The sequence below is a fragment of the Fundulus heteroclitus genome, chromosome 14 (assembly GCF_011125445.2).
Source record: "Fundulus heteroclitus isolate FHET01 chromosome 14, MU-UCD_Fhet_4.1, whole genome shotgun sequence".
In the NCBI taxonomy this organism is placed as follows: domain Eukaryota; kingdom Metazoa; phylum Chordata; class Actinopteri; order Cyprinodontiformes; family Fundulidae; genus Fundulus; species Fundulus heteroclitus.
Window position 1 is genome coordinate 13,685,575 of NC_046374.1, and position 141,487 is coordinate 13,827,061.

The following is a 141,487-nucleotide window of genomic DNA, read 5'->3' on the forward strand; positions in this document are numbered from 1 at the left end:
GTAGTGTGTACAGAGGTGCCTGGCTGATCAGCTTGTTTGGCTTATCCTGAGGATACACTGACTGGCAGGATGACTGCAGTGAGCAAACAAGTGAGGAAAGATTATTTAAAAGGTCGGATCCTGAGGAGATAGAGGTCCGTCTCAGGAGCAGACGACGGGCCGGACCGAACGCGTGAAGAAAGAGCGTGTTTTACCGGGGGGTGGGGGTGGGGGGGACGCTCCGCTACTGAACAAGAGGATGAAAATTCAGAGCCAACTGACTTCTTGCAAATATGAAGAATACTTTAATGCTGTTGACTAATGTTTTGCAGATATTAACAAAACAATTTGATATTTCTTTGACATTTGCCCAAGGCTAGATGTCGAGACATAACACCCCCCCGCCCCCTTTCCACCAGCTAATACCCAGGTAATTAAAACAGACATGGGTTGCAGATAGGCTGCGACCTCTCATCAGACGTGGACAGCTATACACAGGACAGAGCAGGTCAGGACACCATGGAAATAATCTGCAAACGGGTTCAGTCCCTCTGATCTCAGCAGCTCATTAATCAGTCTAAGGACAATTTTCCTATTAATCAGACTAGATCCTGTAAGCGTCTGTTAGCTAAAGCCCACACATGTTCCCCTTCATTTGCCCAAAGTAGCCTAAAGGGAAATAAATATGCTCCAAACGCCATCAGTCGGGAAGTTCCCTTTATTTTGCAGCGGACACCCCCTGAAGTCAAATCTAGATTATTTCCAGAGTGATTTGAGGCTTTGCACAGAGGTTGCAGTCAGGTGAACGTCTGTCTGGTGTAAAACAAAGAGCCGGGAAATAAAAAAAAAAATCCTGTCTAGGAATGTGTCTAGAATAGAGATATTATGAGGTCCTGTAAACAACAGAAACGGATCGATAAGCAACTGGAGCCCTTGCGTGTTTGGCTCTTGTATATTTAACTACTTCAAGCTGTCACTCTGAAATGGTTTAACTTTTAAATGTGGAGATTTTTATAAAGTCCTATGTTAGACTGATTAATGCAGATTGTATCTCATAAAATAAAAGAAACCATTTAGATAATGCAGAGTGGCTGAGATTTTTTTTATTAAAATTATATCCATAATTATATTGTTATTATTTTCATAATGCTTGAATAAAAAAACTTAAATTTTCCTCCATATTTCAAAAGCAATTTTTTAGGATTCGCTTTTTTTTCTATTCAAATTTGCCTTTTATTTCATGCCAAAAGAAATTCAAACAGATACTCATTTGAATGTGAAATAGCCTTCAGGTATTAAGTCCAAATTCCCTATACGACAAAAACGTCTAAAATCACGTCCTTGTAATTTATGCATTTAAGACTCAAGAGCCTGAATATTTGTCATTTTGTGAATGTCTACAATGTCATATTTGCACTTTAGCCTCAAATAACCATGAGACTGAACTGGAAGTAAATAAAAAAAAATAAAGATTTAGAAAAGCTTAGCTCAAGAACAGTGTGCAGCAACCTTCATGGGGTGGGTTTCCATGCCAGCAGTTGCATCCATACCTTATATGGCCAGATGCAAAGCATTGGATACCGCTGCATCCTGGCGGTATCATGTTTGCCCTGAACACCACTAACCTGGCTGTAATGTGTTGTGTGCAAAAGCTCGGTGCATCGTGGATAATGGGGATGGACTGTCATTCAGGAGCTGGGATAGGCCCCTCTTATTGGATCAGCATGACAAGACATTTTTGGACAGTTTTATCCTCCTGACATTGTGGGAAACTTTAGCCCTGGTCCCTTCCTGATTAAACAACTATGGGAGAAACAAGGGCCAAAGTAAAACACGGAAGAACCGTCATGGCCTGCTCAGAGTCCTGACCGCAACCTGATCAAGCACCTTCGGGATGAGTTGGAGCAGTGACTGGCCTTTTCGGCCAATATCAGTGTATGACTTTATAAAAAACCCCCCCCCCCCCCCCAAAAAAATAAAAAATAAATAAAATAAAAACAAAAACAAAGAATGATCAAAACTTTAGACAACCACACTTTTAAGGCTTGTTGAAGCTTGTCCAGTGGAGTTGAAGCTCTTACAGCTGCAATGGTTGGGTCCGTATCTCATTAAGGTTCAGCTGTTTGTGAAGCAAAACAGCATACAAATATATTGAGTTTATTAAAGGTGTGCTGTTTTACGAGTTTGGTTTAAACGCTTTTATTAGAGATATCACCTTTATTTGTTGTTCTAAGCTAAAAAAAAAAAAAAAAAAGGACCCTGCTGCTGAAGCAGAGCCTTAATGTGCCCTCATTGTTTTATTCAGCTTGTATAATTTACAGTATGGCGTATAGAAGGCCTACAGGGTCATCGTATAAACAGTTGGGAATCATTTGAGGCGTGTTAGGTCCTAAATCTAGATTAGATTCACCGGTGGGGGTGGTGGGTGGATCAGAAAGGGGGGGTCAGCCGTGCCCTGCGTGTGTCAGTAACACTGTTTGGCACAGAAGGGGAGAAATGAGCTCAGTGAAGATCACGCTCGCATTTAATCCAACCCTTCCAAGTTTTAGACACTTTAGCACCTCCACCACGCAGACGTGCGCTCGCATAGACAAACATTTACCTTCATTAAGAGAAACCCCCCCCCTCCCGCACACACACACATCATCATCATCTCCCCAATCTGTTTAACATTTTTCAGAGCAGACTGAATCAAAATCTGCTTAAGAGCACCCAAGCCGTTAGAATAAGACGAATAATAAGATGGTTGATGGGATGAACAGATGATGTACGTGTTTGTACAAGGGTGGAGGGGCGAGGAGGGTAAACGTGGGGGCAAAAGGTTTTATTGTATACTTTTATTGAAGCAGACAGTAAATGGACATCATAGATCAACCTGTCGTCATTTCTGTCTAACCTATTCTTCTGACGATGTTTGTCTAATGTTGAGCAGATTAGAGCCTGATTGATTCATTTTTATTCTCTAATTCCTGAAGATGTTTTGTTAAGAGGTTTTGATTTGTGGCTTTGAAAATATGGTGGCAGATCATTTCTTGAGTACATGTGTGTTCTTAGAGTTTTTGCTTTGTGCTGTGGACTTTTAACAGGGTGCACTAATGTACTCTATATATTGTTAAAAGGGCTCCAAAGCCAAACGATGAACAAGTAACTCATAGCAATTAACTTTGCAAACAATCCAGTTTTCACCTGGATCCTGAGCTTTTACTTTTCCCCCATTTCTTTTGCTGTATGGTCCTACTGACAGGCCCTAAACCAACATTTTGCACCACCAAGGTTTTTTTTTTTTTTTAGGAAACTTTCATTCAAAAATCTCTCTAATCATAGCATGTTCTGTCTTCTTTCCTTACTGGAGTACTAACGTTCAAACAATGATACTTGTAGATAAGGAAAATCATTTTCAGATATTGTTAATGTATATGAAGACATCCAGTTTATACCTAACACTGAAGCTCTCAGATCATTTGTAGAGAAATAAAGTCTATGAGACAAGCTACTGATGAAAAAGAAAGATTTTGTTTTTTTTTAGAATACAAAATTCTGGGCCTTTGCATTCTTGGATGAATTTCCGGCCCCTCTTGTGGGGCTCAGTGTATGCTACATCCTCATTTGGCATGAAATTCGCTGGCTACTACTAATTTAAAAAACAAAAGCCTTGTTGACGTTGTCAACAAAGCAGGGATCATGCACGGTGGTGTGCTCGCGTGGAACTCAGGGTATTACCTTGCTGTATAAATCCACACCAAGCACAATTAACAAGCAATTGGGAGGAGAAGTAATTAGTATTATCTGCTTATCATCGTTACCCCTATTCGAAGGAAAAGGGGTTACAAAACCCACAATGACTTATACACACACACACACACACACACACACACACACACACACACACACACACACACTGTTAATTCCCTCCAGGCTAATGTGTAAGAACTAATTACAAGCTCATTTACAACTCAATGGGAGCATCCTCTCAGACAGGTCTATCCCCCGCATCTTCCCCTCCCCACAATAATACTGTGTGCTTAGCTTTAGAGGTCAGTATCAGAATCAACTTTATTTGGCAAGTTTGTCGGTGCAAATCAGGAATTTAACTTAGGAGTTCCAACAACTGCATCGTGAAAAAGACAAGCAAAAACGGGCAGAAAAATGTGTGTGTGATGCGATACATATCGATTATCGGACATAACAGCAATATTAATATCGGATACTGATATCGGCCTAAATTTTCATAGCGATGTACCTTTAGTTCTAATTGTTTGTTGCAGTTTGGACTCGTCAGGTGTTGTACATGAGCTGAGCCAAACAGAGATGGTTGAGCACAAGAAAGACTGAATGATGGAACTGTAGAAGATGATCAGCAGCTCATGAGGAAGGTTGTAAAGGTTGGAAAGTTGACCCTGCTTTTTGGATGGTGTCAATGTGGGAGGAGCGTAAAGGACCGATCGGAATAAAAATGCGTCATCTAAACAAGCCAATTGGAATATTGTGAGCAGATTATCTTCGTTGGAATGAAACTGTATTCAGAATGAGAGTGTTGGTTTATCCCGATTCATAATCTGATCAAACGTTTGTCAGGATCAGGTCTGTCGTAAACGTGACATATTTCCGCATTGTTGAGTGGTGGAAATACGTCGGGAAGAAAACCTATTGAGGTTCCCGGTACAACCTTTCTATTCGAAACATTAAAAGAGCTCAAAATGATTTATTCAGTAACGACTCAGCCGTGATTAGAAGCTGGTGGAAGTCCAGCCAGTGCGCTCGCAAGACAAATCAACTCATACAATATTGCTTTGTTTACTATTTTTTGTTCTTCCTCTGTGTTTTTTTTTAGGACATTTGATAGCTGCATATGTTAGTGGTTCTATTCTGAGTAAAGGCAGGTGCATATAAACACACATTATGATCAGATTGATTGTGTGCCCATATAAATGGTACCAACCAAGGCAAGGCAAGGCAAGTTTATTCATATGGCACTTTTCAGTAACAAGACAATTCAAAGTGCTGTACATGAACAGAAAAACAGTACAGACATGGGACTCATCGCTGTCCTGGATCAGACCAAAGAAAGTGGTGTCATTTGCAAACTTCAGCGGTTTCACTGCAGATGTGCAGTCAGTGGTGTACATAGAGGAGAGAAGAGGAGAGGGGGGAGAACACAGCCCTGCGGGGTGCCGGTGTTGATTTTTTGATTTAGGAATATAATGTAAAGTTGAACACTTAAATAAAAAAAAATACCGCTTAAAACAGGACAAATTATCTAACACTTCTATAGTTAAGTTTATTTTTTAAATCTTGGTAAGAACCAAATCATTTGCAGTGTGACGTATGTTCCTGGATGGTCCTGTACGTTGTAATATATAACTAAATACAGTTTTCCAAAGTAGTTTTATTTTGTCTCTTAGATTTAATTTTTTTTAAATTTTAAAGTAAATTCCTTTCAGAGCAGTATCTATTTGTGTGATGGAACAATGTTTTTAGTTCAGGGCTAGGTTGTTTCTCCGCCCAGAGCGCCCTTCAGACGGTATCATGTTCACTGTTTAAAGGATCGGCTTAACCACAAGCTCCCAGCTAGCTGGCAAGCTCTAGTGTAAGCCTTTAAAAAATAGAACAGCAAATCACTGCCTGCTCTGGATCATTTGTTTTTTCTAGTTGGTTCATTCTGGACCTGCAGCTTCCAATGCTTAGTGCCGAGGGTCTTAGTGGGCACACGATGTTATAAGATGAACAAAAAATGCGTTGTGGTTGCTATTCTTTTTCAGAAACAAATAGGCAAACGTGACAAAAATATAGTTTAATTTTACTGTATCAAAACATTTGTTTTTATTACGAGGCAGAGCAGCAAGGAAATGTGGGTTGGTGAAGATACTCAGTCGCGGTCAGAGAAACTTGGAGAAACATTTGTCAAACGCAGGTCTTGTGGATTTTTAATGAATGCACTTTTATTGATATTTGGAAGGTGATGAAGGCGCCGTTAGCTGCCTGATCGTAGAAATACAGACCGCTTTGTGTTCGGAGACAAGCTAGTCAACAGCTGTTAGCCGAGCGAGACGTAGTGCTAACCTCGTATTAAACATTTATTTTTTCTGCTGATTTCAGTCCCTCAGATAACAGCGTGCATTACGTAGAGAAGGCAGATGCTAATTCATAGATGACCACCAGAGAAGGAAAGCCCTGGTTTGTTTGTTTTTTTAGTTATTTCTAATGTAAGAAATGTTGCTTCTTGGGGTAAAATATACCTAGTTTTATTGACAGCATTGTACATTGACTCAAGTCTTTATTAGATTAACAAGTCTCTGCGTCTAAATTATTGAAGGTATCTTTGTTTCCGTGTTTTAATTGCGTTTTTTCCCCCTCATTACCTTACTCCTAAGTTAAATTTAATTTCGTCTGGAGGAAAGAATAGGTTCCATTGTTTAATATTCAGATTGTCTCTCGCTTTATCATCTGACAGGTGTTACTGGAGTTGTTAAGAGATCCTCTGGGATTTAATCGGGGTCTTATTTTTGCCTAATACCATAATGCTCATTAATTCCTGCTTTGGTGTCTTACCTCCCCTGATCTCTGGATTTTCCAGTCCAGCTTCTTCAAACTTACAGCTGAAACTTGCACAGCCTCAAGAAGAGGACCACTCGGTTTTTGTGCAATTCTGTCTTTTTAAAGGTCAAAGCACACCTGAAGTGAGCTTTGAAAATGTACTTCTCATATATAGGCTTGAGGTTTCATGAAAACGCATCTTGTAGCATAATAAATTCAGCAACAACCGTTGAAACCAACTTACCAAGGTTTAAAGCTAAACAAAATAGTGCACCTTTTTATCTCCATGAATTCTGCATTTCTGTACTTTTATTACTGTAGCTATAAAACTTAATGTTTGGTTTGCATTTTGAACGTCTGACTACCATACATCTTCATGTCCCTAAAGCTTTTTCACATTTTTACAGTACAAAAAAAGCTTCAGTGTTGTTGTTTTTTTGGGGGGATTTTCTGTGACAGACTAACACCAACATAAATGTGAAGAAGACTATTACACTACTATTTCACTGAGCATTCAGCTCTACTGAATCATTACCTTGCTGAACCAACAATATCATCTGCAAATGTTTTGTCTGTTCCTGCCAGCTTCGCTCATCTACAGAGTAAATTTAGCCATCTTTGCAAAACAGCTTAAGCTCAGATTGGAATGAAAGTTTCTGTGACAATTGATATTTCATAATTTAAAGCGGGATTAAGACCAGCCATTTGAATATACTTTGATCCAAACCATCCCATTGCAGCTCTGGCGTTCATCTTTCGGGTCGTTGTCCAGCTGGAAGGTGAACCTTCAACGAGGGGTCGGCTTTATGATGTTTGCAAAACCCAACAACTACACGTATGGCAAATTACAGAGTTAAGGTACACCGTATACACTGCGTATCAGTCTGGAAAGGAGCTGATAGAGTCTGATTTAAAGGCGGGGCTAACAGGGTCAGCATCAACAGGTTAGAACCAATCAGATAACTACGGATGTGATGCGACGCCCTCTGTTTTTGTAATTTGTGGTCCGCAAAACATATCGTGCCATCGGGCAAACTCTCCAGTGAACAATGTTACGCTTTTGTCTAGAAAATCTGAGGATACGTGGCGTACTCACATGTACCTTATTATTTTTTCCAAGGCACCGAGCAACAAAAATGTACCTTGGCTGTTATGTTTACAGTGATAGACATTTTGGGCCATACAACCTATTACCAAAATAGACTGCGATGTATTTTAAAATTCTTTTTATCATCACTTTTATTGTTATCGGAGTAATTATCACCAAATATGATCTCCGTTTAGGTTTCAAGCCTCAAACAGACTTTAAGGATGGCCGTCTTCCCATCAATCGACCAGCTTCCCTGTCAAAAGCGACCTTCTTTTAAGCAGTAACTAAATCAGCAGGTCTCATAACCTCTGGTAGTTTAGAATGTCCTAAAAAGGAAGAAAAAAAATCTGCAAAATGTTGTACCACCTTTAGGTTAAAGTCTTAAAACGGGAGAATTAGGAGGGGCCCGTCAAGCAGTTGTATCACTGAAGAACTAAATATTGTATACCTTCTGTAATTGTTGGGAATAATTTGAAACACATTCAAGCTCAGATGACCAGGACATTTATCATAAAATCAATGTCTTTCTAAAATGCCTCCATATGTCCTTCTCTTTGAATTAACATTGTTCTTGCAGAAATAAACTCAAAGCCTAATTTGTACATAATAATAGACATGAACATGTGTATTAATATTCTGCATCTGCATTTTATTTTAAAATAGTTTATTTTCATATGTTATATATATTTTAGCTTGCGGTACAATCTAGTATATTTAATATATACCTGCTTATATTTATGAATGTCTGAGTGCTTCTATTTGCTTGTCACTTTGCGGCTGATACACTTGAATTTCCCCACGGATGGACAAATAATATTGTTTTACTGTATTCTAATTTTGTTGAACAACATTTAAGTAGGACTGAAACTCAAAAACTGAAGTTTGTTAGAGCATAAAAACATTTTCTCAGTTCAGTTTTCTTATCTTTAGGCGTTTGACGGACAGTTTTCCCCTATCCCAAACGAGCCTCCGCGTGTTCCCCAAAGAAACGTCTCACAAAAAACTCTGGCAACACAACAGCAAAAGGTTCACAAATTTAGTGAAAACAAATACTATCACCCTCGCCCGTGGCTTATATTGATTTTGATTCAAGTCGCGTTGTGTGATCCTTTTTGTGACAGCTCAACCTGAGTTTAATCTGTCATATAAACCCTAGATAATCTCCTGTTTCACCAACGGCCTCGATGACTGTCTGCTGATATCTGCATTTTATTTTAATTCTTTTTAGATGACTTTAAAGGTATGAAGACGGGAAATAACTTTGTTCTTGCTGGTCCTTTGCTTGCAGCGGATGTGAGCCCCGAAGTCTGCTGCACCGTTGGAGAAAATTTTAGACTTGCGCACAGCCGTGTTTTGCAAACATTGAGACTATAGTATCATGGCTCCCGTCATCTGTTCCTGAGGAACCGTGATGAGTGAGCCTCGTGTGGCTGTCAGAGACCATATGGTTGTTCTGGGCTTCAGCGAGTATCATTCGAACTCGCACCTGTTGAAAGACATTGATACGCACCAAATCATGATGACTTTTATCGATCACTCCGTGCTCTCATTGTGTGTGTGTGTGTGTGCGCGCACGAGTGTGTCTGTTAGGTTCGTTTCCTGCTGGGTTCCTGGGACAGCAGGGGTGGGAGGTGTTGGCTTGGTGAGAGGGATTACCTCTATCTGTTAGGCCTCCTTTTCTCTCCCCAGGCAGTGTCACGTCTCATAACTTCTGTCCCCCAGGCCGGATTGTCTGCCTTTAGCTGGGATACATTTAAAATAGCAGGTAGCCCGACGCTCCAAGAACAGCGGGTTTAGAGGCGAGTGATATGTCTGTACCTTGCCTGAGAGGCTTTTATTCAGTAAGCGCGCATGTAAACTTGCCCCAAAGCTGGCACTGGTGGCTGATAAGCCCTTATTTGTTTAAGTGAAACGGATCCCCGCATCTCAGGGAGCAGGGCACAATTAGCAGGTATTTGGTCTGTTATTGGGATTGCCTTATTAATTAACATTTGTGTGTTTTCAGCTTTCTAAGTGCGCATGCAAGTCATACATGATGAGCAGTAAAGTGTTGGAGGTACTACTTTTCTATTTTTATTTTTTGAAATGGAACACATTTTTGTTTTACTAAAAATAAATAATATCTGCGGCCTCCTATTACAGGTCATTAGATTTTCAGAAAAATGTTTTTGTTTATGACTGGCCAGCCACTGGGCAGATGATTTCTCAGTGTTTTTGTGTCTATTCCATCCATTGTCTTTACAAGCGACCAGCAACTGAGCTTATCTGAATATCTCCAGCAGTCATTGGGCGAGATGCAGGGTATAACCTGGATGGGTAACCAGTCCATCAAAGGGCAACATAGAGACAAACAGACCAAATAACCATGCACACACACACACACACACACACACACACACTCACACAACCAATTAACATAATAGAGAGAGAGAGCAATTAACCTAAATAAAACGTGTTTTTGGACTGTGGGAGGAAGCCGGAGTACCCAGAGAGAAATCACAGGAAGAACATGCAGAAACACCCCAGGCCAGGATTTCAACCCAGGGTCTTCTTACTGCGAGGCAACAATGCCTCCAACTGTACATCCAATTTTCGCAAGGAAAAATTTAAATGTGGCAGAAAAAATAAATACATAAATTCAAGCATGATTTACCTTTTTTATAGTTTTAGTTTGAACTCATTATTATGAACCCAAAGGACACAGTCTGCCTTCAGCCTCTTAAATCTGTTTTTCTTGTGTGATATTTGTGAGATTTATTACAATGCACAGCTCAGTTGTGGCAAAAATAAAGGCTCAGTTTGTTGAAGGGGTGTTTGCTTTGCAAAAGATTGTTTTTGTGAACCAAGTAACCGAATGACTTGTTAATCCTGCCAGTTAAGTAGAAATCACAGATGTTAAGGGACATAAGCAGCCTCTATTGTTTTTTTTTTTTTTGTTTTTTTTCTGTTATTTGTGCCCCAGTGTGAAAACTTCCACCTCGTTTTTGCCCAGAGGTCCATAGAACAAATTCTTTCAATGAGTTTGGGTCACTGACTCTTAGTTTTCTCACCCCTCAAGTGAACCACACAGAGGAGCCTGTGTTTCTACATAGCAAATATACTGACCCCTCGCTCTCCTCGCTCTCACCCTTCCCCTCCTTCTCTCTTGAAAAAAAAAAAAAGAACACCCCACCTCATCGCCCACTCATCTTGCCCTCCAGCTGGTTCCCTCCTCTGTCCAGAAGCTGCCAAGCTCCTCGAGCCTTGGTATAGCTAATCTAGGTGGCGGGAGGCCTCCCTCCTGCTAGCATACACAAGAGAGGGCAACCCTAATTGCTTATGTCACAAAGATCTCTGACCCAGATAAGCCTTCACTCCCCAAAGCTGCTGGGATAAACCCCACTTAACCTCACCAAACCTGCCTCTCCTGATCCACCACCCCCCTTCCTAACATTTCTGCACCTTCTGGCACATTATTAGCACCCTGAGCAGGGGGGGGGGAGAAGAGGAATGAACTACATTTACTGATGAAACTAAATCTGTTTAGATGCAAAAGATCAGAGAAGTTTAACTGGTATATATTTTACATTTTCCAAGTAAAAGGTTTCCCTGTTCATTGGTTTAATTGAGAAGCAAAGTGAAGCTAGATTACAGGAAATAAATCTTTGAGCGCATGGATACTCTCCCTTATTGTGTTAAGAAAGGCGCAGACTTGCCTTTTAAGAGTGAGCAATAACTGATTTTAGCAGAAGAGGATGAGATAAATTAATCAGAAGTCAAAACAACACAAGACTTTATAAGATTGACGATGATTAGATGTGCTCAGCGAAGCCAATCCAAAGCTAAGGCACAGAGTTGCGTGCTGGTGGGTCTCGTGTGCTTAGGCTCATTACCCAGTCCGGTAATGCAGGCTTAGCCACAAAATGCCACAGCGCCTCGGACAGTCATCAAGTGGCGAATGTCACACGTGCTCTGCTTCACCCAGCAGATGGCCGGTTCGCTGGTTGAGCTGCAGCAACACGTACCGTATCGATTCTTGTTTGGTCACCCGAGGAGTGGAAACTTTAACTGCACCTCCGGAAATAATTCAGTCCTTTATCAAAGCTGGGCTTTACTTAGAAGTCCCTGAAGTCTACTTTAAAACAGATCTTAATCACTATGCAGGGCCTTTTAATTGGATGCTGGCCCTGCTCACTATGTAATCATCCATCAACTTAATGGCGGGTCGGAGGGTACGCCGGTGCCAAGTGTTTGCCGCTCTTCCACTCCTCAAGAAACCTTTGTAAAACAACCTCGTAAAAGCACGTAAAAATCCCGTTCTTTTAAATAGCTTTTTTCTACAAACTTTATTTTGCTTGGAAGTTTATATTTTATAAATCTGTGGATAAAATCTAGCCTCCTGAGACCATCCTGATCTCACAAGCTTTCAAGGTTTCACTCGCAGATCAGTCTGGCTACTCTCCGTTAAAGAAAATTTGGAGCCGTTCACCAAACGAACGTCCAATCAGCGTTGGCTTTGAGGCGGGTTGAGGTGTGACGCAACGAGAAGCTCGACAGTTCAGTCTAAAGAACATGGCGGCTTCAGACGATGAAACTAGCGTTAGCGTGGCTATCGAGCAAGTTTTATCGGAATTACAGAGTATTTCTTTGCTGAAAGAAGAGCAAGACACTGCTCTGGAGGCTTTTCTCAGAGGAAAAGATGTTTTTGCTCTTCTCCTGACTGGTTTCGGCAAGAGCTTGTGGTGTTTTCGCCTTCGTCTCTGTTAGTACGTCATATGCTTCGTTGATCTGATTGGTTTATTTGGTCCGTCTATCACCAACATAGGCCAATCAGCTGACCAGTATTTTCGCCCCTTCCCAAAATTACTTCAACAGAAGGTTTCCAGATGGATATGTGGAGCAAATCCATCTGGTGGAGAGTCAGGTTAGATAAAATCTGCCTCCCGGGATAACCTTTTAGAGACCGCGCTCATTCGTCAGGATCTCATCGCCTGGAACGAACTCAAACAGCCAGTCCGCTGCTCGGTTTGGGCCCGCTACGTTAGCTGGTCCGCTGTTTCCTCGTCTTGATCCGAGCAGGCTCTGCTGTGGCAACCCAGAGGCACAGGAGCTAGCTGGCAGCCTAGCGGTCGTGAGCTGGGCTGGAATTACGCCGAAACACTCAAAAAGTCCACCCTGATGTGTTCGTCTGTCGTTCAAAAAACTGGGAATCCTTCATCATCCGCCATGCATCCACAGAAGCAGGCATAAAAAGTTTGCTTACTCTCAGACTGTGAACGCCGTTCCATCGGTCAGGACTGCAGCATGCACCTTCACACTATTTCAACTTAATCAGCACGCGGTCCTGCTTCTCACTTGTATCCATGGGAACACCTCTGAATAAGCACACACCAGACTGGAAAGAATCTGAAGTGGATTTCAGCCTGCTTTGTCCTATCCAACATCACTCACACTTAGAGAAATTGGTGATGAAGAGGCCTCTGCAGCCCTTGACGGCTACTGAGGAAGTAGTGCAATCATTTGATTCAGATGTGCTGGAGCATGTGAATACCCAATATTCAGCTTTTATAAATAAAAAGCCCTAAATTTAACTCCACAAAGTCCCTTCTGCCCTCTCCGCTTCTGTCTCACACACAGGAAGAGGGAAATTGTGCATTATTAGTTCAGCCTCATCTGTCTCCCTATGTCGCTAGATTGTTTTATCCTTAAAAAATATTCAAAACATTCTTGCATATACAATAACACAAACATTTTTTTTTGTGTTTTTTGTTATGGTATACAACGATTTCTTTCCGTTTTTATCCTACTGTTTCTCACATATTTCTTTAGAGTTAAGGCCACGCAGTAATGCTTCATAGCAGCAGGGCGCAACACACTGACCGCTGGGTGTGGGGCTCAAAGCCACCCCCAGGAGGCGTTCACCAACCCTCTGGCCTTACCGGGTCTGAGGGAATCCAACAGGAGTACAGTGGAGCAGAGACGGGGCCGAGAACAGTGGGGTGAGGTAGACAACGGCGACGCCAAAGGGGCGTTTCTTCACCTTTTACAAACTCTCCCCTGGTCAGATCATCCCTCAGCACAGGATTTCATTTTGTTGTTATGCAAACGACACTCTGCTTTACATTAAAATGGACTCGTAGCTCTCTGCAGCCTCAACATCGTCAGTATCCACTCTCACCACCTGCTTTGAGGAGATAAGAGCATGTATGAAGTCCAGATTCAATTTCCTCCAACTAAACGGCGCCATACAGACGCCACTCCAGCTGGCACCTCTCATCAGGTTCAGCCAACCTCCATTTCTTCTATAACCCTCTCTGGCCAGAATGATGGCTTTTCTTCCACACTTAGGAACTTCAAAAAATTATCCATGATTTATTACTGCAATATGCTTTTCTATTCAGCACCAACTATAAACATCGAAAACCATCATTACGTACAAAACAGGACATGAACCCGTCCCCCCAATCCTTCAGTCACTCCACTGGCTCCCTCTGCCACGTCAGAATACGAGGTGTCCCTGCTTACCCACAATGCTCCATGTTCTACTGCATCTCGTCTGTGGAGCGCTCTACCCGGCTATCTGAGCACGCCACAGACTATTGAGCATTTCAAGAAAGAACTGAAGACTTTTCTTTTCTTTTTTTAAATACTATATCATTTGAAAGCGCAATTTTGTTGTAATGCTGGCAACAGTATGGAGTGACAAACGTATCATATTCTTTTAATCTTGCTGCTTTTACCCCTTATTTTATTTCCATTCACTCTCGTTTTCCCTCCTCTAGCACTCTGATACTTTAAAAATTTGTAATAAATGTAATCAACTATTTTCACAGAGGCAGGGATGCCTTTAAACCATACCCCCTTGGTCTTTTTACAGCACATATTTGGGTGGTGCAACATTGAAGGATCCGATTTTTATGTAATTAATGGAACGATTTAAATCTAAATGCTGCATTACGTTTCTTTGAGTTAAAGTATTCCTTATCCTCCTCCTAGGTTCTTCCCTTCCTATTTAAGTGATACTTACAGAAACACCCCTGGCATTACTTGCTTTTACAAATCCCTCTGGTGAAGTTAATTGATTGGACTAGTCCATTTCCAAGTGCTCAAAGGGCTTTCCAATGACTGCGGCTGTCATGGCTGACTCAGTCTTGCATAACACCTAAGACCGGAATGAATCACAGTTGTAGGAGTCAAGTTAACAAACGTTGTCCATGAGGGTTTTAATAGCAATACCAACAGAAATCAGGCTTTAGTTTTTCTGATAAAGTAAAACAAGCAAAAAATAAATATTTTTTTAAATAAGTGATTTAAAAAAACAACAACAAAAACACCTACACATTACATGACCACGGTAGGTAATGTTTTCATATTTATTCCATTTAGGGGAAAAAAAAAGGATAAATCATTTTCTAAAAAGGTAAGAATAAAAATCTAAATCTAACACAAGTTCATGCTACAGTGTGCTTGCTTTGGGTTAAAAAAAAAGGGTTCAAACCATTTTTTTCTTTTTAGCAAAAGGTCACAATAAATATACCAAATGCACTACAAGTAAGAGAGGGAGAAAAAAAAAAGTCATTAGAAAAGGATTGTAGGTATTACAGGACATTTTTGACATTATCAGTAATCAAACTGTACCTTTATGCATACACTGCTGTGTAAAAATAGAGGCTTGTCTAATACTCTGATCGTACTGCTACGGCATAACAGCATGTTGGTTTTTTCCTGGTTTACGCTTTGAAAATGCATCATTTTCATACACACAGCACATTTCCTAGGGTTGAAAAAATAAACAGTTTCTGATCTTTAGTGATAGAATACAGCAGTTTTAAAGTTTTTGTACAATGCCAGTGTTGTGTAACTTGTAAAGTTTCCAGTGCTTATTCTAAAATAAACAAAAATCATTTCAGTCTGTAAATGGAGAACAACTCCTCACAGGGTGGTGTACACGTTTGAGATCGATGAGGAGTAAACGATCATGCTTCTTTGTACTAAACACCCTGCTGTGTGTACAAGTATATGTCCTACTCTCTCTATAATCAGTATGCAGTAGAGAATGAAGGGACTACTGCCCTCTGGTGGTCAGAGTACGTTACTGACAGAATAACTTAAGTTCAGTCTCAAAGAAAACTGATGACTGGATCTGTAGATTTGTACCACACTTGAGAGGATGTCCTACATAAATATTTTATGCCTTTCAAATATTCTTGTTTAGACAGGAAATATCCTTTTTTTTCCATCACTGTTTTGCCCTGTGCCTTAGCCCTAACAAACCAAGACCTTATTGGGGGGGACTCTTTTACATAAATCAACATTTTCTAACAGATTAGAGCAATAATGTAGTTTGTAGGGTTCAAATGAAACAGCTTCTTGTCTCTTATTTATCATTCTTAAATGCTTAAGATTCTCCAATAACTTTTAATCGCATACCAAGATAACCTGAGTAAAGTCAAAAATGCAGGTTTTAATGATATGTATTTATTATCCAAACAAACCTTTAAGACATTGATTTCTGAACCTGATTGGTTTTTCCACCCTTGCCAGCAACAAGTACTATCAAGCATTTTTGATAATCGCTTTAAATATTTAACACCGGATTTGGACGACGGGTTAGCATACTGTGAGGTTTTTATACCAGCCCCTGCCTAGTTGTGGCTCTGGCTTTTCCTAAATGAACTGTTAGACCCGTGGCTTCGAAGGTGGATGTTTGACTAGAAATGTTGCTTCAGCTGTGATTTAAGGCAACCTTTTAATCAAAATGGAAACGGTAGTCTGAATGTATCAGGACAGTCGTGCATTCTCAGAATGTCTTTTCTGTTTTTTGTATCTGGTCTTGTACATAACGTATAAAGTAAACACACACACTACCTCATATGCTTAAATATTAGCTTATCAAATGCAACCGAACCTCATGACGACGCATTTGAACCAAAACGTTATAAAATTGGGACTCATGGATGCGCATTCCTCGCCAACTGTGGGATTAGAAGAACAATCTAAAAAAAAAAAAGCAACACCACTTATGACTTTTTAAAGTTTGCCGGGAACGGCCTTAAAGAAAACCTCAGTCCTCGTCTTTTTTCCCCTCTCAGCATCGTCGGGTAGAGGACGGGTATTTGGTTTTCAGACCCTCTTTGAAGCTGCGAAACAAAACCCGGTTCTGTTTGTTCTCCTCCTCTTTCTTAGCGTGGAACTCCCCCTGGATCTTGAAGCCCCGGTGGACGACGAAGGCCGAGCTCAGCACGGAGAACCTGTATCCGGCCACATGGAGCTCACACGCCTGGGAGTAGACAAAAACGCCGTCAGAAGAAGGCAGGTGACCATGGGTTATTTAGTAAAAACCACAGGCGCATCAAAATAAATTAGACCATGATTGAAAAGTTGATTCATTTCAGTGACTCAATATAAAAAGTGAAACGAAAAGTGTTGCGATTTAACGGCAAGATTTCAGAAGTGATCAGTTTTAGTTCATACTAGCAATTTTCACTGCATCGTATGGGCATGTAGCCGTTTTGGATATTGTTCTCGGCTTCTGAGTACAAAGAGAACAAACTATAGAAACCTGAATTTGCTTAACACCTCAGGAGTGCCGACCGCCTCCAGGCTTCACTTCATCGATGCAGCAATTCATGCAGGAGGAGCCCCAAACAAGTATTGACCGCATGTGCTGTACACATTTCAGTAAGAAAAATGCTTCTTTTTTTTTTTATTGATCTTGCATTGTATTCATATTTTCTGAGAAACTCAATCTGTTTTTTTTGGCTGCAAGTTATAATCATCAAAACAAACAAAAGCGCTTCAGGCCTTGACCCAGCGTCAAAAGTACAATATGCAACGTGGCTCTTTAAGATAAAAAATAAGTAATTTTACTGTGGCACAATTAAGACAGCAGTTTTCACACATTTAAAAATAAATGTTTTAAAAAGTTCATTTTAAAACGCAGAAGAGAAGATGTCGCTAACTAAACAGGGTTTCAAGACGTGTGGGCATTGCAGTATTTCCTTTCTTTTTGTTCTCGAGTTTGGTGAAAATGAGATCTGGCTTATTTGTAAAGAGAAAGTCGGTGCTCTAAAGGAATACAACCTCCAGCGTCCATGTGTGACCAAACACGACGAGCATCACGAGAGCTACAAGGAGGATGAATAAAACCAGTGAAGCAGCTACAAAAAGGGTCATTTCTCCAGCAAGAAGAGTTCCTGAAGTTCAGTAAAGAGGCTGATGCTGTGACGTTTCCAGCGAGTTGATTGCAAAAGCATGAAAACTCTTCACTGAAGGCAGGTTCCTGAAAGGTTCACTGCACAGCTGCTAGACTTTATCAGAGGTGTTAATGAAACGTTTGAGGTAACAGAAGCGTTGTTGAGTGTGCGTTCCTACGTATGGCCCCACCACAGCCACAAACATATCTGAGCAGCTCGGTTTGCCCGTGGAATGTACTGGTGGACGTCGAGCGCTGACGGAGCGCCGTGTATGACGGGCAAAAACGGCGGAGTGGTGGAGCCGCCCCGCAGGAGGTCGGAGGAGGGATACGCGGTCATCGGTAGCTCTGCATAGCATCATACATCAACAGGCACTGTGAAGGTGCATGGCCACGCTATTTGACTTTTTTTTGTTTTATTTATACGTCAGCAGCTCACTCTGGCTGCATACAAAGTTTTTTAGCCTCGTGAGACCATCCTGATCTCGCGAGCTTTCAAGGTTTCACTCGCAGATCAGTCTGGCTACTCTCCGTTAAAGAAAATTTGGAGCCGTTCACCAAACGAACGTCCAATCAGCATTGGCTTTGAGGCGGGTTGAGGTGTGACGCAACAGGAAGCGCGACGGTTCAGTCTAAAGAACATGGCGGTTTCAGCCGATAAAACTAGCGTTAGCGTGGCTATCGAGCAAGTTTTATCAGAATTACAGAGTATTTCTTTGCTGAGCTAACGAGCCTTTACCTGCAGCAGCAAGAGTAGCTTGGCTTGTGGTTGTGTTTTCGTCGTCGCTCGTAACAGAGCGACGACGAATCTGATTGGTTCATTTGGCCCGTCTATCACCAACATAGGCCAATCAGCTAACCAGTATTTTCGCCCCTTCCCAAAATTACTTCAACGGAAGGTTTCCAGATGGATATGCGAAGCAAATCTATCTGGCGGAGTCAGGTAAAAAGTTTTTAGCATCTCCCAGCGAAACAATGCAGAATGTAAAAATAAAAAAGCTAACTAAAATATGATTCCAAGAGGGAAAAGGCTGCAATGTTGCTGGGAAGATAGTATGAGCGTTGTTCACTGAAGCAGACGCTAAACCTGCTGATTGCTCGGATGTGACTGCAGAGAGCATATTGCACTGTGCAGTGCAATATGTTAATATAGGTTCTTTAAAAGAATATTTGCCTTTATTGTTCAAATTCTTAGGCAAAAAATTCTTTGCTATATATATATATATATATATATATATATATATATATATATATATATATATATATATATATATATATATATACAGTGTGCGATTTGCAAAAATATAGAGGGGGGGGGGATCATTTCAAAAGTTTTAATGAATAAAAGTTTTATTAATAATGGTTAGCTAGCATGTGCTCTTTCAGGTAGCTAGCTAGATCCAGTAGGTTAGACTGTTGTTTTTAAACTTGCGCCATCTACTGTCGGGACTCGGGAGTGGTTATTAGTTTACTTTAACCGCTTTGAGCAGAAAACTTAATAATACTCTTTAAAAACAAACAAAAAATTACATTTACAAATTTGAAGGACACAAGACATGTATTAATATAATTTTTTTTAAAATACATAATATTACTTATTAAGACCAGAGGGGAGGAGGAATGTATCCCCCCCCCAGGGATAAAACATGAATGACCAGAGGGGGGGGACATCATAAACAGAGGGGGGGTAAATCCCCCCCATTCCCCCCACCATTTATATATATATATATATATATATATATATATATGTATATATATATATATTCCTTTTTTTCTATGAAATCACTGAAATGAATGAAGTTTAAAGTGATGTTCCTGAACATTGAAATGCACCTGCAGGTTTAAGACGTTTCACACGTGAAGGTCAGATGGTACCAACCTGGCTGATTCGGTTGAAGCCGTACTGCTTGAAGTTCTCATCGTACAGGGGGACAGTGGGGGGCCCGATGTAGAAAGGCTCCCAGGGGTCCACCCAGTTCAGGGTGTAAGCCACCTCCAGGCTTCCCGTCTCTCTGACGTGGCTGTTGACCCACCGGGAGTAGTTGGTGGGAGCCTGGCAGCGCGGACACAGCTCCTCGTAAAACGGACGGACCTCTCCCACCTGGTAGAGCTGCACCAGCTCTGCCTTGGTCGAGGGAATCTTCCTGGCGTGGCGGATCTCAAAAGCGGGGAGGACAAAGACCTCGTCGCTCGCCGGCGGCCGCCTCCGGGTCATGGCGAGGAACTGCTGGTGCAGGTCGGCGCTGGGCATCATGTCTATGTCGATGACCAGGACGTAGGAGGATTCTGCGCCGCCCCGGGCCACGTTACGGAGCAGGTTGTTTGGGTAGGAGACGTTGCCACTGATGGCGTAGTTTTGGTATTTATCCCTGTGGGTTTCCAGTCTGGAGAACACAGAGGCGCAGTCATCCAGGCCGGCGAAGTGCTCCTGGTCCTGCTCGGGGAAACTGGCCGTCTCCCCTGACAGGCAGATCAAGTGGAAGTCCACAAGAGCTTGGATCTGAGGGCAGAAGAAGCTGAGAGCGTAAGCCAGGGCGGTGGCGAATTTCACATCTTCCCCGTGTGCAAATATGGCCACAGAGAGAGGATTCTGCCACCTTTCCAGCAGGGAGTCCAGGTGGTGCAGGTTGTTGATGGTGGTATGAGTAGCTAAAGTCAGAATGCCCGAGTTGGAGTGGGAACCTGCCACCTGATTGGTTGTGAAATCACTCTTAATCAAGTTCTTGTAAACTCTGTACTGGCCGCTGTTGTCGAAGATCCCGCCGGTGGACAGCGAGTACCTGAGGCGCTCCTTGCGCGTGTTTTTCTCGGGGTGCGCATTCTTCTTGGCCGCGGAGCCTCCGAAGAGCTCCGAGTAGCGGTAGCGCTGCTGCTTCCCGTGGAACCTGGACAGGAAGGACAGGTATATGAGCTGCAGCAGCGCCACGATCAGCAGAGCACTCAGCACCACTTTGAACACGGAGCATTTCTTGGAGAGATGCATGCCAGAGAGGAAGCTCGATCCGGCTGATCGGCGCTGTTCGCAACGCGGCTCCGCAGAAGCACAGGGGCTGGTTCCGTCCGGGCGCTCCGGCTAACGTCGACTACATCCCAGCCACGGGGCTAACACCGCAGCCTACCGGGGCAGTGTTAACCATCACTTCTGTATGATTAAAGGAGAATCTAGCAGCTCTCTCATACGGTTCGCGGTAGCGCAGATGATCGGCATTTAGAAGCCATTAAATCACAACACAGCGCTGGTTGCCAGCCTGAGCAGCTGCTGCGACAGCGGCGCATGTCGATGTGTAACAGCCGTAAAGTCGGTACTAAAGGCGCCGCTGGATTTACCGCTGCAGCGCTAAATCTCTTTTTATGCAGCGTAAACAGTCTACCCTGCTAACATAAAGTTTTGACAAACAATGAAATGCTGTAGACGTCGATACGTAAATCCACATTAAAGTTTTCATTCATTCGTACCGGTCTGTGTGGATATCTATGAAATGTATTGCGCGTCGCTTACATAGACAACTGGACGAGGTGGCCGAGTGGTTAAGGCGATGGACTGCTAATCCATTGTGCTCTGCACGCGTGGGTTCGAATCCCATCCTCGTCGAAACTTATGCTTTTTTTTTTTACATTAAGAAAACCTCTATCTGCATGCATGTAATTACCTTAGGGAGGGAGGATATATAAAATAATGATTGTTTGTCTTGTAGGCTGCTTAGGAGGGATAAGAGGAAGGACAGGGACATACTGCTGCAAGCCACTGTTCTTCCCAAACAGCTGCACCTGGCCAAGGAGCCTCTCCCTGCAAGTAGCTCACCTCCGGCTGCCCCTGTGCAACATGCACATGAAGAAATTACATTTGAGGAGTCTGAAGCGGCAAAGAAACCCATGTCCTCTCCACCATGTCCACCTGCCCAGTTCCCTCCACAGTTTTGGCCAGCTCCTCCATTGCAGCAAGCTCCGGCATTTCCCCACTTTCCATTTACCCGTGCTCCTTTATTTAATTATGGTCCTCCATTCAACTGTGCTCCTCCACTGCAGCAAGTCCCTCCTTATGTGCATGGTCCTCCAGTTCCTGATTCTCCTCCATCACAGCAAGCTTCTCCAGGAATGGAGGAGCGTACATTATCCCAGCCTGGAGGCTAAATAAAGTTGCCCAGGAGGATGAGGAGCGAGCATCAAGGGGGGAACCGCCACAGAAGAGGCTCACTAAAGAAAAATATCACTACACCTGCAAGGTGTGTGGCCAGGACAAAAGTAAAAGGACTGGTCACACCCAGCTGAAGGGGCGGTGGTAGTGTCCTGCAGGACTGACCCAGGATGACTGGAAGAAGAGTTTATAGTTTTACTATTTACATTACTTATTTCTCTCTTTGTTGGTTGTGTTTCTATATGTCTGTTATAATAAAGTTTAATACTTTTGTTTGAGCCAAGAACAGCCTTCACGTTTTTATTGAATTTCTTGAACACCAGGACACTGGGTGTCACCTATTGAATGTGATTGTTAAAACTAAAGCCAGAATTACTTGCAAAATCATTTTACATTTATTCACAAAATCCAACATTCTTTGCTCAATTTGGAATTTGTTTTATTCACTTATGCTGCACGGATGTAGTGACTCAAATAATTGAGTTTACCAAAATGAGTGGAAACATCATGGTGGAGTTATTTATGTTTCCATTTATACACTGTTAACTATTGTAGCTTTAGCATGTAACATTTTAATCTGTGAATATTGATTTGTTTGATTCAGAAAATATGTTTACTTACAAGAGAATTTGCTTTAAATGCATTCATGTGCATTATCACAGGGTACAAGGGTGATTTCTAGGCAACAGAATTCCTGTGGTAAAATTACTACGTTACCCAGAATGCACGCTACAAGGCAAGAGAACAAGCGAAGACGCAAGTGATATTGCCACTGCAAAGGTTCGAATCTTGCAAGAGACATGAACATTAACGTGATGATAAAGCTTGTAATAAGTGCAGGACTGTGTGCAAACAATGTTGAGAAAATACAAGAGTAGATACAAATTTATATAATGTACGTTTTCCTTCTTTTCTTTTTCTCCCCCCATCTTTCCTCTCTTTTTTCTCTTTTTCCCCCGCACGGATGGGTTCGCATCCCATCCTCGTCGAAATTTATGTTGTGTTTTTTTGTCTTATCTTCCTTGATTTTTATTTAAACGTACATAACGGACTTCCTTGGTTCCTTAAGGTGAGACTAACCTCCTTATTAAACTATTTGTGCAGTATAGACTGCTAGCGCTTTCCTTGTTCACCTCTAGTGTTTATATCTTATCTGCTCCCTTGTCAAAACGTCAATTTAGTGCTCCTTCTTTCTTTTTTAACGTTCTCGCTCCATTTCACAAGGTGTCGGTGTTTTCCCCATCGCAACTGCAATCTGTGGGAGTTTCAGACAAGCAGATACCCGAGTGAGCCACATGAACGGCACAGATGTTTTTTTTATGTAGAGCGACCAGATCGCTGAGCAGGTCAGGCCTCTGAGAAAACTCCCTGTGCTTCCGATGGCCAGTCCACCCCTGCTTTTAAAAACCCACTAGCTCTTCTCTCCTAATTCATGTGAATACTATTAAGTATGCAAACGTCTATGTGTTTGGTTTGTGAAAACGGAAGAAACAGTATTTCCCTCCCGGTTGCTGTGGCCTCTTTCAGTACGGTAAAGTGCTCTGCGACAGGACAATTCTGGAGTCTAGACTTTGTCTCCTAATTCCCCCGAAGCCAATCCAATCAGGCATCTGTGTTGGACGTAAATCTACAAACGCAAACAAAAGTTTTGTTGAAGATCTGGAAGAGATAAAAGAAAACATCTAATCTACCTCTTGGACCAATAGTTGCAAAACTTTTGCAAGGAATGATAAAGCTTTCGTGCCAAATGACTTCTATATTTAAATGGTATAGAGTGTGCTATGATTGTGAAATAATTTTAAACCAATGAGTCAGAGGCTTTATTTCATGCATCAAAATAATATAAAAGCTGTCTTAGTCACTAAACATAACCCTTGGTGCCAGTATACACGAGTTCCCAGGAGGTAATTCAGCCAACAAGAGTTCTGGCCAGAGTTACTAACAAGGATCAAAACCTCTATGCAGCTGAAAAGGTGAGGGAGCTACTTGTTCTTACTTCTCAACACAGAATGAACGTAGATCTTCATAGACAGGCCTCAAAAATAGTGCAAACTGAAACCTGCTACTGCATGAAGCATCTAGTCAGTTTCTAAATAGTGAAGCAGAACTGCAAAAGGGGAGGCCTCATAACGGATGTTATTTTTAGATTCTGATGCATTTTTACTGCTTCATGCTCAACATGTGGTGTCTATACACCTGGCAGGATGCGCTTGTTTCATTTTGTACACCTGAAACGACTGTAGTCAAACAGTCAACTCATCTTTTTAAAGGAAAGAGTGCACAAGCTGGAGTGTAGGAAATGTGCGTTAATAGAGAAATATCAATGGTACAAGAGATGTTCTGGGTGTTTCTACCTCGGCGCCGCACTCTTTCAACTCTTAGAAAGAAAATTACAAACTGCTTGCAAGAAAGTCAGTCACCTTAAAATAAAGAAGGTATGTGTTTAATTGAATTGTTGATGACAGTATTTTAGAAAAAAAAAGATCAATGAAAGCAGACCTCAGATCAGGACAAACATGACCACTTAACCAAACATAGAGAATCGGGAGTACATTTGCTTGAACCTGATGTGAAAAAACAAGTGTATCATATTTTGCAGATTACAGTAAATCGTTCAATCCAAAGTTATCCTGTGAAGAGTTCAGATTTTCCAACCGAGGTTTTTTTTTTTTTTCCCATTTATTTCTTTTCTCTTTTGGCGATGCAGAGATCAGAAGGCTCTGCTGTCACTGTCCGTCCTAACAAGCTATGACACTAAAACGCCGGCTCCGCTTTTAGATGCGCCTCCCTCGCTGTTACTGGACGACGCTGCAGGCTGGCCCTGGGCCTCTCCTTCGCCCTCTCCAACCAGACGGATGTTGTAGCGTTCTCTGTACTCTGTCAGCTCCCGTCCTTTCGCCTGCATCTGCGTGTTGATGCTCTCGACTATTTCGGAAATCTGAGAAGTGAGGGAAAAAAAAAAAAAAAAAAACACAACTAGTCATTTATTGTGAGGAAAAACTTTTACATGAGAAACTAACAGCAACCTTTTTTTTGGGGGGATATGTAAAAGGAAAAACGTCTTTTGAAATTTTATAATCAGTAATTTTAGTCATCCAATAAATTACATTTAGGTTCTGGTTTTAGGTTATGCTGCCTGTTTCGGCCAGTTCTTCCGTAAAAAAAAAAGAGTCTCTCGTCACAATGGCATATTAACTGGTTAAATAAAATGTTTAAAGATTAATAACGAGTGTCCAAAGAAGGCAGAGGTACAGTTTACCCCTGTTTTGTTGCTTTCCAGTGCAGGTAGAACTTCCTTCACCGTCCTCTCCACCAACACTCCTCCTATTAGACGGAAGCATTTCCTCGAAGGATCCACTTCCTTTAGAGTTTCAATTACTAAACTGAACAGAAAAGAGGCAAAGTTGAAAGCTCAGAGTTTCACTTCAAGACGGATGACAGCAAGCCAGTTTATGGTGACCAATGTGTAGCTTTTTTTTTTTTTTTTATACTTATTGGAAACTGGATTATTCTCAGAGTAAATCAAAACCGTAGCCAAACTGTTGCTACATGCACTGTTGTTCTTATCCAACACGAGAAAGCAAGAGAGTCGTGGGAAAGGCTGCAGAGGAGGAAGCCTCAGTCACCAACCTGTGCTCGTTGATGTCCATCTCCAGCTCTGCGGCTTTAGACGCCATGTTGCGCTGTTCCTGACGCATCCTCTGAAATGTTGCCACCACCTGTTAGAAAGAAGAACTCATCAGAACTGCCAAAAATAACATCTAATCTTCTTTATTACACCATTTGTCATGTTTAGTCCACTTAAGTGCTCAGTGATTTTGCAGTTCTCTACACACAGGGCACAATTATTAAAAAATATTTCCTTTGTTTTTTTGGTAAATCACAACTATTAGTGCAATATCAAAATAAATGGAAGATCTACTTTTTTTCTATTTCACTTGTGTATATTTGACGGTTGAAGTGAAAGTAACAACCAACACAAAATGTACAAAAACACCTTTAGCCAATATAGTCTCGCATCTTTTCAGTAAAATCCACAGGCCTTTCGTTCAGAGTCTGCTGTCAGTTTCTTGGTCCGTTGACGACCAACAAACTGGGCGCTACGGATCGGTTCTGGAATATGACAGCGCTGGAGGAGAATGGCTTCCTGGTAACCTCAAACCTTTGGGAATTAATTTGTGCCTTTTTTTCCTCCTCAACACATCTTGCAACCAATGTTGTCCATTCACAACAAAACGTTTATTGGTTGGTTCTTGGATTCCATTCAAATATGTTGCCAGTTCTGAGCCCTTTTTTCCCCCCAAAGCATCTTCACAGGCTGCTGGATCTATTTAGACCACACCTTCCCTCTTTACTCATATCCAATAGGCATTCAGGTTTATTTATACACCACCAACAAAATTGTCTGCCCCCCCAAGAAGGTCAGGGCATGTAGTAAATTATTATACGTCGTGTTCACGGTTAACTTCATTAAAATTACCCTATCTAAATAGCGCCTGATCACACCCTGAGCTCTATAGGCAAGGCAAATTTATTTATATAGCACAATTCAGTACAAAGACAATGCAAAGTGCTTTACATGATTAAAATATAGGAATAAAAGCAAATATATATAGGCTCCAACATAATAAGACAACAATGTTAAGGCAGACAGTGAACGTGCAGAACACCGCTAAGGGTTAAAATGCACAACGCACGTTTCATTGCAATGCATGCTGCAGCGATAAATAAAGATGATTATTATTCTTATTAGTCAGCTTTTTGGGATGAGCGAAGCACGTATGAAGTCAGAAACATGCTAGGAAAAAAAATCAAGTACTCTATTTGTCTCTGAGTAGAATTTTAAGTTATTCTACATATACAGGGACAGAAGTAAGAGTATTTCTCAAACAAATACGACTGCAGATTTGATTGCTGAAGCTATTCCACGGTGCCTGCATTAGCACCAGACACACATATGTTACGTTTGCAAATTTTATTAAACAAGCAATGGAAGCCATTTTAATTACATAGAAAGTTACCATTTACTTTGCAATAGCAGATTTTGAAAGCAATTGTCAATGTGTCAATAGACAACATATACAGTAAAGAGACCAAAGAAAATGATTGTACTATTGATGCCTTCTTTATGACAGGAGTGTCATTCTGCTAAACATCCATTATAGCTGCAGCAGATGTGAAAGAGGGGCGACACTTGCAGAGACCCACATTTAACAGTAAAAATAGCCTTCCGCCTCGTCATGCCGAGCCTCACTGACTGCTTACAGGGATGTTAAAAGTTTAAATAGGAGAAACAGAACCATAGACCCGAGGTGAATTCGTTTGAAATGATGGGACGTACTGACTCCTCTTTAAAAATCGCTTCTAAGAGGTTTCAGAAAGCAGACTGATGCTCTGATGATGGCGACAGGGAAGCTAGCGTGAGCCGAAGCTAGCTGGCCGTCCGGTCGACGGCTCCACGCTTCGCCGGGTTCAGCCGAGCAGCAGCCGCCATGTCGGCACCGACAGCATGTGGTCTGCATGCAGGTGAGAGTACCTGTTCAGCCGACGGGCCGGACTGCTTCCCTGCGGCGCCGCCGCCGCTGCTGGACTTGTTACCCGTGCTGCTACTGTTGGCTGCCATCTTGGAAGGGTGTTCCCGAGTAGGACCCCCCCCCCAGCTTCATATGCAAAGGGGGCGCGTGAGACTGCCTGTGCGTAAATGCAGGTCCGACTAGATCTGTTTGGCCGCAAACGATTTTTCAAAAATTGGTAATATTTCAGCTAAAAATGTTATGAGATATATCTAATGATGTAAACCTTATGCCAGTTCAGTATTAGTTTTCATTTAGTTGTATTTTATTAGATAACTTTATTAATGAATTTGCAAAAAAAAAAAAAAAAAAAAAAAAAAAAAGCTACACAAATTAAAATGAAAAAAACTTTGAGATACGAGGTAATCAAATATATTACATATGTATATGAGGAAGAAAGCTAGAAAAAACATTATATATTTAATTTACAGCTTGTCTAAGACCTTTTCTACGGGAGTGTAGATGTCATGATCTGAGCAAAAAAACAAAAAAAAACACTGTTATTCTAATATGCCAACTTTACTACAGTATCTTGTCACGTTTGTAGAATATATATCATGTTCGCCCAATATGCTTTTCACATTTACATAGGATATATCACATTAATTTAAAGTATTTGTCACGTTATACAAAACTGTGTGTTGTGGAGGTTAAATATAAGGTTAATATATCAAGGATTCAAATTTAGAATTTAGAGCAAGTTTAGGGAGAGTGAGATAGGATTTGCTAAGAACTGGGGTTATAGACCTGAATAGTTTTTCAAAAAGTTACTTTCTTAGTTGAAAAATAACTTGTATTTGAGTTAATAAAACATTTGTTATACCTATTCATATTCATATACAAGCTATTTGGTTTGTTTGTTTTTAATGGGGGACCAGAACTTCCCCACCCCATTACAAAAATAGATTGGCCCAGAGGAGTTTTTTTAAACAATGTTTTCCCACTTTTTTTTGTGTGAGACCCTTGAAGATGAACTAAGCTGTTTTTTTTTTTATCAAACTCAGGTGAAAGCAGAACAGATGATCAGGATAGAAAGAGAGAGAGATGACCAAGCAACAGACCTAAACATAGAAAATGGCCATGTAAACATTATTAGTTTTAGTCCGTTCTTGTTTAATTTGTTGTTGAATCGTGCGATCTAATTTCTCCACAACAAATTATAGTCCACCATGTAAGCCTGTATCTAGTGTTTAAACATTTTGTATATTTCAGAATGTCTGACTGGAGGAAGGACAGTGTATAGTGGGGTGGCCACAAATTTATAGCGTTTCTTATAATAAAGGTATAAAACGTTTTTATAAAATCATTTGATAACACGTAATACAGTATACCGTAAGCCCAAAATGTCCACTGACTTGACTACATTAGCATGTTTTAAAAAGTACCATTTTAAACAAAACCACAGCCATCATACCTCTTTATGAACTCTAAAGCCTTGTTTACCCCACATACATCTTGATTTAACTATGTTGCTTTTCATTTATTTTCTATTTTATTTAATGATTAATTTATGTGTGGTTGCTATGTTCATAAAAGCGTTGTTCAAATAATTGCCATGTGGATACTTGTCATTTTTGGTAATATTTTAGTGATGATGTGATCCCGCTAGATGGCGTTATAGTGCGTTATGCTTGATTTCCAGCAGAGAAGAAGAACGGACCTCGGCTTGCACCTTTTTTTATTTACAGAAGGCTGAGCTGAATATGAAAGCAAATTTTAATAAAACACTAACATATTGTAAACAGCGAAGGTGACCCTGAGTGGGACCAATGTTCAGGTGCGTGTTGGGATCATCTGTGAAGTATTTGGCCTCCCTGCCGGTTCTGAGACACCATCACCTGCTGCATAACAGGTATGATTGATCAAGACATGCTTTCCAAACTCATAACTACTTATTTTGATTCGAATGAAGAAGTTTTTTTTATTATTACTACTCTTAAGATGTTTTCTCTTAAGATGTTTGATATGGAAATTGGAGCATTAAAGCAGCTGTTTAAGCTTATTTGATCTCCATTAAAACACAACTAAATGTTTTTCATAGTTGTGCTTGCCATAAAAGTAAAGCTGTAGAAAGTTAAACAGTAAGTGTGCTCTAGACAAAGCCCAGTAACTCGTATAGTAAATGATCAACCACTGTTTTTATTTTCTGCGCAGGATGTCCACCTCACCACCAGCCCCTGTGGCTGCAGTCTGTCAACTTACGGCAACCCCAGACAAGGAGGCCAACTTCTCCGCCTGTAAGCAGCTGCTGGAGGAAGCCGGACAGCGAGGGGCCAGCATGGTGTTCCTGCCGGAGGGATTTGACTACATTGGGTCCAGCAGAGAGGAGACCCTGTCGCTGTCAGAGACTCTGGGAGGGGACACGATCTCCAGATACACTCAGCTCGCCAGGTGGAGCAACGCAACTTTCATTCCTTTGAGCAGTTGTGTTGTGTTATGCTCAAATGTATGCATTAAAACGGGCATTCTAAAACGCTTAACGCGAAAAAGCTTAACGTGGCTTAAGGTAGGAAAACAACGAGGGATCATCACCCAAATTTCGCATGGCCATATCTTGTCATGAAGACTTAAACCTGTCAAAAAAATAAACTGAAATCCAACGATTATAGAAGATATCTCACATTAACGTTTTCTTCTTCATTGGCGCCTATGGCGAGAAAAAGGCTTAACGTGATTTAATGTACCTAATCAATGATCACTAAATTTCTCTTTCATATTGCTCCTAATAAGCACATAAAACTGTCAAAATGTCAAACCCAAAGTCCAATTATTATGGACGTTATCTAACATTAAGTGTTTCTGCTTCATTGAGGCTTATATTAAAAGAAAAAAGCTTAACGCAATTCAATGTACCTAAACAACGCTCAGTGATCACCAAATTTCTCTCATATATTGCTTATCATAACCGCTTAAAACTGTCAAAAAAATCAAACCCAAAGTCCAATTATTATGGACGTTATATGACATTAAGTATTTCATAGGCATAGAGGCTGGCTATATGAAAAGGCTTAACGTGGTTTAATGTACCTAAACAACGTTCGGTGATCACCAAATTACTCTCTCATATTGCTCTTCATAAGCACATAAAACTATAAAAATATCGAACACAAAGCCCAATTATTATGGTAAGGTAACAGCGTGGTTGTCGTAAGAGCACGATTCTTTTTCACGTTAAGCGTTTTAGAATGTCCCCATTTATTGGTGTTTTAAACTCTTTGTTTCAGGCGGTTGGGGGTGTGGCTGTCTCTCGGAGGATTTCACGAGCGAGGACATGACTGGGAGAAGGACAGACGGATTTACAACAGCCATATTATCATTAATGACAAAGGTGGGGGGCATCTAATAATATAAACAACGTCTCTAACCTGATTCTGATGTAGCAAGCGTGCAACATTTACCCTGATGAATTGGGATTAAATCCACAGGGGACATCGTGTCAGTCTATAGGAAGTCCCATTTATTTGACGTGGAGCTGCCAGAAAAGGGCGTGTCACTCAAAGAGAGTGCCTTCACCATCCCTGGAGCCTCCCTGGTCGCTCCAGTACAGACTCCCATTGGCAAGGTGGGTTTTTATTGAACGCTATCCCACCATATCTCACAGCACATCCTTATTAGATTAGATTAGATTAGATTAGATTAGATTTAACTTTATTGTCATTACACAGGTAATGACAGGTTAGACCTAAATGCAATTTAGGTCTAACCAGAAGTGCAATAGCAGCAAGTGCAGGATAAACAATGGTTCCATAAGTACAGGACATGGATTATTACTGAATAAATATAGAGATGTATACTATAAAGACAGAATTTTACTGATCGATTTGTCCTATGAATATAATATATAGATAACTAGTATTGTGAACTAAATTTACAGCTAGATATGTACCAAATATATTATACAGGTGGATATTACTATAGAGTTTTACAGATATGTACAATAGCATAATATACAGATGATTATTATAACAGAGTTTACATGTACTATGAATATATGTACAGATGGCTATTACTATAGGCAGAATTGTGAGCATGATATACAGGTAGCTATTACTATAAAATGAATAAATAAAGTTTGGACAGAAGCTATTTAAATTAAAGTGCAGTGGAAGGTAATTGCATATTACAGTTAAAGTACGGTATTGCAAATGTATATGTAAACAATTGGTACTGTGAATAAACAGTCAGCAGTGCAAATCAATATTCATAGTTAGTAGTGCAGGATGCATGTAAACAGTTGTTACAATAGTAACAACTGTTTACATGCATCTTATATGATAGGTGATGTATGTCTGAGGATGAAGTAATGAATTTAATCTACTATATTTATCTTACTATCCTACATTTTTATTCTAAAAGGGTTTTGAGGTTTGAAGGAGAAACATAGTACCGACAAATCATATTTGTATCTGTGTTTGGATGTTCCTCTTAGGTAGAGCATTCCCTTTGTTGGCAACGATACTCTTTGTGAACATTAAACTATGTCTGCCTCATCTATGTGTGCTTCTACTGACAGTGTTTTTGTTTCTGTACTGGAGGTTGGACTGGGCGTCTGCTATGATTTGAGGTTCCCTGAGTTATCGCTCGCTTTGCAAAGACACGGTTCAGAGATCCTCACATACCCATCAGCCTTCACTTTGGCAACAGGGGCCGCGCACTGGGAGGTAGGATAACAGCTCTACACTACAACGATATTAAGCACGAACCACTCACTGGTACCGAGGTTTCCCTCATACTGTTTCTATGATTTTAATGAACCTCTAATTAGATGACAAAGTGACTTAGAGTTTTCTCGGGCTGCGTGAAACAAAGAGTAATATGTTGAGGCCCCTTCCCCACTTACTGCCTGACTTGGCCGAAAGAAAGCTTTTCTGATAAGAAAGTAAAAGAATATTTTGTTGTTTGGAAATATTTTTTCAGAATAGTCATTGTGTGGAAGCTAAAGCAGTGCCACCCATCATTCTTATGAAGGTAACACAGTGTTAAAACTACAGTCTGTTAGGCAGCAGGCTGCTGGCTGAGTACCCAGGCAGAAGGTCCAGGTAAATACCCAGCTAACATCTGTACTTGTTACTCTGTAAAAACCTGCACAGCCAAAAGTTATATTATAAAAAGTGAAGACTTAAAAACCACTTCTACATTTACTTATTATGTGTGACAAAATCAGAATTACAAAAAAATGCTGTACATATCGTTTTTAAAATTAAGGAAAAGTTAGAGTTTTTTTTCAGAATTGTTATTTTTGTGTTTAAAATAAGCAAAAAGATCATATTCCACAGTTTTTATTTAAGATCTGTGAGTAAAAACCATAAAATGTGATATTTCAACCTTTTTCCCAAACAAAATTGCAATACAATTTCTGTCTGACAACAGGGTTAATGATTGTGCTGTGACGTGTGTCTCCAGGTGCTACTCCGCGCCCGAGCAATAGAAACACAGTGCTTCGTCTTGGCGGCGGCGCAAGTAGGCCGGCACCACGACAAGCGTTCGTCCTACGGCCACGCCTTAGCCGTGGACCCCTGGGGTGATGTGGTGGGCGACTGTGGAGGGGAGAAGCCAGGCATGGTGCTGGTGGAGATCGACCTGGAGAAAGTCAATACGACCAGGAGGAACATGCCTGTCCAACAGCACCGCAGGGACGCCGCTTTTTACCAAAGTCTCAGTCAAAGCTGATTGTGATTAAAGTGGAAGGGAAAAGTGGTTTATTCAAGCAGGACAGGGTGTCTGAATGTTTTCTTTTGGATTCATTTTTGCGTCCAGATGTATTCTGTTGGATCGCAAAAACCTTATGGGATGTAATTACTGATAAATGAACATGATAACAGTGGTCCTATGCAGTCTTGAAAATTTAGGAAAAATATCTGTTGTAAATTCATAAAAAACGTTAGTATTTAATCCCTAAACATGGAACAGAAATGGAATTGCAATTATAATACTTTGGAAAATTGTGTAGAAATCCCATAGATACCATATTCCAATTATTTAATGTAACCCTCAAGCATAGTTGAATGAATAATTGGTTAATCATAGGAAGATTTGTGCTTTCAGCTGAGCACTAATGATTAGGGACACCAATCTAAGGTGTCAAGAGGTATTCTGCTTATACTGAAATGATGTAAAAAGCTGAAATTATTGGTTTAAAAGTCTTTCTGTGATTATCTTAGATTTGTCTTTATTCATATTCACAATCTTTGATCCTCGATTAAAAAAACAAGAAAATCAGATCAGACGTTTATCTTTTCCTATCAGTAAATAAAAAGACCACTAGATGGCACTGTTGGGCAAAGAGAACTGAAGAGAACAGGCAATGGCAGGCATTACTGACATACTACTCAAGGCTATTAAAGATTCGCCTGTATTCATTATTAACCTTAATGGACATACGGTTTCCCACAAAAATAATATTGTGAAACATGACTTTGTTATAAACAAATGTATAGCCCACACATTTCTACTCCAATGAACAGATGCATCTCAATAATCCAGGTAGAAAAATAAAAAAGGAAGCTGTGTAGGTCCACTGGACTGTTTCTTCTTAGTTGAAACATTATGTCTCTTCTCCAAGAGATATTCAGTCTCAGGAGGTAAACTCGCCTTAATTCAGAGGCTGAGTTTACCTGTAACTGACTGAAGAGGTTTCCCACAGAGGAGACAAAACGTTTCAACAAAGAAATAGATTTTGCCTCCAATAAATTGTTTTATGACAATGGGGACTAAACTGTTTCTGCGTAAATTATTTGGCAATAAATAAGATATGTTTTAAAAAAAAATTACATAAAATGTTGGGATGTTCTCAGGGTTTCATATTGCTCTTTTCTGGAAAAACAAAAGTCTTTTAAATGAATATGGATGAAACATGTTGGTAAAATTAAAAAAGCTCTTAAGATTGCAACATTTTACATACTTCGATTTTATTCAGTTGAAATTTCCCATTATGCTTTGGACTTAAAATTAGTCCTAAAGGTAACATGAAGGGCTGAAACTGATCTGTCGTCCTACTTTTTGTTACCAGACATTAACAAATGTAGTTTTGTTCAAATTGAAAATAAGTTACTGTTATAACACTTATTGAGTTTAACTGCGCCAACCTAACCTGACAACAGCCAGCTGTATGTATCGCTCTGCCTAGCTCCACTCACCTAGCTCCACTCACATGTGAGTGGAGCTAGGCGGAGCGAGACATACAGCTGGCTGTTGTCAGGTTAGCGCCAACCATGTTTTCTACAATGTTTTCAAGTGAGTCTCAGAAAAAGAAAGACAACATTTTTGACTTCTTTGAATAAAACAAAGTGAAGTGTACAACGTACTTCACAAATGCAATTACTATTGAAACTAGTGTTGCACCGATACCGATACCCGTATGGGACGGGCCCCGATCCAGCACTAAAATGGTGGTATTGGTATCGGCGAGTACCAACAAATAGGCACCGATAACATTTTGATGTTTGTCACTTGAACGCAGCCTTCTCTCTCCCAACTAGTATTATGCATGTTATATAAGTTCATGAAAGTTGCACTATTTTGGCATTTGAGAGCCAAAAGTTTATTCAACTATTGTCACCTATTCCAGGTAGGCAATAAAAAGTTCTACTACCCTCAGTAGTATGCAGTTCTTCATATATACACACACACATCGGTTTCAGACAGATGGTATCGGTATCGGCCAATACTGCACAGCCAGGTATCGGGTATCGGTATCGGGGCCAAAAAATGGCATCGGCGCAACACTAATTGAAAGTTTAAGGCCCAACTCCCAACATTGATGGATTCCGGCAATAATTTCGCAGCACACGTATATCTCTTAGGTACAACGTACAAATTGATTTCTGTCAAATAACGCCGGGGGCTGGGAATTTATCGTATCATTTATCGCTATCCTGAAAAGATTTCTTATAAGAATTTGGATTTATCTTGGCAATGATACATTCCTATTGGTGATGTTTTAATAAACCCCAAAACTGTCAGTACTGTTGGGATTGTCAGTTTTTTTCTGTTTTCTCCAGGGTTGGTTCCTTCAGGGCATCAATAAAAATCAATACCATCCATCCATCCATCCATTTTCTAACACGTCTATACCTTGTGGGGTGGCGAGGGTTGCTGCTTAAAAGTCAATACCATCCATTCAAAAATATGATTGAATGAAGGTTCTGTGTGCAGTTTAGTGATAAAAAACCACAGTCCATATTGCACACTCTTATCACTGTCCACTTATTGCTTATAATCGTTGTTTAAAGGCAATACATTAAGATCTTGTAAGTTTAGAACTTTTAGTTTATACTTTTGCTACTTTTTATTAGAATGTATTTTGCTACATGGGCACATCTTTCATTGTTTCAAGTGAAATGCAGTCCTTTTATTCTTTGGTGCTGTAACTTTGGTGTACATCAGGGGTGTCCAAAGTTTTTAGCACATGGGCCGAAATTGTCATGTCAAAGGAGTTTGATGGCCAAAAAGTACTGATGCTACTTTTTTTACTTTCTCTACAAAATATGATAATTTTAAATAAACAAATCAATCAGCTTTTCTGTGGGAAATGAATGTGTAAATCATTGTAGATCCACCTGTAAAAAGGGTTTTGCTTATTTGTTGTTTCGAAAGATGGTCATTCAGCTTGCTAATTATTTTTAATGAATTAATTTGACTCTAATAATAAACTGAACTCTTTTTGGCCGAAACAATAAAAGAACAGAATTTTGGTTGGTTGTTCTTTAAAAACACTTGGTGTATTTAGTCAATTTTAATAAATGAATTCAAAGCACATTTTAATGCACCAAAGTCTGCGTTTGAGTAATTAAAAGTCATGCGTCGTATTAATTATGTAAATAAAGACAGCGATTGTTAAGAGATGAATACTTTCCGTTGTATTTAATATTTTAAAAGTAAGATTTTAACTTTTCTGTAATACTTTTTGCCCTAAATAATAATAATAAAAAAGTTTACATCTACATCAGCCACCTGTGCTTGTGGATCAAATTATTTTTTATTTATTTTTTCTTGGGGTGGGGGGGGGGGGGGGCACCCAAAATCAGCAAAAGGGACCAGAATGGCCCCCAGGCCACACTTTGGACACCCCTGGTGTAGATGTCCCTCAGCTTCATACATCCTTTTGGTGTTTAGCAACTTCCAGTGTCCAGTCGATACTCTAATTAATTTTCCCAAGACAAAGGCGCTGATGAGAGTCTGTTGTCAGCGGCTCTTAGATCCAGCCTCTGCACACTGACTGGATCCTTGGTTCCCTTCTTCCTGGATCAATTATTGATCGCGAGTCCTCCTTCCAGCCGCCGCTGCTGGGATGGGAACAGGAAGTTCACGTCACTGACAGAAGTGGGACCGGAGGAAGAAAACACACCACCACCATGATGATGATGATGATGAGGATGAGGAGGAGAATGTCAGTCCCGTTTGTTTAGAAAAAGGAAAAAACCGACACAAGTGCGCGTTGTTTTTTTTTTCTGCCAGGAAAAGGATGAACCGCCATGTCCGAGCTGGAACTGAGGCATCAGGAAGGTACGCTGTGTTGTTGTTGTTGTTGTTGTTGCTCCATGCGAGGCTGCTGGAGGGCAAGGTCCGCTTCCTGCGCCCCGGTGAGAGGCGTTAACACCCGCGGCCAGCCCTTCATCTTTAACCCGCGCTTAAAGGTGAACCCGCCGGGCTTCGCTTCTCCTCGCAGCCGAACAGGTGTCCCGGAGTTAGCCTAGCTAGCCGCGGAGGCTAGCTCCTGTTAGCACGACGGTGCGGCTGCCGTGAAGCGAGTGGAAATTCACCAGCTGGGGTGACTGTCTTTAAATGTATGCGGTGGGTATACTGTGGTGGAGGAGGGCCTCAGGGCGGCAGGACGGAGCCCCGTTTCAGGCTCTGTTCGCTGGGCTGCTGGGGCTCCTGCCCCGGTCATCCTCACCGGGGGGACCACAGATGCTAGCGACGGTCCACCCTGAAACTTAGCCGTCCGTCCACACGCCTTTCTCGCTTTATTATCCCATAAACTGGAAAACCAGGGGTTAAAAACTGGGATTAAATCTTTACTTTGATTACATTTCACACTTTTTTACACTGAACAGACTGTAGGGTGTGCATGTGATGAGATGCATCGTTTCTTCATGAGAGCTGGACTTTCAGTGGCTTTCAGCTTTATACTGTCACTAGTAATTCTGTTGTATGCTTTGCCAGATCCACCGTGGGTAAAAAGGAGCCTGTTTAAGGTGTTTATCTTCTAATGATCCCCTTTTGAGCTGCTATTAACATTTGAATTTGGTTAAAAATGCCATCAAATGCAGACGGGTAGCGATCACTGACTTTCCTGCACTTTAAAGGTATAGTTTTAACTTAACATTTAGCAGATTAAATGTGATTCCTCCACATCTGGGGCCGTGCCGTGAGCTTTTCCTGGTTAAAAAACAACAAAAAAAACCTACAAAGTGTGAGGGAGAAATTTGACTTAGTCTTCACAAAGTGCCGGCATTATCTCTTTTAGACGACAACGGCGGCCTTTAGAGATAAAACTGTGCGTGGGAAAGGTCAGCGCCACGTTGTTTCAGCATTTCATGCAGTGAGGAGAGTAAAACCAGGCCTGTTGACCAGTCGTCCTTGAGATTAGGAGTAGTGTTTAGTGTTTATTTGCCTCTGTGTGCTGGTACCCGGCTGTATATTGGGCGTTTATGAGTCACCGCCGCTCCACGTTTAACCTTTTCTGTCCGGCGGTAACAGACGGGGAGCATCAGAGCGCCTCATTGGATTTGCTTTTGCCATTGAGCTAATCTGCACTCCTGATTCTGTTTTTGTCTCTTGTCAGTGCTCTCCTTGTTTCGGCGTAAGCGAGGTTTCTCAGTTCGGCCTGCCAGCTATGATTTCTCATTTGATTGCTCATAACTGCTCTCATGTGCTTTTCTGTCCCTCTCGATGTAGATCAAGATAAGTCGGGCAGCCCAAACAGATCATATCCCCCGCAAAAGATCATCTGTCCTTTTTAATTTCCTTAAAGTACCGGCTCGCTCGCCTTCCCACATGTCTAGTTTTGTTTTGTGACTACCTGTTCTTAATCCGTAGGGTTTAGTGTGATGTTGGCTCAACCAGTGCAACAATAACAGCTGCAGATCAGTGGGAAAGTCTTTCCACAAGGTTTAGGAGAGTGTTGGTTAAGGGGTATCTTTTTTTTTTTTACAGTTCTTCTAGAAAGTCATTTGTGATTTTAGACACTGATGTGGGACAAGAAAGCTTTGCTTGTGGTCTGAAAACCACGTGAACGTTGGCGGTCTGTGGGTATTGACTCTGCGTTTTGTAGAAAAGTCTGCGTGCCCAGGGGCTGGGCTGTAAACGGATGTCCCAGTGGGGGGGGGGAGCCAAACCTTTGGCAACATGATGCCTCTTTATGCAGGAGTCACTTGATCGTTAGTCTGTTTCAGAATCAGAAATGATTTAATAATCCCAGAGGGAAATTACTGAATTACTGTTTCATTAAGTCCTTAACCTTTCTTAAAATAAAATGTCATGTACCTTTTTATTTTAGAAGGGTGGAAAAAAAAGTTTGATTTTTTTTTTTTTTTTGTCAAATTCATGAAAGAGTATCTGTTAATCAGGCTGTTATTTCAATCATGTATTTATTTATTCTCTAAAGACTTTCTGCATCCATCCAGTGTTAACTGGGTTGAAACATATTTTTTTATTGTTTGGAAACGACTAATCCTTGTAGTTTACGAAGAGGGCACCTGTATCCAACCTGAGTACGGCAGCTTTCTGAAGCACAACTTTTACTATTCTCATGTTTTATCTGCTGCTGAGCCCATGATTAGCACAGTTATACCTCCATGTTATTATCTTGATTTGAGTAAAAGCATATTATAAGCGTGTGCAGATCTGCATTGTGCAGATTATTATTATTATTATTATTATTATTATTATTATTATTATTATTATTATTCTCTTTATTCCTACCGGCTGATTAATGTCAATGTTTGGCAGCCAGTCCCCAACCAGACAGGTCAGATCAGCCGTAGTTCACCAGCCGAGGTCTCAAACCAGCATTGCGTTAGTTAGACGGACGGACGGCGCTCCTTTTTGCATCACACTTCATTGTCGTTTGTTTCTTTTGTGCTGAATTTTTCTTCATTGTAGGGGAGAAAAAAGTGTTGTAACCTCCTTTTTTAAGCCAGCTGACCAGCAGTGTGCAGCGGCAGGTTGTGTTTCCTGTGTTAAAAGGGGGCTGTTTGCTATGATGAATTAAAGCTCCGTCCTGGATGTGTTGGCGCTGATGTTCCTTGGGTATAACTTATGAAGCATGTGTGCGTCGACGTACCGACCCTCTGGGAGGAGGAGGAGGAGGAGGAGGAAGAGGAGGAGGAGGAGGAGGCGTGGGGCTGTCGCTTGGAGTAAACGCTGAGTCACGTCGCAGCAACAGTCGTCCGGGCAGCACCTCCATGGTGACCAGCTGGAGGAAGATGAGCTCGCTCGCTGCTCAGCTAGTCGTACAACGTTCCTGCTGACCGTTTAGCCGTCATCGACAGATTCGTCTCTCCTGAGCCACGTCCCGACGCACAGGGCTGTGATCTAACGGACCGAGGAGCTCCCTCCTCCCTTATCAGCGCGCCTGCTGTCTGCCCGACATATTTATCTTTGATTTCTGTTACAAACCATCAGACTGGAGGCTCTCGTAGCTATAGCCATTAAAGGTCAGGACGCCATTAAAGAAGAAAGCAGCATTTTCATAATAAAGCGTCTGGTTGGAAAGATAAAATTTGCCCCTCTTTACGGTTTCCATGGCCGTTAATGTGGCACGAATCAGCCCCCCCCCCTGATGAGTTAAAGTGTGCACCACCTTTAAATGTCAGCGCGGTTGAGTTTCAGACAAAGAACACGTGCGCGCTGAGAAGCAGGCGGAGGTCTCCTCAGAGCTGAATTACAGCCGACGACATCCGTTAGAGATCTGCAAACACGCTGTCATAATGCTCACCATCGTTTAAAGTCACCTTATGAGCTACAATTTATTCATTATAGCTTTTTTCTTAGTTTTTGCTCTTTTTTTTAACTAATCAGCATAAAGGCATCAGAAGAAAAGCGATCACTGTTTTAGTCACATCTGTATGTTCCTCCAGTTATCCGTTGTACATCTTTAAATGGCTCATAAAGAGGTGTTGTGATGGTAGCATCAAGTTAACAAAGAGATTTAAATCACTTGTTGGGTTTAAAATCAGCCGCGTTCAGCTGACCGTCCCAGAGCTGAGAGCGTAGAGCCGCAGTTTGAGGTTTACTCCGTCGTACCCCGGCCTTTTCTTCCATGTGACTCTTCGTAACCATCCGTCGTCACATGGCCCAAGAAGAAGAAGGTCCCTGCTTCAGGGTTGGCTCTCTGAAGGAGATGAATTGAATTTAGCGGAACCGTTGATGTGATAAAACCTCAGAGGGGAATTTATGTCTTACAGCCAATCGATGTGATTGTTGGCTTTAAAAAGATTGTCCTTACTTTGTTGAGGGAGAGATGCAGCAATCGGGTTTTTTTCTCTTGGCCGATGTCAGTTTCTGTTGTTTTTTTTTTGTTTTGCATTAGATCTTACCCTGTTGGCTCTGACTTTTACCAGCTCTGTTATTTCCCAAGGAATACAGCAAATAAAAAGAGGAAAAAAAGGTGCTTCGGGTTTCTTGATAGGTCTAGTGGTTTTTAATTCAACATAAAATGTCGCCAACTTTTCAGATTTCTATTCAACCTGGAAAATAGCAGCAAAGTACGTAGTGCACTGCAAAAGGGGAACTAAAAGTAAGTAAAAGTTTCTTGAAATTAGTGTATTTTTCCTTGATTTGAGGAGCTAAATAAATAAATTTGCCAATGAAATGAGTTTTTTTTTTTACCCCTAAAATAAGATAAGTAGATATCCTACACTTAAAATTGGAACAATTCATCTACATCATCTTATTTCAAGTGCAAAAATCTTATTCCATTGGCAAATAGTCTTATTTACCTGCCCTAATCAAGGAAAAATACATTGATTTTAAGAAAATTTCACTTACTTTTAGTTTCTGTTTTGCAGTGTGGTGCCAATTATGGCAGGGGGTTCTTAGTTGTGAGGCATTTACAGAAGACTACAGAAAAATAGGATTTATCAGTAAGTATTTGAGCTGCTGATCATAGATTATTGTCACTCATGAGAAAATCAGGCGCTTGTGAGGAGCCGTCTTCCACAGGACGTTTTATGCATCAATTTGCGCCTATTCTTTAACATCTGCTCATTTAAAATTATTAATTTCTAGTTTACTGTAACCACAGGGGGTCATAATCACTTGACAGGCTGCATCTAAAAGGGGAGGCTTCTTTACGAAGAACCTGAAAGCTGAACCGCTTATATTGAACTTTTATTTGCTGAATTTAGAGCCACACTGGCTGCACATGTCCGCAGGTTTTAACGTTAAACGTTTCTCGTACAGCAGCGTGTAAACGAGAGAAAAAGCTGAATAGGGATGTTCTACTTTCACACAGACTTCCGTTGGCGACGGTCAAACCCCACAGGAAACAGACACATAGATAATTTTGCAGTTTTAGCAGTTTTCAGAAGCTTTAGAGAAGTTTTTTTTCCCCCACCACCAAAGCAACCTCTGTGTCTTCACTTGCTTTAGGCATTCTCTTAGCATTTTAAAGCCTGAAGTCACCTGACCATGAACTTTTAACAAAACAGTTCAATTGTGTAATAATTAGCTCACATTGAGGAGTCACTTGCTCGGCCCACATTGACCTGCATCAGCCTTTCTCTATCGTCGCTCTCACTCCCCGTATCTCCCAACTAATACTTCCTTATATTCAGCTCATCTCTGATTCCCAGGCGGCGGTGAGCTGGGACTTGAGCAGAGAGAGGATCATTTTAGGTCACCTTCTGTCTGAGTCTAGTGGGTAGTTCCCAGCGTGGCCACAGGATGGTGCTGTTTGGAAGAAAGTGGTGGTTCAGTCTCGATTTGGGAGCAGTATTGTCATCATCTGTCTTTGTGGTAAAGTTGTGGTTGAAATCCCCTAATCAGCTGTAAAGATGGTTTAAGAAACAAACATGGGTATCTCTTTTCTAATTTTTCTATAAAAAGGGAAAGAAGGAAGATCCTTAATCACCTTTTCCAAAACTCTGGAGGAATTCCTCTTTTTAAATGCCTACGTTTACCCAGGTTCGTATACAGATGGTTGTGTATTCTTGACAGTTAAAAGTCATCATAAAGGTGCTTTTACACAGAAAGATGGAAATAACATGTCTGGGTCTGAAAAGGACAAGGCAGAAGGGAAGGCCTGTGTCTGTGGATGAAAAAGCCTCCTTATGGGTATTCTTCACATGTTTTCACACCAACTTTACTTTTCATTTCATCCTATAAAGAATTGTAAACTGAAGGAAGTGTTAGCTCATTGTTCAGGCTGTATTTGTCCAGAGAGCTGACACCTAGTGACTTATTGTCTTTGTTCTATATGGTGCCTTTAAAAAAAAAAGGGATTGAAACTCTGAACATTTGTGATTTTGATTTGTATTTGGCCTCCCTGAGTCGATACTTTGCAGAAATGGGGCCTTCGCTGCATCTACAGCAGGAAGACTTTTGGTCTCTGTAACAGTTCTGTTCTTCTAAAAACTATGTTTTTCGCCTATTTCTTTTCAAAATACCCGAGCTTAGTCATGTTTGACGGAGAGCATCAACTTTCAAGAGACTCTACAGATTCTCTGTTGGATTTAGCTCTAGACTTTGACTGGGCCGTCCTAACATGTAAATATAGTTTGTTATGAAGTCTCTTGTCCTATAAAGGGTCCATGTCCTGCTGGAAGGTGAACCTCCACCCTGTCTCAGATCCTTTGCAGCCTCTAATGGCTTTTCTTTCACGATTGACCAGAGTTTAGCTCCATCCATCTTTCCATCAGCTCTGACCAGCTTCCCTCTCTGCTGGGGAAAATTATCCCAATAGGATCCAACACACGTTTACCATGGAGGCTGGTCATTTTTCCCGTTGTTGTATGCAGTTCAGCTGAGGTCTGATCTGACCAGAGAGCCTCTTTTGGCTTTCTTTCGACGATAATGATAGTTTTCCTGTTGAAAGGTTCTCCATCCACAGCTCTGCGGCCTCTTGGCTGCTTCCCTGATTGACGCCCTACTTCCTCCTCAATGTTAGTTTAGGTGGACGTCCGTGTCTCGGTAGGTCTGCATTTCCCTGCTTTTCTCTTTCAGACGATGGGTTGAACATCGTTTCGTAGCCTAAAACTGCTTTTAGCGTCGCCACAACCTTCTCTCTGACCTGTCTGCTGTGTTCAATGGTCCTCCTGATGCAGTTTGTTCACCGATGTTCTCTGGCCTTTCGAAGAACGTCTGGATTGACAGTCGGATTCAGGTCCACCGCTGGGGGAATTGGTTGCACTGGGTTTTATTCAGGGATATCCGGGTTCATTGGGGCTGACGTTTTATTAAAAACATGTTCTAAGACACGTATCATTTGTCTTCAACCTGATAAGTATGTGAACTTTTTGTTTTGGTCAAACGCAGAGAGTCCCGTCTGCTGTTTTGTTGTGATCAGCTAACAGTTTGCTTATACATGCAGGTAAAGTTGGGTTTTGCCGTAAACAGTAAACGTGTGCATGACCGCTTCACTTTGTTCCAGTCCGTCTTTGCCGTTTCTCTGCTTCAGGTGACAGCGCGCATCTTAACAACCCTCCCTCACTCATCGGCGTGTTGCCGCTTAGACCCCACTCCACCTTGTAGACTCTGCCAACTAGCCTCCTTTGAGCACAGCCTGTCTGTATCTTCACCACTCCCCTTCCTCCCTCCTTCCCTCCCTCCTTTATCACTCAGGGTAACGGTGCGCTGCTAAATGGAGTCGGAGCAGCTCTACCACAGAGGCTACTGCAGGAACAGCTACAACAGCATCGCCAGCGCCAGCAGCGACGAGGAGCTGCTGGATGGAGCCGGCATCGTCATGGACTTCCACACCACCGAAGACGACAACCTGCTCGATGGGGACGCTGCCTCCCCAGGTAGGGAAGATACCTCCAAGCTCCTCCCCCTCATCCCAAAGAGTTTGATTGATTTGTCTGGGATCTTTACGCTTCCCCTTCACAACCCATTCTTGACGAGCCATGATTGTCACTTTCATGTAGATGAGGCTTCTTTTAGCACTCGATGGGCTTCTTTCTGAGCCTGAGTCTGTGAGAGCATCTCCATAACCAGCATGGACGTCTTCATTTCACTCTTCTGCTCGTGAATCCGCTCACTGTCAAGATGTTTCACTTCATGTGTGTTCATCCGTCTTGTGCCTTCTTCATCCCGATCCTTAGAAAAGCTCCTGCCCATTCTCCCGAACAGCGTCACCATCCTGCCGTTATCGCCAAAAAAAGCTTGCAGACGGTATCATTTTCCCTGAGATCATTTTTGAACTGAACGTGAGACAAAAGTTACCGATCCACTCTCCCCTGGTCCTGCGATTAACTTGGATTTTCTCTAGAAGTTTAGTTTGGCCTTCTTTGAAGATATTTTGTTGTTACGTGGGTTTATTTAAGTTTTCTGTGGTAATATTTATGGGAGAACAGATTGTGTCGGCTTGTTAAAGTAGTAATACGCCAGGAGGGAGAACTTTGTAGCCTCGTGAGACCATCCTGATCTCGCGAGCTTGTGCAGCAACAATGAATCCGATTTGTATCTGATCTGTTGGATTGTTACGGAGTTAAAATTTAAAGCTTTATATCATATATTTTCCCTCAGCGTTAATAGCTTTAAAGATTTTTAACCGGAGTGATATTGTTTTTATGGTTTTTATTGTTGCGCTGACTCCCAGACTCGGTCAGTGGAGACAGCGTCATGCTGTGACGAAGCTCGAGCTCATTTCAGTCGTGTACATCTGCGAAAGCACCCCGCTGCTCCTCCCGGGTGCTCCAAGTCTTTATATAGGAAAAAGGGGCCGGCAGCCATTGAAAGGGAGACAGCTGCTGCCTTGTACCGCATGAGGTGGATGGATGGACACTTCAGAGGCAAAAGTTAACGGCTTTCAGTGTGAAATGAGAGAAAGCCTCCATAAATCCACCGATCTGATTCTGCATGTCTGGGTGTAGAAAGCTGGTGTCCTTTGTCTTCTTTTTTTTTTTTTTTTTTTTTTTTTTTTTCTTCAGGCGTTGTTCATGGTTTGAAAATAATTAAATTATTTCAGTTTGACCCACTCAGTGTTCCTTAATATTAAAGGTACATACACAGTCACGTTATTTGACTTTTTATTTATACGTCAGTAGCTCACTCTGGGCACATACAAAGTTTTTATGAAAGATTAAAAAAAAAAAACAACCATTGGTTAGTTTTGTATTTTACGCTTTGTTTTGCTCAGTTTGTTAGTAAATAAGGCCCTTCATGTATATTTATAATAACGGAAGTATGACACTGCACATGCACAGCAGGGGATAAACAAGGAAGCGGCTAACGGCTGTTAGCATCTCCCAGCAAATTGTGGAAACGATGAAGGAAGGTTTAAGATCCAGTCTAAAACAAAAAAAAAAAGAAGATATGATTCCAAGAGGGAAAAGACTGGAATAGCGCTGGGAGTACAGTATGAACGTTGGTTTTCACTGAAGCGGACACTAGAGCTGCTAATCGCTCAGATGTGACCGCAGAGTTCATTGACGTGAGTAAACGTCCTTATTTATACTGTGATAATAGTAATAGCAGAGCTCTAAGCTCTCACGCAATGACCGTATGACACATGCATTTCCCTGACTGTACACACGCCACACAAAAAAAATCACAAAGCCCACCTGGGCTGCGGATGATCCATTCACAGCACTGTCCATTCAGAGCTCAGTCTAAACCCCCCTCCTGTGGAGCTGTTTCAGCTTCTTTCACAGCTTGTGTCCATCAGTAATTCCTGCTGCAATTAACAGAACACCAGAAAAAGAATGATGAGTTATTAATAATTTTGGTCTTAACTTTATTCGCTGATTATTTGTTCATTTAGGGTTTCATTTGATTCATTCATGTGGTTCTATCTAGAAACAAAATGTTTTACAACAATAAAGCAGACAGCTGGAATTGACTAAGAAAGGTGGAGTTTTTGTTGCTGCAGACAGGATTTCTGGAGAGGTATAACAATCAGAGCAAACTGTATTTTTGTCAGAAATCTGGAAACGACCACAGAGCCATTTACTTGAAGGTGCAATATTGAGCATAAATGTTGTGAATGGAATTTAAACAGATGGGATTCTCCTCATATTAGGCAGTCTTGGTATGTTGAAACAATCACGGGAGAACAGTTTTGTGTATGTTTTTTTTTTTTTTTTTTTTTTTTTAACTCACTAATTGAACAATAAAGTCTTGACACTCTTCTTTCACTTTGTAAAAAAGTAAAACATCTCTACTTCCATGTCTAGTTTGTTAAAAATGAAACCGAGTTGACTAGATTGACTCTTCGTGCATCGCTGCCGATGCAGTAGGGCTGCACAATTACTCCCATTTACAATATAATCGCAATTTAAAAAAACACAATTTCCATATCGCAGAGGTCTGCAATTTTTGGCTATGTAACAATTAGTGAATCAGACGCGTCCTTTAGGTGTCAGAAATATATTTAAAGTGGGGTTTGCCTCCACATGGAAATCACCCCTCCTGCTTGTGCTCTCCGTCTACTTGCGATTCTCTCAGAGCCTTTTTCTGCAAATCATCTGAATCGAAAACTATGGATCTGATGAGCTTGTCGCTCAACCCAATTGATTTTCTCAATGAGAAGACCAAGCGTGGGGAAGCCGAGCTGCCCTGAGGGGACACACACAGCCGGATACACCGTGGAAGATGATGTCTGCCTATTCTGTCCATCATGGACTTGGAACATGCGTACATAATTGGATTTATAACAGAATTTCTGCTTATTGGAGCTGGCGGCTACCTGGTATATCGGCAAATTCAGCAGATCTCGGCGGCAGTTTTGGCCTTAGTGAGGCTGCTGGGAGTTTGTGAGGGGTTAAACCGAGCTGTGATTACCCAGACTCAAATGCTTTGTGAACAAAACCGCAAGCTGGATGCAATACTTGCACAGCATCGCATGACGGCTATGGTCTGAACTGTATGGTGGAATGGAAAGTCCTCAGAGAAGTTTCTAGTTCCATTTACGGCAGAAATTCCAACCAATTCGGTTGTTTTGGGACTTGCCATGAAGACGGACAAGCTGAGACTTGATGGCTGAGACAAATTTTACAGTCAGCCTGACACAAAAACAATCTCCTAGTTATTGAATCCGCCGCCCTGACCTGCTCCCTTCTCTCCCAGTCTTTTGCCTTGGAGGCTGCCTTATCTCAAATTCTCCCGGATGTTTTGCAAACAAGACTCTCTACCCCTGCCCGCTCCCATTCATGACACCTGTGAAGTCGAACAGTGCCCTTCTTGAACTGCTGATAATTGACCATCTAAGACTATGGCTGGGGGGAGGAGGAGGAGAGTCGTCGGCCCATATACTGACATACACATGCACACACAGACGAACACGGTCATAAATACACGACCCTGTGCCTCAACACATTCATTGTGCCCGTTTGTTTATTCCTCCCTGGGACAGGAACCTAGGCTGGATGCGCGCGAACGCGCTGCTCACTTGGGATACTGGACTTGGATGCCTCTACCACCTAAAATGTGTCTGCTCATGATGCTCTATGAGCAGACACATTTTCTGTATGTTTGCTTTTTCGTGCTGGGGACTTTCTTGCATTTCTCGCACTGTCAGAGATGCAGTGAGAGCCACAGTCTCACGTCTACCCATGTCTGTCTTTCTCTTGATGGGCTGTACTGAAACGAAATTTCTACCACAGGTAGCAAATAAAGCAATTAATTTTAAAGGAACAATAGGTAATAATGATACCCAGTGGTTAAAATCAGAACAACACATACATAATGCTTTATAATGCTTTTTACAGAGACAGGCAATTTACTCAACAGTCCATTGTTCCTGTGAAACTCAGCTGAATTTTTACTAACACAGGACATGCCTATAATGTTGTATTCTGTTCAATTTCTGGTCTGCTTCTCTGACTTGCTTCCATGTTAGCAGGCTGCTGCTCTTTTGTCAAAATAAAATACCAAATGCTGCTTTCTATTTTGGGAACCCTGGGAACTTTCATATGATTGGCTGAGGAACCAGGAAGTAAAAACAGGCTACACTCTGAACCAAAGTAGTTCCTGACCATACCTCTAGGTTTGAAAGGAGAAAAATGTGACTAAGACATTGATGATGGAGAGGACCGATTGTTTATAGGGAATGTTACTTCCATCCCGGTTGAGAAATGAGAATGATTTAGGTTGATTTTACAGTAAGTATCTTACTTATTGCTACTTTTAAATTGCTTTTTCTGTGGCTGACCAACTTGTATAACCGATTGTCTAATGAAAGATCTTAGCCGACCTGTCAATGTAGCTTGTCGAGAAGGTATTTACGACAAGGGAAGATCATTTCATCAGAAGTCCGATCCGCACCTCTTTAACAGTTTCTGTAATTCATGTTACTGGGGTGGCAGCAGTTCAAAGCAATCATTCGCCATTGTGGCGAAATACAGCCAAACTGAGCTCCACATATAGCACTTTTATTTGCTATGCGTAATCTGGCGTGTGTTACTATTGCTAAAGGGCTGTTTCACTGCATTACCATATTTTTATATAAAGTGCACTGGGTTATAAGGTGCACCGTGAATTTACGTGTCTGTGTGTCTTAGTCCACATATAAGACGCACTGGATTATAAGGCGCATTACATTTTCTTCCCAAGTGACCAGATGCCCCCGATTTCCAGGGACAGACCCTGTTTTGGATGACAATGTCCCTGGCAAAAGCTGTCCCCGGAAATGTCACCGGTTTCAGTGTATCATGATGGAGTAAGAAAAGTTTAGCGCAACAAGAGGTATTTACCCAGTCCTGCTGCTGTCCAGACGTAGAGCTTTTTCGAACGCACGGAAAATAATTATTTGCAGGTTTGACCTGTTTAGATATAATTTTAAGTATTTTAGATATTGAGCTAGAGCAGATCACAAGTTTGCTGTTGCTTCTGTCTCGGGCACAAAGCATTGATAATCTTTCGTCGGATCACACCATTATGCAGTAATTTGTGACTTTTTAGGCCATCTTATCAACCTTTTCCCTCAACAGCAACATTTAAACTACTGTCACTTTAAAATCTGGTGTCTCTCCATCCACTCCCTTCTCTCCCAGTCTTTTGCAGTTCTGCACCTGAATGTAAATATGGATGTGACGGGATCATCGTGATGCCTATTATTTAATTATTAATGTTTTAAATACAAGTACAGCTCAGTCTTGGCACAAAATTGGAAAAAAAAAGTATAACTTTTAACTTGCTAACTTGCGCAATGCCATAAAACTACACCAAATTTCTAGTGAAACATTTTCTAGGCTGATAAATATCGGTATTGGCAGATACTTAAATTCAGACGTCAGGATCAGATTGGAACAAAGAACTCCCTCATCTGTTCTACTGTGGGATAAATGGATAAACCGGTTGTATGGTTTTGGCAGGTCCTGCCACCTTGCTAATTTAGCGTTGTCGTTTCCCGGCTGGATCCGGATCCCTCTGCTCTCCTCAGAGCTCGGTCCGTTCCGCTTCAACATTAAAAATGCTAAGAATACTCAAACTTGAGCGGGAGTAATTTATTCTTGGAAGACTTTCCAAAGTCCACCGTTTTGTTAGTAGTTCAGGTTTGTGCCGTCTGCTTGGCTACATCACAACTGGTTTTACCTGTCTAAAGTATTTTCCTTTTGTGTCAAATTGGTCGCAACAGTTGCCTTTCTAGTTAAACCTGTGAGGCGGGCGTAAACCCGTGCATACCTCCATCATCATTCATCATTTTTCAAATCGCTCTTCGTATTTTTGGTTTTGTCATATTTTTGCTTTATTTAAAAAACTCGGTGATGCTGACAGGTTTATTTGTCATTTCCACATTTAGACTGTTTCCTTCCTTTTACTCCTCCTTACATTTCCTCACACGAGCCGCTGATCAGATAGAAAGCACAGCCGCATTTGGCTCAGCAAATACTAGAAGTGTTGGTTTGATTTGAACTCCTCTGAAATCTAAATTAACCACAGGTACGCTTTAAACAGAACAGAAACAATGTTTAAACTGTTTTTCTGTAATGGTTAAAATTGGGTGACGAGGATTACATGGCCGACCACGGTGTTTTGGATAAAGACGCAGATGATAATTACTCTGACTCCCACTGTACTTTTTATGCTCACAACACATTCTATTTAGCTACATTTCTATAAAATATATTTAGTTACAATCAAGGTTTTAAACTTTCTACAAAATGTTTCAATCCTCCTAACTCCTCGTTCTGCACCTTTTTATAGCTTTTATTATCTGATGGCCACACTGTAACCTAAAGACTGTAAGAGGTTGCAGGTTGCACAAAATCTGATTATATTAGGAAACTGACTGTTATGTAACTGGACAAAAAAAAGCACATCGCGCCTTTTCTGAATGTGGGAAGTCATTGTAAGGCGGCGCGCTCACGGTGACACCAAAATGCTATTATGACGTGTAGCTGGGAGCATTTATTGGTGAAAGTAGATACCCAAACTGAAGTGAAAGTAGTTGATGGCAGATTATTACTTGCAGATACGGCTGGTGCCATAGACGGGTCACCGGTCCAGTACACACGATGGTATCTAAGGGCAATTTAGAGAGACCAGTTAACCTAAATTTCATGTTTTTGGACTGTGGGAGGAAGCTGGAGTCCCCGGAGAGAACCCAGGCATGCACAGGGAGAACATGCAGAAAGACCCTGGGCTGGGATTTGAACCCAGGACCTTCTTGTTGCGTTGCACTGTGCAGCCCTTCAGATTATTACACATTTTTAGAGAATATTGACATAGAAGTCACCCTTTACCTCTCACACTCGAACCACATTATCCCCAGTATATCAGAATAATTTAATCTTTGCACAGTAGATTTTCATCTCCTTCAGATTTGACCCGGTAAAATCCAGCCTTGGTTCTGGCTTTGTCCTCTCAGAGAATCCTGACACGGTTTGAAGCGCCGCCCATGCTTTGGTTTTAACTTGGTGACACTTTTTGGCTAAAAATTAGTTTTCTATTTTACTATATTCACAATTTTGACATGGTCTCCCATTTGTGTACTTACTTTTGTCTAGACATCAATGGCTGTGTTGTTATTCTGAGGGTACAGTGAATTAACATCTTTGTAGCATCTGGTTATGTATTTTAACATCTTAGTGTTAAAAGCTTTTTACCCCCTTTTAGCTTCGTAGTACGCATTTTAACATCTCAGTGCAGTCGAGCCATCTCGGTAGCACAGAGTTAAATCTTCTAATATATAAACCAAAAAAAACAATCTGTCAGCATTGCGTCACACGTTTTAATATCTTAGATCTTGGTTCTTTTAGGCCATTAATTGGGCATTGTGTAAAGAGTGTTAACATTGTTGTGTTAAGGCTGCGACTGTCTCTGTTGCTTCACAAAGTGTCTCAACATCACTTTGTAGTCAAACAACAAGTGATGCTTGATGCATCTTTATGGTTTTTGGATTTTTTTTGTAGCTGTTTGTTTTTTCACACAAACATATCGTGATAAAATGCCTCCTTTCATTTTAAAGATCTCTGATTGGTATACACGCATTATAAAACATGTGCCATCCCTGCTTGTTTCTTTTTTTTTACTTATCAGCTGCTGTATGAAGTGTAATACACAAACTCTTTTCACCAGTATTTTGACAATGATGTTGGAAATTGGTGCTTTACGTTGGGACTCTTTTATAATAATTTTTGTCCTGCCACTTTACATTATTTGAGGATCAAATAAAAGTTGGTTTGCATATTTTCATTTTTTTTTTTTAAGTTAGCTAGTTTAGTTCACGCTTTACAATGCTTACTTTCTTCCAGGTCATTAACTTCTTATTCGTTATCTGGGAAAGTGCATCTTTGTGCCGGTATAAACAAATTTTCCTGTACTCAAGGAAAATCCATCTTGCTTAGTAAAAGAAGTTTCAGATCTGTAAAAAAAAAAAGCAAAGCCTAAACTTAGCCTTTTATTGGATCTTCTTTATAAGATGACATTCTGAAACTCTCAGTAATTTAGTTTTGCTGACGGCGGGGCCGTGTCTGCGTGTTTGGTTAGTCAGGATTTCACTGACGGATGAGTAACTTCATTCCTTTAAACCTGTTTGTCGGCGCCGCCAGCCGGGTTTAAGCGAACCTTTCAAACCCTGGATTAAAGCGCTTCTTTTGAGTTCATTAGCAGGCTGCTCTCTACGTCGTCTTGCTATTTGTGCATGTTGGTGAGGGGCGTGTTCACAGAAACACGAAGTCGTCCTTAGGGCCACTGTGGGGACCAGTTAGCCGGGCTCTGTCATCACATGGCGTCAAGCAAGGAAAGGTTTCGTTTGCTCAGTGAAAAACGGAGCGATCTTTGGATGCTACTGAAAACAAAACGGATCCAACGAGCGGAAGCTGGTTTTAAGGGGACGGGAGACATTTTTGGTTTGTTTTCATGATCTCACTAATATTCCTTGAGGATGGAGGTGAAAAGCTGTGGCTGAAATCACCCGATTTGCCGCCCAGCAGCAGCGTGCCGCCTGATGGTAAGAACCATGGAGGTCTGAAAGTGTGATGAGCTTATAGTCCTTCTGTAGTCCTACCTAATAATTAACTGAACTTTAAATTACACTTTTTAAGTCCACAAAACAAACAAAGGATTAGTTTGTTTTGTGTTTATAACATGCAATGAAATTGTAGTGGTTGTGAACTATGTTGTTGTTTTTTTTATCTCTTTTTGAGCTTCTGTGTGGCAGGATTAGGGTTAAAATGTGTAGGAACAAACAGAAGGGTTTACAAGAGGAAAACGTGAGCGTCTCGTATCAAATAATTCCCACGCTACAGAAGCCTTAACAACTCCTGGAAAAGTTATTTACTGTGGATTTGATTCAGAAATTATCAGAAAGGATTTGCATACTGAACATAAAAGGCTTCTTTCTGTGCTTCCCTCATTTTTAGTCTCACAAAATTGTGCAAATTGTGTTATTTTATTTGATTGTGCACAAGTGAAAGCTATTTCAAGTTAAATGGTTAAAAGCAACGGTGCATTGTTTTTTGTCTCATCATATTTGCATGTAGGCAGAGAAAGGCCAAGCTAAGTTTTTCCATCTACGCTATTCTAGGGTTTGACTTCCACGGTCAAAGGGGAATAAAATCCAGCACCTTGGACTGCAGATGAAGAGTCCGTTCATGAGATTTCCTCACTTCTGAATATTGCACAGTCAACCGTTAGCTGTATTGTAACAAAGTAGAAGCTATTGGGAATGAAAGCAATTTTAATGGTCACCAAATATCTGCAGAGTTGCCACAGATCTCCATGCTTCATGCAGCCTTCAGATTAGCTCAGGAACAGGGTCAGAGAGTTTCTACAGCCAGGCAGCTGCATCCAAGCTAAGTGCAATGCAAAGCGTCAGATTCGGCGGTGTGAAGTATGGCAATATCATGGATTGCGATGTGCATATTGCAAAGAACCGCCAGGAGAGCAATAAATGTTAATTGTTTAAGTTTCCTGCATTCAGTGCCGCTAATATGTTTGGTGACATTCGTTGTTTAATGCAACATGAAACGTTCCAGAAGGTAAAAAGGTGGAAAAGTTGATAAGAAACTACAGCTAAGTTGTTTAATTACCAAATCATTCAAGTCACACAGAGACAACCTTTTGTTGTTAGTATTTAATATGGCGTACATCGTCTTTACCTGCTTGTCCTTGCAGGGTTGTGGGGGGTGCAGGTCACCAGTTTATCTCAGGGCAAAGCAGACACATGCAGGACCAACAACTATACACACACACCTACTCTCTGTTTGGAGAGGAAGCCGGGGTACCTGGAGAGAACCTATGCATGCACAGGGAGAACATTCAGACTCTTGCACAAAGGCACCAGGCCAGGATTTGAACCCTTGCTGCAAAGCAGCAGAGCTACCAGCTCTGTTACTACGCAGTTTTCAGAAGAGGGTTTAAAATCACCCCTAAAAATTAGTCCCATTCCTCAGAAACTCATTAAGACCTTTTTAAGGCCGGGCATGTCACCAGACCTGAATCCAACCATGTCACTCAACCTGAAAGAAATACAACAGAACAGCCCATTCCCTCAAGCAAAAAAAGAAAAAAAGAAGATGAAAGGTAGCTTTCATCTACTAAACACAAAACCGAAAGTCTTTTAAGGAAATCTGAGTCAGTCATGAGAAATAACTTCTTTCAGTAATAAAACATGTACTAACCCCTAACTGTAGTCGATTGGAAGTGCCAGATTTAAAATGACTCGTATACATAAACTATTAAAACAAATTATTTAATAATAAGAAGCAATATTGATCCTTTTTTTTTAATCACCTGTAATGTCCAACAAAAATGAATGTTATGTAGCAAGAAAGATATAAAGGTATTATGTGAAATTTTAGAATAGTAAATTGTACTATTATTATCAGGGGCGGTTCTAGACAGAGGCCAACAGGGGCCCATGCCCCTGTAGAAATGGCCCTGGCCCCCCAATATGGCCCCTGTACTAAAAGCATGATGTTAAATAAACTTCTCATAATTATTTGCAATGGCAAAGAAACCATAACTGATTGGTCACTTTGACCAATATTATTTGTTACCTATACAGCTTTACTCTAAAAAGAATTTAAAACTTAAGATGTTTCACGTCTTACAAACCTGCAGTTCCAGAGCCACAAGTGGCTCACTTAATATTATTACACAGTTCAATATTGCCATTTTATTGTTTTTAAATTTTTTTGTTCTGTGCCCCTGTGAAAAAAAAAACTGGCCCCACCTTGGCCCCCCTGGTAAATTTGGTCTAGAACCGCCACTGATTATTATAATTATATGATTTATACTTATTTATTTCACATAATAGTTAATTTTTTTCTTAATCCAGATCTTTATTGAGGAGGAATTGTCATTTAGGTCAGGGCTGAGAATGGGTCGGTCTCTTTTAAACGTCGGCCGCCATATAAACGTAGCTAAACACCCCTGTGACCCGACGCTGTGGTCCCTCCCGCTCAGGCAGCAACAAAGCAGGCAGGGCTGACCGGCTTGGCGTGATCGGCTTTCTCTGTGTGTGTGTGTGTGTGTGTGTGTGTGTGTGTGTGTGTGTGTGTGTGTGTGTGTGTGTGTGATTACATCATCAGCTCTCACAGTCAGCTGCTGCAGTGAAGAGCGAGCGAGAGAGAAAAGGGAGGGGAAGGAGAGGGAGGACTGCGCGTCGACACACATTTCTCCCTCTCACACTCACACACACACACACACACATGCGCGTCACACAGCCCCGCTTGTCTTCCTCCGGTAAACATGGCAGCGGCAGCAGCGATCGGCGCACGCAGTGAGCAGAGCCCAACGGAGCCTCGCTCGGTTTAGCCCAGCTTCTTCCTCAGCGTCCGCATGGAGGAGGAGGACGCGGCGGCCGACCCCTATCTGCCCTACGACGGGGGAGGGGACACCATTCCCCTGCAGGAGATCCCTAGAAGAGGTACGCCACGTCTCCTCTCATTCGCTGGTCTCCTCACGCCTCTACCACGACAGGAGGGGGGCCCACATCCTCCTTCGTCTTCCTCCAGCGAGCGAGCAAATCCGCAGGCGGACGCGGTGCCAGGTTCCCCGGTCGCTCCTGTTGCAGCGTAAAAAAACGATGGTGTCACCGTGCAGCCGTCTGTCGATCATTGACCGGCTGTGTCTGCCAAAGACGAGATAATAAAGGAGGAGTGGATGTCGCATGAGAGCTGCAGCCTGTTAGCAGCACACCTCAGATATCTGGCTTATTTATGCAGGCGAAGGACGCGCTGAACCCTCTGGGTCTCTTATGGTTTATTGTCCACCTATGAATGCGCGCGCTACGCAGGGACACCTGTTGGCTGCTTTCTGTGCGTTACCGGAAACGATGCGCAACTGGTTCTGCAGGATCTGGTTGTTGGTTTTTCTGATTAGCATCATGGCATTTTCCCTTAGGGAGCCTTATCTTGGCCTTCATGCGTGGCCTTTGAGGAGATTTCTCGTCAGTAAAGGGAGCGAGCTTGTTCCTTCCAGCCTTGTCGGATGATCACAGCTGAGCGAGGGAAGACAAAACACTCCTAGAGTTAAAGACACATGCAGTCTGGCTTTCCTTTCAGCCTATTTTGATAAAACATAACTCTGTCTTCAGTCTTATTTCTCTGTTCATTTATCTAAAAGGTGTGGTTCCTACGGCCCTGTCAGGACAATAACCAAAAACAGGCTGCAGGGCTAATAAGTTGATTTTTAATAGTGAACCGTCTCATACAGGCTATGCATTAACTAACATTGTTACAAAACAGAACATTGCTAATGTAATCCTTCTGGGGCTGATGACCTCAAGGTTTTTGACCTTTTCTCATTCATGGAGAGCACAGCTTTGGTAAACGCCAAATGTAGCTCCCTGAATTAATGCTCAGATTCCTATCTGGATCAAAAGAAAGAAAAATCAGATCTTTATCATACCTTCCCTGTATGGTAAATCCACAGACAAAGTTAAAGATAGATATAGACTAATCAGTCGACCAGAAATTGGAATCAACCAACTTTTCCTAGCTTAGCTCAAATCAGCAAGCCGCAGCTCCAATACTGAAAATCCTATTTTTATTTCTTCTTTTTTCATTAATTGCATTGAAACTAAGAACTCCCCCCCCCCCTATTTTCTGAATAGGATCTGAAAGATCTCAAAGAAAAAATTGGTATCAGCCAGACTAGCCTGATCGGTACGTTTCAGGCTAAGGAGCGAGGAGGCTTTGATGCGTTTAGCAGCAGCTCCAGGGATTCTCGGGCTCCTCCTGTGGACCAGGAGGCGGTCAGCACCATGGCCGCTCAGGACTCGCTCGGCTTTCTGGGGCCACTTCAGGATCACGTGACGGCTGAGCAAGCTGACCGCTTCAGTCCTGCTGATACAGAGCGTCTTAGCCAGCTGCCTGTAAACCTCCCTGAGCTGATTTTACCCAACAATAGTAGAGGAGGGACTAATCGGTGGTCGCCGTACCGCAGCTACAGAAATACTCTGACAGAGTTTATCAGATTAGCATAAATTCATTCATGTCGGTAATTCAGTTTGTGTTCAACGCCGTTGGTTTAGACGAGCGGCTTTGACAGCCTGTGTGTTGACTGATGCGGCGTATCAGTCGTTAGGCAGAATCTGCAGCGTCACTCTGCTCCTGCACAGGGGGGAAGTAACTCAGACCTTATGTTCGTGTGTGCGTGTCTGTTTTCTGGGTCTTTGCTGGAGCGTAGGACGCATAACGTCGAGATGCCAACGCAGTCGCTTCCAGTCTCTGTTTTCCATGTCGTCACCAACGCTGCCTTGTCGCGTCTCGTTCCACTCAGAGCTCCCTTATGTCAGCGCAGCAGCATCAGGAGGGGCTTGTCCGCTTTCTCTCCATAGCCAGGAGTCATTTCTCTGACTAAAGGGTTGTTTCTGCTTTAATGGAGTTTTTTTCATTGCTGCGACACTGTTGTACTTCTGTGGTGATTTGGCCTCAAGACAGATTTAAATTTACGTCGAGCTAGATCTGTGGTTGTTAAACTGTCTAAAATGGCAAACAAATCCCTAAAGCTGCAGTGTTTATGGTTTGTTACAAATAAAATAAGGTCACCAAACTGCTTCAAACAACCATTGCTTATTTGACACCATCAGGAGGCAAGGGTTTTGAAGATTAATACTTGGTACTTAAATATGCAAAATGTTATTGAAAATGAAAGAAAGCAATAAATGTAGAAAGTTGAGTTAGCGTGGAAAATAATGGAATTAATTTTATTTATATATACAACCCAATATGCCACAGAAATAATTTGCAGGCATCCCAGATGAAGTCTAATGATACAGAATCCAATTCAGATCAGTTCATAGATCCAAATCTAGTCAGATTCAGTTTCAACAGCAGAAGACTAAATGGAAAAAAAATGCTAATATTAGCAGGGATGATAAACACCTATTGAGTTTGTAGGGAGCTGTGATGGTTATAAAGTCTGACCGGGGCTGGGAGGAAGGATCTGCGATAACGCTCATTAGTGCATCTAGGACGTCTGTCGCTGAAGGAGCTCTGCAGCAGCTCCAGGCTATTGGAGGGGGGGGGCACTGTCCAGCAGAGATGCTATGTTTGCAGTCCTTCCTCCTGCACTGAGTGGAGGAGGCCTCCTAGGACAGAGTCGGCCTTCCTGATGAGCTTTTGAGCTGTAAAACCTCCAGCAGAACCAGCATCAGTGGCCAGGTGACACAGGGAAAAAACAATAAAGCCAGGAGTACAGAGAGTTCATGGCTACAGTCGGTCCTTCTGGGAGAGAAATACAGCTAAATACAGGAGTGCTGAGCCAGGAATGCTGTCCATGGGATTAAAAGCAACAGATTACATGGTTCCTCATCATGAGTCGTCACTGGTCCATCAGTGGCTTTAATCTCAGAGATTCCTCTTTGCTAATAAACATAAAAAACAATTTAATTGGTCTTTGTTCTTGTCTTTTTGATTTGCGATATTGCATATATTATAGGATAAATATAAATGCATGAAAATCCACTAGAATGGTAATAAATGTGAATTTATATTTCAGCCGTTTTAAAACGATCACTACCAAACACTTTTGTCCCCAAAAGCTTGTTTCACAATGTTTTTACTGGGATGAAAATGAACGGAACAGGTTGCTGTTTTAAAATCAGAAGCTGTCCGGTGTAATAATTATATAATACTTTTAAATAAGTCAAGAGTTGATCGACACCCGACAGCTCATTTTGAGAAGTAAAGCAACATAAGTTGTAGTCTAGAATATATAGAGTAGTCTCTCTATATATTATATGTGAAAGACCTCTAGGATCCAACATGTGATTTATTAGGGCTGTTGTAAACGAATATTTTAGTAATCGAGTAATCTATCGATTATTCTTACGATTAATCGAGTAATCGGATAAAAAAAAAATTATAAAATAAACTATTGGCAAATCTGCAATAACACCAGTTAGTCCAGATCAGTCCAATATCTCCTTTTTGAGCATCCCTAACAGTTAAATGTTTGTAGTTTAGAAAGTTTACTTGTAACAGTAGTTTGCTTTAACCTGAAGAAAAGTTATACTAAGATATTAAATTATATTCAAATAATAAAGTGGCAGGCTCACAAATATGCTTATAAAAATGTCTATACTCCAGCTTTTAGTTTATGTATTTATCTTCAGTGAGTAATACACATACACGTAAAAGAACTAAGTAAACAACTCATTTAACTCTTTAACAAAGAAGCACAATGTAATGATTATTTGTTTATTCCTTGTTATGAATTAAATATATTTCAAGTGCACTAATTTGGATATTATAACATTTAATATTATTAAGATGGAATCTGCACTGACAGCTCATCTGCCATGATAGCAGCTTTAGTTTCAGTTTTATTTTATTTATGGATTTAAGGCTTTCATTTATGTGTGAGTTTTGAGGATGCTTTAATTAAAAGCATTATTTTTAACCATCACAGAAAAATCTAAATGCAGTGAAATGGTTTTTTATGTATTGGAAAACAGAATGTAATCTATATGTTAGGAAAAAAATAAACTCTTATTCAAAATGTAAAGGTTTGAGTTTGTACAGAGTTCTGCAGCCTTAACTAGTCATGATAAAATGCAAAAATGTTGCTATTTTTATTAAAACGATGCTATTATTTATTCTTGATTGCTTAGGTATAAACAAATATAGAATTACTACAAAAAATATTAATCAAAAATTTCTAATTCATACATAACAGTAGCGAGAAGAAAAGATTGTAACTTTTCAGGTTGGAAAGACACCATTAAATAAATGCTTTTCAGCTTATGCCTGTAATCTGTTGCTGCGTATTTTTATTAACAAACTTACATTAAGTCCTGCATAATTTCTCTCAGTTCCACCCTCACATACAATTTACACTACACCCGGTTAAGTAACCGCTATGTTTAAGCGGTAGATGTAACGTTAGCAAAATAATGTGCCTCAATTTACATCTATAACATGGCAGATTATCACACAACGTAGTTAGCAAAGAGAACATAAACGTTACCTGTTGGCAACCGTGTACGAGTTGGATGCATGTAGCGGGTGTTTTCTCTTCAGATGCTGCAACATTGATGTCGTGCTGTTGTGGTACGCCAATTCTGCTTTGCAGTGGATGCATTGCGCTGTGTTGTCCTTTCTGTTTAGTCTAAAATGTTCCCAAACTTTTGACATTTTTTGTCGCTTTCGGTAGGGTGACCATATTTTCGTTTGGGAAAACCAGGACACCTCAGAGCGAGGGGGGGAGGGGGGGGGCGGGGGTTTGGGGGGCGGGGGGGGATGTTGTAAGGCAAACGCGGCTGACCGGGGGGGGGGGGTGTTGTAAGGCAAACGCGGCCGAGCGGGGGGGATTTGTAAGGCAAACGCGGGGGGGGGGGGGGGGGGGGGGGGGGGGGAGAGACAAGCGCGGCCGACAAGCGCGAGGGAGGACTCTATCTTCTGATTAATAACAGGGCTGCCCACACTGACGCGGCTCAGGGATTACGTCACACGCAGCGTGACGTACCAATGAAGGTAATTTAAAAACAGGACATTTCCTCACTTTATAAAAAAAACCCGGGACGCCCGGGACAGGACGTGAAATACGGACATGTCCCGGGAAATACGGACGTTTGGTCACCCTACTTTCGGGGTTCTCCTTCTGAGCATTCTCCGGTTCCCTCCATAGCTACAAACTTAGCACATGTGCTCCAGGCGCTAACGGAAGTGGTAGCGTTGTGCAACACAAAAACCCTCCGGCTAGACCAGTGTGCTGCGTATTTAACAGCATTGCTTATTACAATACAATAAATTTAGCGAAGCTTCGAGGCAGATAAATTTCCTCGAGGATTTTTTGTAATCGAGTTACTCGAGTTACTCGATGAATCGTTTCAGCCCTATGATTTATGTTGCAGTTCTTTTATTGGGTCTGATGTTGAGCCATAAATGGGTGTTTTTGTTCAGATTAATTGCAGTTTTAATTACAGTCTTGCAGCAGAGTAATTTCCCTCAAAAACGTGGTGAAGCGCTTTTTCACAACAAAAATCTCATTGTTCTGTGATATTTTGAGTCGCTCCTGTTCTCGCTCTACTGTACGTTGTTCCAAATAGAAAGCAGATGATTCAAAGGAAATTTGATCCGTTACTTTATATTAGCACTAGCTTACGTTTGCTGATGAACTGAGAATATCACACTGCCATTTACCGCTGCCTTCTTTGGGTGTCAGAGGTTCATTTACAGGGGCAGGTATCGAGAATAAAGCCTAAGATCCTGTTCTCAGGTTTCCTTTCCTCTCCCACACACGGGTTTGTTTGAAATTGAAAGTCCAGCTCAAACTCCAGTGTGAATGTTTGCTCTAATCCTAAAGTTAACCTTAGCTACCATCACCAAGTCCTGAGAAGAAATGGTCTTCCTCCTTTGGACCAGGATTTACTCCGGCACCGGTCCCAGAACAAGTTATGTACAAGATAATAACACATGAAATCCCTTTGAAGATCTCTGGATTTTACTGCTCTAAATTTAAAGTTTAAATCCATAAAATCCTAATTTTACTCTTGGTTTTTTCTTCTTTCCATACAGAAACACATGTAGATTTTCTCAACGGCATCTTTTTCTGAACTTCCTCCCAAGCAGCTGCTTGATCGATTTTGTCCTCAGACTCCAGCAAAGACCCACAGCAGGCGCGGGAGCTAATGAGCTTCTCCAGAAGCTCTTTCCTCGTTTCCATTTGGCTGCGCTTTGGGAAAGCTCGTTAAGTGGCAGGACATTGCTGTGGAAGGATTTTCTGACAATAGTCAATCGTTGTTGCTGATGTGTCAATTTCAGCCTGTTGTAAAAAGTGAATCGCTTTATGACCACCTTTATGACTCTGGGTCACTCTGTTTGTTTAACATGGGTCTGGGTGGATTACCAGCTATAAACAAACCTTTCTCTTATGGTAATCACTCTGATAAAGATACACGGGGATCCTGTGCCTAATAAACGGAGCGTTTTAACATATTCACCTTACAGCCACAAACCTCAATTTACTGTGATTTTTTTTCAAGCTGTATGCAAACTAAATTTCGTTCAGTACGCACTCTGTGCATACAAAATGACAAATAAAGTTGTCTAAGTATTTTATGGGTGTTTATGAGATAAAACGGCAAAACATCATTATGAAGCAAAAAGGAAAAGGATACTTAGTTTTTACAGTTTCATTTTTGTAACTAAAAACTGAAAAGTGTGGCGTGTTCTCATACTCAGCCCCTCTAAATGAAGACTTCACAGAACCAGCTTTCATTGCACTTTTCATTGCACTTTATCTTTTTTTTTTTTTTTTTTGAAAAAAAAAAAAGATAAAGCTCTTCACATCTAGTGTTTGAAATTTCTGCCCATTTTTTTATCACAAAACCGCTCCAGCTCACTCAGACTGGATGAGAAGGATGCGTGAACATCAGACTTGCCACAGATTCTGAATTGGCTTTAGGTCGGACTTTGACCGGGCCGTTCAAGCACGTGAATATGCTTTGATCTAAGCCATGTCGTTGCAGTTTACTTCCAGGATTGTCCCATCTTTTAGCTCTGTCCAGCTTCCCGTCGACTCTGACAAGCTTCTAGCGACATCGCTTTCTTCCTCTGAAGAAAAGCATCCCCAGATCATGACGCTTCCACCAGGGATGCTGTGTTCAGGATCACCTGCACTCTTGGTTTTCCACCATACAAATTGTTTAGCATGTTTAGCATGTAGCGCCTTCTTCCATGGCACTAAGGGGACTTCTCATGGCTTTTACCTACAATGGCTTCCTTCTTGAGACTTTGCCATAAGGGCTGGATTTGTGGACCATGCATGTTCTCCATGTGTTCACTAATGTTCTCCAACAAACCCTACGAGGCCTTCATAGAGCAGCTTCATTTATCCTGAGATTAAATTACACGCAGGTGAACTTTTTGTGTTGGTTTTCCTGTTAAATACCATTAAAGTAATGTTCTGTGACAAATGTTCAGGAGTATATTCACACTAGCACAACCTCCCTTTATTTCTTTCTTTACATTATTACAAAGACAAAAAAAACCGTTTTAGATATTTACACTTGTTCCCTGTAGGCTGTGAACACTGAACCTGGAGCCAAATTCTTTTTGTTCACACAGTTCTGGACAAATAAAGCTGATCCTGATCCGGATACTTTGGCAGGGCGCTGTAGCTGCATCTGTGGAAAATACAACAGATACAGTTTTACTGCCATAAAGTCAGATGTTTGCACCAACAAGGTGTTTCTGAAAGGTCCCTCATTCTCAGCCAGCATGCTGCGCTGTGGGTCCTTTTAGGTTTGAGTAAACAGAGCAGGACAAGAACAAGCAAGCCTGCAAACATGAACCCTATCCGGCATGCCTTCATAAAACAGAAAATAATAGTTTTAGTAAATAAAAGAAGAAAGATTACATCTAAGTTTGGCTTAAAATCAACGCAAAAAACACAAATTTTACTGCAGTTTAACAGTCAGAGGAGGGGTCCGGTGCTGGCACTACCCTATAATGGTGTGTTTATCATAACAAACATTGACAAAAGATCATTTTCATTATATGACTAAGCAAATTAATGATTTTTAAAATATTTGCCCCGCTTGGCACCTTCTTGGTTGTGCTGCAGGCATTAGTGACGGAGTTCAGACTCCGCCTTAGTGGGCGTGGCTTTGAATTTACCTGACTCAGTATCTGTTGTCTACCAGCTGTCAAACCCTCAGTAACTCTCAGGGCTCCTGTCGGAGAACGCAGCAGCGTTCTTCTCTGATGTAGGTCACGCCTCTCTGAATGAATCAGGGATCGATCTCTGCAGGTCACATGGAGAATATGCAGCAAGAAGCTCGGTGAAGAAGCCGTCACCATGGGATGTTTTGACTGAAGCCGGCCGTCCTCCCTCCTACATCACATAACCCAGAGTCGTTTGGCCTCGGCTTTAAATAGCTCCAATAATCCCAACATGACTTATCGAGCCAGCTTGTGTGTACTTAGCGCGGCCCGGCTGAGGGTTCTGTTTTTAAAACCCAAGGCGCAGAAGCCGGGCGCCCATATTTATGTGAATCGGGGCGATATTGCCGAACGCACACAGACGGGAGACACGAGTTGTCCTTGAATCTCCGCTACACCTCCGCGCTTTGCCTAAAACACACAACAGTGCCTTTGTTTTGCAGAGGAACGATTGTGTCTAGGAGTAGGCGCCCTTTCAGGCTCAAATGCCACAAGATGGCTTGTCTAAATGTTATCCGCCAGGATTTGTGAATGTTACGTCTGGCTCTCTGCGTTATAAAGATAATTTCCTACTTTCTGAAACGGAGGTTCCAAGACGGTGACGTGGCTCAACTCAAAACTTGTAAAACAAATCTCATCTAGGGCTGGGCGATATGGATTAAAAAATAAATCTCAGATTTTATCATACCAAATCCGATTAATCGATTTTTTTTCCTCCTTTTTGTTTCATAAAAAGAAATTAAAGAAATTATTTTAAAATCTTGCTTTTATGTCAAGCATTTCGTCAGGGAGTTGACCTGAATTCAAAGTGCAACTAAAAACAAGCTGTGAAACATGCTTGTAAAACAAGATGGCAGCCGTGCCATTATAAACAATGAAAATATAACAAAACATTTGCTGCTAGTGGTATTACACATTGAGCTAAGAACAGGCTTCACTGCACTTGTGAACTTCAAACTAAGTTAAAAAAAGAAAAGTTAATGAGTAAATTAAGTACCTCGTATTATGGTAAAAAAAGTTTCCACTTAACAGTATTTTGACAATATATTTGCCTATATGCAGCATCACATGCTGTTCTCTTCATGGAAACCCCATGAGTGTATTGGCAAAATAAAATCCAGATTTTCCAAAAATGAAATCTTAAAGAATTGTAAATTCGAATTAATCGATTAAATCGATTTATCGCCCAGCCCTAATCTCATCTGCTCTCATTCGTGAGATTTCCACATTACCTACATATGCAATAAAAGGAGCTGTTTAGAGCTTTTTGTGTTTACTTGTGAAGGTTTGTCCTTTGACTGAAAGATGTGCATTGTTTAATATCCACAAAATACATCTTTAATCAATATTAAACAAGCATTTCTGAGTCAGGCTTTATGAATTAATAGTAGAATAATTTTATCTGCTTGGAAACAAAACTTTAACAAAGTTTAGAAACAAGATGATTTCTTCATTTTTGTCTGGAGGTCTCTAAATGTTAGGAGTGGCTCCTCACAGCCTGAAGGTCCCACAGTGTTTGAAGTGTGCCGTGTCGGTAGAAATGTTCTTAGTGTCTTCTGGTTTCCAGGAAAACATGCGCGTTTGGCTGATTTGCCACCCTAAATGGACCTTAGGTGAGTCTGTGTGTTTTAGCTTTCTGGAGTGGCAGCCTGTCTCGTCTCGTTGACTGTCGGGTCCGTTCACCGTAAAGTGGTTGCATTAAATGTCTGGACTGGGGGCTGTGTGGGTGGGGCTCCTCTCGTTTGGATTCATGCTCGGAAATTTGAGCAAAGCTCTAAAGAGTAAATCAGGCTCTATTCGTTTAGCAGAGTTTTGTCTTTAATCGATCATGAATATTAATAATAAGCTTGTAGCTTATTTTTATATATTTTATAGTTTGGCTGCAGAATCCTCCATCTCTATCACGCTGTAAAACTGCAGGACACATTAAACCGAACTACATGTCCAATGATCAGCCTCTTTCAGAGGGGCGGACCTACGTTTTCAGTAGAGATGCAGAATTTTGTGGTCCATAGCCGATGTTGGGTTTCTCTAAGCTTTGACCTTCTGATACAGAAGATTTAGGCAATTCGGATTGTCTTTAAGAGATATCATAAAGAGCAGCATTGAAAGTATCTTTTTCTAGCTATTGTGTGGTGAGCGGTCATATTTATGTTAGGAGGAGAGGTGGAGCCATGTTGTATCTGTGAGAGATTAACATTTTTAGGATTATGGAGTTGACATTTTAGACCGTCTTTAACATGTTTTTTAGCGATTAGTGCAGCTCCCACTTCTTCCCTTTAGTACCAGTGCTAACACTAAAGAGTGGTGCTAGCAGCACTTTTTCAGCTAACAGAGGTTATTATGATGCGTTCACTGATCAGAGAAATATCTATTTTGAGTTTCTGACCAGATGGTCACCACTCAGGACTGAGTAAGCTATAAAAAAATCAGATATCGGTCACCAGCCTACGGCTGAACGCAAGTCTGGGGTCCTGTACTTCTTATCCCTCCATACCAATGAGCAAGACGTTAAACACCATCAGTGTTTATTGTTTTTTAGTCATAATACATATTTAAGTATCTCCATGGCCCGCAGTATGACTGGGAAAGACTTGTACAGAAAAAGAAATTGAACCAGATCTCTCCTTTGGATGCTTCAAGTCTTTACGGTCTAGCTTAGAGGCACGTTTTCCTCAGCTGAAAGACGCTGACTGCAATGTGGATTACCTGTTCTAACCATTGGTCCCCCCTTTTGTCTCTGTCCAGGCTCTAACTACGCCATGTCTAATGGGGGTGGGGCAGCCAGCAGTACCACCCACCTGTTGGACTTCCTGGAGGAACCCATTCCAGGAGTGGGGACGTACGACGACTTCCACACCATCGACTGGGTCCGCGAGAAGTGCAAGGACCGCGAGAGACACAGGAAGGTGAGGACGCCGAGACGAGCCTTTCAAACATTAATTATCTCAATTATTAGGGCAACACTGTTAATCTGTATTTCTTTTTCATCTTCCATTGATGCTTTTTTATTCTTTGGTGTTGTTTTTCCATTGGATTTGTTTTTTGTAAGTATTGTATTTTTGGGGAAATAAAACCCAGACGCTCTTTACTTTAACTCACTACCAGCTCCTTGTATATTTAACAAGGGCGTGCTAAGTTACCTAATTTTTGTATTTACCGTAGTTCTTGAGAAAGTAAATTATTATTATCATTACTATCATTTAACCTTTATCTGTGCTTTTAGTCTCATTGAGGTACATTCTCAATTACGAGAGACTTTATAATTTTATTTCTTTTTTTATTCATATAAGTCCTGAATTTAAGTCCCAATTGTCTACAAATCTTATTAATGGTCTCATATCTAACCTACTGAATCCCGTAAAAACCCTACAAATAAACTCAGTTCATGATGTAGATTCTTATGAAAGTTTTTAACTCAGTTTTGGTCTGTTTCAGCAACATTTTCAGTTGTCAGCTCACATAAACACTCCATGCTTCCTCCTGCCACCGATCCCACCGCTTCATTTCAACCCCTTGTTTAAATATTGACTCTGCAAACTTTCTGCGCAAGTTTCATTGCACGACTTCTGGCAGCTGATAAGAATTTAAATTATATTTGAGCTCTTTGTTTTATGACCCGGTCATACCTAGCGTACAGGAAGTGCTGTTGTAAACCGCTTCATTAAATCAACAGTGGAAATCAGGCCAGAGAAAAAATGACAGCAGATTATAGCGCTAGGTCTAACCTGGGTTGCTTCCACCCTTTGACCTACTTGAATATCAGCCAGCACCAGTTTCCTGTTCTTTGTGCGTGCAAATTGGGTTTTAATTGCCTGATTTAATTGCCTGATTGCGTCTGTGTGCAGATCAACAGCAAGAAAAAAGAGTCGGCATGGGAGTTCACCAAGAGCCTGTACGACGCGTGGTCTGGGTGGCTGGTGGTGACGCTCACCGGCTTGGCATCAGGTAACAAACACACTGCGTGAGAAATCAAGCGGCCTGTGTGTTGTGTGCTGGAGACGCTCACATGCTCTGCCCCCCAGCACCTCCTGCTTTCTCTGCCTTATCTTCAGATCTGGTTTCTCATGAGCACACTGTTCTGCAGAGCATCACCAGACGCAGCCCGGCCGTCTCAGCTGCAAACACCAAGCACTTAGGTTTTAAAAAATACAACAGAGAAACTTTTGCACCAGTCTGTGCTTAAAAAAAAAAAAAAACAGCAGCAGCCTATTTTATTTATTTTAGCTTGTTTTAGGACGATTCGTTAGTCAAATGTTTTCTGTTGCGCATTCCTTTGAAGAATTAAAAAATATTAACTTTTATTGTTTTCTCTATTAATGTATTGAAACCGTTGCTCTGAAGATTATCCATAGTCACTTTTACATTTTATAACACTTAAATTTATTCCACAACAACAATTTCTAACAACTAGAACTGTTCAACATCGCCACATTTTTTAAATTGTATGATATTAACTACAGACTAAAATAATATGAAGCCATTAATATTAAAAACAAATTACTGTTACATTGAGTTTTATACTCTTTCAGGAGTTTTATGAATTTTGTTTATCAACAAATTTTCAGAGCTACGTTACCAATGCAGCAAAGCTGTTGTGCTATGAATGATATAAACCAGTTCTGGTTGTGCTGATTGTTTATTGCCCAGTGATTTCACACATGTAATCAATCTTTAGTGTTTGATAACCCTCAATAAAAACAAATTAAAACCACAAATTTAGATTCACAGTAAATCATATGAACACATAACCAAAGTCATGCTGGATTTAAACAAATGGTTTATTTCCTGAATACAGACCTTTAGCAAAAGGTAGTTTATAAAAAGTAAACTTCAAGTACACTGCCTCATTGTAAATTAAATAATTATAGAATTTAGTAAACTATATTTCATATACTTAACAAAGGTATAGTGGAGTATACTTGACTTAGACTCCTGTTTATACTTCTCAGTATAAAACTAAGTACATTAATACTAAGACTTAAGCTTACACTTAACTATCCTTAATAAAATTAACATCAAGTATACTACTTTTTGCAAAGCGTAGTAAATAACACATCAGTTTCAAACCATACTGTCAACACTGTTGAACACTGCTAGCATAGTGCTAACTAGGTGCTAACGTACAGCATCTTTACAAAAGCAACATGTTTCCAAGCTGTTTACAATGTTCAAAATCAACTCCCCATGTTGGGCAATGTGTCGAAATGTAAGTGAGAAGTTATCTGATGGATTTAGTTAGATTTCTAGTGGCTTTTATTGTCGGATAGGTAATTTCCGGCATCAGGTGAACCATCTCTGGTTTCCATCGGTCCGCCTGAATAAATGTAATTTAACAAATGGTAAAGCTCCCTAGTGGAGTGAAAGGAGAGAAACCAACGCGCTGCTCTGAGGATTACTGAGGATCCCCTGCTATTCATGCTACTGGTTGCAGGTTCAGACCAAATGGTCTGGGGAAAAAAGGAAAAAGGCAAGGCTATACCTGGGCCCCCTCTGTCATTCGTTCTCTCTGTCATAGGAGATTACTTCACTGTTTCAGAACTACTGCTCTAAACACATTTTGTCACAACAGGTTAATATGGTCCCTTGGGGAAAAATCTATGCAAATACGTGGTTTAAAAATGTTTTACAAAAAATCTGAAAAGTGTGGCATGCATTTGTATTATTCAGCCTCTCCAATTCGATACTTTTAATGTGAGCCTCCAGATGAGGCGGGAACAGCTCCTATGGAAATCGCTAACCCATTTTGGAAAATCACTGATAATGTAATGTCATGTTAATCCCAAGAACTGTCTGCTGTAAACGTCAGGAGGATTTTGAAGGCACCAATTAGACAAAGTGTCTCTTATGTCGCGCCTAAAATCCATAATTTCCAGGTTTTAATTGTCTGTAGCCTGAGTCTGGATTAAAAACAGGCGAGCCAACTTTCACCACACCCCTGTCTTGTTTCCCTCTTCCCCCGCTTTGTCTCCTCCACGCCTCCATCTTCTCTCCCCTCTTCTTCCTTCCTGTTTCTTTCCCTCTGCCAGGTGCTTTGGCTGGCCTGATTGACATTGCTGCTGATTGGATGAATGACCTGAAGGAGGGGGTTTGTCTGAGCGCCATGTGGTTCAACCACGAGCAGTGCTGCTGGACATCCAATGAGACCACCTTCGCTGAGAGGGACAAGTGTCCTCAGTGGAAGAGCTGGGCCGAGCTAATATTGGGGCAGGCCGAGGTAGACTAACGCAGTCAGCTGGAGGGAGATCAGTCTTGTCTTATCACTAATATGTATAATCAGTGCACTTTAAGGGCCATATATCACAAGTTTAACCACCTAGAGCAGGGGTGTCAAACATACGGCCCACGGGCCGGTTCTGGCCCACAGAACAATTTAGTCCGGCCTGGTGGCTAAATGCATTATCATTATTCAACAATTTTTATTTTTTTCCAGTGTCCTGTCTGGCAATGTGGCAATAAGAATTGTTGTCTTAATGCCAAAAAGAGCTCATCAGATTTGACTTTCACAAGTGAAGCAGTACTGCTTTTGCCATAGTGCTCCGCTTGATTTATGAATGTGAATAGTTTTATTATGATTCATGCAGGGAGTATTTCAAATTATGTGGACATGACAATGGGAAAGTAGGAGAGGAAAGGAAGAACAAGAAGAAAAGAAAATGTGAAAGAAAGAGGAGATGAAAGGAAGAGAATGATAAAACAATTATTGAAAAAAAAACATGTACTTCATTTAATTGAAAATCTGCAGTTCCTATATTGTCCATGAGGGGCGCTGTGTTTTAATCAGCAGATGGTAGCACTGAGCTTCAGATGTGGAATATTAATTTTAAATCATTTCTTAATTTTTATCTGTTTGATGTATTTTTTCATGCAGGACAGTTTTTTTTTTTTTTTTTTTTTTTCAAAAAATGTGAATAAATGTTCACAATAAGAACAATCACTGTGTTCAGTTCTTATGCATAATGCACTTAAGCAAATGTTTAACTGAGTAAAAGTATTGTTGAAATTGCACATACTTTTCTTAAAAACGCTGAGGTTATTCATAATATATTGTGTAAAAGTGAAATTCATTTAATATAAAAATAAACAAGTCCACTTTTATTAGTTACTTTTATTCTTGCAATGAGTTAACTCGTGTGGCCCTCTTGAGATCAGGTTAAGCTGTATGCGGCCCCTCAACCAAAATGAGTTTGACACCCCTGCTCTAGATCATAGTTATTGTGAAAGAAATCAGTGAATGGAAGCAGCTGAAAGTCTCACTTTTCTAAACAAAAGCATTCTGTGCTTTGCTCATCAGAGCTTAACTGCAAAATCATAACATAAACTATAATCAAAACCTCATGAGGACTCTGTCCTCCTTAAATTACTTGTTTAAAAAGGAAACTACGGAAATGCCAATTGTAATGCATTTGTTTTCTCATTGTGTATTTTTAGGTTTTCCGGCAGTAAAATACGTAGATATTTTAACCATAAGAGAAGTTTTCCACATTGCCACCAGCTAACAGTGGGTTCATGAGTTGAACTCAGCACTGGGGGTCTTTTTATATATAATTGTTCAGGCAGGCTCTCTCACAGCGGGTCAGCGAGTTCTCAGATTATGACCGTCTTCCCGCAGGGCCCTGGCTCCTACATCATGAACTACTTCATGTACATCTACTGGGCGCTGTCCTTCGCCTTCCTGGCCGTCTGTCTGGTCAAGGTCTTCGCTCCGTACGCCTGCGGCTCAGGAATCCCAGAGGTGAGGAGAAGGTTGCCGGTTGTAAACCTCTTTTCAAGCTTTTCCTTGGGTCATTTGGGGTTGCTTCTCAATAACTGAGCAGCAGTTTTAATAGAAAGGAAAGACACGCTAAGGTTCTTTGGGTTTTAATGTGTTTATTATTATCATTGTTTAAGCAATATTGTGGTTTGATTAATTTCCATTAAAGCAATAAATAGCATTAAGCAGTAAATTGTGGAATAGGCAATGGTATTCAACATTTAAACTGACATGTTTTTTTTTTTTTTTTTTGGTATTCATTATCTTTTATAACAGATGTTTAAAGAACGGTTTTTATACAATTGTATTTATTTATTATTATTATCATTATCATTATTATTATTATTATTATTATTATTATTATTATTATTATTATTATTATTTTCTCTCCTTTTTTTTCTTTTCTTCAAATTTTTATTGTGAATAACATGTAACATGCTTCTTTATGTATCTATTTATTGTCTTATGGAATTTTTATAGTAGTGTTTTATGTGTGAATGAAGTGTGACGCATAATTTGGACTATGTAGCAGCCAGAGTCTGTAACCCAAATCAAATTTCCTTTTGGACAATAAAAGTTAATCTAATCATCTAATCTATCCAATTAGCAGAAACATTTAAAAGCAAAGCGTTAAACGTGATCTAGATCGTTTTACCCTCCTGCGCTGCTCCTCTCTCTCTCCCCGCAGATCAAGACAATCCTGAGTGGGTTCATCATCCGGGGCTACCTGGGTAAGTGGACCCTGATGATCAAGACCATCACTCTGGTGCTGGCGGTGGCGTCTGGGCTCAGCCTGGGGAAGGAGGGCCCCCTGGTCCACGTGGCCTGCTGCTGCGGCAACATCTTCTCCTACCTCTTCCCAAAGTACAGCAAGAACGAGGCCAAGAAACGAGAGGTGAGGGAGCGGATGGTGGATGCTTGCGACCGCGGGTCAGAACGCCCGCTGACCCGTTTGTTTCACCCGCTCAGGTTCTGTCGGCTGCGTCGGCTGCTGGGGTCTCTGTAGCTTTCGGAGCACCGATTGGAGGAGTTCTCTTCAGCTTGGAGGAGGTAGCCCAGCTCAGAAACAAAGTGCCGTCATTTTAACGCTTGTGTAGCAGATCCTAAGTCTATTGAACGACGCCGTCTCCCTGCAGGTGAGCTACTACTTCCCTCTGAAGACCCTGTGGCGCTCCTTCTTCGCCGCCCTGGTGGCGGCCTTCGTGCTGCGCTCCATCAACCCCTTCGGCAACAGCCGCCTGGTGCTGTTCTACGTGGAGTACCACACGCCCTGGTACCTGTTTGAGCTCATCCCCTTCATCCTCCTGGGGGTGTTCGGGGGTCTCTGGGGCGCCTTCTTTATCCGAGCGAACATCGCCTGGTGCCGGAGGCGCAAGTCCACACGCTTCGGCAAGTACTCCCTGACTGTGGATTTGATCTGCGTCGCGACACCCAGATTGATGGGTCACGTTAAACTGGGTTTCTGTAAGCCCGCTAGGTTCAGGTGTGATCATGTTAACAGCTCTTTCTACTTTATGTGATCGCACACTGCTGCGTCTTTCTCTAGGGAGAAAGGGGTGTGAAGGAAGCCATCTACGTTAAGAGAGAAAGACCAACCTTAAACAGAGGAGGAGGCCTTAGGTTCCAACTCTCAAAAACTTACAATACAGCTATAGGATTAATTCTGGCCAATCATCACCTCAGTTCTCACCCTCATTCGGGTGATCAAAACATTGTTCCTTTAAGCCAGGCCAATAACAACCCTAACGACTCTTCGTTACAGAGGAGTGGACCAGTTTCGGTTCAATCTGCTGGCTTAATGGCTTTAACGACCGCCCATTACTAAGGGGTGGACCTGTTTCTGATTGAATTTGCATGTTATCTAAGCCATTACAAGGCCTTTGTTAGGGCAGTAGTATAAAGCTTGGTACTCCACATTACTCCAGACTTTTTGAATTGAGAGAGTTTCCTGGAGAGGAAGCGAAACGTCTCCTACTACGGAAAACAAGTCCAGTTGCTTTGTTTTTTACTTTTTTTTTGGAATACTCTAGGGAAGTACCCGGTGTTGGAGGTGATCCTGGTGGCAGCCATAACGGCCGTCGTCGCTTTCCCAAACCCCTACACCCGTCAGAACACCAGCGAGCTGATCAAGGAGCTCTTCACCGACTGCGGCCCGCTGGAGTCCTCCCAGCTCTGCCAGTACCGCAGCCAGATGAACGGCAGCACCGCCTACACGGACAACCCCAACCAGCCGGCGGAGCCGGGCGTCTACTCGGCCATGTGGCAGCTCTGCCTGGCGCTCATCTTTAAAATTATCATGACCATATTCACCTTCGGACTCAAGGTGATCCATCAGAATGCCTTCTGGCGTGTTTTTTTTCCCTGCTAGTCTTCAGCGCCACCTAAGCCCCTCGCTGTGTGTCGTCCTGTAGGTACCGTCGGGCCTGTTCATCCCCAGCATGGCCATCGGAGCGATCGCAGGGCGGATTGTGGGCATCGCCATGGAGCAGCTGGCCTATTACCACCACGACTGGTTCCTCTTCAAAGAGTGGTGCGAGGTCGGGGCCGACTGCATTACCCCAGGCCTCTACGCCATGGTGGGGGCCGCAGCCTGTTTGGGTGGGTCCCCCGTCATACATCTAACTGCTCAGAACTGCTCTCAGATTTTTATTTAAGTCATTATGGCTACGGAAATACTCCTAAAAGTTTTACGTATCAAAAATGTTATGTTATCTAACTCTGCCTGTTGCTGCTATAATTAATCAGGCTACATTATCAATAGTTTACATTGTGTTGCAAAAGTGTATTGAACTCTTGAACTTCATTTGTTGCCACATTATAAACACAAACGTCAAAGTATTTTAATAGTAATGTCATAAACGTAGACAAAGCGGTGCATAACGATAAAGTTGAAGAAAAATGACCTGTAGCTTGATCTAAGCCTTCTCATCGTAGGTTTCGCTGCGTTCCATTTCTAGTTGGGAAGTGGGAACTAGGATCTGGGAACGCTGCTAACGTCCCAGTTAACAGCGTCCCAGTTAACAGCGTCCCAATTAATAGCGTCCCAGTTAACAGCGTCCCAGTTAACAGCGTCCCAGTTAACAGCGTCCCAGTTAACAGCGTCCCAGTTAGAAGTGTCCCAGCTAACACAGCCGGAGAAGTCGGATTCCAACATGGCGACGGCCAGAAAAGCTGTTTTTTTGTTTGTAGTACATCTTACGAGCGTCGTCTGAAACTGTATTTACCATATGCAAACACCGCTTTAAATTTGCTAGGTTCAGAGCTGCAGCCGCTACATGTAACATTGATTTTAGACGCACTCAACATGTTTTCATCACAGCTTAGTGTTATTGATGCGAGGAGCTGCCATGTTGGAGCCAACGATTGGCCTTAAAAGGTTTCTGTAACATTCTGAGGGTAAAGTCTGACTTAGGGGCCGTTAGGGTTGATTCCTCTGATCAGAAGTCAGGATTTCTGAGTTCTGACGGCAGCCGGAGCGCAGCTTCAGCTTTAGTGTCATTCTGCTGGAAGGTGAACCTCCACCCCATTCTCTCATCTTCTGCAGCCTCCAATCAGTTTTTTTCTTTTTAAAGGGTTTCCTTGTATTTCGCTCCATCCGTCTTCAAATCAGCTTGGAGCCGCGTCCAGTCTAATGTAACAACATGTGGCAGAGTTCAGGGGGCATCAATACAGGGCACCTTTATATCACCCTTCCTCCTCTCCTTATATTTAAAGCTTTTCTTCCATCGGTTTTAGCCGAAGCCGTGTGCTGACGCGTGTCTCCGGTGTCCCGCAGGCGGCGTGACGCGTATGACCGTCTCCCTCGTGGTCATCGTGTTCGAGCTGACCGGCGGGCTGGAGTACATCGTCCCCCTCATGGCCGCCGTCATGACCAGCAAATGGGTGGGCGACGCGTTCGGCCGCGAGGGCATCTACGAGGCCCACATCCGCCTGAACGGCTACCCCTTCCTGGACGCCAAAGAGGAGTTCACGCACACCACGCTGGCCAGGGACGTGATGCGGCCGCGGAACAGCGACCCGCCGCTGGCCGTGCTGACGCAGGACGACCTGACGGTGGAGGAGCTGCAGGCCGTCATCAACGAGACCAGCTATAATGGCTTCCCCGTGATCGTGTCCAAGGAGTCGCAGAGGCTGGTGGGCTTCGCTCTGCGCAGGGACATCACCATCGCTATAGGTAAAACTGAAGTAGGAGGCTAATCCAAACCGGGGCGGGAGATTCTAGGTTATCTAAATGGGTTTTTTCTAGTGCTGTCAGTTAAACGCGTTATTAACGGCGTTAACGCAAACCCATTTTAAACAAACTAAGGCTGAATCACGTTGCCAAACGAAGGACCTGGAGTTACTAAACAGTTGTTAAACAGTCTTTTTCAAGGGTACTAAGCTCCTGTCCAGGTACAAGCAAAGTGTAAGACTGGAATGACCTGGAGATTTAAAACCTTTTTCCAGGCTTAAACTCTATGAATATGGATAGAAACAGCAAGCAAAAATATTTAAAGAAATGATTGTTGTTGGTGTGAAAGCTCAGAATTAGATGTGTGTGAGAGAGAAAGTGAAGAAATGAACAAAACATATGACTTTATTGAAATGTACAATTTTTATTAATTTATATGTTTATGCATACCATGTCTAGCTTTGTTTAAGAGGCAAAAAAATATACATCGGCATGAAAATAGGTATTTGTTTACACATTTGTTTACACATGGTGTAAACATCAGGGCGTCATGATTAGTCATTTAGCCATTATAGTCCAGAGTTTAACATTTGGCACCAGGATGTTTTCATTCCAATTCTGAAAAGTGCTTGAAAAATAACAAAATAAAAATATTTTTTGTACAAGCATGTATTTTATTAGTGTCATTTATTGCAAAATTGCACAATAAAATGCCCAAACAGGCTATTACACTTTCAGAAATAAAAGGATAAAATATGCGATTAATTGCGACTAATCTCGAGTTAACTATTGACATTATGCAATTAAAATTTTTAATCGTTTGACAGCACTAATTTTTTCCCTTTCATTCCAACAGAAAACGCTCGCCGCAAGCAGGAGGGCATCATGTTGAACTCCAGGGTGTACTTCACCCAGCACGCGCCCACGCTGCCGGCCGACAGCCCCCGGCCCCTCAAGCTGCGCTCCATCCTGGACATGAGCCCCTTCACCGTCACAGACCACACCCCCATGGAGATCGTGGTGGACATTTTCAGGAAGCTGGGCCTGCGCCAGTGTCTGGTCACTCACAACGGGTAAGTAGGACGCAGCCGGCCGTTTGTCTGCAGGGAAGAGCAGCGGAGGAGGGGGTGCCCTCCACCTCCTCCCACCTCCTGACCTCTGGAATGATTGCTTAACCAGTCGGGGGGTTTGTCCCGTGAAGCACATGCACACGCTGCCTGGTGTTGCATGGCCTCTCAGACGCTGCATGACCCGGCCTAACCGCTGCGCTCCCTTTAACCCGTCACTGAGCGTCTCCTCCAGCTGCTGACTACATCCACACTCACACAGCAAGGCGGCCTTTTCAGACATTACAGTGAAACTAGTCGCTCCTGTGACGCAGCAGATTCTCTGGTGAGCGGCCCGTCCACGCCCAGCGTTGTATTTCTTACTGCGCACTCTTTAAGGAGGTTGGTTTTGGCGGAGCGCCATCTGCTGGCGGGAAGAAGAAGCTCCCCCCCAACGTGTTGAGCTTGATTTATGAGAACGGCGCTCAGTTTGCTGTGATAACTACGTGAGAGGAACAGAGCAGCGGTGTTCATTTCTCTTCTTTATTTTTTTTAATCAGTTTTCAGTCTTAAGTTGATGCTTTTCTGTATTTTTTATTGTCAATAAGGCTTAGAAATAGACCAAAACCAGCAGCATGTTCATACTTGGTGTCTTTCGGTTCTTACAGTGAGAAAGTATTCATACCCCTTTGTCAAGTTATAAACTCAGAGTTCATTCTACTTGGGCTTAATGTGATAGACCAACACAAAGCAGCGAATTATTGTGTAGGAAATAATGCAAAGCATCTTTGTTCAGCCCCGTTACATTATGGCCCTAAATTATACTTGCCTTCAGAAGTTATATTATTCATTACCAGCGTCCAGCTGTGTGTAATTTCATGTGAGGATAAATCCGGCTGTTCTGTGAAGGCCTCAGAGATGATTAAACAGCATCATGGAGACCAAGGAACCCAGCAGACGGCTCAGGGAGAACGCTGTGGAGACGGTTAAAGCCGGGTCAGGTTATAAAACAATTTTTCAAACTCTGTTCAAGCCCTCATCTGAAAATGGTCCTGCAAACCTACCAAGACATGGCCGTCCAGCTGAACTCACAATCAGAGAAACAGAGAAGATGTCCAGGGTAACTCTGGAGGAGGGGCAGAGATTCAAAGCCCATGTGGGGGAATCCGTTTACATACTTTAGTTTAGTACAAATCTAATATCTTGCCGTTGTCAAATACAACTACGAGCCCCCCTTTTCAGATTGGAATGTATATATTATGCTTCAGCTTCATAATTATGCACTACTTTGTGCTGGTCTATCGCATTAAAGCTCAATAAAGGAGCAAATTATTGTATAGGAAATGATGCCTTAATTTCGGCATCAAAGTTGCCAGTTGTAACATGTGCAAATGTAAAGAATCTGAACACTTTTTAAAGACATGTTTACTTTATCTTCTTTAGAAATAACACTTTCTGGGTTTAAATAGTAAATCAGAGCATCTTTTTCTGTTATAGAAATATGGAGCCAGTAATTTGTTCTTTAAAATGTTTTCAGTGTTATTTTTTGATAAGTGGTGACGGCTTTTATACTAGGCTCATTATTTAAGGCAATTAAAATGAGTAAAATTAGACTGCAATTAGAACTTAATTACGTTTTAATTACCTAGATGTTTGTTCTTGTAGATAAAGTCAAAGAGACAGCAGTTCTTATTGTAGGGCTGGGCGATATGGGTTAAAAAAAACAATGTCACAATTTTTTTTATTTTTTTTTACCAAATCGGATTAATTGATTTTCTTCCCTTTTGTTTAATTAAAGAAAATAGCTGAAATTATTTTTAAAAACTTACTCTTATTTGAATAATCTTATCTGAGAGGTGACCTGAATTCAAAATGCAGCTTATTACGAGCTTTAAAACATGTTTATAAAACAAGATGGCAGGCCCCGCCATAGTAAATAATGAAAATATAACCTTTTGCTGCTAGTTGGATTACACATCTAAAAACAGACAAATTAAGTAAGTGAATAAATAAAAGTCTCTCAGCTTAGGATAAAAAGGTTTCCTCTTCAGAGTATTTTGACAATATATGTTCCTATATATTGACATATTGAACATATATTTAACATTGAATGCTATTACCAAAACAATTTTCCCTTTTGGGATCGATATGGTGCAAAAGCTCAGGAGAGTGAATTGGCCCCCAAAAAATCTCGATTTTCCAAAATTAAATCTTCAGGAATTGCAAATCTGAATGAATTGATAAAATCGATTCATCGCCTAGTAGTCCTACCTGATTGGTTTCTCCCACTCTGCTGATTTTGGTCTAATGGGTTTTATTGACAATCAGAAAATACAGAATATCACCACTTCATCATCATTTGTTAATACTTCACAATCACAAATGAGCTTAATTTAAATCCACGTTTTGCTTACTTGTGTAGCGTTTGTTTTAATTCAGTTGTGTAATTTTCAGTTTTCCATTTATTTTAATTGTAAGGTTGTTAATTTTTTACGTTCCCATTTATTCTGTATGATTTGTGCTGCTGCTGTTTGTTCTCTCTGTCTCTGCTGTGTGTTTATTTGTTGTTGTTGTTGTTGTGGGCAGTGTACCGAGTAACAGGTGTGTGTTTCAGGAATATGTTGGGCATCATCACAAAGAAGAATATATTAGAGCATCTGGAGGAGCTCAAGCAGCACACGGAGCCCCTGGTGACTAGCCCCGCCCCTTTACTCATGTGACCTCTCCTCCCCCCCCCCACACACTGTCACACCTGTCTCCTAGGCCACGACTCTTTAGAAGGGATGCATGAATAGTGCTGTGGAAAGCTGTTGACAGTTCCCGACTTGACATTAAGACTCCTCTCTCTTTCCTCTTAACTTCACACACTCTGTTGTTGGTGGGTTGGCTTGTTGTGGATTTTTCAACTCATAAAAACAAACACCTTCAAATAGACGGCCTGTGACTTCCTCCTTCATTGCTTGTAGCCATTGTAGCAGTTGTGGCGCCATCACGCGTAATCTTTGTGGAGTTTTGCGGGTCCCGTAACGGCGGACCTGAGTGGGAACTGTCACCTTCATCACGTGAGGAGCCCCTTTCAGACATGCCCGTAGAAATGTCCTGTAAATGTGCTTGCACTTTGTTCAAAAACCGCATTACTTAGGTTATTAAAGCTGGATTCTAACAATGTGGAGGTTTAAAACGGTACATATTGTGTAGAGTTCACACCGAATTAATTTAGATTTGGCAAAAGCTTGTTTAGATGTCGATAAGTCTGGTCCTGTAGCACATTAAAGGAGCAATAAGTACAATATTTACTGTAAAATCAACTTAAATTATTCTCATTTCTCACCTGGGATGGTAGTAACATTCCCTATAAATAATCGGTCCTCTCCATCAACAATGTCTTGGTCACGTTTTTCCTCCTTTCAAACCTAGAGGTACGGTCCAGAACAGCTTCGGTTCAGAGTGTAGCCTGTTTTTACTTCCTGGTTCCTGAGCCAATCAAATGAAAGTTCCCAGAGTTCCCAAAACATTTGGTGTTTTATCTTGGCAAAGAGCAGCAGCCTGCAAACATGAAACAGAATACATCATCATATATGTATCCTGTGTGAGTAAAATTAGAATGTGTGTTGTTCCTATTTCTAACCACTAGGTGTCATTATTACTTATTGTTCCTTTAAAATCAACAAGAAAAAAAAAATAAAAGCAACGTAACGCAGCAGCTTTAAGGTGCGTCAAAGTAGCATACTGTATTTTATTGTTTGCAATAAAGAGAGCCTTATGGTTAGCCTGAAAAAAAAAAGCCGGCGTCCGAGAATCGTGAAACCGGGAGCATCCCAAGCTGTGTAGGGGGAAACCGTGGAGCCAAGCCCCGGGTATCGCTAGGCGGTTAGAAGGAGGATGTTCAGTATCTCTTCAATTCCATCACCTTTTCCCTCGTAGAGGACACAGAGCCTAAAGATTCACGAGAAGGTAGCTTTGTCTCAGTAACAGAAGTTGTGGTGGTTAGAAAGCTCCCCGGCGACAGGTGGAGACGAGGTTCGCCCTGATATCCAGGCGGCTTAGGGAGGAGTGGAGCTGCATAGTGGACTGGGAAAACACCGGCTGAGGGACGTCCTCAATAGAATCCTCTCCTCTTTGTTACCACGTCTAAATATGAAACAGTTTTCTAAAGCGCTAGGCTAGTGTGGATAACTAGGCTAGCGGGTTTTTCCGCTAACACGTGAAACAGTGAGTTGTTGTAGCCAATATAGTCTCTCTGTTTCACTTTGAAAGCAATGGTAAAAGGGCAAAAACATTTAGATTGTCTGTAGAATAAACCACAATAAACAGCTTTAAATAAGCATGTACAGTTTATAATATAGTTTAGCAGACTGTTTTTTCTTGATAGTCCTTGTAATAGCCAGCTTTTATCAAGAGACACGAGTACAGGTCGTTAAAATCAGGAGCGATGCGGTTGGACTGGGATATTCCTAGTGTTTACGTACGTTTAACTTGTCAGGTTAATTATGCCTTAGGGCTAAACGTTGGTGTGAGTCTTTGTTTTTGATTGACTCTGTCTATTCAGACCTCTCACTAACTATGTTTACATGCACAAAAGTGATCGCAATAAATGGACGATTAGAATAAAAAAGCTAGTCGGAATATGATGTTCGGATTAAGCTCAGTGGGAATAGAATTGTAATCCGAATGAGAGGGGAGGTTTATGCCGATTGATAATCTGATCAATGTTCATATAAACGCTTGTCAGGCGTGAAAATTATTTAGAATGAGGCAAACTGACCTGAGAGCGACAGATGTAAACGTGACGCATTTTCGCGTTGGTGAGTGGCAGAAAAATGTCATTAAGCAAAACATTCGGGGCTTCCGATAAACCTTTCTGTTCAAAAAACTAAAAGAGCTCAAAATTGTTGCTTACTCAGCAACGTTTCAACCGTCATTAGAGTATCGTGCAAATCCAGTTTCAGCGCCCACAAGACTAACTCGTATAATGCTGTGTTGTTTACTATTTTTGTTGTTTAGCAAAGATGGATGTACTTCTGTGCTTCTTTTAGGGGAATTTGATAACTGCGGATGTCAGAGTGGTTATAATCTGAATAAAACCAGGTGCATATACAAGCACATTATGATCGGATTAACTATGGGACCCATATTAACGGTACTATCCGATTTTTTAATCCGAATGCATTTTAACCCGATCGTGAAATGTTGTGCATGTAAACATAGTCACTGTTTGTTGTTGCAAATCCAGAAGTAGCCGCACAGCCAGCTGGGGCGACGTTGATAAACTCACGCATCATTCAGTGAGATGCAGAAAACGTGTAGCTTAAGCTTGAGGTGAGAGTTAAAGTCAGATTTTATATTTGCAGATTAGTCCATTAGGATTTCTTTTTTGAGGTCTAAATATATAACTCTAATAATTAAAATAAACAGCAAAGCGAGAAGCGAGAGTAAAGCCTGGCACTTCCCAAATTTCATGAAAACCAAGGCGTTGCCTCGTCAGATGACGCAGCACAAAAGGAAAAAAAAAAAAAGATTTCTTTATTCTTTTGGTGTAAAGTGATTCCACCTTATTTTGTGACACATTATTAAAAGAAGTAATAGTTTAGTTGGACTGTAATGCAGCCGTGATTTTCAGTGCCTCCGGGTACAATAAAACCCACATAGCAGTGACTTTGAAATTTTCCTATTTAAATAATATGTTGAACGAAAGCTGCAGAATGATCTGAACTACTTTCCTCTGAATGAGCTCTTATCTGGATCATAGAGGGGATATAATGTGTGTTTTATTTGTGCTACAGCCTCTAACCAGTAAATGTGACCAAACTATTTATCTAATTTCTCTATGCTGTAGGTTTTGATGTGCAAGTAAACTTTAAGTACCTAAGAATATATAGTAACAACAAAACAATGATATTTTCCCCCCTCTATACTAATTTCCTCCCCTGCTTTAAAGATCTTAACGTGTTTATACACCCTTACTATTGAACCTTCACAGGATACAGCAGCGCGGAGTTAAGCTGAGATGAAGGCGTGACCGCGGAGGCTTTCATGTCTGAAAGGGGCTCAGTGGAGTCCCGTAGTGCAGCTCATCCCGTTTAACTGCATCCGTGTCATCTGTAGCTCTGCTTCGTGCCACTTACTTCATGCTAGCGCCTCAGCACCACGTTTCATCGCTCCACATTTGCACAAATATTCGCTCACGGAGCCCAAAATTATTCCCATTCTGGAGAGAAATTTTTGGTTTGGTTTGACAAACTGGTTTTGGAAACGAGCGAAACAAAACAAAAAACAGTAAAATGTGACGTCAAGGAGTTTGACTTTTCTGAAGATTGCGTTTCACATAAAACTAAAAAATGTGACACAGAGTTAATTGGCTTTGACGTCCGGTCTTATCTTCGTCGTTTGCCGCCGGCAGCCAATTAAACGTTCGCCGTAGATGAAAAAGCTCTCTGTGGGTGTGAATAGTTTTGGGCTGAACAGCAGAAATCATTTTGTGCCTCTCATCAGGAATCCGACCAATCAGAGGTGACCCTCCTCTGCATGTTAGCAGTCATGATCCCTGTCGTGTGTCTCTTCCCTCTCCATCTTCTCACCACAGCAGTAGTCCCTCCTGTCATTTTTCCAGCTCACTCACCCACAGATTTCTCTCTCCATTAACGGCTGCTTTTTTTTTCCCTTCTTGTTTTGTTTGTTTCTTTTATTATTTGTGGCGTTGACTGCTCCGTTTTCCCCCCCACCGGCCCCCCAGAGCGACGGCATCTGATCTGTGGCCTAAACGACGACTTGGCGAGTAGTTAGCCGCCCTGGGAGAAGGGACCACCGTTATTTTTACCTGCTTAATGTAGAGGGTGGTTTATGATTTCAGAGGGAGGGAGGGGGAGGGGGGATCAACCTGTAGAGATGTGATTCACACCCACATTCCCTTCAGCTTGTTGTCGTAGTGCGTGTGGTGTGGATGTGCTGAGTGCTGCCAGTAGCTGTAGCCGAGCTAGTCGGTGTGTTGTGACGGCATGGGATGAAAGCCGCTCCCGTGCTTTAACCTGCCGATGTTTCCATCAGCCAGCAGAGTCCTGCCGTCCTCCAGCAGCTTTATGTCTCGTCAGCCCAAAAACTGAAAGCCAGGTGCTCAATCTGTTACGTTCTGATTGCTTTGTGCTCTTAATGTGAGAGATGCACCCATCAGAGGTTTGTGGCCGTGTTCTGGTTTTTGTAAAGGGCTAACCTGCCAATTCCTGTTTTAGCTGATTTTTTTTTTTTTAATCTTCCCTTTTAACAAAAATAATGGAGGAAGATATAACAGCAGCATTTAGTTTTTTCTAGCCTTCCTCCTCAAACGCTGAGGCCACTCACTGTTTTAAAACAGTAAAATGCTGATAAAATAGTTCCAGTTGATGTCTGAGCATCTTATATGTGCAATTAATGTTACAAATAACCACAGTTTGTGCGCTTTCTCAAGAGACTAGATTATTTCCTTAACACTGGGATTTGCAACAGACTAACATTTTACAAATACAGCATGCGGCATGCAGGGACAGAGTTTATAGGCTTAGCGGCATAAAACAAAGCCCCTCAGCATCCCTGTCTGCTGAAAAGCCTGCTCTCTTTCTCAGACATGTTTGGACATGTCATAAAAAAACAGCTAAACACCTATCTGACGGTAGAAATGGGTAATCCTGAGTCTTCAGTACCAGCATCCACACTGAAGATTGTTGCCGGTGTGTCCTTGTAGCTCCCTGTGTGACAGCTGTTCAGGAAAAATAAAGGGACATTTGAGTTTCTCTGTGCCTCTGGCTAAAATAAAGGGTTGCACGCTGTTCTCACATGAATAAGAAACAAGCTGGCCTCTAGTTAGCACCATGTGGCTGATGAAGACCTCACAGTCTGGCGAGGAGTCAGATGGCTGGGAGCTTTTCTCCTGGTGAAGGCTTTTAGTGTGTCGGTTCTGCTGGGACGCTGGCCGGACGCTGCTGGTCTGACGGGAACACTGAGTTCACCTCCCTTCACCCCACCCGGCCCCACTCGGGAGCGCTGGGGTCCGATCTGTTTTAACCAGCGTCTGTCTGCCTGTAGCTGTAACACCAACCTGAGAGCAGCTCAGCTCCTCTAACTCTGACCTGCCGTCCCATTTTCACCTCTGCTTCCCGTGTAGGATTTGAAACAAGCTGTTCTCTGTAGCGCTTCAGCTCTCTCCTAGCTCCACTTCAGACAATCCTCTTCGCCCGACCTCAAATCAGAGAACGCTGCTTGATGTTTTGTAAAGTTTTAAACGCATGAAAGTTACTAATCAGCTCAGCCCGGGGCTCTCCAGTCAGCAGGAAATCTTTTTACTGCTAATCTAGCGGCGTCACGCGGTAGATGGCTCAGCAGTACGATCAGAGGAGGAGGAAGAGGAGGAGGAGGAGGAGAGTTACGGTGCAGGAGTCTGAATGGCCAATCTTCCAGTTTATCATAGTATAATCATCCGGTTTAAAAATATCTCTGCCAGGCATTTCTGCAGAACAAACTTTCTCTGCAGTGTTTGCACCTTTTAAATGCACGTCCTTGTCTGCATGCAAACGTACAGCATTTTTAGCAATAAAAAGAAAGAAACCCTGCGAAACGTGTGACATCACTGCCTGTTTGTTTTTAAATCTGCATTAAAAACCTTAAAGTGCTGCTTGTACTGAGTTTTCTACACCGACCTGGCGTGGTTGTGGCTTAACCCTCAGTGCTTGGAAAGGTTAATAGGTTAGAAGAAATGTTAAGATGGTTTAAAACAATATTTTTTTCTTTGGCAGAATAAATAATGTGAAATAAAAGTGCAAATAAAATCAGTAAACGGGCGCGCAGACCTAGGAGACGGGAAGTTCTAATATTAAGCCCAGATATTTTTGTAAAGAAAGGTGAAGGCCTAACAGCATAAAACAAGTTAGTCTTTAAAACAGCAAGACAGTAGGTAAAAAAAATAATTTTCCCTGATTAAAGGCTGAGATATTATAGTCAATCCAGTATTCTGTCTGATATTGTGAAGCAATACATTTACAAGAGAAGTTGTCTGATGTGAGGATGAGTTGAGGTTCTCTGCAGCATAAAAACTGGATTAATATTAGAAACAAGAAGCACAAAAGCTAAAGAAGCGGCGTTACGCTGAATTATGCACCGATTGGATGTTGTAGCGTTAGATGGCGCCGTTGCTTCTGCATTATTACAAACTGCTTAAGCTAATAGCTTTCTCTGTTGAGATGAAACGTAACGACACAGAGCAATACTGGTGAAAATGAGTTAAGGTGCAAAGAAAACAGCTCGGTGCACACGCAGCCCTACAAAAGTATTCACACCCCGTTTACTTCTGATTTTCTCCTATGATCCCCTTAACCTTTAATGGATTTTTACGGATTTTATGGAATTGGCCAAAACAAAGTGCTTAATGCTGGAGTGACAGGAAGACTCTGTAGATTTCAGAGGTTTTGTTTTACAAATAAAAAAAACTGCAGCATGCGGTCTGCATCTGTGTTCAGCCGTCTGACTGGGCGCTTTGGATATATCCATATTTTACTGTAAATACAGCTTTAAGTCGTTTGGGTCCTTAAACAGCTTCCCACCTCTGGAAATATTTGGCCATTCTTCTTTGTAAAACATCTGAAGCAGGTTCAGGCTGGTCCTCTGCACGTCCATTTAGCCGTCTCGCCGTGGACTCTGACCATTTCCCCTGTCCACCTGCTGCAGACAAGCATCCTTCCAGCATGATGCTGCCTCCACCATGTTTCACTGAGGGCACGGAGGGACATGGTGGTAACATAAAGGGAAGCTCATTGTTTTAACATCTACAAAATGTGGAAGCATTCAGGGGGTGTGAATACTTCTGTGTGGCTCTGTGTGGTATCTGTTTTCTTTAATTAATCTTTTCCCATGTACTGTAACGATGACTGTGTGACCCCTTGACCAACACAGAACAGTCCTTCATTTAAAGGGCCGGCTCTCATTTATGATCTACTACAGTCGAGAGAAAGTGTTGAAAACCCCCCAAAAAGTTAAAGTTACCTTTAAAACTGGGATGTTTCTGTATGCAGTCTGTTAAATAGTTTACATAAAATCAGGAATATTTTTAGCTTTTAAAAAGGGGGCATACTTGCCAGAGATGAGTTACAGCTGCTCTATGTAAAGCTCCAGAGACCTGGACAGCTAACGAAGTTGAATTAAAGTCCCGTTTTGTGGCCTGACTCCTGAGAGGGCAGCTTCTGCTGGTTTCCTGCTTCCCCGAGGATCTGCCTCCCTGCCTCCCCCTGTCTGCTACTTCCTGGCTCCTCTCTGGGAGATCCAGCCCTGGTTCTTGGACTGACCGGGGCTGTGTCTGAGAGGACGCCTCCTCTGGAGCGGGTGCTGTTTCTCACCCGCTTCCAGCCCTCTTTCCTGCAGTGACTCCCCCCCTCCTTTCTGCCCTGTAGCCCCTCTGGCACTCGAGCTTTTGTTGGCACTGATTTTTAACCCCCCCTGTCCCAATAAACCCGCAGCGAGTCAAATCCTGCTGCTGCTGCGGCGAAGGCCAACAAAAGCCCGACGTTTTCCCCTCTTTGGCTTTCGGACGCGACCCGCCGGTAACTTCTCACGCCTGTTAATGTGTCTGTTCCTCCTCTCTGTCTCCCCCTGCAGGCGACTTCTTGGTATTATCACAAAAAAAGATATCCTTCGTCACATGGCTCAGATGGCAGACCAAGATCCAGAGTCCATCATGTTCAACTGATCCGCTCCTTCCAGGACGGCTGGGGGGGAGGAGGATGTAGCGAGGAAGAGGAGGAGGAGGAGGAAGAGGTGTGCCTCCTGAACGGCTCCAATCTCTGACATCCGGACCCTGTTTTGTTTTTTTTGTTTTTTTCATTTAACTCTCAGCTTTGCGGGCCCTGAGCCTGACTGAATGACTCTCTGCGGCCCCCCGGAGACTCGCGGGCCCCCAGCAGGAGAAGGATGACAATAAAGACATTTGATGTTGTCATTCGGCAGCTGAGGGGACAGGAAAAAAAAAAAAAAAAAAAGGTTACGTGTCGAAGGCATTTTCCTTTCTTCACAAACACACTTTTGCACTCGCAGACACCTGAAAACATGCATGCCGTCTCCGAAAACACGCGCACACGCTCCGACCCGTAACGTCACACCTGTTTGCACTCTGGCCGTGCCTGCCCCCCCCCCCCCCCCCCCCCCCCGTTTCAGCTCACGCAGCGGTGGACAGCGTCGTCAGGCCGGGTTTAAAAGGTCAGGATGAACCGCAGAGGAGGGATGCGATGACGGGGCCTTGATACCTCCCCCCCAACCAAACCCCCGTACGAAACACATTAGATAACCTCTGACATGTCCGTCCTCCAGGAAACAAGAAACCACGTCGTTTACCTGTGTAGTATGAGAGTGAGTCCGTGTGCCTGCAGCGCCTCCACATTCCAGCCAGGTTCCTCGTCTACATGAGTCGCCTTTACTACCTGTGTCCCTGTGTGTGCCTGTGTGTGTGTGTGTGTGTGTGTGTGTGTGTGTGTGTGTGTGTGTGTGTGTGTGTGTGTGTGAGTGAAACAGAGCGAGGTACTGAGAGTCGGTACGTTATTTCAAGAACAAAAAGGTTCCCGTTCAACGCGAACGGGAGGAGAAAAGTGAAACGTTCAGACGCGCTTTCATTTTTGAGCCATTTGTGTGTGTGTGTGTGTGTGTGTGTTTATTATGAAGGCAGGTTGAGTTATAAGATGAAAACAAGATGAAATTCCTGCTGCGTCAATATAGTTAAAGGATTCTTCTCCCTCTCCAACCCTTGATCCGGTTGTAACCAATGACTGCCTGAAGCATCAAAGGTGGCCACATGTCATTGTTGTCACAGTCGACTCTAAAACTGGTCTTAAACCTCAAAAAACAGGCGCTTCTAAGTAAATAAGGTCCTCGAAAACTGAATTTATTTCAGTCAGTCCAAGAACTCCAATGTTGATATGGATGCTTTACACGGTGGGGTCTATTTCAGGCATTTATTTCAGTTAACTTTGATTTTTTTTATGGCCTGCAGCTAATGGAAAAACAGCAAATCTGTTTCTTGAATAACTGGAACACTAAATAATGAACTCTGAGCTACCATCATTAGCAGCGTGTCCGTCACCCGTCCGCTGGACATCGGTCACGTCTGCAGTCTCCCCCGTGTCTCTGTCAGCCGTCTGCAAGCCTAATAAAGTCAACAGGGATCAACGCTGAGAATAAAACCCTCTGTGTGTAAGGAATCTAGTTAAGAATTAGAGTTTCTGCACTACTGAAAGCAAACCTGAAGGCAAGGTTTTGCTATTCTAACGTGTTGAGATGTTTGGCGTCTGCCTCCTGGGGCCATCGCTAATTGCCACGCCAATTAGTCGTTTGTTTGTTTGTGGTTCGTTGGTTAACCCTCGCATCACTCTTCAAAACTAGCAGATCTAATCTATGTAAAAGCTAACAAAGATGTTTGAAGCCTAAAGAAACTGGACTAATGCAAGCAGCTGAGTGTCTATAAAAAAATTAAAAAATAAAACTGGGTCTAAATGCAGAAGTTTTCACTCCTCTAAAGCCGACGGGTGTCTGCTCTCGCTCGCAGCAGGCGCTCCTTGAGCTTCTCGGATCTCTCCCCGCCTGCAAAGTGCCTGATGAAGATAGTCAGGCTTCACTTCCTTTAGTTTCACACATTTCAGCTGGGAATTATAAAGGGGGAGAGATTCAGATGAGGAAGTGGGCGAGCAGTACCACGCTACCTGTAGTGAGTGAGTGGAGCCTGTGTGGGTGTGTGTGTGTGTGTGGGTGTGTGTGGACCTGTGTGTATCGTTGCGTTGCAGTGACTGTCCTCCCGTGGTTCAGCCGGGAGCAGAGCATCATCTTTTGTCAACCAGTGGTGTTGCCTAACATTGTATTTCATACTGAACCCAATGTTTTTTTCTCCTTTATTTTATAATTTATGGCTAGTGTCGATACAGTTGTGATAATTATTATTATTATTCCGAAGAATTTTATGTATGATTACATTGTTTGATTGTACATTGACAACAGAGAATATGTAAAGAGAAAAAAAACTTGTTTTAAATTAAAAGGAGAAAATATTGAAGCAGCTCAGCTGAGTCTGTGTGTGTGTGGTCCTCTCTGTGGATAAAAGCCCTCCAGCGTGAACAAACTTCACGTCTGGCCACGTACCGTCCTGAAGTTCACGCCCGCAGCTCCACTCAGGACTTCTTCCACAACAGAAGAAGGTTTATAGGAGCCATCGACAATAAATGTTGCCGTGTGAAAGGATTAGTTTGTGACAACAGATCAGGGAGCTTAATATTAATTAATAACCTTATAGTATTCCTGGCCCTTGAACTTTTTCACATTTCGTCATGTTAAAGGTGACCTGACCACATTGTTGAGTCTCCGCACAATCGATGCAATAGCGAAAGAAGACAGGCTAACTTTAATAGTTATAGCTTTCTTATGTCAGTAGACATTAAGCCTCTAAACAAAAGAGCTGTGCAGTCGCAGCGGCAGACATTTTTCCTCTTCTCACAGGTCTACAGCACTGGAGTTATTTCAACTTGTCACCAGAAGGGGGCAGACGTCTGCAAAAACCCTGTAACCCACGCTATGCTTTAAAACCACAAACTTAAAAGCCGATAACATTGAGGTTTATCACTACGGGACAAAATGTGAAAAGGGTACGATGCTCAAAAGCTGTGAACAGATTAATTTGTTAACACTGAAGATTTTACAGTGTTGCGTGATCCTGCTGGTCCCGAACATTTATTTTTCTAGTGTGGGATTTAAATGTAGAACCTTTGCCTGGTCTAAATGTCCCTTAATTCAGGAAGTGCCTTCTATTTCACTTCTTCACTCAATCTGATCAGTTCTGTTTTTAAAAACATACCATAAATACCATCTGAATCGTCCTACTCTAAGTGATTCTTTAAAGTACAGAATGAGATATTTAATACAAATATTTTGATTGATATATAACGTATATGAAAGTGTTAATCCTGCTTGTAATTTAAACCCTGATCACAGGTTTATTAAATGACTGTGCACTTATCTCTGGGTTCTCAATCAGTGACTCAAAAAAAAAAACTAAACCAGTAAGAAATATATATATATATATATATATATATATATATATATATATATATATATATATATGCCAAGCCCTTAATTCAGATATTACTTTATAATAATGATGTAGAAACCCAAGCAACTTATAAATACTATAAATGCATAACTGGAACTGTTTGCTGGGTTACCATTTAGGCAGCTCTGACTTAAAATATATTGATATACTGTATATGTATGGTTAAATAAGAATGTGAAAAGGTGCAAAGTGGATTTAAATGGGATGTTTGGTGTTTAACTGGATGATGTGGGCAGCCATACAGGGAGGAGTCAGAGTTTCAGTGCCCATATTCACAAGGATTCCTGAGACTAAAATTAGCTCTTAGAGGCGTCATTTAGGAAAAATCTTAGAATGTTAAGATAAGTTATTCACAAAGCATACTAGGCCTTATAAGAGCTCTTAAAGTCAACAAATAAGGCGTAGTGAGGAGGACTTTTAGCGAGCCTAGAGTGTCTGGAGCAGGAAAGATGGTGGAAACGGAGAGAGCTGATTGGCTGATCCACAGTGGAGGAAAGGTGCGCATAGACTTCTTTAACAATCATAATTAATGTGTAGAAAAACTTAATCATCCCTATAGAGGGAAATTAGTCTCAGCGGCCGGAGCGTTTAAAGGCAACTCTACCCAAGGACATTTGGAGGATAAATAAATAACAGGTGTGTGTAGAGGTGAAAGTATTTTCTGTGTTGCATGTTACTAGCCTAAAATATCTCCCAGAAGTTTGCTTGTGTGACGCCATCTCGCTTTAGATCGCCGCAGCGCTTCTCCCGCTTCAGGCTGGTGCGTAAAAGCACCAAGACGCACAGAGGAAAAGGCGCATTGATCTGCAGCAACAACGCCTCAAAGTCTGTGTATTTGCGCTGTGATCCATGGACCAATTTACCTTCCAACACTCCTCCCAGAGCTGACTGGACAGACGCGTTAATGTTTGATTTTACTCCATCTTTTTTTCTCTCCTCCATTTCATGTTGGTCTTTTTTTGCCAAATTAACTTTTTTTTTTATACAATCAGGCAATCCCAGTGAACTGCTGATAGGTGAGTGCGCATTAATCTGAAATAGATGAAGTCCTAAAATAACTGGGGAGTAAACATAAGCAAATCAAAATAATGAGGACGTGCATAAGACGTGTTCAAACATTGTGAGGTGACTAACGATTAATTTAGCTAATTTTCATTCTAATCCAGTCTAATCGGTTGATTTGTCTTTTAATAGGAGCACATTTGTGTTTTTTTTGTTTTTTTGTACTATGAATCAATCATAGCTCTTAAAGACAGCGTCACACCAAGCAGCAGGGTCAACACCACCTCCTCTCTAGGATAAAAAAATGTCACTTCCTTACTCAGAGTGGCTCTCAGCAGCGATCTGAATCGCTCTGAAGCTCCTATAGGGAGGAATCTTTAGGCTAAGATAGGAGCTCTCTGGGGATTCTGATGATCTTTGAATACTGGCACAGGTCCTTCGACCTCCTTCACTGTTTTTATGCCCTCTGTTTAGTGGTAAAATGTAAATACCGTATTTTTTCCCCTGTACAACCTATTTTGCTGACGTTACATACTTCTAAAAGAGTGACATTAAATGTTTCATTTCCAGCACTTTGGCTGTTGCAGTGATCCAGATGTTTGTGGAAAACCTGAAATAACACTTTGCTCTACAGGGTAGAACGTTCATATAAAAAATGTTTATTTTATTTTAGCTGCTCACAGCTGGTCTCTGCTTGTCTAAAAGGTTTATTTTTTTACTGAACTTCACTGCTGGGCTGTTGTGTTTTAAAGACTTTCATCACGATTGAACTACATGTACCCCACAGGGCCTGCAGGCTGTAAAACAATGACCTACATCAGCAGCTTACCATTGAGATGAGACGCAGCCTGGTGGACAGACACCAGTCCCCAACACTGACACGGGTTACTGGTGCTTTGGTACCAAGAAGTCGTCGTTTCCATCTACTACATCGGAGAGAAATGAGCATTTTTGTCTCATGTTTCCCATAAATGATGAAAGGTCAAATAAACCCTCTTATGTAGGAATGGTTTCAGCACCAGCTTAAAGAAATGTTGCCCAGTCTGAATGTTGCCCACAGAGGAGATGCTTCAGCTCCTGCGGTCCGCCGGTCCACGTCTCTGGCCTCCATTGGAGTCTTTCCTCCCCCCTGTCAGCGAGTCAGGTCTACCATTTCAACATGAAACAGGATCCTCAGATCTGCATGTAAATCCATGTCTGCGTTTAAAGTTTTAGAAAGGTGCTCCTCTACGAGAACTGATTTTAACAGAGGTGGTTGTACTTTGAAGACATTCTGTTTTTTGATTGCTGTATCTCCTCAGTAATGTTTAGGACTAATCTAAGTTTTCTCCAACTTCTCTGAGGGTCAGCGGAGCCGTTTGTTCTCCTTTTGAGGAACGTCTAAAAGGCTGACATTCCTGGTCTAACGCTGTTGGAAGAGCAAAGATATTTTAGAGCCAGAAAACCTGACTCTTGAACGTACGAAACAAACCACACAGTTTCCATCATTTTTCAAATAATCTGTTCTTTTTCTTAGGGCTGGACGATAATTCAATAACATAATTGATCGGTAGACGTATATCGGTGATAGGAAAAAAAAAAGGTCAATCATAAGTTGAATAAAATAAAAGTTTTCCTTTTGCATTCTAGCCTATCATGTAGGTTAATATTACATCATTACATCCTCCCAACCAATCACAATCAGACCCAGCAATGCTGTCACTAAGCTCCGCCCCCTTTAAAGAGTTAGCGTGTTCTTTTTTTTCTTTTCTAAACTTGCAGGTTAGGTAAAAAGTTGGTTGAATAAAGTGTTGAGTTTGAATTCAGTGTTTGTGAGTTCTGTAACTAAATATAGGTCGCTAAGCAACAGCATCAAATGGCCAGGGCTTCACTTAGAATATGTGTTTTGAATTTGTTGATAATTATCGATATCGATCAATATGATTTATATTTTATCAATCTGCTTTTTTTTCCCCCTTTATCGTCCAGCCCTACTTTTTCTAAGTCCTTGATTCTCTTTTCAAATCATAGTTTTAACAGACGCCATCTTGCATTAGAGCCTTATGTGCATAACAAAGGGACAGTATGTCTGCATACAGTTAGCACCATGAATAAAACAAACACACACCTGTTTTTTTTTTTTAGCTCATTTCAAAGCACAGCATTTGTATTTTATTCAACTACAAAAAAAAGAACACACACCAGAAGAGCGCCGCTAAAAGCACAACGGCGGCAGCTCGTCTCGGCCGCAGACCGGAGCTTCAGCAAAGCAACGGAGGAAAACACGAGGAGTCCTTAAAGTCCGAGGACCGGAAGCCAAAGAGCTCACATCTAACCGTCCACTTCAACATGCAAGTTCACAGCAAAGCCTCAGCGGACGAAAGACGACGCTTAAGATCGGGCGGGGAGGTGGACTACAAACTGAAAAAAAAAACAAAAAAACGCTGAATGAGAGGAACACAAAACCCGAGGGGAGGCTTTAAGAGTCCTGCCGGTCTGGACTAGACGGGCTGGGGGAATCAAACCACAGCACAGAGAGGAGGAACAGAACGCTGCTCTACAACTAAAAACATGCCGCAGGGCGTGTCTAACCAGGACGCTGCACATCCCAGCGTGCAGCTGTGGAAGTGCCTGCGTGTGAATGAGAGAAACCCCACAAAATGTAAGAAACTACGAACTGAAGAAGGTCCCTCCTTCGAGAACATCTCATACAATTCTCCGCTTATTACATTATTATTAACGCGAGCTGCTCTCGCGTAACATTCAAGCGCGGGGGACCCAGAGTGAAACGGGTCTGCCGGGTGAAATGTTTGAGGACTTTCAGAGACAGAGAGGAATAAAAATGTGATTGTTTGACACGGCGTGAGGTGGACCGTCGGTCCTCGGGTGGAAATGCATAGCAGGACGTGGGACCCGTCCTCTCAGCCCCGTCACACGTGGCTTTCATAGAACACCTGGCAGGGAGGGGCCTTGCTGACCGCCTGCTCTCCAGGAGCCTCCTCCTCCTCCTGCTGCTGCTCCTCCACGGGGGGAGGAGCCAGCTGCACGGGGGACGGCGGTGGGGACGGGGAGGGGGAGGGCGGCGCCGACGGAGCCGACGACGGCGGCAGCTGCTGGGGGGCCTCGGCGGCGCAGACCTCGGCGTCGTCCAGCGGCGGGTGCACGGACGCCTGGATGGCGATGTGATGCGGCTGCTCGTGCACGGAGGAGTTGTCCGAGTCGGCGGCGGGCGACTCGCTGCGCTCGCGCTCCCTCACCTGCAGGATGGTGAAGACGTCCCTCACGCCGATGGAGGGGATCCAGCCCTGCGTGTCGCGCCGCCACTCGGGCACGTGGCGCACGAAGGTGTGCCTCATCTCCTCCACGCCCACCACCTCCAGGATCTCCTCCATGAAGGTGCGGCAGTTCATGATGAGCGGCGGCAGCGGGATGCTGCGGGCCAGCTCCTCGATGTAGCGGGCGAACTCCATGGTCTTGAACTGGGTCACCTTGGCCAGCTCCAGCGTCTTGGCCGAGGTGATGATGGGGATCCTCTTGGCGATCTCGAAGGCCTTCTGCAGCTTCTCGGCGCCCTCGGTGCGGAAGAACTCGTTGATGGCCTTCTCGGTCTTCTTCAGGTGGCTGCTCATCATGCAGAGGCGCGTGACGTTCAGGATCATGATGATGGTGAAGGTGACCAGACACACCACCATGTAGTACACGCCCATGTCGCCGTTGGTCAGGACCACGCGCAGCGTCACCGTGGCGTTGGAGCTGCCGTGGACGTTGGTGGCCATGCAGGTGTACTTGCCTCGGTCCGAGAACTTGATGCTGGTGATGTTGAGGACGCCGTTGTCCAGCAGCCACCATTTCCCTCCTGCAGACACGCACACACACACACAGAGCACCACGATGACCACACAGGAAATGGAAAGTAACACTTTAGCCTGATCTGACCAGATAAAGACCAGCGTTCTCTGGACAGATCCCCCCCCCCCCTCTCTGCAGCTCGGTAAGCTCCCGGTCCTGTCGCTCTCACATGATGGACATGAACTGTCCTCCGTGAGAAAGTCCAAAATTAGGGACGTCGTTTTTTAACCTAGCCTTGGTTTAAACCCCGCCACGTCTCCCTGAGCCGCCCGCTGCCTTCCTCTGTCTCCAGCACGCCGTTTGCTCGCTAACCTTCTCCACAACACAATAGTCTGTGGTATTTATTGTGATGACAATAAAAAAAAAAAAAGCATTTCTACACTGCAAAAACGGAACTTAAAATAAGTAAAATGTTCTTAAAATGTGTGTATTTGTCCTTGATTTGAGCAGGTAAATAAGATGATTTGCCAATGGAACAAGATTTTTTGCACTTAAAATAGAAACAATTCATCTCCATCAACTTATTTCAAGTGCAGGATGTCTAATGATCTTATTTTAGGGGTCAAAATACTCATTCCATTGGCAAATAATCTTATTTATCTGCTCAAATCAAGGACAAATACACTAACTTTAAGAACATTTTACTTATTTCTACATCAGTTTTTGCAGTGTAATTGTTTTAGTCTTTTAGGGAGCTGCAGTCAAAGCCCCATAAACAAATACTGCTGTTAACCAGGACACCAGTCACATAAAGACGTGTGATTCTGATCCCTGAACCGCCCACAGACACGGCATTTAATCATTTTATCACATTTATTGACGCTCTTGTGGCTCCAACGGTGGAGAAAAATCTCCAATTAATAGTCCGTGGGCCAGAATCTGTAGGACGCTTCCTTAAGAAGTTTCGTATGAACTGTCAGGGGGCAACTTTCTTCCACTTGGATAAGTTGCTACACATAGCAGTGATCTCAAAACACCAATGTTCCCACGTTTTCACTTGCACATTAATAAGTTATAGCCGATAAAAAATCTAAACTGTAGTGCTCCGGTCCAAGAGGTCACGTGATTCGATTTTTGCTGCTCAGCCAATCAGATCGCTGTATTGTCAGCTGTGCGAGTTCACCAGTTCATCATGGCTGCACCCGTAAAGGGTTGTAAACATTTGTTTCCAGACGAAGAAAGCCCAATAATAGCATTTTCTGGCACCAGTTGGCAGAGATCTATATGGTAAGGAGAAATAAATAGCCCAGAACATCCATCCATCCATCCATCCATCCATTATTCATCCATTTTCTAACACGCTTATCCCCGCTGGGTTCGCGAGGTGTGCCGGTGTCTATCTCCAGCTGTCAATGGGCGAGAGGCGGGGTACAACCTGGACAGGTCCCCAGTCTATTGCAGGGCAGAAATAGCCCAGACCTTTGCCCAAATTACTGTGATATCACCAACAGTTTAGATTTTTTATCGGCTATAACTTCTTAATGTACAAGTGAAAAGGTGTTTTGAGATCACTGCTATGTGTAGCAACTTTTCCTGGTGGAAGAAAGTTGCCCCCTGACAGTTGATACGAAAAGTCACCGTACAGATTCTGGCCCACGGCCTATAACCTCCCACAATACTGTTGGGTTTGGGGCTTTTCAAACATTGTTGTCATAAACAAGTTTTTCACGCTGAACGATATGATATGAAGCACCAGGTTTCATTCACGGGGAATGAGATCGAGTCTATGCCCACCGCACTCTGCAGATCGGTGCGTGTTAAGCAACGTTACCAAACTATGCGTCCCAATTGCCTACAACATGTGGGCATTAATGTCTATAAAGGTGAGAAAAGGTTCAACCCATGGTGGCACCGGACCAACCAGGAGCTCGTTCTGCCTCCTCATCAGAACGGATCCAGATCAGCGGCTCTCTCTGGGGAGCTGGAGAACCAGATCAAAGCCCCGCCCTTGCTCTCTGTTAGCTGCTGAAGCTACAGCCAAAACATCCTAAGCTAACAGAGACCAGCCTCCGCTTCTTGGACCGTCTAGTGACGGAGCATTTATGGAGGGGGTGACAGGTTTGCTAATCTTCAGACAACATAAGTAAATAGTTTAGTGCAGTAAATGTGCAGAGCAAAGCTCATCGTGGCCGACATGTTATCTCCAGTCGGGTTTAGCCTAAGATTCGACTTTGTGGGCATTATTCATTCCACATGCAACATTTTTTGAATTCTGCATCCGCTCCTGCCCGCTCCCACGCAGCCTGGGGCTCAGTGGGAATGCAACCGGACGAATATCACACAGGCCTTTTTCTTTAAAAACCCTCTGACACAAAGAACCAGGCCGGCATCCTCAGCAGACCGAGGAGCCTTCAGGAAATGCGTCCCACCCTTCCGCCTCCTCCGGGCAAAAAGCGGGATTTCTAATTTTACCTCATCCGCCCCGGCTCACGTGACGGCGCTGATGTGCCGGCCGAACGCCACCAGGAGGGCTACAGGGAGAGTGAGACAGGGAGCCTGAGCGGCATTTCAGAGCCACTAATCCTCAAACAAGAGAAGACAAGCCGGGAAGCTGGGGCCTTTTTTATTATTATACTGCATTCCTGAGCGTTACCCAGAGCAGGAAGCTCTCAATCTGCAGCTGCAGTTTTTGGGTCACTGGGATTAATAATAATAATAATAATAATAATAATAATAATAATAATAATAATAATAATAATAATGACTCCGCCTCCTGCTTCGTGCCTCTGATGGCAGGTTACAACAGGCTGGTGCAGGAAAGGCAGCAACATATTAAACATGCTCTTCCTTTCACACTGATAGGAAAATAAACACTAGAAAATCGGCAATAAATTAATTTAGGAACAGCAATTTGTCCATTAAAGATTAAAAGAGATGTAAACGTGCCAATGATGCAGGAACTAAGACTAAAATCCCCACTCTACATCACTCTGTTAGTCCCGGTCACACAGCCAGCTGGATTCTCCTCTCTTTGGCGGCGTACCCACATCCTGGAGCCTGTGACCTTCTGAGGGTCGGCTGCTGTTGTGTTTGGGCATAAATAACCAGCCCTGAGCTGCCCGACAGCAAATAGAGCGTTTATCTGGACCTTCTAGACTCAGTTTGCCTCCTCAGGCTTATTATTTACGACCAGCAACATTATTCCACAACATTATCCTATTAAAAGGACACGTTTTACTCACCTCTGATGGTATAAGGGAGTTTTAGATTATATCCACAAAGGTTCACTACAAATACACCCACAATGATATAAGTTTTTAAAACATCCTTTTTCCTTGCTGTAAAAAAACTGATGTTTTTAATAATGGCTATTATTAATACAGGGATTAGAGTAGGAGTTTTAAAAAGCCGCCCACATTTCCAGATCCATCACAGCCTTCCTGTTATCTGCAGAAAGTCTTGCTCTCTCTCACAGCCTAAAAGGAGCTAAAGAAATGTCTCAGTATGTCAAAGAAAACACAGCAGTTTCCTTTTAGCTCCTTAGCATCTCTGTCGTCAAAGATCTGACGTGCTGCTCTTGCTTTACGGCACAACCTAACGGGGAGTCTCGCTCACCGCTCGTCTGCGTGTCCAGGCGCTCTCCGTGGGAGTTGAACCACTCGACGCTGGGGAACGGCTCTCCGGTGACGTTGCAGTCGATCAGCACGCAGCTCCGCTCTCTGGCGATGATCTGGCTCACCTTGGTGAACACGACCGGGACGAAGCCGCCGACGCCGCCGTCCGTCTCGTTGCCGTTCTCGGTGCGGTTTCCGTCCGTCTCCAGCGACAGCGCCCCGGCAGAGCCAGCGGCGACGAGGACGGACGCCAGGGCTAGGAGGACGTATCCGCCGGTCCGGTACATCTTTTATAAAGTGTTAAAGTGCGTCAACCAGAGGGGGAAGAAGATACTGGGTCATTCCTCCTGGGGCCTCATCCTGCAGGCTGGCTATCTCTTCATAGAGGAAGGCAATCTGGTATTCAGCCCTGTGACGTGAAACATCTCACTGGAAAGAAAGAAAAGGGAACGGCGTGTGTTAAACAGAGAGCGTACGACAACCGTCTGAAACACTGGCACTCTGGTAAAGCGGTGCAAAACCCCTTAAAATAAATCCATCTTCTATTGCAGTAGTAAGATCTAATGCCGTTTATCTTTATTTTTAAACACCCAACCTTTAATTCAACAGCGGGAGGAAACAAATCCCTGCTGCCAGACACCCGACCTAAATAAATGGCTGATGAAGAGGCTGCGGCTCGTCGAGGGAGTAACACAACCGCTTGAGTCGGGTGTCCTGGAAAGACGACGGGCCTAAAGGACCGGGGGGAGTGTCACTGGCAGCGTTGCCAGATCTGGAGAGAAGCAAGCGAACGGGTCTATGAAAACAAGCGCAAAAGAAACGAAACAAGCAACACGCCCTCCGTCCTTATACCGCTGTGATTTTAAGGTCTCTTTGTAGCTCTTGTGTATCTTCGCTTATTTTTTAGCCCCTTTAAGAGACTTCAAAAAATAAATAAAAAAATAAGCCCAATGTCGCTTATAATTAGCGGACTTGGCAACAGTGATCACTGAAATAGAGACAGCAAAATAGCAACTTACATAAACTTGCCCATATCTACTGTCAGGAATCTTTTATTGTCTCCGCCTGTGGTGAAATCTTTTTTTTGTTGAGACAAAGTATTTAAAAAGTTTAGAAGAACTGGAGCTGGAACAAACCAGGCCCCACGTTTATCTTGCCACCACGCAGACAGATTTTCCAACGCTCTCTGTTCGAGGTTTAAAGATAAGAGCGGCCGACTCTCCATACCTCTGTTTCTCTTTCAAAGGTCACGGGAACGCATAAAATGTTACATTTTTCTACACTTCTGAGATTCAGTTATTGCAATAAAAGATAAATTTATTTAAAGTCTTTTTTTTTTATACACATCTTTTGTTTAGTGGAACCAATTATGGAGAGCACAGCTTTTCCAAACACGTTTTTCCTTTCATTTAAGAACCACTTAAGTGACGGGAAAACAAGCAGCTCCCCATAATTATCATTAAAGAGCAGCTGGTCAATGCGACACTTATGTTGTTTATAATTATTCTGCCTTGTTTAACTGTCAGTCTAAAAGCAAAACATACATTTAAAAAGGAATAAAAGTGCATCAATATGTCCCTAAGGTTTTTGTTCTTCCCCCAGATTTCTATAGCATGCTTATAGCATATAAGTGCTAAATCAATGATTTTCTCATCGCTTTCCCAAAACTTAATACTTGTAACATCTGGACTTAATTGTCCTTCATTAAAACACAGATTATCTAACGTACTTTAACTATATGTATGTATTTGATCTCTCAGGTCGCTTCTACTTTTATTGTTGCCATCATACTGTATTATGATGCCATTTCCCCGGTCAATTTGTTATTCTCTTGGTTTTTTTTTTTGTTTTGTTTTGTTTTTTTTTTTGCGTTAGCACAAAGCAAGCATCGACCAATGGCACATTCTGCGTGGAGAAGAATATCTAAACTGAGTTAAATTCAGGAACCCAAAAAGCGCAGAGGCTGCCTGTTTAGATTCCTGATCACGTGGCCATGTTGTCATGCGGCAAAAACCTCTATAAATAAATAAAGAAAAGCCTTAATGTTGACGTTTTTTAATGCTAAAATTCACCTTTACTCCCCAGACTGATTAATAAACAAGGGGGAAATCCGGTCGGATTATTCCACACTATTTAACATCGAGTAGAAATAAAACATTTATCTATTAAATACATGTTGACAGAGGGGAAAATAAACTATCGCTCTTTTTTAGCTAATAGCTATTTAGCGAACGAAGTAAAAGTGCTACAGTCACATTTACACCCACTATTAGACATATTTAGTTGTTGCTGTTTAGATAACACGACAGCCAGAGGATATCTATGTCTTCCCAATGTGCCATGAGGCTATTTTCTACATAAACTTTAGACGAAGTTCGGTCTTAATAAACGCCGTTTTAAACCATTTCACCTACAAAATGAACCGGGCGGCCATTCGCTGTCACATCAGCAGCGTTACGAAACACACTCCTAGCTAAAACATCGCAAACAATATACCCAATACGCACCTATAGTCGTAATACAGCTCGCATTAAACATTATAAAGCGACATATTCGTGTAAATAATATAGAAAAACAGCATGTCTGCGTGCCGTGGCGTCCTCCGGTCGTGTACCAGCATTAGCAGTCGGCCACATAACGGAGCGCTGCGCGGCGGGGGCTCCGTCTAGTTTCCGGGTAACAACGTTGACAAGCATCCGTCGCCGGCCTTTGTGTGAGTCGGTAGGCAACCAGGTCGGAAAAGCAAATTAATATATCTGTTGAATGTGAAACAGCTATAGCAATTTTTTTTTGTTTTAATTATCGACCTTGGTGGTTGCTAGCCATCGCAGCATCAGGGCGTGGGATGCGGCTATGTGCTGGGCGGCGGGTATGCATCATGGCAGCAGAGAAGTGTGTCACAGCGAGGAGCTCCTGTCCTCGCCGGGGAGGCGCACTCTGTGGTTTTTCATATATGTATATTTATGTAGAGTCGCAGACAATAGTCGCTGCCCGGTCAAACGAGGATATAATTATTAGCAAAGCGTCGTTACCTCCTCGATGTGCCGACCACAGCAGACGGCCAACACGGCATCGACGGGCGGCCGAAAAAAAACCAGCCGAAAAACGCACCTCCCCCCGGTCAGATCAGAAACCCTTCATATTCATACTTACATCATAGTCTGGGTGCCATGGATGCTTTGGTGTTTGGCTGAGAACCCGCTTCCAGCAGGATTAGCATTAGAGAGAGGGGTTATTTCTGCACCGGGATCTCCATTCTCCTCCTTCCTGCCGCGGCCGCTGCTGCTCTGGAGCAAAACAGCAGTGAGCAGCAGAGAGAGAGAGAGGAGGAGGAGGGCACAGATGCCTGGCTTCAGCTGGGGGTTATCATTTCTCTATTATACTGTGATGGTGAAACATAAAGCAGAAGAAAAACGGCGGAAGTAGGGTTCAGCACTACCTCTGGGATGCAACCTGAACCCCATTTCCCCCCCATTCCCCTCTTATTTCTAGCCCCAACACTAGGTTAAGGGTGGGTGTCATAACAGGCTCTGTAGTGAGCTGGGCTTCCTTTCTAGACATTTTCTCTGTGGCCCAACCTTAGACCGGATGGATGGTTGTTTCAGGCACTACCTGAATTAAGTGTAACGGTATATGGGTTACCCTGGGAAATGTGTACACCCTTAGACATACAAGTAGCCTATTTTTTTTTTGTTGACAGCGTAGTGTTTTTGTTTTTCTTTCCTTTTTGTTTGAGAAACTTCAATTAATAATTTCTAAGGTCGGAATCCAGCCTAAAGACAGCCGTACAAAGGCACCACCGACCCCTGTGACCCTTGTTTTTTTGCTTTTTTTTTATTTAATCAGGACAGTGCACATTAATGAACAATCTTATACTCCTGTACAGATTGTAAATAAGACAGATTATAGCATAGTTGCTAATTTACATCTGTCGTCCTGAGGCATGGAAAATAAAAATAAAAAACAGCAACACAAGATCACAAAATACAATATCAGTCAAAACACATAGACACACGTTCAAACAATGACATTACAAAAATAAAAATAGTGAGTGCATGACTGAGAACTTTTTAGAAACTGCACTTTTTAAATGTGCAATAAGTGGGACATTCCCTGATGTTTGTTGGGAGGCTGTTCCAGAAGTGACCCTCTCTGAACGGTTTGTCCAAAGGTTGTTCTTCTGTGGGGGATCTCTAGGTCTCCTCTGGAAGAGGCTCTGGTGCAAATACGTCTGCCACGTCTAATATGGGTAGAGAGTGGAGGTGGGGCTAATCCATTCAGAACTTTGTAAATTAAACAACTATTTTTAAAATGAATGAAATTTTCAAACTTGAGCATATTATATTTTTCCAAAATGTTACACTGATGAAATGTTACCGCGGTGGTTGGACGCCTCTGCATCTCGTCCGGTCCTTTTCCCCCGAAGAAGCAGTCACACATTGAATACACTGAATACTTCTTTAGTAGGAAATGACTCTCAAAACACAAACTATACTTCAACACTTCTAATCCAAACAAGCCAGAGAAATTGTTACAGCTATTCAGCCGTGCCTTTTATAGTAGGGGAAAAGGAACGAGAAAGAGCCCTGAATGACCATTACATTAGTATTTTATAGATTGTAGAATCTAGGCACCCTCTAGTGCGAGGGGCTGTACACTTGCTGACATGACATCAGTGGAAAATGTGTCACCACCTGGGTGTTCTCTGATAGGCTGTGGAATAGCATGTGTCCCAGACTATCTAAGTGAGCATGCAGACCATGGGGTAACTGGCCCGTTTTCCTTTATCAGTCCCCGTTGTCCTTCTCCGTCACTCCTCTGACGTCCATAATGTCTATAAATCATCTGTTATTTCCCCAGTAACTGCTTTAAACAGCTCCAACAACCTGTAGTTTCATCTAATATCTAACACCCTGATTAACAGTAACAGACGACGGAGGGGTGGACTCTATGCACAAACAGATGTTATGGTTGGATTATCCTCTGTCTATCAAGCTAAAAAATCCAAAAGGAAAGACTTTAAAGCTGCTAGGATTATTCAACCACTGTTAAATATGAACTCTTTTGGCATTCAGATATTCGACTTTGTGCCAAAAACAACTTGAGTTACCCAGTCGGGCCGCACTTGCGCTGGAGTGTCAAAAGGTTTCACTGCAAAGTATTGTCGGAAAGACGCCGACACATGCGGTCATACCTCTGTGAGGTCTTAAAACCCTTAGCTCACTCCATCTTCGTTCCTTTTTCAAGTTACACAAGCTGATCTAGGTTGTGTCTTAGCCAAGTCTGAGAACTTCATAACAGACAGAAAACCCTGCGTACAAGAGGGCATTTAATCCTGCGGTGCAGCACTCACCCTGTTCTGCCTACGTCTGCAATAACATGACATTATAGCGGCTGGTTAATGGTTCAGGGTTAAAAGCCCTTCAAGCTAAAACGCTACATGATGAAGAGGCCCTGGAAGTGGAGAGCTGTGTGTCTGGATAAGAGAAGGGACAGTAGGGAAATAAGGCATCTTTAATAAGAGGACGAGTCAATATCATTCAGGCTGTTGCTTTGTGACCCAGACATGATGAGAGACGGCCTTGACGCTGCAGCCACTCTAAAAATCAGGGTTATGCATCAAGGCCGAAGCAAAGCAGACACTCAGTCCCCGAGCCAATAATCCTCTGATTACAGACAGAAGCTACTCGTATTAAGAACAATTTGAGTCTTTTAATGCATTTTGATCAAGTTTAGAGTTACTAAATGCTTAATTGGCCTTTCTCCATACCTTTCTCTGCTCTAAAACTTGTATCATCTCTACTTGGCTGCAAAAATTGTTTTACAAGATATGCTCTTTTCTGAAGATTTCCATCCCTTGTAATGACTGTACTGTATGTCAAGCAGGACCTTTCTGTTCAGGACCAAGAGGGCTTACTGTGTCCGCACTCCTGCTGCCTGCTGCAACGACCTTATTCCGTCTCCACCTCCCCTGACCCCATTATCCTTCACAGATGAAAGCTCCCGCTGTACGCAAACACGTCTGAGAGCTCGGTCACGCCGTAGCACAAAGAGCTAGATCCGAGCACAGCAGGGAGGAAGTCTGCACAGAGAGGAAAGGAGAACAGTCGACAGATGGACCCTGTTGTTCTCGGCAGGGACCGTTATGTGATAGCGGGCCATGCGGGCTTTAAAGACGGATGAAAACGGGCCGCAGATGACTCCTTCATTCGGACTCTTGAGTTAAGTGGCGTCACTAATGCTCCTGCATTCAGATAATTATGCCCCTGAATTGTAGACTACTTGCTATACACATCCACAAAACCTAACCTGTGCACCTGCCTGTTACATTGGTAGTGGATTTCAGAGCACACCAGCACACAGGAATAAATGCTCACTTGTTTTGACTATGTTCATGTTCCTCTTACCGGTTTCTGCCACCACAGAAACCCCGTTTCCTGTCTGATGTGTATGTCGCTGCATTGTAAAACAAGTGTTATGTGATGTAACTTGGTGAAATGCCAAGTTACATCAAGTCCTGTAACATGGTTGGACTATATGTGTCCCTTTTTTATGTGTCTTGGGATCAGGGGTGTAGAATTCAGTGTCCTGTTGCATCAGGATTAGGCAGTTTATTTTTGCCATGAGGTCCTCGACTACTTTACTTTCCTTCCATATTTAATGATAAACTGACCGTCTGAGAATGTTTTTCAATTCTCTCCAAGTGTCGCCAAGAGGTCAGATTATTGTTAGTGATATTTAACAAAAAGTAGATCATGCAGCTGGTTTTACTTTCAGTTTCAAGCTTCCTGCATGCTGAGGTAAGTGAAACCTCCATCAGTGCAGACACAGTATTTGCATAATGTCACATGAGGTTAAGAAATTTTATTACTGCGGTAGTATTCAGGAAATTTGAAAGTCGCAGAGCTCATGCTATTGAGTTGATGACATGTCCAAAATATTCCTGGTGATTGGATTGCGCATACGACGGTGTTTAATATGTGGGAAATGCAGTGCTGAAACTGAAACTAAAGACATGCTATGCTACTGTGTTGCTCGGGTATTAAGAAAAAGTAATTCTGTTTCAGAGAAAAGTCAAGCAGTTTTTGTTTCCCAGTAGAGTTGGTCTAGGTTGTTAAAGTTTGTTTAGATACAACACTAGTGCCCGAGGTCACAATAAAATTATGATAAAGTGGACAATGTTGCTAAGCAGTTCTATGCGTTTCACGTTCAGCTAAAGAAAAACCTGAAGTGGCTCCGTGGGGAGGAATCCATCGATAAAATAAACACAATCAACGTGTGTCATCAGGAAGCCTGATACAAAAAGCCCCACAGGCCTATTGCATTAGTCATAAAACAGTTGCACCCAAAATTATTCAGCCCCCACTAAAATTATAGGTGGATCAGCTAAATATGCAAACTAGCAGCTGTTTGTAATAAATCAATCAAACAGAATCAATTTAAGAAGTGAAAGGCAACTAATACTGCAAGGGGTTTTTCCAAAATAAAATGGCACTTTTAACAAATACATCAGTCTCGCAATTATTCAACCTCTTTTATAAAAAAGCAGCATTATTATTACAGTATCATTACAGTTTACTTTTGCTGTTATGACCTGTATAGGACATGATTCATGGACATACTCCAGCTTTTGGCAGCGAGCCCAACAGCTCTCAACCACCTTCTCATGTGCAAAGGTCTTCAGTAGAACTCCTGGGTCTGCCTCTTGCAAGGCAATGATGTCTTCTATCTCAATCACATCCAACGTCACTGATGAAACCCATCGCAACCCCCACATTGAAAATCAGATTTAAAGCATAACTGTATTTTTTTAAATAGATGTTAAGTAGGCTCTCTCATACAACAATACTGCTAATTACATTGTATATGTATGTTGAAGGCATTGTTTTTATATATGGGAATTTGTTTTATGTATTGCAAACATTTAATTTTGGGACGCATGGATTTAAAATTGTACTTGACTGCATCGATGCGTCACAGATCTGTGTACTAAAACCAATGTTTTGGTGTCAGAGTACACATTTTTTCTTAGTTGTGGACTTTACCCACATGGCCAGATAATGTGATTGACATTATGTTATGAAGGTACTGTACTTTGAACAGACACTGATCCTCAACACCAGCATGCCGCACGGTTGTCTCCTCAGCCCTGCTCTCTTCACCCACAGCTGCTCTGCTATTCAGCCCACAAACACGGTTTAGAAGTTTGTGGACGACACCACTGTGGTGGGCCTCTTTTCCAACAATGATGAGAGCCACTACAGAGAGGATGTCCACAATCTGGTGCTCCAGGAACCATCTCCAGCAAGACCAAGGACTCCTCTTTACACACAAGGGGACGTGGTGGAGCGTGTAGGCAGCATACATATCTTGGACATTCACATCTCCTTTGACCTCTCCTGGACTGCTAACACCTCCCACCTGGTGATAAAGGCTCAACAGCAGCTCTTGTCTCTCAGGAAACTGATACGGACTGGACTTTCCACTAAACGTCTACAGAGCTACCATAGAAAGCATTTTTTTGTCTCAACGTAACAGTGTGGTATGGGAGCTACACAGTACAGGAGAGGAAGGATTTAACAAGGGTGGTGAGGACAGTACAGGGGATTGTGGGATGCTGTTTATAAGATTTAGACACCTAATGCTGCACAAGTCCAGAAATTAGCCAGACGCATTGCAACAGATCCCAGCCACCGGGGCAATGTTTGACCCACTTTCATCAGGTAAATGCTTCAGAAACATTCAATCAAAAACTAGTAGGCTCAAAAAACAGTTTCTTTCCCAAAGTTGTAAGGGCTATCGCCCCCTGCTGAGAAGTTTGTGGTCTGTCACATGTTACATTCACACTACTACTAATGCCTATTTGCACAATCTAATTTCCCAGGGAATGTCTGATTGCAGTTCTGTAAATAAAGGCTTAAAATTACTGCACCGAATCTAATGCGGACATAACTGTATCATTGGATCGCTGAGCGTTTAGTTCATGTAACATTGTACTTCAAATTGTTCGCAATGTAACTGATATCTTATCTAATCTTATCAGACTTTAAAGGCTACTTGCACACTTTAATCTTAGCAGGAAGCATGTTGTTGGTCGCTGCCATCTACTGATTTAATTTATTAAAAAAAAAACCGGTGGAAATGTTTCTTGTTATGTCTGTGTTAAATGTTATCTGTGTACATCCTGTTCAGAAAATTGTTACGTGGTAACAGATGGTGACGATAAATATTCTTGATGATCTGTTCTGTTCAAAACATTACCTTGGTCTGCTAAAGAAGCTACAAGTGCAGACTTGCAATGTACCAACTTTTTACAGGCAGACCTCAGTTCTTTTCAAGTACGGCTCTGTTGAAAGGCAATGAGCAGTCAACGTCTTAAATACAGCACAAAACTCTCAACCCAGAGAGTCCCAGATACTGATCCAGTTTTACATACAGCTCCCTAATATTTGGTGGAATTGCTTGTAAAACTGTAGGACTTGGGTTGAATGTTGTCCTTCCACAAGGTTCTCCCAATAGTTGAGTTTTGGCCCATTTCTGCTGACAGAACAGGTGTTGCTCAGTAGGGTTTGCGATGCGCCTTGTTCACTCACCCTTTTAACATACTTTGTATGGGTCTAAGATTAGGGCTTTGTGACATCCACCCCCAAAAAAACATTGACTTTTCTGTCCTTCAGCCACTTTGTAACTGATTTAGCAGTAAGCTTAAACTCTGTTTGGAAGACCGTTTTGTGCCCATGGTTAAACTTCCTGGTTGATATCTTGAGATGTTGCTTCAGTATGTCTAAATTGTTCTTTCCTTAGGATGGTGTCTAATTTGTGAAGCGGACCAGTCCCTCCTGCACTTTAACACAACCATAACATGATGCTGCCACCACCTTACCAGGTCATGTTGGTGCAGGACTAGTTTCACGGTGGATAAGGAAACGCTCTCACCAGCTTCTGCCAGCATCTTCACAAGGTTTTTTTCTTTCTTCCCTTTAAAAAGTAATTTCCCAGACAAACAACCCATCTTCTTCCTGAACAGTATGGTGGCCGGCCATTCCCAAAGCGTTTATATGAACGTGGCCCTTCTGGTATTTGGAAATTGTACCCAAGGATGAACCAGATGTGTGTATGTGTCCGTAGGTCTTCTCAATATGTCTATCTCAATCTTTTTGACGTCAAATAGGTATGCAGCGTGTTTAAAGTGTTGCCTCAAAAAATACATCCTTAGGTTAACTCATATGTTGTAAATTAACCCATCAGTAGCTTAAAGGCCATGACATCATCACCTGGGTTTTCCTAAATTGTTTAAAGGCATAATAAATTTCATGTGTGTTAACCTATGATTTTGTAGAATGTAAGAAAAAAAAAACGTAAAATGAAATATCCGTCATTATTGTGGTTTGTAGCAATACCAGTGAGAAAGAACATTTATACATTCTATGTAAATATTTAAATTATTATAAATTATCACATACCTTCCAAGTAAAGAACCACAAACATCTATTTAAAATCGTGACGGCTGGGAGATTGGAGTGACCTCACAATCAAATGAACCCTTCAAGAGTTTATAAATCATCTTGAACTGAGACACACAGGTCAGATTTTCAATAATACACTGAGGCTGAATTACACAACAAATTTTAACCCACCGAGCTTTAGTCCATCAACATTTGTTGTAGTAGCTTCTTTAGGTGTCGTGAGTTTCCATTGGACAGGTCAGTTACATTCACAGGCCTCCACGTGACGACCCGACACATGATATGCTCATTTCTGTGGGAAGATCATTTTACCTCCTACGACGTTTGGACTTCTGTTTAGCCCTCTATCAAACTGCAGAAACAATACACAAATAACAAAAAGTTCCAAATCACCTTTTTTATCTACTTTACCGAGATAAGACTTATTCCCTGCCTCCCTTTACATTCATATAAAATGCTTCAATTTGACTTTGGTTAAAATCTAGTGTGATGTAAAACTGATTTACATGTAAACTTGACGATTGCACCAAACATTAAAAAAAAAAATGCAACATCTGCCCCGGAAGAAGGAAGCTCTGGTCACAAAGCCTCTTTGATGAGCAAAGAGAGTCTTCTGAAAGCCTGGGGACAGAAATGTGAGAGATGACAGTGAGGTTTTTTTTTTTACCAGTATGTGTCGTAGTGTTTTAATTGAACTTTTCTTTTTTGCCGTCTCATGTTAGTCTGCATACCTCATCGATCTGCTCCGGTGTGGACAGGGAAAAGGCCGCTCTGACGTAGGGACAGGGGTCGCTGCCGTTAATCATGAAGGCGTTTCCAGGAACCAGCAGCACCTTCGGCGAACAGAAAGTCAAAACAACGACAGACAAAACATGATCTTGGATTCTCACTGTTTGTTTCAGCTCTAAGTTTCCTTTATCCCTTATCAGGAGCGTTCAAAAAAATATTCAATTGAAAAAGTTTGCAACTACCTTCTTGAAGATAATTAAAATAAACCTTGATGGTGAAATGTTTTCATGACAGTCATAATATAATATTAAACGAACTTGCAAAGTATCACATTTCTATCCAGATAAAAAAAACAAAGTTAAACCAGAGCTGTACAGCATGTTGCAATATTAACATCACAAAAAGAGCTTAGATTGAAATAATTATTACCTCTTCATATAAATAGCATATATGTATATACTATGTGGGGTCTGTGATTGCAATAAATGCAAAATAGACTTATATTAGCACAGCAGAGTTTAATATTTACATATCTATCACAAGTCATACTATCATTGCAACATTTACTAAGAATATTGCATTTCCTAATATTGAATTGAGCCCAAATTAAATTGTACCTGAACAACAAACACCAGCATGTGAAGATCAACAGCTGCTGCTCCATTTAAAGGATCCATGGTGGGAATGCCACAAGGGTCAGTATTAGGGCCTTTCCTCTAGTATCTACATCAATGACCTACCATCTATATGTAAAAACCTTAACATCAGACTGTTGGCTTATGACCCACACATTGTCATGAAATTAAGGAAATGTTATTTTTTTTGCTTGTTTACTTTGTTTTTTTTTTTAACCAAAATGTCATTATTCCTTTTAAGACAATCGCTTTAAATACTAAAGCGTTACCGTTAATCTAAGAGAGCCACCAGAAAACTCCAAGAAAGCTAGGAAAAACACGTAAATTCAATCTTTCAAACTTTATGCATAAGAAACTCTCAGTGTTGACAAATCAAGCAAATGTTTTCTTTGCAACGATTATTCTCTGTTTTCTGTAGTGTACTATATGCTGGTCTCAGGAATGTAAAGCCCAAACCTCTTAATTTGTTATATAAGAGCAATTCAAAGCATTATGAAAAACAACTCAATATCACTGCTGTATAATCAGTAAAAATAATACTTAAAGGAACTATACTGGAATTATTTTTTGTCTGGTTAAGCATTTTATGCAATTTATTATTACTTAAAAGATGTAATTTGATAATAACAATGGAGTAATTGGACAATTGAGCGAGTCCAGGCTGTTTTTTAGGGAGAATACGCAGCGAGGTGGAGGGAACCTGGGACGACTTCCTCAGCCAATGACAAAACATGGTGAGGAGCCGCTCCTAAGCAGCAGCTCTTCCTGTGCACGACGAGTATGTGAACAAAACAGCATGGCGTGCATGGAAGTGTTGACCATTCACAGAAAATATCATTGACCTGAGACGTAGCCATTTATGACAAAGAGAACAAAGTAAATTCGCTCGATGAAGCCTTGTTTCCTACGGACGATTGTCCACGAGCTTGTTTAGTCTCGTGCATGTCGGGGGTTTCTCATGGGAATAAACTGTTGGGTTCAGGGCTTACAGCTCAAACTGACCTGTTCTCCTCGTTCACAGTTCGAATTTGTGCAGAATCAGGAATAGTTCCTTTAAAGGTTTTTCTTAATGTTGGCTTTACTCAATGGTAATTCGACAGAAAGGAGGGTGGAGAGAGAAGGGGGGGACGTGCAGCGAACGACCCGAGATGGGGAGACAAACACAGCGACTGCTCTAACAACTCAGCCACAAAATGCTCCTGAATTTAAAAAAAATAAACATTGCGTATTTAAATAAATCAGTGAAACGCTCTTCTTACTGACCTACTCCCAGAACCTGTATTCATGGGCTGGTATTTGAGAAAATGTGACAAATGTGTTTGGGGCTCATTTCAGATATAGACATTTTATTTATCGCCTTGATGCTGAAAACCACTGCTTATTTTTAGAGCTTCACCAAACACATCATTTTGCACTTAATTACATATTTCATGATTATGAATTATTGCTCCAAGGGTGAAAAATAGAAACTATGCCACAACCTAACATAAATGATCGTTTAAAGTTTAAAGGTTACTGTTTATTTTTACTGTGGATTGTTCCTGATTAAATAAATATGTAGTCAATGTAATGATTTAATTACATGCAGGCACGTGTAAGGGTTTTAAGCAGTCAGGATTAAAAGGAGATGGGCTCACTCTGCAAAGACCTGGGAAAAGCCTGGCTGTGCCCACTCACTGTTAAACATAGCCAGTCGGCTATTCGTCATAAGGGCTTCACTCTCTCTCTCTCTGTGTGGGAGGAAACACTGACAACGCGCCCAGGGGCTGCTTCGCATTCGCCAGCCTACGCTCCTCTGAGAGACACAAACCTACCACTGTGTAAGTGTAGCATACTGCAGATACCTTCAGGGTTCCCTGCAATATGCATGTTAGGGTGCGGTGGGGACACGTCATCGCGAGGTGGGGTAAGGTCTTAATAGGAAAATAAAAAAAACACAACATAACAACATGTGTCCTGTGTGTCCTGACCTCTTTCTCCAACGCTTTCTCCATTATGAGCTGCTGCGTATCAGCTATGCCCTTCAGTCTCATCCACAGGAACATGCCTGCTGACGGGGCGTGCCACTCTGCCACATCTGCCAGCAAAACCACAAAGTGACTCTTTCTGTGAGGAACTGATTTAATAATTTTTTTTTTTTTTACTGCAGCAGATTTCTCACAGCACAAATCTGTCCAGTAAACTGCAAATGAGGACACGTTGTTTATCTCCTGTAAAGCTTGGATTCATGCAGATTTTGTCACATTGTTGAACCAGGAATGCTGGCCGCACAGAACCATCTGGGACACAGTGTGTGCCAAAGGTTGGGAAATAAAAGGCAGAAACTTTGGGAAAACTGTCTCGCAATGAGCTGCGTGTCAGCGTTAAGGGAGTGGATAACGGTGAAGTAAAAACATTATACTTTGCCGAAATCATTTTAGTACAAATAAAATCCAAAAAAACGTGGTGTGCGTCTTTAATCAGACCCCCCCGTTCTCTCATACCTCTGAATAAAATCCTTCAGGAGTCACCGAATTAACAAGCAGAGTCCGGCGGTGTGCGATTTAATCATAGAGATCTTTGATTAAATCGCATATAAATCGAATCATAGAGTAACCACAACTGTTATAACTTTGGGCAATAACTAATGTGCAATTAATCTATTTAATACACTGTGCTATAACCTGTGCAATGATCCGGAAGAACTTCTGCTACTATATGTCAGTACATGTATATGTAGGCATATGTATGTGTGCATATATTATATATATATATATATATATATATATATATATATATATATATATATATATATATATATATATATATATATATATATATATATATGTGTGTGTGTGTGTGTATAACCGGGAAGTACACATGACATCATCATTTTCTTTTTGATCCACTGTATATAATTGTTGCACCTTTTCCTACTTTTGGCACCTTCTCCTGACTATTGACTGACTATTGAGCCGATGTGACAAGTGAATTTCTCCAATGTGAGATCAATAAAGACTATCTTATCTTATCTTTACAGCTCTTCTGTATAAGCCGTCTGTGAGTCAGAGAAGCAGCCAAGAGCTCCATGGTGTCTCTGGGGAGGCTGCAGAGATCAGCGGCTCAGGTGGGAGAACTTCTTGGCATGCACGGCACAAATCTGTCCTTTAAGGGCAGAGCCAGGTGAGGTCTAGTTCGCGGGTTGACACATGCCCTGAATGGGACACGGCAAACAAATGGAAGAAGATGTTCCGGTCAGATGAGCCCAAACCTAAAATATTTTGCAAATATGCAAAATGTTGCATGTGGAAGAACAAAAACTGAACGTGACCCTGAATGCACCCCCTCCCCCTACTAGAGGGAGACATGCTGGTGGCAGCATCATGCTATCAGGAGGCCAGGATGATGTGGTGTTTGGACCAGAACTTCTGAGGTGTCTTTGACCAGAACAAGGTATTTAACTCCCATATTAAGCAGGTTTCTAGGACAGGCTTTGTCCTCTGGGACAGAAATATCCCGTCCCAGACTAATGCATTAAAACTAGTCCGTGTATTAATTGCTGCTGGACTGGACTAGTGCAATTCTGTATTATCTGGTGATAACTAAAAAGAGAGATTGCATTTCTCCAAATTTAGCTCATCTGCATTGCTCTTCTATCAAATCCAAAGTACACCGTAGTTCAGAAATCTACATATAAAGCCCTTAATATGTCAGAAGCTCCAACTTGTATTAAAGATCTAAATGTAGCATATAGTTACGGCCCAAATTATTCATACCCCCTGGCTGATATAGGTTTAAAATAGAGCTGAACAATACGTCATATTGCAGCTGTCAATGCAACAATCGTGTGCGCATAGCTGCCATCGCACAGGACTGCTTCTACAAAGTATTTTCTAAACGTAATCAATGTCAATGATGTCCTTTTGGTATTCAATGTCGAAATGTAATATCAAAAAAAGACAATTTTCTGGATCTCACGTAGCCCCAGTTTAAAAGGATTTTCTTTAAACCTAGAAGTTTGTGTTTGAGAGAAAAACGTCATTTCTCAATGAAAAAGGGAAAAATAATAATTTCTATGAAAGTTTTTATTAAAAACTGACATATTAAAGTTATTTATACCTTTCTCAATTATCGTTCCTGCAATCAAACCCTTCTTATAATTCCTGACCACCTCTTTAAGGGTGGAAGGCCTCTTTCCTTTACCCTAATCTTTAGCTCCCTCCGCAGATTCTATTATTATTTATTAGGACTTGTTCTGGGCTAATCTAAAAATAAATATTATGTCCAGTCTACAGAAACCTGTGGATAAAACAAAGCGATTAGTTTAAACAAATAATTTTGGCCTCGACTGTATTACTTTCATTGGTCTGCATGGACACCACTACTAAAAAACAAACCACACTTCCTCATTTCAGCACACTGATCTGCGAATCCTAAAAAGAAGAAATGTACATAAATAACATAAACATCTATTAAAATCATGTGTTGAAAACTGTAAGTTAGCTTATTGCTGAGTGTTGTTTTCTGGGCCGGCCTTGAGAGAGAGAGAGAGTCCACGAACCTGCGAGCCACTTGTCCGCTGAGCTTATCATCGCATCGCGCTGCTTCCTGTAGAAATCAATCACCCTGCAAGGACAAAAGGAAACAGGATCTAATAATTGTGTCCCAGACGGGCCCGACCAGTCATGCGGGACGAGACGTACCCGTCTATGTGCTGCAGGAAGCCTTCTTGTCCCCAGGAGTGCAGCAGCTGAGACACCATGAGCTGAAAGGGGAGAGAAACAAATGCTGCTTACACAATAACGTCGCCTCTGTCCCGACGACGTTATTGGAAACACCATAATGATACAGTCCTACGTATTACACGCCTTTTCTCCGCGCATGTTTCAGCCTGCACGCGTTTCTGGCTGATTCCCTACAAGGGCTTACAGGACCTCTGGTGGCTCCCCTGCAGCAGTGGCTTCCTTACTACCTCTCTTTCATAAAGACCAGATTTCTTGAAAGCATAGCTAACAGTTCTCCTGTCTACAGATCCTCCCGCCAGAGCGGTTGATCCCTGCAGCTCCCCCAAAGACACCACGGCATATAAGTCTTTCGGAAGAGACTGTGAATTTTTCATGATCACATCATGATTATAGCTAAAAAAAAACAAAAAGATCAGAGGCGGGTGGCTGTGGTTGTCTTCTATTTAATTAAATGTTATTTATATAGCGCCAATTCATGATACATGTCATCTCAAGGCACTGTACAAAGTCAAATTCAATCATATTTAGTCCTTCGTTGTTAACCAGACCAACTCACAGACAGCAGAGGTGCAGAAGATGGCTGCTTGTTACAGCTTAGTTTCACCTGAGGCAATAGAGGCACGCCTGGAAGGTGGGGCAACTAGAGCTGGCAGAGATAAAATATGCCGACTGAGCGTGGGCAGAACTGAGCCATCCTGCTTTTGGCTCTCTCTGTCAGGTCGGAGAAGTGTAGCATTATCAAGGTCAATAGTTAAAAAGAAGAATAAAAATAACTTTCTCTTTGTGCACTGACTTCAGAAGGGTGGGGCTGACCCCCCCCCGAGGCGTTTTAAAGCTGTACTCACTTGTGTGAAGGTGCTGGTGTGCATGGTGGAGGCCTGGATGTGCAGCACTATCCTGTCGATCAGCGGTTTGGGACCCGTAACGAAGCCAATCCTCAGGCTGAAAAACAAACCCCAGAACAGAGCAAAGCGACATGAAGCCAAGGTGCAGCCTGTAACTCACAGTAAAACATTAATGCTGTAAACTCTGACGAGCTGCAGGTGAATCTAAATTCACTTGGCCTGATTTATCACCATCAGAGAGGGTAAATGAATAGTGATGAGAAGACCTAACACCGTGGGAGCCCGACAAAGGTCAGTAAAAAGATTGAGAGCATCTATAAAATCCTATTGTTGTCACATTTAACCATTTATTAAAAGGAAAAGGTACCATAACGCGCCCTCATTCAAACCCATTAGATCCAAGGTTCCTTAAAACCACCAGAATCTACTGGCTTACGTCATTTCAATGGTCTACAGATCCCACAAATGATTACGCAGAATAATGCTAAACTTACCCTGCAGTGTGGGTAAAGGGCTAGTTCACTGCTCTGTGGCATCTGGACTGGCTTTTACACATATGACACCTGGACTTGTTAAATCTGGCATTTTACGAGGCTAAATGGCATTTTACGAGGCAGTGTACCTTTTGTTTCTAACATCCTGAAACTGGTGCTTTAAGGCCTATGTTTGAACCACAGGTCCACTTCAACCTCGTCCAGAGACCAAACTGGTAGAACAATTAGCTGAGCATTCATCAGTTGACCTGATCTGTGAAATGCTACAATCAATATATAATTTTGGATATCAACGATAAAGCATGTCAGAATAAAGGTAAAACCAGTCCCTGTACTGGGCACTATTAGACTTTTGTCATTTGGAAAATATGAGATGAATAAAAGCTTAGAAAATCTGTAATTTTCTGTAATTATGCAGTACTGGAAGATGATAAAAGCATTAAAATTAGGAATTCATTGATGAATAACAAATTAAAACGAATTAATGTCAAATGTGCCCGTGAGTTAAAACGTCTACATCCTTGTTAAATATTTGGAGTCATAGTTGCAGCTTAAACACGTCATACAGCGCACATTTCCAGCTCCTAACGGGAGCAAACAAACATCCTAAAGTCCAACTAACATCTTGATTAAAAGTTGACCTGGAAACACAGAATCCTCAGCAATTATTGCCATCCTAGGTTTGACAGTAACATGAAAGCAGCTTTTTCTGCAGCAGCATAGGCGCACACTGATGAAACGTAACACAACCATCTCCTTTGAGTTTATTTAGGAAGAAAAATCATAAAAATAAGAATTGTTCTCAGCAAATCTCTAGTGAAGCAACATGTGGCCTTTTTAAGAATCCCCAAACATAAACGGAAAGTGTGTATGAACGTTTAATTACCACAATATGACTTAGTGTTTCCCTGGGTGTATACATATGACACGGCACAGAAGCTAATTTTGTTAGCCACTCTTCAAAATGGGAAAGAAGGGGGAACATGCCCTTCATGTAAGGCAAATAGCTTTTGGTTTTTCTCAGACATCTCAGAACAAAATAGCAGCTGATCTGAACGTGCTCAAATCTACAGTAAGATCAAAAATTCAAAAGTTGAAAGCAACAGAAACTGTGTGACAATCCGCGCTGGATGAGGAGGATCCAGGTCAATATTGACAAAACTCACAGTGAGGAAGGTAAGAAGCTCCCAGGATGACACCCGGAGTACAGAGAGGTCTCTTCGGGTCATTGTGTATCCAGAATAACCAGCTGAGTGTTTGATGTCAGAACAACTCCTATCACTACAAGTGTAAACATGTAACGTTGCTCCTTGTATTATTCAACCTTGTGAAGCATTAGAGGGAACGATTAAGTGCCTTCCTGTTGCCAGATTGTAAAGTATAAACAGCAGGGTTACAGTGCACAAAAAAAGGATATTTCTTGATGTAGATCCCCCCCTCACTGAAAACGTACCGATGTTAAAAGGTTAGAATCTTGTCTCTGCCACAAAGGCTTCATTTATTTTAACAGGTTTCTCTAAAAAAAAATAAAAAAAAAAAAAATCGCCCCTAGGGGAACTAATAATTGTGCCGTGCAATGTGGGACAAAGGGTTGTTCGCGTTCCCCTGTTGAAAAACTAAAAACATGACCCTCCACCGAACCGAAACATAGCATCAGTCTCGCAGGAGGATAGGCTGTAGCTGTCAGGTCCAGGCTCGCCGGGGCCCGTCTTGTCAAATTATACACAACGGCCCCGGAGAGATAAGCATAAAGGATGAAACGCTCACCCTGACGACAGGATCTTGGAGAAGGAGTCTGTCCTGATGATCCTCCCGTCTACATCCATGGAGAGGAAAGTGGGAGCCCACGGCTGCCACACAAAGACAGACAAGGTGAGCCCGCTTCGTTCAGGGAGATTTGGCTCATATGCAAACCAAAAAAAACAATAAAGTGCAAGGAAGGAAGGACGCTGTCCGTTAGGGCTGGACCATAATAACAACAATATATATTGATCAATAGACGTATAGCGATGATAGAAAAAAAGGGTTAATAAAAGGTTCATAGAATAACAGTTTTTCTTCCTTTTGCATTCTAGCCATGTAGGTTAATATTACATCATTACATCCTCCCAACCAATCACAGCGCAGACCCAGGAAAGCTCCGTCACCAAGCTCCGCCCCCTTCAAAGGGTTCAAAGAGCACGCATTCTTTTTTTATTTTTTAAAAACTTGCAGTTTTGGTAAAAAGTTGGTTGAATAAAGTGTTGAGTTTGAATTCAGAGTTTGTGTTTTCTGTATATAAAAATAGGTCGCTAAGCAACGGCATAAAATGGCCAGGGCTGCTGTGGTGGATGATCCTCCCACCACCACATCGTGTTTAGTATTTTTTATTTCTTTATATTACAGTTTATATATTTAAGTTAGGTATTTGATTTAGACAGGTATTTTCTGCACACTTTAGTTAATGTCTGTCTGAATGGTTTATTTACACTTGTGTTTTGTTTGAGGTGCTGCTGATACAAACCAGTAGGAGGAGAAAACCTGGAGCACACCATATGTTTTTTTTGAAAGACTGACGGGGGAGACTTGTTTCAAGTTGTTTTTAATTAGTCAATGTTGTCACTTAAACATTCACTTATTATTGTTTCCGCTAAGTAAAAATTAGTTTTGCTTTATTTGTTTCATAGAATGCTTTAGGTAATTTTGTATTTATTTGTTCTTTTGTTATGTCGTGCCTCCCTCATGTGGTAGACATAGGTTATCCCTATTTAAGCGGCCTTTTGTTCTTTGTAGGTCAGTTTTGTTTGTGATGAGTTAAGAGTTCAGTTGACCTCAGTTAAATTGGGCCCAAATTTGTTCTTTATCCTTTGAGTTATTCTTACATTAAATCTTTGTTTTGTTTACTAGTTTTGGAAGAATTAAATGGAATTCTTTTCTACTTTGAATTTTTTTTTGTCCTTGTTTGAGTCTAGTCCCTCACAGCTGCACTTAAAATACATGTTTTGAATTTGTTGATAAGTATCGATATCGATCAATATAATTTCTGTTTTATCCACATGCTTTTCTTTCCATATTGTCCGGCCCGACTGTGCGTACCTTTTCAAACTGCAGGAAGTAGTAGGGGTCGTCCTCGATGATGAGCATGTCGTACAGCCGGGCCAGCTGCAAAGGAACGGAAGAGGTTCTGAATAAAGACGGGAAACAGACGCATCGGCACTTTAGTGAACGTAAAGCCAAAGTAATATCACGCAAACCTCATACACGTCCTTCTTCCTCTCCGCCGTCATGGAGGCGCCGGTGGGGTTCCCCCCGTTTGGGATGGTGTAGAGGATTCTGGGAGCCGTGCTGCCGGGCGTGTGCACCTCCGACGGGTCCCAGCGAGACAGGACCTCTTTCAAGGCTCCGGGGTTCATGCCGTGGTGATCGCTGGGCACGTTTATGATGTTGCATCCCAGAGGCTGGAGCTGCGGGGGCAGACGCCGACACGGTTAGGAGGTCAAAGGGTTGCCTGCCGCGTGTTGGTGACGCGGGGAAGCGAGGCGGACCCACCGCTGCGAGCGTGCCGGAGTACGTGGGGGCGTCCAGGAGAACGTTGTCTCCAGGGTTAACAAGCATCTCAAACACCTACAAAAAAAAAAACAACAACAACACATCAGCTAAAAAAAATATATATATCGTTTGATTTTAACGAAGAACGGCTAACTCTGAACCCCAGGATTTCAAACACCGCCCCAGCATTAAGGCAATTTCTACTTGGTTATCAGCCTTTATCAGGCTTTAAATATAGAGCTGGAGACAGGGAAGGATGGATGAAGATTTTCAAAGTAGAGATCCATCGATACAGTTCCTTTAAGGCCAAGGCTGATTATTCTTACATCCTTTCTCTGTGTTAGAAAGCGTGCTTGCTGTACCTTACAGAGGCCTTCCTGGCTCCCTGTCGTCACGCACATGTCCATCTGTCCCCTCTCATGGCTGTAGCCTATGGTTGGCGGGTTGTGTAGGGCCTTCTGCAGGTCCTTCATCCACGTCAGCAGCTCAGGGATCCTAACACGGGTGGAAGTCTAAACTTTAGTCGACTTTCTTCCTCCGGTTCAAAGGCTGCACTTGTGCACGTCGGCTCCAGGGAGCGTGATGGAGGAGGTGCGGCTCACCCGTTAGAGGCGGAGTACTGCAGGGCCCTCTTCATCGCGGTCTCGTCAAAGGTGACCGTCTGGCCATTTTTCACCTGGATGGACGCCGACTGGAAGGGGAAGGTGTTCGGGTTCGGAGCTCCGCCAGCCAGGGAGATGAGGGACGGAGGCGACCGCTGCTGCAGCTCAGCTTCACGGGGGAGACAAAACGCCGAAGCGTGAGCTCATATAGTGAGATTTGGTGCAAAAAAAAAAAAAATCTCAATAGATCATCAAATGCCTTAAAACTTTCATGTAATCACATCAACATCTTCTTTTGTCACTCAAAAATCTTTGGCCATGTGCCGAAGCTGAGCTCTGTTAGGTTCATATTGTATATCGTGCCCGGCGTAATGTAGAAGCAGATACCTTTAAAAAACTCTGATAGATCTGTTAGAAATGTGGCGTCTAAGTAGAATATTGTTAGAAATGGGATGAACGAGTGGAACGTCAGTCCTGGGAGCTGCATGCACACCTAGACAGTCTGGGACACAAGGTCATCAGAGAGCACCCAAGTGGTGACACATTATTTTACTGACGACATGTTAGGAAGCGTACAGCCCTTGCATGGGCGTGTACCTAGACTTCTTTAGAATGCTTAAGAAATTATCAGTCGGGGCTCTTGCCACATTCATTGCGGTTGCGTCATATTTGATCAGGAGCCCGTCAGCGCTGATGTGTCTGTAAACCATTCCTCTGCCTTTTAGATTAAATATGGTAAAATATAGTTACGGTTTGAAGAGTCTTTTTATTACTACAGAAGTCCCCAATGCAAACTCTACATTATCAGATAAAAGAACCAGGGGATCCGAGAACAGGTCAATACCTGAACAGATCTCTGCTGTGTTATTATCTGAATAGCGCTGTAAGCTATTGAATGTGTCTGTGATGTTACAGGAACATCAGCAGACCCACTGAGGTTCTGCTGATTGCTTAGGTGCCAGCCGACTCTAATGTAAAGCGGAGAACTGTGTCCTGACCATTCAGGTGAGAACGGTCGTTGTTAGGGTCGTCTACTTCCGTTTGAATCAGTCAGCATTCATGCGGGGTCTGAACAGGGTCACTGACACACCCATCCCTCCTGTGAGTGGCTGAGGTTTTCGTCAAGTGTCCTAGAGATGGCCGTTATGCGGGGTTTTCACATTTATCTGGTTGTTAAACTGCCTGAAAAGAAGAGCCAAGCCAGCACCACCGCTGAAAGAAAGAAGCTTAAGGCCACCTCCTTTGTTTAGAATTCGCTTTTGAAAAACTGGTGGATCAAAAGACATCTATGTTAAACATGAAAAACATAAGATTTAAACCAAAAATGGTTAAAAAAATACCGACATAAGATTTAAATGTAAAAATAATAAACTTCACATAAGGCTCAGAAGCCCCACGTTTTCACACTCAGCTTGCCAATAACACAGCTGACCAGCTGGATGGACTTTCACGACCCTTAATGCACGCAATTTATATAGTCAGCAAAATCCTGAAGCTCATAAAGGGTTGTGGCTACATCTAGATGAAGGAAAAGAAAGACAGTAAAGAGATAAAAGGAGGTTAAACACAATTGATGATGTCATCAAAATATTAATGTTTCCGCCTAAGATCGTGCAGCCCTAGTTGAAGCACAATCTCTCTAAGAATCCCGTCTAAAGTTCTTGATCCGCTCTCTTATGCTCACACTCAAGTTTTATTTAAAATGCCCTGGTATTTTAAAGAGTTCATTACGCCGCATAAAGTGCTGCATAAAGGCGCCCAACATCACAGATCCGGCTGCCTATTTAACAGCAGACAAGAGCGGCTTAACCACGCTCTCATTTTTTTAAAATGTCAAACCCACCTGGAGTGTCTGTTGGCAAAGAGGCTCAATTTTAGTTTTATCTGAACAGATCACGTGTGTCCAGTTAAAGTCCCAGTAGCATGCAGGAGACTCAACATCCTTACAACTTTGGTATTGCTGCAGTTCTGTAACAGTGATGTCTTGATCGCTAGGGCTGTGCATAAAAATTGATACAAAGATTGACATTGATGTTTTTAAAAACGATTTAATATCGACATTCTGGCTTTCAATGTCGATATATACCTCCCAAACTATAGGGGGCGGTATTACAGCGCACTATTACTGTTCACAGCAAGCGGCAGGATTTTAGAAGCGCATTCGTCCCTAAAATCAGACGTTTGGTTTCTGTGATACATTAAATGCATTGAACCAAATGCACTTTATTCTCAGTGTTCAATAAATTTAACATAAATATAATATTTGGCTAATTTTGTTGATTGAATGACTCTGAGTATTAATTTGAAAGTACTAAATATCGATATCATACTGGAGTCAAATCGAGCTGAGCTATATCGAGAATCAAATTGCATCATGAGCTAATTATCAAGAATTGTATCGAATCGGCTCATCCTAGATGATACCAAGCCCTATTGATCACTAGGTGTGGAGGCAAGATAAACATGGCTCCATGGTCAGAGGCTGAATGAAACAGGCCTCTGGTGTCACGTTATAATTGTACTCAAGGAGGCAAATAATTGTGGATTAATAATTAGAAGCTCTTAGAAAACAGCGGTCAAGGATTAAGGTAAAAGAACACACAGGCACTGCTTACTTTTGTCTTAGGTTGAACCTAATCAACCATCCTTCTCTGTAGAACATTATCACACTGATGCTGTCTGACTGCTCCATGAGCAGAAGCGATGCAGACAGGAACATCTAAAGAACTAAATTACAGCGGAGCCAGAAGCATTGAAGCCACCTCTGAAAGCCACATGGGACCTTCTCAGTGGGAGCTGCTGGTGTCTGGAGAGGATACTCACTCAGCAGCCTGATCGGGGAGGGCTTTCTGGCTCCACTGACTGCTGTCAGAAAGCGAGCGTAGTTCATGGTTCCTGAGAAATAATAATAAAAAAAAGCATGAAATAAATTAAGTTTCTCTCACACTTTTCTCCTGCACGTCATCCATTCACTCTGTTCTCCGACACAGAGAACCATCCACATCACTGTTTTGTGAGCTGCAATGCATTTTTGAGTTTAAACGCTCTTTTAGTTAAGTAGAAAAATAAAAATTCAACATGATCTGTTTTTTTAGTGTGCTTACCACAGGAATAGCCCTACAGGACACATAGAGAACCAGCTCGCATTTAAACAACGTTATCGCGAGGGGAAAAAAAACAGCGTGTTGACAGGACACCTTGTTTACATGAGACACGCGGACAAAGCTGTTATTACGACCTCGTCGCTCATAGATACATAACTGACCCTTGATTGTGTCGCGCTCGCTCGGCCCGGTGGATTCTGGTTAATGTATTTCTCTGATGCGAACAGCTGTGGAGGTCAGCGGCTGTTAGCGTAGCCAAAATATCCGGTCTGAAAAACAAAACAGGTTGTAAAAGCGATAGTTCCGCATCGTCAGCTACCGATTGTTCGTCTGATAATCCTGACCTGGCGCGGTCTTAATGCTTCAGGTGTCGCGTTTATCGGCTTTTCTGAACTTGTCCATTAGGGGGCAGCAGTGTGTCCTTTCCATTGACCGGAAACGGAAGTGACTAGGTTTTCGACTGTTTTGCTAGCTTAGCCCATTGTAGCTTAATTTAGCGCATCTGCTAACCTCGATTAACGATGCTGTAACTAACTGTTGAAAATATTTTTGTTATTTTAAACTGTTCGGTTAGAGTGTATTTATAGAAACAATAGTTAAAACATTTCTTCTTAAGCGGATCAAACTAATTTATGATTGGTCGCGGTGTCTAACAGCAATAACACGTAACTGTACCAAACAGCCGCTGATGTGTGTTTAGGTTTAAAATGTTGGCGTTTTCTTCTGTTGTGGTTGAAAACCGAGAGATTTCTGTAGACAACACTGAGATCTACGTTACGATGTAAAGCTGCAGACGCTGCTTTCTGTCGTTTCAATGGGGAAAAGGAAAGACATGATTCACCCCAGGTTTCTTGGTAAGTAGCGACTAGTTCTACAATTAAAAACCTTTCACTTTACCGCATGAACCCAATTTTGTTGTATTGCAACACAGTGTTTCCTCCTCATTTGGTACTCCTGATCCCGTTTAAAGGTTTTTGGTTTGCAAACTGAATGAGAATAGACTCATGCTCCATAACTGGGTGTTCTCATCAGAAAACTAGGACTATTTTTTTTTTAAATATATAAGATTAAACTGAAATATAATTTCTTTTCTGGTGTCAAAAAACAGCCAACTTTTCATTTATCTGTTTTCAACCAAACTAGTGGTTCATGTTTCTCAAATTTAAATTATAGGGTTTTTAATATAGTACTCAAATAATTAAAGGTGCACCTTTTAATCAGAGTATACTATCAAGTCAGTAAACTTGTGGAGTGTCGGTCAGCAGTAGATGGGGGTGTTAGTCAGTGTCAGCTGTTCTCATCTTAGTGACCATAACAACTGGGGCAGCAATGAGATGACTCCAAAAACAAGAAGGATTTTTTTTAAGTGGAGGCCAGACATTTTTTCCTTCCTTGTTTTCTTTGACGGCTCTTCAGCACTTTTGCCTTTGACCGGGGTCAGAGTCTCCACTGGTAGCATGAGGCGATACCTGGACCCTACGAAGGTCGCACTGGCAGTCCAGGCACAGGCAGTGGGACTTGACTAGTGTTTGCATAAACCACCAGATTGCCATTATTTTCACAGAGGTTCACTCTGACTGCATGTGAGAAGCTGTGGTGAACGTTATGCTGCCTGCAGCAAGGATGCCACCCTGCTGCCATTATGTATCAGGATGAAATCCTTAGACTTATTGTTAGACTCTTCGCTGGTGTGGCGGCCATGGGTTCCTCCCGGTGCATTTTAGTGCCTTCCTCATGTGGCGAGAGAATGAAGGCGGGTACTGGAGGATGAGGAAAGTGATACAATTGACTGGCCTCCATGCTCCACTGAGCTGAATCCAACAGAGCATCTCTGGGACACCATGTTGCACCTCAGACTGTCCAGTGATGGCCTGGTCAGGACACCTCCCATCATCTCATAAGGAGTGAACTCTGATGTTGTTGCGCTGCATGCATACCATCCTGAAGAGGTCATACGAACCACAGAGCACCGTTCTGAGCTGCTGCCATGACATTTGAGCAAATTCACTTACTTTACTTTGCATTAAAACGCCTGTGGGTAGATCATTTTCATCAAATGACGTGGCCTCTTTCTGTTCCTTCACATTACTTTGTCCACATCAGCATGGATATGCAGCAGGAGAAACCCCCAAACGGAGATCTGATGTGTTTTCAAAGTGTTCCTATAATATTTTTGAGCAGTGCCATGTTGTTAATCTATTTGTTTCGTGTCTTTGAGGCAGTAAAACATTCAGCCACGGATAGCTGTAGAATTAGGGGCCTCAATGGGGGAATTAAGAATAAGGCAAATTCTTGTTTCTGTTTGTCTCTGAGTTTGTTTTTATTATCTCAAAACATCAAACTGAAGTACAATTTCTTGTATTGCAAATTGCAATTACATTTTTTAGTTTACAGTAAAGATCAAATAACCATTATTTGTTTTTATTCATCTAACCTGGTTTCTTATAAGAACATTTAATAACCAAATTCAGTATGGACACAGACAGGAAGTCTTGTCACAGATATGGCGTCTTGGTTTAATAATAATATGTTTTCTAAATCTTTCCTCTGCAGGTGAAAGCAGCTCCAGTCTGCACAGCATCCACAAGCGGAAACACAAAAAACACAAGAAGCACAAGAAGAAACACCACAGCTTTGCTGAGGCCCCAGAACCCGAGCCCGTTCCCATCCCAGTCCCGATCCCGCGGCCTCCGTCTCAGCTCAGACTGAAGATCAAACTGGGGGGGCAGACTCTGGGCACCAAGAGGTGAGCTGCGAGTCCCTGCTGTTGAATTCTGGGTTCATTTATCTGCACGGACACTCACTGAGCGGTTCTGTTGCAGCGTCCCCACCTTCACTGTCCACCCTGGCGTGGCTCGTCCTCCCTCGCCGCTGATGATCCTCGACAATGACGTGGACGACGATGATGAGGATGACGACGACGACGAACCCTCTGTGCCTCTGGAGCAGTACAGAGCCTGGTTGGGTAGGTCACTTTTAAAACGTAACGCGCAAAGTAACGGGCCAAAGCCAGTTTTAGGTATTATAGCTCCGCTATTTCCAGGGAAGCCATTAGCCGAGGAAATAAAGTGTCACAGCTCAGACAAGCTGCCAGAAGTGGCTCAAAACAGTTAAAATATAATGAATGCAAAATGTAGAACGTGTTAAGACTGTTCTGTGGCAGCGTGATTTTTCTCAGGCTTTTGCTTTATGAAGCGCCTATCGTTAGAAAGTTGGGTAATAATTGCGCCGCCTTCTCTTTCTGTATAATCTTTTTGTTATGTGTCAGATGAAGACAGTAACATGGCTGCGTCCCCTCTGCCAGACATCGACTCTGACTCCATGCTGGGCGGGCCTGTGGACGAGGAGGAGAGGTGGCTGGACGCTCTGGAGAAGGGAGAGCTCGACGACAACGGAGAGCTGAAGAAAGAGATCGACGAGTCTCTGCTCACCGCCAGGCAGGTGAGCTGGAGGCCATGGGGGCGGAGTTTGTGTTTGCAACACGATGAAGTCCTGGGATGATGGATATGTCTGTAGAGCGACATGATATTCAGTCTATTGATGAGACTTTTCAAACGTGTTTTTTTTTTTTTTCGTGTCGGTCCACAGAAAGCGCTGCTGCACAAGCAGCAGAGCCAGCCGTTGCTGGAGCTGCCCATGGGCTACAAGGAGAAGGAGATGACGGCAGAGATGATGCAGAAGCGGGAGGAGAGAGCTCGCAAGAGACGGCTGCAGGCCGCCAAGAAGGCAGAGGAGAACAAGAACCAGACGATCGAGAGACTGACCAAGACCAGCAAGGCCAAGATCAAAAGCCTCAAAGACAGGAAGTCCAAGCAGAATCAGTGTCCCATGGTTCGCTACAGCGACTCGGCGCGGGGGATCGCCATCTCCTTCCCCACGGGGGTCCCCGCCCCGGCACCGGCGCCTCCCCTTCACCCGCCGCTGGCTCCGGTGAACTGCGGCGTGAACGGGTGCAGCAACCTGAAAAAGTACTCGTGCTCTAAGACCGGGGTTCCTCTCTGCAGCCTGGAGTGTTACAGGAAGAACCTGCAGCTCGTGCAGAGGGCAGCTTGAACCCGATACGTTTGCTCTTCATGGCGATGGAGCGGTTCTCAGGTTCCCTGATGGGTGCAGCATCGTTTGAACTTAAACTCTTTTCAGAAATGAATGAAGTTTCAGTTTGGCGTGGCTTTGTCAACATGGTCTTTTTGTCTCTGTTACTTCCTGCGTTTTTTTTTTTTTTGTTTTTAAACCAACTTTGGTACGAATGTTTGTATCAAACTGTCACCAAATATTTCTGATTCCTCCCATTATTATGACTGAAGAGAGGAGAACCGAAGAGAACTGCAAAATGTAGAAAATATTTTGGTTGTGGGTAAAAAGATTTTCTCAATTATGTTTAAAAACCCGACGGAATCACGTGAATTTGCCATGACACAATAAACGGTGGCATTTTAATGTCAAATAGTGTTTATGTAACAATTCTTTATAGAAAAGAAAACTGTACAAAATTTAAATTAACAGATGTCTCGTACTTTGCATACAAAGAGTGAAAACATGGATCCATGCAGCAGCAGCATCGTTTCCTTTTTACCGCTCTAGGTCTGTAAAGTTCACCATCAGGCCAGCTGGCCGCTGGAAAGGAGGTATCGCTCGTTGAAATCATGGAGATTTTTAAAAAAGGCACTAAAGCAATCTGGCTTAAAGTTGAGGTCTGCTTGTCATTTACCAGCAGAAAAAAAAAACTCCTCAGTCATGTTGAGCTGCTTATCTGTGGAGAAGCATTTGGAAAGTAAAGGCTTTTGTAGGTGCAGATAATCTTCGCTGTTGGATCAGAAACCGCTTCAATACAACAGAAAGAGTCTGGTTTTCCTGAGATTGCGCAGGAAGTCTTGATTTCACGTCCTCCTCCTCCGTGTCTGCGGGCGGTCCAACGGGCTCGGTGCATCACAAAGCCAAACCGAAGGACAGCCTGAAGGCCATCTCCACAGGAACCTCTGGCACAGAGTCGTGGAAGCACACATAAAATTCCTGAGGAACCGGCTCCAGCAGCATCCGCCTGGGAACGACAACAAAAGAAAAGATGTTTAACTTTAAAAGAGGCTTGGAAAGGAGGATGATTTAAAGCTGATTGCTCGTAACACAGGAAATCGGTTTGCAGATCTTTATAGGTCTCCCTTTAAAAAAAAGATTTTTAATCTCATTCCTGGTGGAATAAATGAAATGAATCCCCCGCTCCGCTTCTCACGCTGCCAGGCGGTACTTCATGAATTGGGACAGACGTACCCTATTACCCAGTAGGTCATGGTGGGGGCGGGCTTCCTCTGGTCGGTCCAGTTCTCCGGCTTGCACTGAAACAGAACCCCGTGTTCCTTCACCGGACCCAGACCCCAGCCGGACCTCTGAGGCCGGTCTGCGGCGCGGCGACCCTGCAGCAGACAACGTAACGGGAGAAATTCATGCAGCTCCGAACGCAAAGGATGCTGGGAAGAAAACGAGCTCCTCTGAGAAGATATGAACATATGCAAAGTTTTACAAATACTTACAAAAGTATTCACACCCTTTTAATCTCTGACATCTTGCCCTGCTGCAACTACAAAACCCAGTCTACCTTATTCGTATCCGATGTGGTGGTTTGATGCAACGCGGCACAGGATTGTGTATCAGAAAGAAATGGATATATAGTTTTAAAATGTTCTTAAAGGTGTAGCGTCCCCTTCACTACGGCACCCCTAAAGGCAGAGCGACATGGTTTAGATCCAAGAATGGCCTAGTCAAAGTCTAGAGCTAAACCCAGGATCTATAGAAAGACCTGAAAACAAAATGACAAGCTGTGAAGAACCTTAAGGGCTGTGAATACTTTTGCACGGTGCTGTTTATTATCTGTGTGATGGAGCGACTCTGGTCAGTCTGTACCTGATTCTAATTACGTAAAACAGAAACGCTGCACTGACTGGTGGTGAAAAAAACCCAGAATAGGTCCCAGCTGTAAGGTGTGGTATATGTGTTAGACTGGTTTTCACACAGACCTCTGTGACGTTTCTAACCTTTATCCGAGCGTCCGTATCAACACCGATGGTTAAATGAGGCATTAAAGCAGCTTCCTGTTCCATTATAGCTCATTTTAACTACTTCGATGAAATCTAAACCTTGCTGTCGTAAATGCTGAACATATTTACTAAGATGTCAAGCCTTCAAAATGTACAGACTTCATTTTAAACATCCGCTGCAGCTTCCTGGTGCTTCAACAAGCCTAACTGTATCCATGTGGAAAAGATGGAGACACAAGCGAGCACATGGGCTCTACATGATTCAGCGCTCTGCGTTATTTCAATCATCTCGTTAGCTTCTTCTCTTTGTCCGACTGGACGGAGCCTCTCTATCACGTTCAGCCGGTCTCACCCTGGGCGGCAGGCTCTGCTGGAAGGCGGCGCGTATGGAGAGGCAGCAGTGGTGGAAGTTGCGTATGAGCTGAGGGTGGATGGAGCCGCTGAGCTGAGCCACTTCTCTGTGAGTGGGGGCGATGAAGATGCCCTGCACCGTCTCCATCAGGACGTAGTGAAACAAGGTGTTCTCTGTACCTGAAGTTAGTCTGCCAAGGGTAAAAAAAACAAACAAACAGGAACCTGTTTTGATCTGAACTGATTAAATAAACACACAGGAGATAAACTATTCTGCGTGCCTTACTTTATGGTGTTGTACATTTCCTCTGTCTCCCTCTCAGTCAGGGTCTTCCTCAGGGAGCCAAGGTAGAAGGGGTTCGGGTGCTTCATCCTGGGCGTCTGGACCGTAAAGAAACAAGGAAATGCAGTCAGAGCTGGTGGATGAGGGGCAACACTTTTGCTACTTGATATGTTTGTGTTTGGTTGGAAAAAGGAAAATTAATTTCTGTTTGACTGAGATGGTTTGAGGAACCAAGAAATGGCTTTGGAGGAGCAATAAAAACTGGGAGTGCATTGAAGACATGGCAGATACAGAGTGTCTGTTTTACACTGCGAAAAGGGAACTAAAAGAAGTAAAATCCTAAAATGAATGTATTGGTCCTTTAGTTGGGCAGGTAAATAAGATTATCTGCCAGTGGAATAAGATCCTTTCATCGCCATCATCTTTTGTGTGCACTTTATCTAATTATCTTATTTTAGGGGTGAAAATACTCTTTCCATTGGCAAATAATCTTATTTACCTCCTCAAATCAAGGACCAATACACTCATTTCAAGAAAATGTTACTTTCAGTTCCCTTTTTGCAGTGTTTTCATAATTTGAGAAGAACGTCATTAGAAAATAATGTTAAAACGTTGAGAAACGCTAAATTTTCTTGCACAGGATTAATTTTAGCCTCATATGGACCTCAGTTTAAACCAGAACCTCCTTCAGTTTGCCGCAGCGAACCACCCAGTCTGTAAAAATCCCAGCTAGCGAACAGCTGAGGATGCTACAGCTGTACCTTAAAGAGACCGCCGCTGCCTCCGCTCCCCTCAGAGCCCCCGGACCCCAGAGAGTCCCGTCTCCCGCCGAGCCTTCTCGCTGAGTCCGGGGTGGAGTGAGGACTGAGGCCCGGAGCCCCCGACGAAGCGGACCCCGACCCAGCGTCCATCCGACCCTGACTCCCGCTGTCAGACAAGCTCCTCTGTGGGCTGGACCTGCGGGACTTCTCGCCGAACAGGCCACGCCCTCTAGACCCGGACGGGGACCCTCGTATAGCTCCGGCCAGCTTGCTGAGGACGGGGGAGGAGGACGCCAGGCTGTCGAGGCGATCCCGGGCCGTGGAGGCAGGGAGGAACCAGTCGGCGCAGGACAGACAGGGAGCAGAGGGGACGTTCAGCCGCTCCTCCATCCCTGCCTCCAGCGCCTCCAGCTGCAGGAGAGTGGCTTTCACCTGAGGACACGACAAGAACAGAACGCTTTTTCAATGTGGAGTTGATCGGCAGATCAACTAGAGTTTATATGGACACACAACAAAAAACTACCTGATCCACATAAACACAATCGGGTCCTGGAGAGCCCAGAGCCGGAGACGCGCAGCCGCCCGCCTCCAGCAGGACGCACTGCATGAAGTGCCTCTGAGGCGGAGACAGAGAGGGGGAGAAGGGAAGATGTGTGTAGATTGACGAAGGCAACGCCCCGCTGAAAGAAAACAGGGATCAACCGTCTCAGTCCTGCTCACCAGCCCCACTATGAGGAGGAAGTGTCGTCCCTGAGGCGGCCTGAAGCCCGGCGCCGTGCCGACGCCTCCGTCGGCTCTCTGCTGGGGGAAGACTTCCCTCCAGATCACCAGCTGACCCACCCGCTGCTCTGCAGCCAGAGGCAGCAGGCAGAAGTGCTGGCAGTAGAGGCACACGTCCAGCAGGTCCTCCTTAGGCAGATGGTTGGCAATCAGGTAGGACTGAGAGGAAAGAGGAGAGAGGATGGAGGATTCAGCACCCAGCGTATGGCGACATTCACACCCTTCAACATTCTGTCAGGACACAACTATAAACTTCAGTGTGTTTTATTGGTACGAAGCAGCACATAATGGTAAAGAGGAAGGAAAATCACACATGGTTTAGGGAAAATAAGTTAAAATCTGAAAAGTGTGGCGAGCACTTGTGCTTATTCTGATAAGAAAAGTCCGGTAAAACTTCCATAAAGCCGACTAACTGGTAAACCGGGTCTACTTGGGTGTAATTTAACCGCAGGATAAATCCAGATGTTCTGCAAAAGCCTCAGAGGTTCGTAAGAGAACATTAGTGAACAAACAGCATTATGATGACCAAGGAGCACAGCAGAGAGGTCAGGCAGAGGCTAGAGCGGAGTTTGGGTTCAGAACAACCTCGTCTGAACAGCTTGGAGAGCTGAATGCAGCTCATCACCTGTAAATTAGAAAAGAACAGGAACACTGAAAACCTATGAAAACATGGTCGTCCATCTAAACTGACTGGGCACATTACTATATTATTGTTTCTTTATTTTCTTATTTATTTATTTGTATGGCTGTTAATATGGACCTATTTGTGTCTTTAATAAAGTGATTATGTCAGTTTTTTTCTTTCCTTTTTTACTCAGAGCTTGGCAACAAAATGTTGCTCAAACGTACTTTGTGAATGTGCAGATTGATGCACGACATTAAAGTCTGTCTATGTCTAAGACAAGGACAGCAATAATCTGAGAAGCAGCCAAGAGGCCCCATGGTGACTCTGGAGGAGCTGTAGAGACTTATAGCTCAGGTAGGACAATCTGCTGACATGAAAATAGACGTTCATGTTCACAGACCTCCTCCGTTCAATCTGACTGAGCCTGAGCTGTTTTAAAAACACAAACATAGGCAAAGATCTCAGCTTCTAGACGCGTAGATCTGTTAGAGACATTTCCCAACACACCAGCAGCATTTAGCTGACGCAAAACCTAAGCCTGCAAAGCTAGGGAGGTTCAATACAAATACGCGTCACACAGACGGCCGTCACGTGACAAAATGGGAAGACACCCTAGCAGGATATAATTAGAGCACCTTGTGTAAACAGTCTCTGCTATCTGCATGTTTTGTCTGAAACATCTGCAGATTACGATCTGTAGTCTGTAGACAAAACTGCAGGCGAGCATGTGTGCGCTTGTCTTGACTTGGACTCCTACCTTGTAGAACAAACAGGAACCGAGTATAACGTAGAGACGCCTCAGGCCGAAGAAGTCCTCTGACTGCAAAACAATAATAATTACGACGGTGTGCAAAAGGTGGTAAATAAAGACTAAAAAGTTGGATGTGATTCATGACAAATCTGTATAATGTTCTGTAATTGGTTAATGCTGTATGCTCTTAAGAGAAATCTGATCTCATTGGCTTCCTGTTAAAAATAACCGGTGTGCACACGCTGACATGAACGCCTCGCTAAAAATAGGCTAACCTTTTATTCCCCAGATCACATGAATGTGTTCATGCAATGCAGGTTTCACTAATGTGGCCCTTTAAATCCCTCTGATGGATGAACAAACCATTCAGTTTTTTTTTATGTGGAATAATTAAACCATTCTCACCATTTCGCCAAAGTCAGAGGACTCGAAATCAGAGAGGACTGTATCCACCTCCATCTGAGGAGATCACACACAGTAATAAATCACCAACACACACACACACACACACACACACACACACACACACACACACACACACACACACACAACAATACAGCATGTTCTGTTGTAGCTTTCATTGATTATTGATTGGGATTTATTTTAACTCAGGTGTCGTTTTCAAAAATGAACACAAGGGGGCAGCAGGTGTGCACCAATGAGCGATGGGACTGGACACTTCTGCTGTTGTGGCGTCAGAGTTAAGTTGAGCAAACCTTAATCTCAGGAGGCAAAGTGAGCCATCGGACCGCCGGCAGTCCGTCCAGGAAGAGGCTCGCCGACGCCTCGGGAGACGGCGACGGCGAGGAGCCCTCCCTCAGGCGCCAAGGCTGGATGAGCTGCTGGAAGAACAAGCAGAAGAAATGGTCCAACCGGGGAGCGTGGTCCACCTTGGAGAATGCCCTGCGGAGGACACATTTAGGATGTCACATGAACTTATTTAACTCAAGTCTGAAAGATCACATTCCAAAATCCAAGCAACAGAGGCTGAGAAACATTGACAACGAAGAGGAACTACTGGGACTCAGATCTTGCTTTCGTAAAAGAAGACATTAATTTCAGCGTACAGAAAGAGAAAGGAATCCTAGAGGGAGGTACCTGTCCAAGGAGCCGTACATCAGTTTTAAAGTCCGCACCACGTTGCCAACCACCGTCTGCAGAGCCAGCAGAGGAACCCTGCAAGGAGACGGGCATAAAGTCAATCACAGACCTGGCTGCAGCGTAGTTAGTGCTAACTCCATGCTAGTAGTGCAATTTAAAAATTACACCAGATGTTTTCATTCACTTTATCAAAAAACACATTTTTTCCCTCTCTGTCTGACATTAAATCAGACTAAACGTTTCCTTCTTTATGTCTGTTAGGATTAGACAAATAATTTACATTTGCTAAATGCCAGAATAATAAGACAAGAGTCTGAAGTTTATGATTCCTTAGTGGTTTTATGCCGCTGCTTTGAAACTGCATAACTTGGGTCTAATATTTCGTGTTTCCTTCCCCATCTCCCTCATAACAGTTTACTGGACATTTTGGCCTATTCCTTCAGCCTAAACTGCTGTAACTGAGACGGGTTTGCCGGCGGCCGTGCTCTGGTGACACGTTGTCTATGGGACAGCCATCAGGGCTTTGAGAGGACCACTCCAGAACGCCATCTTTGTCGTCCTTAATCTACTTCGTAACTAATTTGGCTGTGATTTTACAGCCAGCCTGATGTCTTGAGACGTAGCTTCAATATTTTCACCTTACAAGGTGAACACACCAGCAAGTTCACCTCTAAATGGCTGAAGAAAAAAGAAAACGAAGACTTTGGAGTGGCCTAGTCAAAGTCCTGATCTTAATCCTACTAAGATGCTGTGGCATGACCATAAAAAGGCCGTTCATTCTGGAAAACCCTCCAATGTGGCTGAACAACAATTCTGCAGAGACGAGTTGTCCAAAGTTCCTCCACAGTGCTGGAAAAGTCTTAGTTGTTGCTGCTAAGGGCGGCCCACCCAGTTATTAGGTTTATCACTTTGTCACACGGGGTTTAATGGTTTGGAGTTTTATCTCCCATAATAATATCAACCTTCATTTAAAAACTGCATTTTGTGTTTACTGGTTTTACTCTTTGACTATTTGAATTTGTTTGATGTTCTAAAGCACTTGAGAGTCACAAACATGCCAGAAAAGAAGAAACCAGGAAGCGGGCAAACACTTTTTCACACCCCTGGATGTTCTTTCCTCACCATGTATTTCGTTCTATGAAGAGTACCTGTCCCTCCGGCAGAAAAACACCCAGACAACATGATGCCGCCTTGCTTCACAGCTGGGATGGTGTTTTCAAGCCTGCGGTCCTCCCTCTGTTCTCCAAACGTAACAACGATCACAACGACCAAAGCACTTCAATGTCCACCAGAAAATGTCCAGAAATGAAGGTCTTTGTCCCTGGCTGCAAACTGTAATTTATCTTTTCATGTAGCTTTGGAGTAATGGCGTCTCTTTCGCTGAGCGGCCTTTTAACCCACGACAGAACCGGACCCATTTCCATGTTGACAATGACACCCTCCTACCACCTTCAGCCACCTTCCCCTTTATATGGTCTTTTTTTTTTAATCTAAGGTTGATACATACATTTCACAATGTATGTATCATCATGTCATGATAGCTGGACATCCTCCTTGTGTTTGCACATTTCTACTCCTGATTTCTTCACATTTTGCCCTACTGTCTCACTAAGAAGCAGAGTGTGAAGTGTTGCCCTATCACGCATCCACAGGAGGGCATCCTATTAACGCAAAGGTTGTAAATTGATCAGAAACTTAAAAAGCCATGACATCATCATCTGGGCTTACCCAAAATGTCTAGAAGAAAATAATCCAATTGTATATAAAGTCCTGATTATATGTAAAAAAAAAAAAAACCTCTTTCCCTCATTATACCGGGATGGATCACATATAAATAATTTTGATAATGCTACCGTTCATACTGAGCCTGGTTCTGTTGGAGGTTTTCCTACCTGTTAAAGGGGTGTTTTTCTTTCCACTGTTGCTTCATGCTTGCTCAGTATGAGGGATTGCTGCAAAGCCATGGACAATGCAGACGACTCTCCCTGTGGCTCTACGGTTCTCCAGGAGTGAATGCTGCTTGTCGGGACTTTGATGCAATCTACTGGGTTTCCTTACATAAGAAATATTTTGACCAATCTGTATAATCTGATCCAATCTGTATAATCTGATTGAATTGGACTTTGGAAAGTGCCTTGAGATGACATGTTTCATGACTTGCCGCTATATAAATAAAATTGAATTGAATCCAATTGCTAGCTGAGCTCAAACAGGAAGTGTTTAGCCTGACTGAATGCCAGACAGTGGGGAATAAAAGGCTGTCCCTTTTTATACATGAATACCTTTTAAGATGTATGTAAACATGTGGTCTCAACTGTAGGGGCACAGATTTCACACATCAATTATCTTCTGGAGGTCACTGCGACTGACTTGGCAAACATTGCTGATGGCCGTGGCCGCTTCCAAGAACAGCCTCTGCTTTAAACAGGCATTCATCTTCCAAACAAAAAAGGCTAAAGAGAAGCACATGTTTAAAGCCCATCTGAAGAAAGCAGATGGGCTTCTCAGATTGCCCTCTTAAATCTCTCCCTTCTACAAAAACAGATTTTAAAGCACATTAAATGACTCAGTCAGCGGCATCAGTCACGCTTTTTCGTAATAACAACTGACAGCTGCTGTTTGTCCGACGTGAAGCTCCCGGATCTGTGTGTGTGCGCGCTGCGTGTCTCTACCTCTCCGCAGGAAGGCCGACGACCAGCAGGTTGTCGCGCTCCTTCCAGTAGCCGACGTGAACCAGATGTTTCCCGAGCAACAGGGACGAGCTGAGCGAGGGACCAGGAGGAGGGGAAGAGAAAAAAAAGACGGAAAAAACAATGCCAAGGATGAACGCAGCACTAGAGAGGAAGTCTGGGATTTACATGAATGCAAATATGGGTTTCATAAATAAAAATCCACATCAAGATTACTGGCTGGAGAATACAAAAATAAAGGATTTATCATTACAGACACGTTTTCTACAAACAATTTATAGTTCTGGTGAGAAGATTACATGCACTCACTATTGGCACAATGGTCACTAATCAATTTAACAACGCGTTTAAATGGCAGTGTTCCCCCAGTAGAGTTATAATTATACAACAACAAAGCTTCTGTAATTTTGGGGCAAATGTTCATGTTACACATTACTGTGGTTTTCCTCTGATCCAAACCGTGGTGGATTATACGAGATCAACAGAAAATTCATACTTCAGAGACAAATTTGTTCTTTTAAAATTTAAATTAGTTGACTGTTGTACAATGTGTTTAAAGAATACCGCTAGAAAAAGGCACCAAGGCCTCCTGCGGCCCTAAAGCTGGTATAGAAAACTGAGGGATGGATGCAAAACAGATACATTTAATGGATGGATGGATGTTTCTCTTACCCCCCGCCCCCCTCAAAATGGAACAATCCAAATGGTCCTTAAAAGCCCTACATTAATTATTATGACATTGGTTCTCTTGATGTATGTTTGTAATCTTCTGACCAGAGCTGCAGTCTTGCTGTCAAACGAATTCAGCATCTCAAAATCAAAGGACTTAGATCAGTGCTGCTTCTCTCCACAGACCGTCTCTGCCTCGTCAGAGATTAGACTGAATGTGACACTTTCCAGGCGAGTCGCCGTCCCGACCTGATGATCTGGCCACCTGTGACGTTCTCCAGCATGTCACACAGCGTGAGGAAGATGCCTCTCACTCCTTTCAGCTGGCTGGACGCCTCAGACGTCGGGTACTGGTATAGGATCTCCTCCTAAAGAGATAGACGGCTTAGTTTAGAAATACAGCCCTGCGTCTTGAAAATTACATACGAGGCTTAGAAGAACGTTGCTGGTTAGTCGAGGAAAAAAAAAAGAAAAGGGGAGCATAAAAATGTGAAGTATCTGCTCTTGGAAGATCAGTCCTGAAAGCGTCTGCTTGGTGCAGAAGAACGGATGGAGAAGCAGATGGATGCTTACGCTGCATTCTTGTCATTCCATAGTTTTATTCCAAGTATTGGTTAGGATTAGCCCAGCCGAGCATTACTGAGGTATCTTTAGAGTGAGAGAAACAATAGTATTTGGAGCGTTTGAATTTCCATAGCTGAGGAGACAATCTTAACAGCTTATCTTCAGAAACCTGCTAACGCCCTTAACCCACTTATAGAGGGCCTTAGAAAAGTGTTTTCAAAATGATGTCACCATACAAACACCACCTTGAATGCATTTTAATGGGATTTTATTTAACAGACCAACACAACGCAACGGTGGAGTCGAACAAATATTAGCTATAGGTAGAAAACCTGAAAGTTTGCCATGCATTTAAAGGAGAAGTCCGGTCAAAATCAGAATTCAAACTGCTGAAAGTACTTTAAATATAAAACTACTACATACTGTGCAAAAAATTATAAGTTTTTTTAATTAATAATAATTCTCATTTAATCATGTTTATTTGGAGGAATCCATCTTGGTCAAGAATAGTACTGTCACCTCCCATTTTTTGACGTCACTCGGCGGACCCGCTGTTGAGCAAGTTTCAAAGCTCTGTTTGTCACGTGCACTATTTTCCAAGATGGCGAGGGCTAGTGCTCTATACGAAGCAGAGAGTGATGAAGTACTTAGTGACAGTGATGAGAGTTCTGTGGAGTCATCATCATCTGATAGCGATATGGATGTTTTAGAAGAGTTTCTTGACAGAAACCGGACTTTTGACGGAATCCAGCGCACCTTTTTCCATTGCAAACTCAGTCGGGTCCTACAGAATATATCTATACACGCCTGTGTGTGTGTGTGTGTGTGTGTGTGTGTGTGTGTGTGTGTGTGTGTGTGTGTGTGTATGTGTATGTGCGCGCTCCGCGCAGCACGGCTTTGAGCCGTGGAGCGCGCACACAAACACACACACACACACACACACACAGCGGAGGAGAGATCGCTGAAGTGACTTAAGTTAGCTGATTATTATAGTATAAGTATTAAAATATAAGAGCATTCCAGCACATGCTGGGCGGAGCACAGCTTTGCACGGCGCTGCAGCTGAGCGCGCGCACACACAGACACAAACACACACACACACACAGCGGAGGAGAGATCGCTGAAGTGACTGTGTTGAAATAAACAATGTTTTTTTCCACTTTTACCAGTTGTGTTGGAACATCCGATGGCCATGCACGTGGGCATTGTTCCTTTAGCAATAGCTCGTGGGAATGTCAGCGGTGAAGTCCTCTGGAAATCCGAAAAAATTATTGATGATCGCAGCTGTGTAGAACGGCTCCTATTGACTTTGCATGGAAAGCGGAGAGAAATGCTGTCGCCGCTTCCGCTTTTCCACGCCCCAGGATGTGATGTCAAACGCCCCTTACTGCCCAAATATGGGCAGTAATGTCAGCCCCCATACACAGTGATTCAGACGACAATTTATGTTTTTATTTTCTTATTGATTAAAGATAAGTTCATTAAATAACCACAAACGTATTAGTTTTAGTTATAGCTAATGATACCCTGATTTTTCCTTGTTGACCGGACTTCCCCTTTAAATTCACCTCCCTTTATACGCCTTAATAAAACCCCGTAGACCGTTAGCTTCTGAAGCTATCTAATCAGTGAACGGGTGTTCTGCGAAGGTCTCAGAGGTTTGTTAGAGATCCACAGTGAACAACCAGCATCATGGAGACAGGAAGACAGCAGACAGGTCAGGGAGAACGTTCAAAGCAAGGTTTTGTTATAAAGCTGTGCTTATCAAAGCGAAGGGCCACCAAGGGGCGCTAGGAGAGCCTCAGGAAACTGGAGGGGAAAATATGCAAAAACACAAAAAATAGACTCTATTTTGTTGTCATTATGATACATTATAATTTCATTATTATTATTATTATTATTATTATTATTATTATTAAATAATTATTATAAAACAACTTGTGTTGTATTCCCTCTTTAGCATCATTCTACAGTACTTGTCTTGTGTGAGACTTTTCAACTTTAAAGGGACTGAAAACAAAACATAAACCCCGTTTACTCGGGGACAGTAACAGGCGTCTGACCCTGACCGACATTTCTTCTGTTCTTTTC

At 42.4% G+C, this 141,487-nt stretch overlaps 8 protein-coding genes, 1 long non-coding RNA gene and 1 other non-coding gene across 21 annotated transcripts in view; 5 read left to right on the forward strand and 5 right to left on the reverse strand.

The window, feature by feature from the left end:
• Nucleotides 1-14,838: 14,838 nt before the first annotated feature.
• On the reverse strand, nt 14,839-21,026 carry b4gat1 (beta-1,4-glucuronyltransferase 1). Its single transcript, XM_012873153.3, has 2 exons — nt 19,657-21,026; nt 14,839-16,862 (listed from the first exon to the last, which is right to left on the reverse strand). The coding sequence occupies exons 1-2, from the start codon at nt 20,758-20,760 to the stop codon at nt 16,671-16,673; spliced, it is 1,296 nt and encodes a 431-aa protein (XP_012728607.2). The 5' UTR covers nt 20,761-21,026; the 3' UTR covers nt 14,839-16,670.
• A 261-nt stretch (nt 21,027-21,287) lies between these two features.
• On the forward strand, nt 21,288-21,369 carry trnas-gcu. Its single transcript has one exon. It is a non-coding gene; the product is annotated as a tRNA-Ser (tRNA).
• A 2,964-nt stretch (nt 21,370-24,333) lies between these two features.
• Nucleotides 24,334-27,583, reverse strand: pfdn2 (prefoldin subunit 2). Its single transcript, XM_012873206.3, has 4 exons — nt 27,449-27,583; nt 25,543-25,631; nt 25,172-25,295; nt 24,334-24,850 (listed from the first exon to the last, which is right to left on the reverse strand). Exons 1-4 carry the CDS (start codon nt 27,533-27,535, stop codon nt 24,659-24,661), a joined length of 492 nt encoding a protein of 163 aa, XP_012728660.1. The 5' UTR covers nt 27,536-27,583; the 3' UTR covers nt 24,334-24,658.
• Nucleotides 27,584-29,122: 1,539 nt separating this feature from the next.
• nit1 (nitrilase 1) lies at nt 29,123-34,195 on the forward strand. Its single transcript, XM_021321998.2, has 6 exons — nt 29,123-29,337; nt 29,640-29,876; nt 30,710-30,813; nt 30,911-31,047; nt 32,021-32,146; nt 32,889-34,195. The coding sequence occupies exons 1-6, from the start codon at nt 29,255-29,257 to the stop codon at nt 33,153-33,155; spliced, it is 954 nt and encodes a 317-aa protein (XP_021177673.2). The 5' UTR covers nt 29,123-29,254; the 3' UTR covers nt 33,156-34,195.
• A 2,350-nt stretch (nt 34,196-36,545) lies between these two features.
• On the forward strand, nt 36,546-88,174 carry clcn3 (chloride channel 3). Of its 7 annotated transcripts, XM_012873127.3 has the most exons (16): nt 36,547-36,989; nt 44,271-44,452; nt 66,959-67,119; nt 68,059-68,158; nt 70,240-70,427; nt 71,823-71,945; nt 72,652-72,858; nt 72,933-73,013; nt 73,100-73,352; nt 73,994-74,286; nt 74,375-74,561; nt 75,739-76,137; nt 76,991-77,207; nt 79,795-79,870; nt 83,914-83,951; nt 87,795-87,879. In XM_012873127.3, the coding sequence occupies exons 2-15, from the start codon at nt 44,290-44,292 to the stop codon at nt 83,926-83,928; spliced, it is 2,463 nt and encodes an 820-aa protein (XP_012728581.1). In that variant the 5' UTR covers nt 36,547-36,989; nt 44,271-44,289; the 3' UTR covers nt 83,929-83,951; nt 87,795-87,879. The 7 variants fall into 7 exon arrangements, with proteins under 7 accessions (XP_012728557.2, XP_012728581.1, XP_012728573.2 ...); XM_012873103.3 differs by lacking the exon at nt 83,914-83,951 and having other exon boundaries at nt 36,546-36,989; nt 87,795-88,174; XM_012873119.3 differs by lacking the exons at nt 44,271-44,452; nt 83,914-83,951 and having other exon boundaries at nt 87,795-88,174.
• Nucleotides 88,175-94,393: 6,219 nt separating this feature from the next.
• mfap3l (microfibril associated protein 3 like) lies at nt 94,394-102,960 on the reverse strand. 3 transcript variants are annotated; one of them, XM_012873164.3, is made up of 3 exons: nt 102,819-102,960; nt 99,667-100,094; nt 94,394-96,118 (listed from the first exon to the last, which is right to left on the reverse strand). In XM_012873164.3, exons 2-3 carry the CDS (start codon nt 99,950-99,952, stop codon nt 95,193-95,195), a joined length of 1,212 nt encoding a protein of 403 aa, XP_012728618.2. In that variant the 5' UTR covers nt 99,953-100,094; nt 102,819-102,960; the 3' UTR covers nt 94,394-95,192. The 3 variants fall into 3 exon arrangements, with proteins under 3 accessions (XP_012728618.2, XP_021177620.2, XP_021177631.2); XM_021321945.2 differs by lacking the exon at nt 102,819-102,960 and adding an exon at nt 102,473-102,684; XM_021321956.2 differs by lacking the exon at nt 102,819-102,960 and adding an exon at nt 102,173-102,415.
• A 2,664-nt stretch (nt 102,961-105,624) lies between these two features.
• LOC118565677 lies at nt 105,625-114,744 on the forward strand. Its single transcript, XR_004932523.1, has 3 exons — nt 105,625-105,891; nt 109,470-109,626; nt 114,515-114,744. It is a non-coding gene; the product is annotated as an uncharacterized LOC118565677 (long non-coding RNA).
• On the reverse strand, nt 110,203-125,225 carry aadat (aminoadipate aminotransferase). Of its 3 annotated transcripts, XM_012873049.3 has the most exons (15): nt 125,137-125,225; nt 124,954-125,061; nt 124,512-124,583; nt 121,689-121,857; nt 121,449-121,581; nt 121,087-121,161; nt 120,792-121,001; nt 120,634-120,699; nt 119,326-119,408; nt 117,065-117,161; nt 116,178-116,239; nt 116,036-116,100; nt 113,466-113,572; nt 110,863-110,964; nt 110,203-110,752 (listed from the first exon to the last, which is right to left on the reverse strand). In XM_012873049.3, exons 3-15 carry the CDS (start codon nt 124,576-124,578, stop codon nt 110,711-110,713), a joined length of 1,278 nt encoding a protein of 425 aa, XP_012728503.2. In that variant the 5' UTR covers nt 124,579-124,583; nt 124,954-125,061; nt 125,137-125,225; the 3' UTR covers nt 110,203-110,710. The 3 variants fall into 3 exon arrangements, with proteins under 3 accessions (XP_012728503.2, XP_036002219.1, XP_012728511.2); XM_036146326.1 differs by lacking the exon at nt 125,137-125,225 and having other exon boundaries at nt 124,954-125,110; XM_012873057.3 differs by lacking the exons at nt 124,954-125,061; nt 125,137-125,225 and adding an exon at nt 124,793-124,930.
• On the forward strand, nt 125,220-129,236 carry ino80b (INO80 complex subunit B). Of its 2 annotated transcripts, none has more exons than XM_012873077.3 (5): nt 125,220-125,646; nt 127,346-127,538; nt 127,615-127,757; nt 128,061-128,233; nt 128,381-129,236. In XM_012873077.3, exons 1-5 carry the CDS (start codon nt 125,607-125,609, stop codon nt 128,843-128,845), a joined length of 1,014 nt encoding a protein of 337 aa, XP_012728531.2. In that variant the 5' UTR covers nt 125,220-125,606; the 3' UTR covers nt 128,846-129,236. The 2 variants fall into 2 exon arrangements, with proteins under 2 accessions (XP_012728531.2, XP_012728524.2); XM_012873070.3 differs by having other exon boundaries at nt 128,097-128,233.
• Nucleotides 129,224-141,487, reverse strand: part of intu (inturned planar cell polarity protein) — a gene marked incomplete in the record, with an annotated part of 45,016 nt that continues 32,752 nt past the window's right edge. The window contains 13 exon segments of the mRNA XM_036146325.1: nt 129,224-129,830; nt 130,058-130,200; nt 131,174-131,363; nt 131,459-131,553; nt 132,217-132,648; nt 132,740-132,832; nt 132,937-133,155; nt 134,379-134,441; nt 134,778-134,831; nt 135,089-135,275; nt 135,471-135,548; nt 138,146-138,235; nt 139,082-139,200. Of these exon segments, the coding sequence (XP_036002218.1) occupies nt 129,719-129,830; nt 130,058-130,200; nt 131,174-131,363; nt 131,459-131,553; nt 132,217-132,648; nt 132,740-132,832; nt 132,937-133,155; nt 134,379-134,441; nt 134,778-134,831; nt 135,089-135,275; nt 135,471-135,548; nt 138,146-138,235; nt 139,082-139,200 (1,875 nt within the window).

What these genes read in the sequence shown, in the direction of transcription:
- nit1 (XM_021321998.2), top strand. Translation starts at nt 29,255, where the DNA reads ATGTTCAGGTGCGTGTTGGGATCATCTGTGAAGTATTTGGCCTCCCTG. An exon ending in AGATACACTCAGCTCGCCAG is followed by an intron (nt 29,877 to 30,709) that starts GTGGAGCAACGC and finishes TCTTTGTTTCAG; the next exon opens with GCGGTTGGGGGTGTGGCTGT. An exon ending in TATTATCATTAATGACAAAG is followed by an intron (nt 30,814 to 30,910) that starts GTGGGGGGCATC and finishes TTAAATCCACAG; the next exon opens with GGGACATCGTGTCAGTCTAT.
- pfdn2 (XM_012873206.3), bottom strand. Translation starts at nt 27,535, where the DNA reads ATGGCAGCCAACAGTAGCAGCACGGGTAACAAGTCCAGCAGCGGCGGC. An exon ending in CCGGCCCGTCGGCTGAACAG is followed by an intron (nt 25,632 to 27,448) that starts GTACTCTCACCT and finishes TCTTTCTAACAG; the next exon opens with GTGGTGGCAACATTTCAGAG. An exon ending in TGGAAAGCAACAAAACAGGG is followed by an intron (nt 24,851 to 25,171) that starts GTAAACTGTACC and finishes CTCACTTCTCAG; the next exon opens with ATTTCCGAAATAGTCGAGAG.
- ino80b (XM_012873077.3), top strand. Translation starts at nt 125,607, where the DNA reads ATGGGGAAAAGGAAAGACATGATTCACCCCAGGTTTCTTG. An exon ending in CAGACTCTGGGCACCAAGAG is followed by an intron (nt 127,539 to 127,614) that starts GTGAGCTGCGAG and finishes GTTCTGTTGCAG; the next exon opens with CGTCCCCACCTTCACTGTCC. An exon ending in CTCTGCTCACCGCCAGGCAG is followed by an intron (nt 128,234 to 128,380) that starts GTGAGCTGGAGG and finishes GTCGGTCCACAG; the next exon opens with AAAGCGCTGCTGCACAAGCA.
- mfap3l (XM_012873164.3), bottom strand. Translation starts at nt 99,952, where the DNA reads ATGTACCGGACCGGCGGATACGTCCTCCTAGCCCTGGCGTCCGTCCTC. An exon ending in CCTGGACACGCAGACGAGCG is followed by an intron (nt 96,119 to 99,666) that starts GTGAGCGAGACT and finishes GCGTGTCTGCAG; the next exon opens with GAGGGAAATGGTGGCTGCTG.
- clcn3 (XM_012873103.3), top strand. Translation starts at nt 44,290, where the DNA reads ATGGAGTCGGAGCAGCTCTACCACAGAGGCTACTGCAGGAACAGCTAC. An exon ending in TGGGGACGCTGCCTCCCCAG is followed by an intron (nt 44,453 to 66,958) that starts GTAGGGAAGATA and finishes GTCTCTGTCCAG; the next exon opens with GCTCTAACTACGCCATGTCT. An exon ending in GGACATCACCATCGCTATAG is followed by an intron (nt 76,138 to 76,990) that starts GTAAAACTGAAG and finishes TCATTCCAACAG; the next exon opens with AAAACGCTCGCCGCAAGCAG.
- aadat (XM_012873049.3), bottom strand. Translation starts at nt 124,578, where the DNA reads ATGAACTACGCTCGCTTTCTGACAGCAGTCAGTGGAGCCAGAAAGCCC. An exon ending in GGAAGAAGGACGTGTATGAG is followed by an intron (nt 120,700 to 120,791) that starts GTTTGCGTGATA and finishes GTTCCTTTGCAG; the next exon opens with CTGGCCCGGCTGTACGACAT. An exon ending in AGAAAGCGTTGGAGAAAGAG is followed by an intron (nt 110,965 to 113,465) that starts GTCAGGACACAC and finishes TGTTCGCCGAAG; the next exon opens with GTGCTGCTGGTTCCTGGAAA.
- b4gat1 (XM_012873153.3), bottom strand. Translation starts at nt 20,760, where the DNA reads ATGCATCTCTCCAAGAAATGCTCCGTGTTCAAAGTGGTGCTGAGTGCT. An exon ending in GCTTCAACCGAATCAGCCAG is followed by an intron (nt 16,863 to 19,656) that starts GTTGGTACCATC and finishes GTCTACTCCCAG; the next exon opens with GCGTGTGAGCTCCATGTGGC.